A 144,179-nucleotide genomic window follows, 5' to 3' on the forward strand; every position below is an offset into this window, starting at 1 on the left:
GAACCTCTTACCTCTGTCTGACCAGTACTGATTGGCCCTGTGCTGATCACATGCACTCTACCAAGACAAAAAAAAAAACTCTAGCAATACACACCAAACTGTACGTGTGCAAAGTGCCTTTGGTTCAGTCTGTCTTATCAGGAGATAAGTGTCCATCTCTTGAAAAAAGGGAGGATCAGATAAAGTGTTACTAAACCCAGGACCCTGCATTCACTATATCTGGTCTCCCACTGTACACACAACATGGAAATGCAATTATTTTAGTAAATAGAAACAGCTAAATACCTTTTCTCATCAACAGTTTTGTGACTTCTATCAGTGTCCAGTAGAGCACTGGTTAAAGCTTGTAGGAGGAGTTTTGTTTCTGCTCTAGGAGGATGCAGAACCCCTGACCTCTATCTGGACAGTGCTGATTGGCACTGTGCTGATCATGTGCACTCTCCCAAGAAAAAAAAAAAAACCTCTCTGGCAATACACACCAAACTGAGCATGTGCAAAGTGACTCCACACGATATGTCTTATCAGGAGATAAGAGGGAGACACCAGAAGAAGGGGAGGAACAGAGAAGTCAGGATCAATCAGCATTTTTACACAATGTAGAGGATTAACCCCTTAGGTTCCACAGTGAGTATAACAAGCATACTTTACTGCATATACAGGCTGATTCTACTTTTGTGGGTGTAGTAACACTTTAAATCCCGGCTGTAGACAAAACCATTTTATTTATAGCAGCAGACAGAGTGGGAAATATAATCTCTGTCAGGCTTGTATTTGCTGACTTTGCCCCCCCCCCCCCAGCTCCTTTTGAGAGCAATTACCACACAACCATCTATTGGTACCAAGACAAACATGAAAAACAATGCCTGAAAAATAACTGAAGTCATTTTTGAGGACTCATGGTTGTATACTGTCTAGTTAAGATACTTTATTCACATATTTTGTTTCATTGTTTTGCCTCAACGTGTTTCTAGTGAGATACTCTGGTGAAATGCTGCCAATGCCATACATTTATTGTTTATCTCCACTATTATGCCACTTTATGTAAAGACACATTTATGAGGGCCCATCCACACTGGTTCTATATGGCAATGTGTGCTTTTACAATACCTGGCAATACACCTGCCCTGTGTGCGGTGAATGGTGGTGTCAATCATTGTGAATGGCACCACAATGCATTGTACAGTAGAGCACAACACGGACTGAAGCGCTCAGCGATGTTGCCAAAAAAGGGTCATGTATATTTGCCCATACACACATACATGAATGCACCACAACAGAATGCTTAAGTGTAAATAGGCCCTATGACTTCTGCACTTTGTATGTCTTGCACCTTCCAGGTATTAGTAACAGCTCACTGAGGTTGATTTAGTAAATGTTCACTTTTAAAATGAATTTCTATTTATCTTGATGAAAGAGGTGAAACAAAGTGAAAATTCATTTTGCAAAGTATACCCATTTGTGTGCAAGGGAAATTAAAGCAGTATTAAACCCAAAAGCAAACATTTATTATATTGCAGCTTACCACTTCTAAGATGCAATGGCCAGGGCTGCTGTTAGAAAACACAGGGCCCCATACAGCCAACCTGAGAGGACCCCCCCCCTTCCCAAAAAGACACTGTTTACTATGTTTCAGTTATTAATGAACACAGCAAGTGATTGGTACTGATCATTCATTGAGTTCATTCCGGAAACAAAGGGGCTGGTAAATGTGACATATTTACCAGATCCTTCCCCCACTCTTCATCCTGAAGGATTATATTGTCTGCTTGCAGCTGTTCTTGGGAAGGAGTGGAGGGAGCCTGGAAGCACTGTGGGGGTCGAGGCACACAGAGGGGCCTGGGCAGCAGGGAGAAATGTACAGTGCACAGGGAGGGTGATGGGTGTGGCGGGGAGCAATTACTGGAACCAATCACGGAGCTATACAAGGAATCCATTCAAGTAATTGCCCCTCCACAATGTTGATCACCCTCCCTGCCCACATCCGATTCACCCAGCTGCCTAGGCCCCCCTACTGGCTTGGGCTCCATACAGAAAGACTAGTGGTACCCCATCATGACCCTGTCGATGGCTGCATTAGTTTCCTTTTTTTTGGCTTTCTTTCTTCTATTTTAATTTGGTGATTCAGTTTACTTCAGTTTACAAGCTCTCCAGCAGCATGTATCAGTTTACTGCAATGAGACAATTTATTTACCACTGACAAGGATGATTAAAATTATCAGTTTTTATTTATTCATGTAAAACCTTTATCCCAAAAGGAAACATCTGTTGCTTTAACCAGGGGTAGACTGACCATTTGGGCACTCGGCCAGTAGGGGGCCCCATGAAAGGCTCAATGGGAGCCGGTGCACTGTGAGTTGCCGATCCTTTAATATCTCACTCACAGGAATGCTATGAGTGAGATATTAAGACACAGGATCGGCAGTGCCCAACCTTGCACATGGGGGGGCGGATCTGGCATGGTCCTCCTCTTAGTCAGGAAGAGGCAGTGATCTTTGTCCACTGTTAGTACATGGGGCTGCATTCCACCGGCAGAAGCTCGTCATGGGGACGGACATGGAGCTGCTGGTGTTTGCTAGCTGGAGCCCTCTCTTGGTGTGCATGGTGCTGAAATTCCCCCAGATTATGGCCATCATGAGAGCCAGGACTTTGGAAAGGTTGGGCAGTGTGCTGTTGGAGGTGGCCGGGTAAGATAAGACAGTCCCTGCACTATGATGACCAATGAGAATGGTGGCCCACCTATAAGCTGAAGCCCATTCATTACTGGAGATGAGACTGGTAACCCTCTCCTGACCAGTCACTGCAGTGAGCACTGGCTAAGTTAAAAGGATACTTCCTTTCTGACAGTCTGTAAACCCCCTTTCCCTTTTAACGATTTGTACTTATTGTATTTACCCCCTTAGACCCCAGTGTCTCCCCTGCCCTCCAAAGCATCTAACTGAGCAGAGATTTGCTCACCTACATGCTTCCTTGGGAATGGAACCAGAAGAGAAGAAATCACTTCCAGTTTCATTCCTTGCACAGGAATTCAAGGAGCAGATGTTTCTCAGTCTCATTTCACCCACAATTTTGAAACCCTTCAATGTGGGAGAATTCAGGAACCACTGCAGCCATGAGCTTGTACTAAACCTCTCACCCTCTGGACATACAATATACATCCATAGAGCTGCACAGGTTAAGCTTAGTTTAGTTTTTTGTAGTTTTTTTTTACTTTTTTTTAGTTTTTCTTCCATCTGTTTTCACCTGGTGATCTGGCCAGTTATACACCTCCTGTAATAGAGTGCATCCACCCTGGATGAAGGCGCACAGGAGGCATAGCAGACAGCAGCACTGCCAGTCTGGGGGAGGGGAGTGTTAGATGTACTAGCAGATTTAAATACACTAACACATTGAAGCCAAAAACTCCAACTAATACTTTATAATGTTAGCTGGAGTTTGGCTTTAATCAATTACAGACAGTATTTAGGTTTTTTTTTCTTTTAGGATTGAAGCCTTATGCACACTGAGCACTAAAAACTTCACTTTGAGAAGCATTTGTTTCTGCTTCTAAACACTCCATGTTACTCTGTGTCCATGCACACGTAGGCATTTAGAGGTGTTTGGAAGCCCTCTGTCTTTCTCCACTCCCCTCTCACTCTTAACCCCTCTCTCTCTCACCCCACTTCTCTATCACACCCCCTCTCTCTCACACCCCTCTCTATCTCTCTCACCTCTCTTTCCCTCTCTCACACCCCAGCTCACTCTCACCCCCCCTCCCCTCTCTCCCACCCTCCTCCTTTCTCATCTCCCTCTCTCTCCCCCTCCTCTTTCCTTCCTCCCTATCTCCCCATCCTCCATCTCTCTCCTACTTTCCCATCACCCCCATCTCTCTTTCTCTCCGTCCTATTCCTATCTCCCCTCCCCCTTCTGTCTCTATCCCCCACCCCCTCTTCCCCTCTTAGATTCTAATAGGAGTTTATGTTATATTTCAGGTTCTCAGGAAGAAAATGCATTCTGTCAGTAGATTTTCCATGTTTTTTCTTTTTTTTTTGGCACATTTTTGAAATGTACCATTGTTGCACTTTCTTTAATGTAAGTTTATTTTTCGTTTTTTTAACTTATTAAACATTTACAGGCTTACCTCGGTTTACGAACACCTCGGGTAACGTAATTTTCGGTTTACGAATGAAAATCCATTGAAAATAATGCCTTGGTTTGCAAATTTTTTTCGCAATACGAAGCAAGTTTCCCCAGGATGCAGGTTTATAGCATTGGCCCTGTGCCTTTAAAGTGCACTTTATAAAGAGTTTTGAACAGATAAGACTTTTTTTAAACTTTTTTTTTACCTCTGGAATGGATTAATTGGTTTTCAATGCATTTAAGAATTTTTTTTTAATCATGTCCCTGTATAGTATTTATGCCTTTAAAGTGCACTTTATAAAGAGCTTTGAACAGATAAAATACTTTTTTTTTTACTTTTTTCTGACCTCCGGAATGGATTAATTGGTTTTCAATGCATTCTTATGGGAAACCAATTTTGGTTTACAAATTGTTCGCAATACGAATTGTCCCAGAGAATGCATGAAATTCGTAAACCAAGGTACGCCTGTATTTTGAACATAGTGTAGAGAAATTTTGTGAAGAACACATGTAATGTGGGCAGTGCTATATGTAGTTGGGCCTTTCTGTGGATGTGGCTTGAGCATGGGTGGGGACACAGGTAACTGATCATAACTGATCATAAAGTGTGAGCTGGAGTTTGGCTTCAATTTGGTATTCTGTTCAAATCTGCTAATACATATAACACTCAAGTGTTGTCATTCATGTGCTCATTCCTCCAGAGTGGTGTCTCACTAATACAGGAGGTGTATTACTGTCCAGATCACCAGGTGAAAACAGAGGGAAAGGCCTAAAAAAAGAAAACTGATGCAGCCATCACATCTAATGATTGGTAAACTGCAACATAACACATTTTTGGTTTTAATACTGCTTTGCAATAATTGAATTTTTGCTTGCACGCTATTGAATGATTGAAGAAAGCAAAACTTTATCTCATTCACTAAGGTAATTTTCATTAACTAATTAATTTTTTGTGCATTTCCCAACATTTGAACTTTTTTAAAGTAGGGCAATTTTTATTGGGACACTGGAAGATTTATTATAATAATAATAGGAACATACCCTAGAAGGTATTGCTTTTTAGTAAAATGATTTATGTATTTGTTTAGCTAGCTACAACTGTGAGTACAGTCTACAGGTGAAACTCGAAATTTGTTACAGGATTGGGACAGTATGTTTCACTATATAGGTGCAAGGCACCCTACATTTATTACAAGATACGGAGGACCCAGCAATTTACACAATGACATCAATACTAAGGTGGTTAATAGCCCGCATGCCGCGGTTAAGAAACCCCTTGGAGCAGGGCCCTGCTACCTCCATTATATTGAGGAAATCTACGGTGATTCTTTCATTACTGACTCTGTATCCATGCAATATGGACATATCTACTGCAATTTTTTATTTCACCACCTACTCTTGCCTTAAATCATAATTATTGCAATACCTCATCTGGTTAATATAGATGTATCCACATCCTTATATATGCATTTACTATTTTTCACCCTTTTTGCCTGATTAAGTTTATGGGAAATAACATCATTGTTGCTTGGTGTTTGATATCAGCCATTATTGCTAAGCATGTCATGCCTATATGGTATAATTTTTTTTATATACTCCCTACATGGTAGTGTAACCAATGTGCTGGTGCTGCAAATGTATTAGATAGTACTTTGTCACTATGTCTGCAGCACATTATTACAAAGACCGGTCTTGATACTGTTTTTATGTGATTTTAGGTCTGTTTTTGTATTATCTCATACTGAGGTGATGGTGAATCAGGGTATTTACGCTAATTGTCCACATGTGGATCAAATTCAAAATCCTAACATTGACGTACAAAGCCGTCCACCATACTGCCCTGAACTACATCACTGACCTAATATCCAAGTACCGCCCAGCACGCACACTCCGCTCCTCACAAGACCTCCTTCTCTCTAGTTCCCTGGTCTCCTCCTCCCATGCCCGCATCCAGGACTTCTCCAGGGTGTCACCCATCCTCTGGAACTCCCTGCCCCAACCCATCAGATTATCACCTACTCTCCTCTGCTTTAGGCGCACCCTGAAAACCCATCTCTTCAGGGAAGCCTACCCTACCCCCTGGTAACTTGACCGACCTCCTCCACTCTTCCTACCACTCCATCCCCCACAGCTATCTCCTCCTGTGCCACCATCCCCTCCCTCCTAGATTGTAAGCTCCAAAGAGCAGGGCCCTCAATCCCCTCATGTTTTGCATTGTATTGGTATTGTTCTGTCACATGTTCTGTCCCCCTTTGTAATGTACAGCGCTGAGCGAACTATTGGCGCTTTATAAATACTGTATAATAATAATAATGTGTATTGTAATAAAGCATAACTTTTGGAACTACTTTTTGTATCGCATTCTGTCCATAATGTAACCATTTTTTTGTGAATCTGTTTTCATGCCTCCCCTTTTTTATATACCTTAGATTGTATACCCTGTGAGGGTTAGGGACTGATGTGAATGTACAATATATATGTAAAGCACTGCGTAAATTGATGCCACTATATAAGTACCTGTAATAAATAATAGATAAATCACTGCATACCTTCCATGTAGTATTTTAGCTTTCTAATGACTAGATGAAAGGTAGTTCTTCAGCCAAGGTTTTCCTGCTTAGGATTACTTCTTTCTAAAGGATATACCATCAGAGTAGTAATATCAATCCCCTTCTCTATTTGCTACCCTTCCTATCAATGTGCAGTTTTTGGATTTTTCCTGTAAGTCAGCAAACCTTGTCATTGTCCGTCTTTCTGCTGTGGTAGTGTTGACAGACATTTTCAGTAACACAGGAGAGAAATAAAAAGCATTTCTCCCTCCTGTCTCTGCTTCTATTGTAATGTAAAGGAAGCTGTATGGGAAGAGACGGGTGGGCAGTGCCTCCATCCTGTCTCCAGTGCTATGATGGAAAAATGAACTTTCAGATACTTGAAATAATAGCTTAGGGAAAATCTTACACTTTGCCCATTCATTGCAAAATGACAGGTTCTCTTGAAAAAACAACTCCACACTCACTGATTTTGGCTTTTTCTGCATTCACCCACCCCTCCATTGCTCTGTTAGAGTTTACAGGGAAGAACTGATGCTTCTGGGTATAGGAAGCACGTGACCTCCACCTGTTCCTTCTTGTGTGCAGTGCCTGAGCCTTTACGGCCAATTGCCTGGCCAGAACACTGGAAGTGGGAGAAGATCATTTACTCTGTGCAAGTACACCATTTAGGATGGAGCATACAGAGAATTTGAATTCCCATCTGTAACAGAGGAACAGTTAGGTCCAGTTCACTCTACAAAAATGCACTCCAGATGCATTCCGGATACGTTTTTGCTTACAGTTCACACCACACTCTGTTCTGGTGCAGTTTTGATGCAGTTTGCTATGTTCCAGTATGGGTCTGTGCAGAAAAAATGCAGCATCTTCTACTTTTTTTTTCTGCACCTGCAACTGACTGCACTAGTGTGAACTAGAGCCATTGGAATACATTGAAAATCTGTGCATGCATTTTTGATGCAGAAAAAGTGCACAGAACTGCATCTAGTGTGAACTAGCCCTGAGGGCCAGTTCACTCTACAAAAATGCATTCCGGATATGTTTTTGCTTACAGTTCACACCACACGCAGTTCTGATGCAGTTTTCCATGTTCCAGTATGGTTCTGTGCAGAAAAAATGCAGCATGTTCTACTTTTTTTTCTGCACCTGGAACTGACTGCACTAGTGTGAACCAGGACCATTGGAATACATGGAAAACACTGTGCATGCATTTTTGATGCAGAAAAAAGTGCACTGAACTGCATCTAGTGTGAACTAGCCCTGAGGGCCAGTTCACTCTACAAAAATGCACTCCGGATGCAATCTGGATACGTTTTTGCTTACAGTTCACACCACACTCCTTTTTCTGGTGCAGTATTGATGCAGTTTGCCATGTTCCAGTATGGTTCTGTGCAGAAAAAATGCAGCTTGTTCTACTTTTTATTTCTGCACTGGAAACTGACTGGAACTGACTGCACTGGTGTGAACTAGAGCCATTTGAATACATGGAAAACATTATGCATGCATTTTTGATGCAGAAAAAAAATGCACTGGACTGCATCTGGTGTGAACTAGCCCTTAGAGCTGATTCACACATTTGCGGTGCTGATTGAAGCTCAGGTTTCATAGCTAATTGATACAGTAGTTGTTCAGTAATTCATGTCAGGTTTACATCACATTCAGGACAGGATTAGCTCAGGATTTTATCCTGTCCACACACATGTAGAAACGGTTCCCATAGAAGTCAATAGCCTGTAATCTGCACCATAACCTGAAGGCACTGCTTAGATAGCATGCATGACTCTTTTTCAAACCGCACTGAATCTGCACCACACATATGTGAACAGACACCATAAGAAGCAATGTTATTTCACATGTCATGCACATTGTATGCAGTTCAAACTGCATCCAATCTGTATATATGTGAACCTCCACTTAGTGCTGACTCACATACAGGGGCGGACTGACCATTTGGAAACTCGGGCACTGCCTGAGGGCCCGGGGTCAGTAGGGGGCCCCATGAGATGCCCCTGGTACCTTTCTCATAGGCTTTTTTGAGTTTGGGCAAGGACACAGGGGCCCCATGATCTGCTATTGCCCGGGGGCCCCATGAATTGTCAGTCCGCCACTGCTCACATATGTGCAGATTGGATGCGGTTTGAACCGCATCCAATTCGCATGCCATGTGAAATAACATTTTTCTCTATGGTGCCTGTTCACATATGTCCAGTGCACTGGCAGTGTGGTTTCAGGTTCAGGTACGGATTACAGGCTATTGAATTCTATGGGAAACGTTTCTAAACCGCATATGTGTGAACAGGATAAAATCCTGACCTGAACTTGATGTAAACCTGACATGAATTGCTCAACAACTACTGTATCAATTAGCTGTGAAACCTGAGCTTCACTCTGCACCACACATGTGTGAATCAGCTCTTAGGCTTGGTTCACATCTGTGCGGGTGGTGCAGCTGCGGGACCCGCAAAAGTACCTGCAGCCACACCACCCACACAGAGGAATGTGGGACCTGTGGGCGGGTGCCATTAATTCTAATGGCATGCTACCCACACTGGAAATCGCAACCGTACTGGGAACCTCGTTTGCGATTTCTGAAGAACTGCAAGGACTTCTTCCCTGCATGTCCTGGGCCATGGGAGTCCATTCAAATGAATGGGCTGTCGTGCCCACGTAAAACGCTGCCCGCACGGCTGCACAGATGGGAACCTGGCCTTAGTGTGGAGAATTTGTTTATTTTATTTATTTAATAGAACATGTCACTGTGCCTTAGGTGGGCAAAGTGACAGAGCCACTGGGCATAAAGAAAAAAGTTTAGACAGGTAAATGTTGGTAATATTTCCTAAGCTTACAGTAAACAACACTTTGCCCTACTTTGTAAAGAGATTGCAGACAAACTTAGAGCGGTAGTAAACGCATTTGGAAAAAATAAAGTTTCCTGCTTCAAGGGAATATCATAATGTGCTAGTATGCATCGCTATCACATCATGAGAGACTTACCTTAGAACAAAGCCCTCCAGCGGTACGCTGTCACCACTGAACGGGCTTCCATCTTCACCTGGTCTTCCTTCTAGGTTCGTGGGCTATGGCTGCTTGAATGGCAAAGCCACTGATGACAGTCTCAGCTACGGCAAACAGCTCTGCAAGAACGGCATTGGTATGTCGTTCCTTCAGAGCGCAGGCACCGGTCATGTCACCAGTTGCTGCTCCTAAATGGTACTCGTTTGGGAGATATTCATTTTACCTACAGGTAAGCTTTAACCTTCCTGGCGGTAATCCCAAGTGTAGCTCGGGGTTAATTTCAGTACCAGAAGCGGTAACCCAGAGCAACACTCAGGATTACACTGCAGCAATCTCTCAAGCCTTACCTTGTCCCACGATCCTGTGAGGTCCTCCCACTGTGTCCCCCGGCCATGTCTGCCGGCCGATGCTGGCATCCGTCTTCCAGATTCCATTCCCTGCAAGGGGTGGAACCGTTGGGAGATTTAAAAAAGTCAAAATTTTACATACATACAATACACTGTAATCCAGGGCTTGAAATTTCCACTCGCCTGCTCGCCAATGGCGAGTGGAACTTATGGTGGGGGTGAGTGTCTCCCCCAGGGCCGTCTTGCTGAGCAGGCTCGGAGCTCATGCCAGATCTGTCATTGGTACTGGGAGCCGTCAGACTGCTCAATAGCTGAGCGCAGTGAAAGCAAAGCAAGGATTGTATGCTGTGCTCTCTGCCTCCCCCTAGAGTGCAGTACCCGGATCTGTGAGTGAACAACGATGTACTGCAACTTTTTATGGAGTGGGTGTTGTGTGTGTGTACATGTGTGTGTGTACGTGTGTGTGTGTGTTTGTGTGTGTCTGTGTATGCATGTACAATTGTACATGTGTCTGTGTGTATGTACATGTGTGTATCTGTACAGTTGTCTGTGTGTGTATACATGTGTCTGAATGTGCGTGTGTGTACATGTTTCTGTGTGTGTATGTGTGTGTATGTACATGTCTGTGTGTGTGTACAGGTGTCTCTGTTTGTGTGTGTTTGTTGGTGGCGAGTAACTCTAAGGCCTGGCTAGTAGCTCAGGACTTGAAATTTGAAGCCCTGCTGTAATCTCTTAGGGATACATTACTGTATCAAACCATTTCATCTAAATTTTATCCCTAGTGCTTTGTCCTGTGCCCTGCCTGCACTTTTACTGTTCTTTCTGCCTGGAAACTGAGAAACGTCCATGGCGTCCAAAAAGTGTCCCTTTAGGTCAAAACCGTTTTTAGACCAGCTAGAATACAGTGATAGTGAATTAGAATCACTTGCAGAATTAAGCGATAGTGATTCCTCGGGAAATTCACTGACTGTGACTTTACTCAGCGATGTGTGTTTTGGTTTGATTACATTATTGAATTAAATGTATTATTATTATATAATTTTTTTATAATGATTTATTATATTATAATTTATGATTTCGTGTTTCAAACTTTATTATACCCGGGATGTTTACTAGACTCTTGTTTTGACAGATTTAAGTCAGTTATTCCTAAGAATTACAGGCCTACGAACTTGGTGCTCGATTTCAAATGTCAGTGTTTTTGGTTTGATTACATTATTGACTTACATTTATTATTATTATATTATTATTTTTTATAAGTATTTATTATATTATAATTTATTATTTCATGTTTCAAACCTTATCATGCCCAGGATGATTACTAGCAGGGGCGGACTGACCATTCAAGCACTCGGGCACTGCCCGAGGGCCCGGGGTCAGTAGGGGGCCCCATGAGATGCCCCTGGTACCTTTCATAGGCTTTTTTTGAGTGTGGGCGAGGACACAGTGGCCCCATGATCCCCTATTGCCCGGGGGCCCCATGAGTTGTCAGTCCACCCCTGATTACTAGACTCTTGTTTGGACAGATTTAAGTGAGTTATTCCTAAGAATTACAGGCCTACAATATAAAACAACCAATTTCCATGCAAAACAATGTACTGCTTTGACATTCAAAAATATTGATTAGTTAGACCGCTGGGGAGGTTAATAAAAGCTTGCCTGTAGATAAAAATGAACAAGGAGAGTTTACTACTACCGCTTTGAAAATATTCTAAATGTATAGGATGAAGAGCACAGCAACATGTAAATAATGTTTGTCTACACTGGCAGCCTGCCTTGATAAATGTCCATTGTTTGTAAGTGAACAGTGAATATTTTGTCTGTTAGTAGGCTTGTGTTTGTACGCAAGTTTACTATTTTTTCTTGTACAGAAAACCTCCGCCTCTTCGGTCTATTATTATTCTTACAGACAACTTGTTCCAATACGCCTTCATGTTTCCAGCATAACTAGGACCAAAGCTATAACAGTTTCTTCACATTTTACTTCAAACTTTAGTTTTTCTAAAGAAAAAAAAAATGACAAACATTTGGCACAGGATGTGTCCAGTTTATAGGCTGCTTCTAATTATTGCAATCTGGTAAATAGCAGCAAAAAAAACTAAATATTTTTTGTATGTAGCACCTCCTTCTCCTTGGGTGGTTGAAAAAGGCCCCCAAGTGGCTAGTGGGGCTAGTATTTCAACTCTCAGGGAAGACTTGTTGACTTGTCATGGACTAATAGAAAATTTGACACCTTAGTTTTAGCCCAATAAAGTCAGGAGAGAGGGTTAGGGCACAAGATTCCAGAAAACAGCAGCAAAAAGATATCAGGCCGTCTAGAAACAGTTAAAGCAGAACTTCTCTCCCCTCTTTGTTACCCTAACCCTGCCACTCTGCCATGCCACCATTTTAAATATCCAGCATGTGCACACATTTTTGCCAGGTACCCCAGAGCCTAGTGTGCATATGCCAGGGATTCTTGCACATGTGCACATAGGCTGCTAATTTCCAGTATCTGGAACATGGCAGAGCATCATGGTGTCTATGCACATGTACTAGAACCCTTGGTGGATGTGTAAATATTGGGTTCTGCCAGATCCCAGATACCTGTCACAGCGCAATGCCATGCCATGTCTCAGCATGTGCGCTTGAGCCCTCAACGACACCCTGGGAAAGTGTGACATGTCAATCCCAGGTGGCAGAAGAGGGTACCTACGTAATTCTTGCCTAAGCGAGAAAGTAGGAAGTGCTGCTTTAAAAAACGAAAACTACTCTATACTTTAACAATTTTATTAAAATATATCATAGTTCTGTAATAGAGAAGGGGAAGGAAGCACATGAGAACAGGTTCATATAATGGGTGTAGGTCGACTTTAATACTAGTTGTGGACCTTTAAGGTGAGGCCACCAATCTGAATTTGTGTACCAGGTAGCACATGTACCATCTAGGATGAGCAGGGAGAATGTCTCACAATGTCCACTGGCAGCAGCTTGTATCCATTTCTCCAAGACACTTTAAAGCACAGAAGCCTCCACCAAAGATTTCCTGCTCCACTCCTTCTGGATGTACCCTTCAGCAAGTAAGCATAAACTACTTAGGATCAGGCTCCAGCAGACAGCAGTCCTGGGAGGCAAAGACTTTCAGCACAACCCTCCCACTTCCCCATGCTAATACTAGAGAATGGTTATGAGTTGTTGAAGTTAATGTCTATAGATCTCAAACAGGAGCACAGTTCATTGTTTTCCATTGTAGCAACCCCTACTCCAAATCAAACTTTTGCTTTTTTTTCCTCTCTGACCTGGTTTCTACATAACTGAATCATTAAATGCTGGGCATGTAGTCTGTTATATTTTGTGCAAGGTATCTGTAGACAGAATACTGGAGATATTCTTGGAAAATACAAAATTTATATCAAACATTTTTCAGAACTGACATGGTTCTAGTCCTACCTCTAATCAAGAGAAGGGATGAGGTTTGGGGTCATCATTACCCTGTGTTCAAGGTGAATCATGCTGGTTTGAGATTCGCAGTCACTGCAAATTTTTGTGCACCATAACACACAGCAAGACTCATTATCAGAGGAGACTTCAATATTATTGTCAATTCACAATTGGATTCGTCCTTCCACAGAAGAGTACCTAAACCAACCTTCAATCAATTCTTGCACAACAACGACCTCTATGACATCTGGAGATGTCAACATAGCAACGAAAGAGACTACACCTATTATTCTCCTACACACCTTGCATACTCCAGAATTGACTTTTTCTTTACAGACAAATGGACACTACAACACATAAATTCATCCAAAATCAGTACAATAACCTGGTCAGACCATGCTCCATCAACATTTCATTAGATGTCAGTCAACGCTCAGCAATCCCGCCCATTTGGAGACTAAACTCTATAATATTAACTCAGAACACCATAACACACAGCAAGGTCCTTGAACTATGGGAGGTTTTGGGTAAGCCAACACTCAACTGTACGGCCTTTTTTAGGCTAAATATTTTTTTTTTTGTAGCAGTACCCATGAAGGAGCCGCTTGTATTTTTTACCACATCTCCACTGGCTTCAACTCTCAGCCAGACACAAAGTATTTTGCACAGCCAGGTGCACACACACACCTCCGCTCGTTGTCTCCAATGACCAGTCTAGGGGATGTTGTTTTGGAGTTTTGTTGTAGAACCGGGGATAGGGATTGATAATTTTAGTAGAATACTCCAAGATTAGAACTATTCACACCGAGGACACCTAACTGATCTCTTAGTTAAGCACGGTTGAAGTCCTGGCTAGAAGCAGATAGTAGACTTCTCTTTGACAATAGCAACAAGTAGTTTAGGAGTGAGCAAAGTCCCTTTAGCAGCAGTAGTAGTTGCAGGGCTGAGCTCTTTAGGTACAAGCCAGTTATGGCAGACTGTGGCAGTCCAAAAGTAACAGAAAATTGAGCAAAGTCCTATGCAGTAGCAACAGTTAGACTAGCTCTTCAGAACACTAGCCTTTGTTCCCCTTTCTCAGACCCACTCTATCAAGCACCAGAGGAGTAGTAAAGCACACAGAGTCCCCAAGATCTGTCAGTGTCTGTACTCACAAGGTCCAATGACAGAATGGTAGCCTCCTTCCAATCTTCCAAGTGATACCCTCCAATGATATCAGACAGATATTTGACAGAGAGCTCCTCTCAGTCAGCGTACCAAAGAACCAGGGTCAATTTTTCTAACTTCAGGCCCTCAGGTCACCCACCTGTGGCCACATGGCAGAAAGTACCAGGTGAGGCAAGCCTGCCTCCTGCCTGGCTTGGTGCAATCCTCTCCAGGAATGACGCTGAGCCCATGTGCTTAAAGAACATAAATACCACTCCCACCATACTGCTATCTTGTAGGTAGCTTGTCAGTCCCCCTATGGTAGTAAAAAAAAAGAAAAAAGTTAAAAAAGAAATAAAGTTTAACAAAGTAAATAAAAAAAACTTAACATTTTAAAAGGCCTAGTCCCCACTTACACGCACATGCAGACAGGTGCAGTCTACTTTCTCCACTGCAGATGGCAATCATCTGCAGCGGAAGTGCAGGTGGAGAAAGAAGTCGACAGGAACCTAGTTCCTCTATGGTTTCCTCGGTCATTGGAAGGCAGCTATTCGACTGAATGCTGGAACTCCATGTGACTCTGGCAACCATCTTGGGTCAGGCAAAGTCTATTTAAGATCCTGGCTCCTGGATTTGGTGATCATTTTGCAAGTGGCTAGAGTAGGGATAGGTCACCCATCTGTCAGGGATAGTGCTTAGCATCAGTGAAAGGTTCTAGAGGAGTAGGGAAAGTGTAGGGACATGCCATTCTTCCTGGAAGCCTTCCCATTTAGGTACAGACTGGCCAGGCCGCATTCTGCTTCCCGACACAAATGCAGTCAGCAAATGTGCTATTGGGTGCTAATGCATAGGAAAAGGACATTTCCAACACCAATATTAAGTATTTCCAAGCACGCTGGAGTGAGAGCAACAATTTCATACAGTAGTAACATAGTTAGTCAGGTTCAAAAAAGACACAAGCACATCTAGTTCAACCAGTAGATAAAAGAATAAATAGCATAAACAAAATCCATATACAGACTCTTATACCTATAGTTGGTCCAGAGCAAGGCAAAAATCCCTATAAAGCATGGTCCAATTTGGTCCAGTGGGGAGCAATAAATTCCTTCCTTTCCCCAGAACACATATTCCCTAGATCAAAATCTCTGTTACCTGTAAATGTTAGTATCCAGTTTTATTTTGTGCATTTAGGAATACACTCAGATTTTTTTTAAAACAATCTACTTACCCGACCAGAACTAATTTTTGAGGGAATATATTCCACATTTTCATAGCTCTTACTATGAAGAAGCCTTTCCATATGTGGAGGTTAAATCTATTTTCCTCAAATAAATAGATCCAAACAAGAATCTACCCTCTTTCAACAAATAATCCAGCTGTATGTGCAACAACAAAATTTTCCCCATATAATTTATACTAAATCATAAAGTCCAGTGTCTCCGTGATTTAAACCAAATAGTAAAAAGTCCAGTGTCTCGATAAAAAAAGAAGAAAATAAAAGAAGATGTATTTCTTGCAGTGTTGATTGTTGTGAAAAACCTCAAAAATAAAGAAACTCACAATAGTGCATTACCATAATATCACCAGGCGATGGGTAATATGTGCAGGGAGAGGAGTGCGGAGTGTATGGTGATGGGTAGAATGTGCAGAGAGAGGTGTGTGGAGTGTATGGCGATGGGTAGAATGTGCAGGGAGAGGAGTGTGGAGTGTATGGAGGTGGGTAGTATGTGCAGGGAGAGGAGTGCGGAGTAGTATGTGCAGGGAGAGGAGTGCGGAGTGTATGGCGATGGGCAGTATGTGCAGGGAGAGGAGTGTGGAGTGTATGTCAGTGAGTAATATGTGCAGGGAGAGGAGTGCGGAGTGTATGGCAGTGGGTAGTATGTGCAGGGAGAGGAGTGCAAAGTGTATGGCGATGGGTAGAATGTGCAGGGATAGGAGTGCGGAGTGTATGGCGATGGGTAGAATGTGCAGGGAGAGGAGTGCGAAGTGTATGGCGATGGGTAGAATGTGCAGGGAGAGGAGTGCAAAGTGTATGGCGATGGGTAGAATGTGCAGGGAGAGGAGTACGAAGTGTATGACGATGGGTAGAATGTGCAGGGAGAGGAGTGTGGAGTGTATGGCGATGGGTAGAATGTGCAGGGAGAGAGTGCGGAGTGTATGGCGATGGGTAGAATGTGCAGGAAGAGGAGTGCGGAGTGTATGGCGATGGGTAGAATGTACAGGGAGAGGAGTGTGGAGTGTATGTCGGTGAGTAATATGTGCAGGGAGAGGAGTGCGGAGTGTATGGTGATGGGTAGAATGTGCAGAGAGAGGTGTGTAGAGTGTATGGCGATGGGTAGAATGTGCAGGGAGAGGAGTGTGGAGTGTATGGAGGTGGGTAGTATGTGCAGGGAGAGGAGTGTGGAGTGTATGGCGATGGGTAGAATGTGCAGGGAGAGGAGTGCGGAGTGTATGGCGGTGAGTAATATGTGCAGGGAGAGGAGTGCGGAGTGTATGGGGGTGGGTAGTATGTACAGGGAGAGGAGTGCAGAGTGTATGGCGGTGTGTAGTATGTACACGGAGAGGAGTGTGGCGTGTATGGCAGTGGGTAGTATGTGCAGGAAGAGGAGTGCGGAGTGTATGGCAGTGAGTAATATGTGCAGGGAGAGGAGTGTGGAGTTTATGGCGGTGAGTAATATGTGCAGGGAGAGGAGTGCAAAGTGTATGGCGGTGAGTAATATGTAAAGGGAGAGGAGCGCGGAGTGTATGGCGGTGGGCAGTATTTGCAGGATTGTGTTAGTAGGGCAGTGGATGGTGTCAGTAGTTCTTTATTTTTATTATTTATTTTCATTTTTTTTTAAATTTTATGATTTTTTTTTAATGTAATGTTTTATTATTTTTATCATTTTTTCAAAATGCTTTTGGGTGGCCAGCGGATGGTTTCAATAGAACAATGGCATGGGTGTCAGAATTTTTTATTATTTAATTTTCTCTTTTTTTACAATTTTAATTCTGTATTTTTTTCACAATGATTTTTTGATGGCAGTGGATAGTAGGGACTGAACAGGGAGCACTAGTGTGTGTTGGGCTGTCATTAGATTGGGATGAATAAACAGAACCTGTACCCCCTTATATGGGAAGGAAGGAATTAAGGGAATGGATGGAGGAAGATAAGGAAGGAAGGAAAGGAAGGAGGGGAGGGAGGAAGGAAGGGAATAGAAAGAGGAAGGGAAGGAAGGAAGGGAGGGAGGAAAGAAGGAAGGAAGGAAGGAAGGAAGGAAGGAAGGAAGGAGGGAGGGGGGGAGGGAGGGAATGGATGGAGGAAGGAAGGGGAGGGAAGGAAATGAAAGGAGAGGAGGGAAGAAAGAATGAAGGGATGGGATGGAGGAAGGAAGAAAAGGGAAGGAAGGAAAGGAGAAAATGGTTGAAGGAAAAAATGAAAGGGAAGGAAGGGGGGGAGGGAGGAACGAATTAGAGGAAGGAAGGAAGGGAAGGAAGGAAGGAAGGAAGGAAGGAAGGGAAGGAAGGGAAGGAAGGGAAGGAAGGGAAGGAAGGAAGGAAGGAGGGAGGGAGTGTGGAGTGTGTCTTTAATATTGGTGCTGGTGACATCTTATGGCACTTATTTTTGCAAATTAAAAGAAATTGAATAGTTTCATGTTTTGTTGATTTACTATTTTCTACTGTATTAAAAAAGTTTTTTCTTTTTTTTTGCAAGTAGCTGGTCTTGCCTAGGGCGCAAAATAGTCTAGCACTGGCCCTGACTGCAGAATATGAATTATGCCAGAAAGGTGGCATGTCCCATTTTCACAAAAAATATTTTATGATGTTAAAAAAATGTTTAGAATCCAAAGTGCATTTATCAGATTTTGTCTACTAAAGTATAAATCTACTGTATGCCTGAATTTTGTTTATTATAATGAATCTTTAATGTAATGTTGTGTTTATAGCTATGATTTTTTAACCTTACAGTGTTACTAAACCCCGGACCCTGCATTCACTATATCTGGTCTCCCACAGTACACACAACATGGAAATGCAATTATTTTAGTAAAGATAAATAGCTAAATACCTTTTCTTATCAGCAGTTAGGCAGTCTTTTGACTTCTATCAGTGTCCAGCAGAGGATATGTTAAAGCTTGTAGGAGGAATTTTCTCTAGGAGGATGTAGAACCCCTGACCCCTTTCTGGGCAGTGCTGATTGGCCCTGGGCTGATCACATGCACTTTCCCAAGAAAAAAAAACAAAAACAAAAACCTCTCTAGCAATACACACCAAACTGAGCATGTGCAGTGTCTCTACATGATATGTCTGATCAGGAGATAAGAGGGGTGCACTGAAAGAAGGGGAGGATCAGAGAAGAGAGGATCAAACGCCCTTTAACAGAATGCAGAGCATTAACCCCTTAGGTTAAACAGTAAGTATAACAATCATTCTTTACTGCATATACAGATTTATTTTACTGTTGAGGGTTTAGTAACACTTTAACTTTGCTTCAGCTGATGGATATTTGGGTACAAAGGGCAACTTTACTAGTTCACTAAGTAAAAAATGTGTGGGCAGACAAGTTACATAAACCTACCCCCACTTTGTGAAGCCTTATTTTTGAAAACATCTGATGCTAAAGAACAAATTGGTTGGTAAGGTAGTACAGTCCTCTTTCTATTGGGGCAGCAAAGCTTTCACTGGGGTATATCAAATAAACATGCTCACTTGAACAGTGAGAGCAGCATTGTCCTGCTGCAATCTGCTGCTCTGTTGCCGGAAGTCATGTCCTGCACCACCATCCTCCCTTTCTACATCATTAGAAGCCATCTGTCTCTTCCAGGTTTTTACAGCCAGCCCCCAATTTGTTTGCCCTCTAATTGCTGTGTGCCCCTGCACCTTTAGTTTCCTGAAATGTTTGATGGGGATAACTCAGGAAGCTGCAGGAGCAAGGACACATAATTCTCGCCTAGTTGAGAATAAAGGTGTGGGAAGATCAGAATGGGATAAAAGTGAAAAATGCAAATAAAGAAAAAAAAGTTTTTTTTTTCTACATTGCTAAAGGGGGAGAAATATAATGAAGCAAAGGCATTTTTCAGGTTAAAGGTCCACTTTAGGAAAAAATATTCAATGAGGAGGATAAGAGAACAATAAAAGAGAAAGAGAATAACCAGAGGAGAGAGAAGAAAAGGATGGAAGTGGAAGAGAGTGATTACAAATGGAAGAACATGGTCATGGATGGAAGTGAAAGAAAATAACCAGAGAAAGAGAGAACAGAGTGAGGGAAGAGGATGGAAGAGGAGGGGAATGATCACATGGAGAATGCGCAACAATAAAGAAAGAGAATAGATGCATAGAAGGAATTAGAGGAAATGATTAGAGGGACAGTGGGGATGGATGGAAGTAGAGTAAAGGTATCAGAGAGGAAAGCGAACATGGAGGAAAGGTTAATGATCATAACGGTGAAGAAAGTGAGTATTAAAGGAAGAGAAGCAAAAACATCACAGAGAGCAGAAAACAGGTGTAGCACCCCCTGATTCCTGGAGGCATGGTAGCAACTCTAGAGACAAGGAGATGGGCAAAGCATTTCACCCAAGGGGCCGAGTCCATGGCTAAAATGGGAGACAGAGAAGGAACGATGGGCACTAGTCACCTTCTGTCTTTTAGAAATGTTATTGGACAGCACACAGAGGCGAGGGTTAGGGGTCCCAGATACCCAAGCAGATCACTTACAGACTTAGAGTGTCAGTACCTAAAAGCTGATCTGGAGTCAATGCAGGTAGCTGTGACTTCTTTTTCTGTTTCATAGGCCCTGTGAATTCTCCTAGGTCTATTAGGCCATTATTGGAAACCAGCCTTCATCCTGTCTTTTCCAGCAAGGTCCCCCTCCTGAAACTCAATTTTAGTATCCCTACTTTAATTGGCAGTACAGGTCTAGGGCCATTTTATGCCTAGTTCCATGTCCAGCACATGTTATGCGGATACAGGCTATCAGGCCTAATAGTATAATTCAGTCCAGCAGCATCTCCCCAGGCCTTAGCATGGGGAAGGGAGAAATCACAAGGCCTGTCAAAATATTTATATCCCCCCCACCCCAACATGCACCAGTGGCCTGAACCTCCTATTGGGTTGGCAGAAGGAAATATAAATATTCCAATGAAATCCCATACTAGTACCAGTGGTATCAGTGACACCTATTGGCAGCAGAGAGAAATCACAACCCCAGTATGATTAGGGAAGGAACAAGTGAAAAACTATACAAGTCAGTCTGGGTTTAAGACAGGGTGCTGCATAGGCATTTCTGGAGGTAGAGGAAAATGACCAAACAGGAGAACAAGCATGGATATGGTTTGGAATTGGAGTAGAATAGTCATAGTGAGAAGAATAGTGTGCTTCAATAGATGTGGAGGCGATGATAAAAGACATCCTTTATTACAGGAACTTACAGGAACCACTTGCCCTCCTGAAGATTTACCCGACTTCCTGACCAGGCCATTCTTTGTGTTATGGCGCTGCGTTACTTTAACTGACAATTGTGCGATCATGCAGCGCTGCACCCAAAGGAAATTCACATCCTTTTTTTCCCACAAATTGAGCTTTCTTTCTGTGGTATTTAATCTGTGCATTTTTTATTTCTGTGCTATAATAAAAACAACAGTTTTGACAAAAAAAACAATATTTTTTACTTTTTGCTATTAAACATGTCCAGTACAAAAATTTTAAAGAATCAAATTTTGTCATAAATTTAGGCCAAAATGTATTCTTCAAAATCCGTGTAAATGAATTGGTTTACCTTAAAGTTATAGTGTTTTAAAATGGCGGTATAGATATTGGAATTTGTTTTAATTATTTTTTTGTTAGTAGTGGTGGCAGTCAGCAACTTATAGCAGGACTGCAGGACTGCGGCGGGCATTCTGACACCTGGGGGGAACTGACTTGGTGTCATTGACATCCCCAGTGACACCAATACAGTGATCAGTGCTAAAAAAAAGCACTGACATTGTATTAATGGCACTGGGCAGGAAGGGGTTATCAAAGGGTTAACGGTGTGCTGTTTCACTATAAGCTGTGTCCGTGTGCTTCACTGAAATCATACTGCTTTGGATGGCTGTGCTGTGCAGAGCCATCCAAAGCAGTGTGCATCAGCTGCCATGGAGGAGAACTGTTTTGTTTACAAATAGTTCTCCTCATCGGAGATGCTTGGCAATCACCAGGTGCCGGCGAGTAATCACTGGCTGGGACCTGGTGATTGACAGCTGCAGCCCCTACCCAGATATGTGATTTTGTGCACCCGTACTGCCCTGTAGCAGTATATCCGCTGTAGGGTGGTCGGGAAGTGGTTAATAAGTCATAGAGCAAAGTGCCAAGTGCATTGTGACCCAAAGCAACCAATAAGAATGTATCTTTTACTGATCTATGGCCAGCACAGTGGCTAAGTGGGCAGCACTTCTGCCTTGCAGCAATGGAGTTGGTTCAAATCCCAACCATGGCACTATCTGCCTGGAGTTTGCATGCTCTCCCTGTGTCTGAGTGGGTTTCCTCCTGGTACTCCGGTTTCCTTACAAACTAAAAAGACATGCTGGTAGGTTAATTCGCACTTGTCTAAATTGGCCTTAGTACATGTATGTATGAATGTGAGTGAGGGACCTTGGATTGCAAGCTCCTTGAGATTTGGGGACTGAGGTGAATGTACAATATATATATATGTGTAAAGTGGTGCGTAAATTGACAGCGTTTTATAAGTACCTGTAATAAATAAATCAATCTGATTTGAATAAGGGGAAATCTGTTTGGTTGCTTTGCGTTACAGCACATTGCATATCATCTGCTTTATTGAATAGGCCTAAAAGGTCACTTTGGTATAGTGTGAACTTTATTCAGCTGTCTTGAAATTCTTAATGAAGCACACTGGAAAGTAGGTAGTGTAGACAGATGTTGGACAAGTCATATTACCTTACAGTTACACATGATGTCATCTGTCTGGGTGCATTGCCATACAGTATACAGTCCAAATCAAATTTGATAAATCCCTCCATACTTTTCCAGTGGTGAACAAAATTAAGAATAGGAAACTAACCCCTGACTGTTGGAACTCTAATCTTATCCATGTGTGTGGAGTTTCTTTATAAAATCCATTAACAATCTTTGTAGTAAAAATTGACTTGTTTTTCCAGTATTATAGAAAATCCCAGACACTACTCAAACTTGTGGAGATGAAAATGTTAAATCTCTCTCCAAGGGGTCTCCACATATCAGGAAATCTGAGGTAAATATATAATTCATGAAACACAGGAAATCAGGTTTTAATTAACAAGATGTCCAGACATCTTCCGTGAAAATAAAAAGTAGAACCCTTCTAACCTTTTAGATGTGTCTAACACAGTGACAGATGACCTTAATCACTCCAGATGTTTCTAAAATCAGTTTCCCAGAATCCAAATCTAGAATATTTTATTTTCACAGTATCTGGAGTATTGAATAAGATGTGATGCATTCTAATAGTCATAAAATACACACACAGTCAAAAAAAAGTAAGTGCACCCTTTTGGAACCGTTGACTGTGTCAATATACTGTATATGAATCGGCAAACATTAGACCTTCATACAAACAGTGCCTACAGATAAGGGTGATATATTTGAATAAATAACACATAAAATCATAAACATGCTGTATTCATTCTTATAATCTAAACTAACGTAAATGCGGATTTATCACATGGAAAAACTAGAAAAGTACACACCTACAATAACCACCATTTCCAATCCGTGACCATTAGAGTCAGATGTTCCAGATTAGGCACCAGTGATTAGAACCACTTTAGAGAGTATGCAGGTGGAACCTATCCTATTTAAACCTCAAATATCTAAGGTCTGGTGTTCTGTTGGCTAATGTGAAAATTTAAAAAGATGCCAAGTTTTAAATACCTTTCCAGACACATAAGAAGCATATCTGCAAAAGATGTAGCTTTTAAATGACTGATCATTTTTCCAGGATTGGCTGTCCCAGTAAATATAGCCAAATAACTAACCATTTTATGCTAAACGTAGTCTCCAAGAACAACAAAATTTAATTTTGGAACCTACATTTTACTCTTACAACAGTTGGTGTCAAAGTGAATCTACAATCAGAATAGGTTTTCCCCGATATAATCTGCGTTGGAGTTGTGTCACAGGAAAAAACCTTTGCTGTCCAAAAATAACATACAGCAAGACTACAGTTTTCCATTGAATATATATGAAAAGACCAGCTCTTCAGGAGCAATGTGCTCTGGGCAGATGAATCAAATAAAGACATGACCAATTAAAGAGTTGTTTGGTCATAGTTATAGTAGTCATGTTTTGGGCAAACCCAATACAGCATTTCAGGAGAAGAACCTCTTACCAACTGTAATATGAAGAAAGGTGGTGAAAATATTATGCTTTGGGGTTGCTTTTGCTGGTTCAAATCCTGAGCAGCATATAGTCATCAAGTCATATATAAACTCTGCATCATATCAAAGTTTGCTTAATGAGAATATGAGGTCATCTGTCTGAAAGTTGAAGTAAAAGCTGAAGTTGAATTTACTTTTTATGAGATACTGCACCAAACACATTAGTTATGTGTGCATCCCATAACCTGCAGGCAGATTGCTTGCCTGCAAAGCCTTCTTCATAGCTGATGGATACTTCCCAAAGTCACTGTTTCTGGTATTTCTGCAACTGTAAGTGTTAGATAGTTACTGAAAAATTGCTGTGCTCCCCTGCCTCATTCTTCCCTCCCCACTATTCATATCGCTTGTATAATCCTTACAATGCATTGTGTTCTGTGAATGAGCAGTGGAGATCTTGTCATCTAACTCTTCCTCTGCCATTCACAGAATGTGGTGCACTGTGGAAGAATAGTAATTCAAGCAATATGAACTGTTAACTATCACAGTGCCAGAAGACAGCCACTCAGGACAGTATCTGGCAGGTATGAAAAAGCCACCGCAGGGAAATATTGTATCAAAAGCAGCTACCTGCAGGTAATAGGATACACACCATTACATATAACTAATTTTATATAAAAAATAAATTTCAGCTTTTCAACATTGTGGAACAAAAGTGATTTTGCATGGAGGAATGGTCAGAAATTTCCCAAGGTAGAGATCCAAAACTGGTGGTCAGACACTTACAAGAAATCATTATCGCTATAAAAGGCAGTACCAACTTCTTAGGCCTTTTGTCAATGTACACCATTACATCTATTGATATTTTTGTTACAGGCTAAGTTTACTTTTAATATATATATATATATATATATATATATATATATATTTTCCAAAACTTTTTTTAAAAAAGTCCATTTATTTGTTTAACTATTTATTTCTGGAGCATGCAGAGCATTGCACCCACAATCAGCAGATCACAGGTGCAATGTCAGGCTCCTGCAGACTCTCAATATACAGTAGTTGTCTGGCCATATCTCCCGTATGGGCAGACAGTTACTGGAGAGCAGGAAGATCAATGAACTACAAGAGAGCTTACCAGTGCCCTCGCAGTTCATTGAGAACTACAAGCCATCTGCTGCATAGGCACACAGTAGTTGTAGTCCATTCACTCACAGCACTCATGGCCGAGCTCTTTTTAATTTTTGACAGTGGGTGTGGGGAGAAGATCCCTCGCCCTCTGTCATAGCGAGGATCGAAGGGGCGCAGACAGGTGCTTTTTTGTAACATGTTACACCCTTAATCAAAGTGTAACATGTAACATGTTACCAAAGGTGAACATATCCTTTAAATACAGAAAAGGATTGAATAGGCAACTTTTCCTTGGTTTCCATTCAAGTACAACCCCTATATTTGTAGGCACTGTTTACTTGACTGTTGGACTTGCAGAATATCAAGGCTAATACTTACCCCCAATCCATAAAACCACCACCACCCTTCAAACCAACCCCACCTAAATAACCACGCGACTCTCTTTTTTGGTGTAAAACCGGCCATAGCAGTCATTTATGTAACATAACTCAAGCATAACACTTATTACAGTACACTCAAATAATAACTGCCAGTAATGATCCAAACCGGGTCCAAGGTCTTCGAAGGCACCGTTACTCACATCACTAACTCGGCTGTATCTGACACCCAATGAAAAGGCCCCCAGCCGCTACTACACCACCTCGGAGACATAGTACAGTTTTGTAGTCCCAGATACAGCCAATGAACTCCCAGATTACCAACGTGACCTTATAATTGGGAAGGGACACCCATACCTACGATGGGCCCAACCCACAATCCACCAAATTATCACTCCAGCACCGCCTGCAAAGACCCAGCGACCCCTGCCAGCTGCCATGACAAAACAAACAGACAAACACCTGGGGACACAAAAAGCTGTTCTGAACAAGAAACAAACGTAAGGAACCCACACAAAACAAACAACAGGACAAACACAAAGAACAAACCATAACCAAAACAGCAAAACAAAATACGAAACAGCTCCAGGGAGGGAGGGCGGGAAAAACCACACCCGTGCTGGCACAAGCTCCGACTGACCTCTGACAAGACCCAACCCCCCTCCTAATCCTGGCAAGACCACCCCTCAATGTTGCGTACTGCCACCCAAAATACACGCTCCGCCTCGTCTGCACGCCCCAGTCATGCTGGCCCTCCCTTTTAGCTTTGCTCAGTCCAGGCCATGACTTGAAAATCTAATGTTTGCCTTTTGAAATATGTTGAAAATATGCTAAGGTGTAGACAACGCTGGTAGGGGACTAATGAAGAAGAGGTAAGCAACCACGTTGTGCAATACCATTGCACAGAGCAGATAGGTATAACTTCTTTTTTAATTTCAATTAAAAAACATAACTTTACAATCACTTTAAAGAAGTAAATTTTGCATTGGTTACAAAGATTTACCTATTAACATTCACTACCATGAACAGGCAAATCCAGTGATTTCCAGTGGTGACCAGCACTGCAATATCATACATTTTAGTTATTGTTTCCAATTCCTTTCTATTTCCCCATAGAAATAATTGTTCTCACAGATTCTGTCACTTTGCCAAATGTTGTTAATGAGAAATGTAAGGTGCTGCAAAAATTCATTAACCAAACATTATTTAACTGTCACTGAACTAACTTCAGTAAATTGAATCTGGTTTGGTTCAATTATCTGATGTATCTGTATACATCATTACTACTCTGTGCAGTTTCTTACTGAATTGAATAAAGCCGATCAATAATGTGAAGTGTGAATACTGTGTCCACAAGTCAGTAAATGCATGCATGCACAGGCAGAGATCGGAGTATAATCCAATAGAGTACGTAATGTTAGAGATCAATATCAGGAGTCATTTAAAGCTGTTTAATTGAATCCTTGAGTGTTCACTATGCAAAGAAGGAACTCTACAATATGGCACAAGTAACATATAATATATACGAGGGGCGTTCAAGTCAAACCGGGGCTTTTGAGTTTATATAATAAAAGAACAAATGTCAAACAAATGAGTGGAAACTGCATTTATCTTTCGACATACTCCCCTGCTACACTTATATATTTATCCCAGCAATTACCTAATGCCTGGCAAGCTTCAGCATAGAAAGATTTGTTAGCACTCCTGAACCATCCTAGCACAGCCTGCTTCACTTCGTCATCATTGTGTGCACCGTTTCCACAGAAAGATTTGTTGTTGTGCAATTTCACGACAGGTTATGCATCGATATCCATCATCAGGCATTCCACGCGCTGAATGTTCATATGAATGACTTCTCTGGGCTAGGAACCATCACACCCAGGATCATCACTGATGGACATATGGCCATCTTTTACACCATTCAAATGTCTTACTGCAGCTGAGTGTCTCACCACCATATTGTGCTTGAAGTGTTCTGTAGATATCCATGGGTTTTAAGACTTTGTTCACAAGAAACTTCACCACACACTATTCCCTGCATGCACTAGCACTGTTGTCTGCCATCTTGACTATCGGTCTCTAGAGTGGCCTGTGACATATGCGCTGCCTCTCAGTAATAAGATATACTTGCCACATACCACTGTATGTAGTACCACCACGTTAGCATCCCTTTTTAAAGCTGTAAAATGAAAAGTCCCGGTTTGACTTGAATGCCCCTTGTATAAGTCAATAACTGATTCCACTGATTAACCCAAGATTTTGTCAAACCCTTTTTGTAAAACACTGTATTGGATGACTATTGTGTCTAATGTTTACATTGAAAGAAACTGCCTGCTTCTATAATGTTTGCTTCACATACCTTAGATAAAACGTCTTCCACAGTGCAATTAGTAAATGCTATTGGTTTACTACGAAAGACCATGACATTTTACATCAAGGGCTGAAAGTACAGTTTAGCATTCACAATACTGCTTCTGATGTGGAAGAGTTTGAACTCTCCTTTGAATTCAAAAGTCCCCAGATGCCACACACATTGTTAGCTGAAGAGCCTAGGGATTCACATCTGGATTAGACGGAAGGAAAACAAGAAAGGAAAAAAGGTTTACTTGAACTTGTGGGAATAAGACAATTTGTACGAAAGTCCCACTTGCTTAAAGCAATGTTGAGAGGGTCTGCTGCTGAGGAAGCCAGTCAATACAAAAGAAAGACATAGAAGAAAAGATATATGCTCAGCACAGCGAATACATAATAGCTTCCTAATGAGACCCATGTGGAGAAAGCTAATGGAAAAAGAGGCAGTGTACTGAAGACTTAATAAGAACAAGATTTCATGGCGTTTACATTGACTCTGGGTTCTCTTTCATCCAGCCTGTACATCAGACCGCATTTCATTCTCATTTCAGTAGCAGTAACTGAAGTGCATACATTGCAGTTATTTAATTTTTTTTTTGTAGTGCATACAGTATTATATATATATATAGATGTTTTTCATTATGCTTTTCTTTAACAAACAAAAGTAGAAAAACAAGAAGATGAGAAAAACAGCAATGAATATTTCATGCTAGATTTACAACACAGAAAGGGAAATTGAAGGCAAAAAAAGAAAAGAAGGTAGGGTAAGGAAAAGTATAGGCTCCAAAGCAACTCTTTCACAAGAATTTCAAGGCTGCTAAGTAAATCCCATTTGCAGTCCTCAGGTTTATCCTACAGATGACATCACTACTGCTTGGAGACAATTTGAAGAGGCAAACAAAATGTTGTCACTTGTAAGGTAAGAAGAGGCGCAGGTGTGAAGAACACGTTGGGTCATACACAAAAAGTTATCAAGTTACCTGGCAGGCAGTGGTCAGTAATGGTATGCAGACCATCCAGGGGGCGTATTTACCACAAGGCAAACAAGGCATTTGCCGAGGGCGGCATCTTTCAGGGGGGCAGCGGCGCACCCCTAAAAAAGGGAAGGAAGAAGAGACACACACAGCATGGGGACCAGGTGAGAGGCTGCAGGCTGCTTGATGGTGTATGCAGAGCCTAACTCTTGCTCCTGGGGATGTCCGGAGCTGTGAAGGTGTCTTCTTTCTCTCTCGCCAAGGTGGGGTGGGGGGGGGAGGTTGCCAGTGTATGGGGGGTGGTGGTAGTGAAAGTCTCTATCGGGTGGGGGCTGGGGTGTTGTTGGTCAATGTCAGGCACTCTTCGTGAGGGAGGAGGGTGTTGGTCGGTGTCAGGGTCTCTCTGCGGGGGTCGATTTTTGTGTTGCCTAGGGCAGCACAAAACCTAAATACACCACTGAGACGATCTAGGTACCAAGTAACAAGTCAACCCACATATGAAGAACAAGCCAAAGGTTTAGCAACAAAATCTGTAGTTTAAGTACCAAGCAAGGGAGCAAATAGAAGCTATTGCCCACTACTGAGACAGGTCAATCATAACAGATATCCAGACTCTAATATTGGCAAGGATCTGTGGAAAGTACCAGCCATATACAGAAAGTAACTCAGCATTTTGCATCTTCTGTGTACATTGAGTCAATAAAGCATACACATGCACTCATTCACACAAGCACTTATGCCCATCTGTACATGCACACAAGCAGTCTTTAGCTCCTTGCGTATGAACAAGATCAAACTCACAGATTGAGCAGAGAAGTAGATAAGTGGTCATTTGTTTCTGGCAAGTTAACAGAAGCAAAAATTGGGATATGGAGCACAAAAGTAACATTATTACACTGAGGTAATATTTTAGGGCATTGGCATTTTAATTGCCAATGCAGTTCACAAATGATGTTGCTTTTTGTTCAATGTACGGTCTCAAGGACTGAGATTTCTAGCTGTCTTGAAGTATAAAAGCATGAATGCATTTTTTTGTTTTCACCTAGCAATCAAACACTGAATGTAACTGTTAGAAACCCACATGGAAGAAAAATATATTTGAAATATATTTAAAAAATATTCTTCCCAAATATATTGATATATATTTGAAATGCTACAATGTTGGCTATATTCAATATATTTCAAAATATATTTCAATAAACATATATATATATATATATATATATATATATATATATATATATATATATATATACTGCATGTTGAAATGTGTTTTTATTACAAAATATATGAAAAATATTTTTCAAAATACATTTCAAATATACTGTATGTCTTTAAAAATACAAATCTACATTTTTGGAATGCATTTACAAATAGATGTAAAAATATATAAAAAGCTCATTTCAACAAGCAATATATATATATATATATATATATATATATATATTGCATGTTGAAATTCATTTTTATATATTAAAGAATACATGAAATATAATAAATAATATAATATTAAAAATCTTCAGATTTTTTTTAAGATATAAAAAAGTAATTTTAACATACTGTATATGTTTACATATATTAGTAAATGCATTCCAAAAATGTAGATTTGTATTTTTAAAGACATGCAGTATATTTGAAATGTATTTTTAAAAATATTTTTCATATATTTTGTAATAAAAACGCATTTCAACATGCATTGCTTATATATATTGAAATATATTTTGAAATATATTGAATATGGCCAAAATTGAAGCATATTTTTAAAATATATTTCAAATATATTTTCTTCCATATGGGAAACCAGCCCACAACACACAGAAGCATCAGTTTAGCCACTGGTGAAGGATCAAGTGTTAGAGAGACCAGGCTTGGAGCAGTGTCACTGGTCCTGAGAAATAAATAAACGTATTTACTGAAATAGCCATGCATTCAGATAGTTAAAGTAAGCAAGTGTACTTCTAATAAGCAGATGAGGAGGCTGTCAGGATCTCCACCACGATCAATCATAGAATGTCCGGGTTCTCTGCAATATGGACAGATCCTCATGGGATAGTACAAGTGCAGTATTGCCTGTTCTCCCTTCCCTACTGTTTTGCAGGTTGCTATTGCTTTCCTCTTCAGTGTTGTTCCCCAGCAATAGATAATTGATTCGTGTAATTTGGCGATTTTGCAAAATGCGCCTTTTATGAGCCCTTAAAAGGAGGATCACTCACTGCAAGCTGACCATTCACCTCAAGAGGATTGGACTGCGCTCCCTCCCACCCTCCTCTATTCTTGTTATTTGTTATTACATCACAATGTTGTTTAGTGGGAGTTGGTCATCCAGCCTAGTCTGGATGGACAGTGGCATTTGATTTACTGTATTTGCTCATTTTGAGGACATGAAACATAAAGTTTTCTGAGTTTTGAAATTAGTTATTGAATTTGTTAAACTTTGGGTTACCCCTTAAATAAACACCGTGGTCAAAATTTGACCATTTAAACTTCATGATGTTGTCAGTCTCTTATTTTATAATATATTATTGCTACTTTGTGCTACCCCATGCTTTGCATTCATTAACCACTTGCCCTCCAGATGATTTACCCCCCTTCCTGACCAGGCCATTTTTTGCAATACTGCGCTGCGTTACTTTAACTGACAGTTACGCGCTTGTGCAACCCTGCACCGAAATGAAATGTATGTCCTTTTTTTCCCACAAATAATGGTATTTGATCACCTCTGCATTTTTTTATTATTTGCACTATAAAAAAAAAAGACCACCAATTTTGAACAATATTTTTGACTTTTTGCTATTAAACATGTCCAGTAAAAAAATGGAAAAAATAAAATTTCGTAATAAAGTTAGGCCAAAATGTATTCTGCTACATGTCTTTGCTAATACAAATACCAATAGGTATAAATTAATTGGTTTGCGTGAAAGTTATAGCTTCTATAAATGGTGGTATATATATTGGAATTTTTTTCAAATTGTTTTTATACTAGTAATGGTGGCAATCAACGACTTATAGTGGGACTGCGGTGGGCATTCAGACACTGGTTAACTGTCACTGACATCCCCAGTGACACCAATACAGTGATCAGTGCTAATAAAAAGTACTGAAAATGTACTAATGACAATGGGCAGGAAGGGGTTAACATCTGAGGCAATCAAAGGGTTAACTGTGTGCTGTTTTACTGTGTGCTGTATGTGTGCTTTACACTATAAGCACACAGCTTTGCATGGCACTACTATGCAGAGCCATACAAAGCAGGGTGCTGGAGCTGACAGGGGAGAGATCTGTATTGTTTACATACAGGTCTCTCCCCTGTCCGTGATACTTGGTGATTGCCGGGTGCTGGCGGGGAATCATCTTCTAGGACCTGGTGATTGACAGCTGAGGCCGCCAATGGTGGCGCAGGTAGGGCACACGCCCCCTACCCAGAAATGCAAAATCACGTGTATATATATATATATATATATATATATATATATGTGTGTTTGTGTGTGTGATTTTGCTCACCCCTGCTGGCCTGTAGCAGTATTTCTGCTATAGGGCAGTGGGAAAGTGGTTAAGAAAAATGCAAGGCGTTCTGTGTCCTGTGCTGAGAGAGTGACGCCTTATGACTACTGTGCAGCAGGACAACCACCCGGCATGGGACCTGGAAGACAGCAGTGATCACTATATTAGCAGCGACTACTACAGTGATTTTCTGTTTCCACAGCAGTACCACAGGTAAAGCATATGCATACATACATTGGTCCAAGCTGGAGCATTGTAACTATGTAATAAAATCCATACCTAGAATTCGGCTTTAGCCACTTGCCGCCCAGCGACGTACCTGTACTGTACCTGTACATTGGTGGGTTTGAGTGGTTATACCAGGGCCATGGCTGGAGCTGCAGCCATGACACAGTTATCTTTTATTTCAGCCAGCAATGCTGAATAAAGTAAAAGTGAACCAAGCAGCGAATTAGCTGAGGGATTGCTTTTACATGCAGCAGAAGGGGTCCCTCCTCCTCCCACCACCTTCCATCCTACCAAGGAGCCCGGGACAGAAACCGGCACTTCTGTTGGCTAACCACAGAGATGATTGGGGATGTTCCGGTCTAAGAAACTGGAAGCGACTAGTATTTTGTCACTTCCAGTTTTGATCTAATGTAAACAGACCGTTATCAGCCTGTGAAAGCATCAAATCAAATCAATATGGGTTTTATCTGATGCTTTGAAGAGCAGAGGAGAGATCTGAAGTCTAATAGACTCTAGATCTATCTATAAAGAGGACTTGTCACTGCTCCAGCTATCAGAAGGGAAGTTGTTCATCCCTTGTGATAGCCATAAACATGATAAAAAAAAGACAGTGTAAAAGAAAATATAACATGAAAAAATAAATAATGGCCCCTCAGTGCTTGTGCGGAATAACAAATGCATATGTAGATTGTGCATGTATATATAAACATGTTAGGTATCTAATTACTTAGCGTAACATCATATTTTATATTTTACCCAACAATTGGGTATTATATTGTATTTTTGTTCTTTGAAATTCATTAAAGTATTTTTTTTTTTAATTGTGTTTGAAAAAACACTCTGAAAAATACCATGTGACATAAAAATTGCAACACCTACCATTTTATTTTCTAGGGCCTATACTTAAAAAAATATATAATGATTGGGGGTAATTTTCTAGCACAAAATGCAGATTTTTACATGCAAGATAGGAATGTCAGAAGTGGCAGGGTCTCAGTTGGTTAAGGACACTAATGCTTTGAATTTATACAGTGATTGGCTGTAACACCCAGAATAAATTCACCCTTCCCCTTTAGGTATTATCGCTAGCATCTAGTTTTGATTTTTCTTCTTGTCCAAGATAGGAATGAAACACTAGACCTATTTCACAGGTATGTAAAGCAAAATTTGATACTCTTGACTGAATCGGTAGCAAAAGGTACCCTAGATCGGTAAGCCCAAGTTAAACAATATGAATAGAAGACTCAAGACCATACATTTACGCGTTTACACATAGAAATCAATAATCATATTACATACAATAAACCCTCCATTGTAGATTTCATGTTCCTAAGAGAAACCTATCTTCTTTTAGTGTCAAAATGTGCATTATTATCACCACCACCTTTGGCACACTTACTTCCAGTGCGTGAAGATGTGTTCAAATGAACATCAGAACTAAATGAGATGTTAAGCTTTAAAGGCTAAGTTCACCTTACATAACCTAGTCTACGTAAGCAAAGGACTTGAGTAGTTTAAAATAAAATGCGCCTTTCGTAAAAATATTGTTTAATCAAATGTCATACATGTAGGCCTTTCCTGACACTTATGAAGTCTGGAAAAAATACTCACAATTTTTACGTTCCTATGTCCTGGCTTATTTCCAGGACATAAGATACAACAAATTAGCCACTGAGCCTCCTTCTTTGAGGGCAACTAAGCAATTTTTATGATGATGGCTGTTGTTAGGATGACTGATGTGCAGTGTCAAAGTTTTCTGTTTTCTATGACCCTAGTCATTTGTTCACAGCTAATGGTTGAGTATCTGCTGGATAGGTACCAAAAAGATTGTCAAGGCTTGGACTTGGGATATTGTGACGATCCCATGATCGCTGCCACCAATATGTGACAAATGCGGCATCAGACCCCAGCCCTTCTCACCAAACTCGTGACCGAAGAACTAGCCAATCTAAAACCGCGATGTCACGTGCGTAACAATGCTACACCCAGCTGCACCCTGCACAACGATTTTCTAGCTAATTGGACCACAATCTATGTACCGGCAGCCTGAGCGATTGTTACTCGTTCAGGTTAATTACACAATTAACCCTTCACGCTGCCACCACCTCCTTTTTGTACAGAGAAAGAGGAAACTCAACGATATCAGCTATAACACTATAATGGTTGAGATAATCGTTTGTATAACACGGTCACCGCAGACCGGTTATACAGAGGGTTAAACAAACACAGTAGCGCTCTTTTAGAGGCAGGAATTCATAAATTGCAATAAAGAGCTATAGAAACAGTTCAACACTTTCAGAAGAAAAGAATTATTACTAAAAGGTCAAACGGGTGCAATAAAAATATTTACAGAAAAAAGATGTAACCAATATATACTGTATATAAATATACAGAGAACAACAGCACAGCAAAGAGGTAACAGAAAGGAGGTTAAAGGGTTAAAGTACTTGCCAAAGTCCTGGGTTAGCAGATCAAGTTTCAGAGCGAAAGGGCTGTCTCCCAAGCTGGTTCTGATGTTAAACGGGAGAATTCTTCAACTTTCCTTTCTTAGGCCTGACATCCCATTTTGTAGTTCCCCGGCAGGGGGTGTCTCTGAAGTCAAGGACCAATACCCCGTTTAGGGAGGGATCATCTGGGCGTGGACCTAAACTAGAGCCAAAATCTCTTCTAGTTCATATTTTGGCCCATAACTTTCCCTATGCACAAGTGACATTCCACCCACGGGTAGATTATTATGCAGATGCTTCTGAGGAGCGGGTAGATATGAAATATGAAATACATATTTAGAGGGTTCCATAGATGTAATTTTCTGCTTTCCTACGTATTCCAGTCAGGGAGTGTGACCTACCAAACTGTTTGTCTCCTCATAGCCAATCTGAAGATATGCCTGGTTTTTATGTAAGTCTCTCATATTCCAAGATATGAGACATAGGGGAAAAATGGATTATAAAAGTGTTATCTGGTTTCCTGCTTCTCTGGAATGCCTTGACCTCCTGGGAAGTCTTGCATTATCTCTTACAAGGTGCTATATGGCACAGCTCTCTCAGACAACCAGGCACCTCACTCAGAGAGGTGTTTTATAGCTCTGGGCTCCCTGCTGTGCTCCGTCCTGCCTGTGACACTGCCAACACACACAACCAGATGTCACTGTGGCTGAACAGAGAGGAAGGGGGGAGAACGAGGGACAACATGGAGATTCTTAACAAAATGGAGGGTTGGAGCAAAATGGTTGAACTGCGTCCATCTCTGTGTGTACGCTTGCTACAGATATGTCTATATTTATATTAGCTATAGTATAAGCGACATATGCTCTAGCTGTTCGACATAGTCAATATTTGGTGAAATCTGCTTGCCAGGACTTTGTGTGGACCTAAGCACCTTCTGACATATTTCTACCTTTAGTTTAAGGAATGAGACCTTACGATGGAACTTCCCCCTGCTGCCTGGGATTCATTGGATATGCACAGTAGGCAACTCACATGAGCAGGCACACAGATATAAAACTGGGGAGGGCATGGCCCCCCTGTAGCCATATTCTGGATCTCCTGCTTTCTCCCCCCTGTTGTGGAGGGGTCTCTGAGTTTGATTCACAGGACTGGACTGGATAGATGAACAAGTTGACACTGAGCATATATTTGTCATAAATTTTTACACTAAATTCCTGCATTCCTATTTGGCTTCATGTCTTTATCCCACATTTAGATGTATGCTTTGGAACATGTGGATTCATTCTTATACATCCATGGGTCAAGCTTTAATAGTATAATCATTAGTAAATGCAAGAATGTGTCACAGGTAAATATTTACATTTTCCAAATCTAACAAGGGTATACACAGTAATTTTCATTTGATAGTCACCCATAATTGCTATTTCATCCCTGTCCACGTGGGATCTCCTGCATGGCAGGGGTTGGGCAAAGACCTGGCAACCTACCCTGTAAAATAATTGCTAAGAGAATTCATGGAAAAAGTCGCTTACCAGTGACGGTCCATGCAATCGCCAAGGGTCGGATACGAGTGAATGGATAGATAGATAGATAGATAGATAGATAGATAGATAGATAGATAGATAGACAGAGAGATAGATAGGTAGATAGATAGATAGATAGATAGATAGATAGATAGATAGATAGATAGAATTGCTATATTTATTGCCAGGCATCCTTGAATTTGATGATTTATTATTGTATTCTGGGATAACCACATTATTCTACCTGTCTTGAGCTGTCGGGATATCAGTATTGTAGCCACGTGTGTCTCTAATTGGGACCATCATATCATACTGTGATGGGTTAAATATGGAGCATTTGGTGGGGACTAATGTAAATTTTGTGTTCATTCATCTATGCTTATTTTTGATACAACTTCAGATTTTATAATCATTGATGTGTCTTAAAGATCCTTGGAGCTCATCCATTTATTATTACTCTAATGTTTCCCTCTGGGACTCTAATGGGCTTGGACACTTGACCTGTCTGACGCATAGTTCAGTGCATATGTGAGTGATTACTAATATTGTATGTTTCATATTGCAGTGGCTTATTATATGTGACACTTCATTAACATGGAATTTGTTCTATGATATGATATTTGTGGCTATTGCTTCCACAGTCGACAGAGTATGAAAGAGAACACCTGAGAAATGCTTTGAATGCAAACCTCAGCCCCATCTTTGGACCAGCTTGAGATTATTGAACAATTTTATTTCTACATTCTGATATACAAATTCTGATGAGTGAGGCATTTAGTGTGTTTATCTGGAAACTATAATTGTCATAATGTTTTAATGAATAGGTAGCAACATATATAGAACTGTATGTCAAGATTTTTCTCTCACTTATTTACATTTAAATGGTTTAGATATGTAAAACAAGTAAATTGTTGTAAGATATCTCATTAGCACCTAAGTCCCAGTTACCTATAAAGGTAATTTCTATGGTAATAATAAGGATGTAATAGTACAGGCATCCAATTTGCTGGTCCTAATTATATATGCTGGAATCCTCACCAGGAAAAAAGGCAAATACTCAATACATTGTTACTTCTCACACTAACTATTGGAGACAGCTCAACTGCAGCAAGCAGAAATAATCAATGCTCTGAACTTAGGGGAAACCTAGCAAGTACAGAATATATAAACAAAATCCAGGATGGTTACAGCACAACACTAAATTTAGCTAAGGAAACTCCAGCTAAAGGCAGGGTCCCCTACATTCTTCCTTTGCTCACAATGACTTCTTCAAAGGCAAGTTAGAAAAATACTCTCATTTCTGAAAGTTGGACAGGGAAAGGGTTATCTGATGGAAATGCAAAACAGTAATTACAAACTGCATATGGAATTTCTAATAAAATCCAATAGTACAAACGATTGTGGTTACATGCCAACAAAGGATAGATGTCACTAGACTCAGGCAGTGACAGGTACTCCTTGATGCTTAAGAGCAGCATTTCAACACATTCCTACTACTATCTAACTATTAATGAATGAGACACATCAAGTGCAATACAGGTGCAATATTTCTTGATTTGTTAATATGTTTAATATGTTTGCAGATGCATCAGCTGCAAGAGAGCAGAAGCAGCAAGGCAACACTTAAAGTGGAAGTTTAGTCAAAATCTGTCTAACGCTAAACCTACTCTCAGCTACATTCTAACTTTGTAAAGAAAAGATTACTATACTAACCTATTCTAAAGCCTCTCTGGTCCGGTCTCACACTGAGCTGTCAGCAGTGGCTTCTGTGCAGCTGACAACGGAAACCCCATAGTGTGTGTATGGGTGACATCATCTCCAGGCATTTTTCCAGCCGTTGTCGGCTTTCGCTCTCTACACAGAAGCTGCCACTGGGGATTGGGCTGGATCGGCTTCCAGGGGTGGACTGGGCCACTCTGATGCCTCATAAAAATGCCACACTAGAGTGGCTGCTTTGACAGTGATGGGAGAAGACTTAGAGAGGAAAGACTGTGCTGCTCAACCCCCTTCCCTCCCCCCCCTTGGGTCACTGTTGCTTTCCACCGACTCTGTTCTCCTTCTCCCTCCTCATTGGCCACAGTGAGAACCAGCCGTGCCCCACTGGAGGCTATCCTCCCCTAGCCACCACTGACCTAGCTGCCCAGCTCTCCTCTGAAGGCCATGGCTGCGCCCCCCCCGCCAGCCATTTTGGGAACCCAGAGTGTGTGCAGAAGGTGCTGTCCAGCCCGACCCGCCTGGTAAGCAGAGAGTACCTGGAGTAGAGCTTCAGCCTGGGATGGGGGTCAGGAGGAGGCAGGAAAGAGGGAGAGCAGGAAGGGGACTGAGTCGCTGCACCATGGGTCTCTGGGTTGTACTTGCCCCTTGACCAAAAGTTGCCAGTCAATCCCTGGTGGCTATGAAATAGGTAAGTATAGTGATCTTTTCCTTACAGGGTTAGATAGATTAGGCTTATAATTTTGCTGAGAGTAGGTTTAGTATTATATAGGTTTTGACTAACCTTCCACTTTAAATTCTGAAACCCCATTCCCACAAGAATTACACTCCAGTGCATACTACTTTAAGGCAATGGGAATTTTAAAATACAGTGTATGTTAAAAGTCCACCCTTGAAATTACTTAGTACTTAGTCACCACATATTTTCAAAAAAGTATACCAACAGAAACACAAGGTCTTTTTACGTAGCACTCATAAATATTGTTGAAATGATGTGGTAGGTGTAGTTAGCAGCTTGCCCATGAATATTAGACCTGGGAAAGAATACATACAAACTAATGTCCAACTATGGATCAAATCTTCAACTACTATGTCAACACCCTAAAGGAGCACACACATCCCAGTTCATGCAAAATTCACCTGATCCCAATCTATGATGACCAAGAAGTCTCACTGTAAACTGTTGCAAACTGCTTGAACAGGTCCAATCTAATGGCCATTCAGGATCAAAATCCATCAGTTTTATCTCTCAGGAACACATGCTGTTATTACTGGCATTCAGGAAAAAGAAAACAACTGTTTTGTGATCCAGTAACATATCCAGCAACATTTTAACAAAACTGTCACAGGCAACAAAAGGCTAGCAGTCTTCTTTCTTTACAGCAGCAAACAATCTCAGAGGAAATCATTCTCCAACAAGTGAAAGTCCTTAGTAGTCTATAAAACATATATTGGTGGTATATTGTGTTGGTAAAGAACACAGCCATTTTTATCAGGCCTTTCAATGGCAACTATGGCCTAATAGCAGAAAAACTGTTAGTGGCGTAGCCTTCTAATAGCAGTCAAGCGAGTGGCAGTAACTCTATTTAAAGCCTCATAGACATGATGAGAATATAGAACGAATGATCGTCCATTTTTTTTTGCATGCTAGTCTCATATCTAAAATGAAGAGGTTACTAAAGTTACAAAACTTCTCGTACAACCGAATACAACTTCGGAAGTGATGTAATGTATTGTATTGTATTTACGGACGAATACTATCCTGTTTAAAGAAAAATCATACATTGTGGTATAGTAAGAAAAAAATGTTCTTGTCCCTTTGGATAATTTCACATGAACTGTCATGATAGGATCTCGAAAGCTGTGTACTAATGGTCAGATTATCGGATGAACACTCCAAAAACTGTATTTTTCATCTGATTTTCTCATGGTATGTACTAGGCTTCAGAGAAAGCTGTCAATGTCTGTAGCATCCCTTTAATGTTTTGCCTTTTAAAAGCAGTCAGTTTAGATTTTGATGGCCCTATATTTAATGTTAGTCACTACTCTAAAGGGTTGATTACTTGGGTATGTCCATCCAGTAAAAGCTTCTACCAAACTCCCCTGGACACTTTTTAGCATAGCAAACTCTGTTGAAGATGATCCATACAGGTAGTCACCTTCCTGTTCTAGTTCTAAACTTAGGAGAAACCTAGTGAACACAGAAATTAAAAAAAAAAGCCCAACGCCTTGTAAAATTGGTTATTGGAATAAATCATCCTAACAATTCAAATTCAGCAGCCACCTACTTTAAATTTTATAGGATTGTAGAAAGAGTGGATTAAAACAGACAAGCAAAAGATTGAGGCCACCAAATGCAATTGAGAAATATTTTCTGTAACTCTCAAAACCTTAAAATGTATCTAAGAAAAAAACTTTTTTAAGTTTAGGCTAGAGTGGACAAGGGTTAGAACTTTGTCAGGTTTTTGATAAGATTCACTCCTCCATTTGCCCTGCTTACCATTGCCATCAAGGCTCATAGAGCAGGGCTATCCAAACTTTTGGAGTTGTCACCAGAGCAAGAGATGACGGGGAATCATTCAATTAGGCAATGTTTTGGTGGCAACTGTCTAAGTGCGGAATTCGCTTTGCTTTGGGGAGATTCAGTACATATAAATACAGTAAATCCCTGCATTCTCATAATGGGATTATATTATGGGATATATTATTTAATCTGTAGGAAAGGTATGGAGTCTACAATCCACAATTCTCATAATGGGATTATATTATGGGATATATTATTTAATCTGTAGGAAAGGTATGGAGTCCACAATCTATGGACACTGGTTTAGGATTAGGTAACATGGACAGAAGACAAATGGCTATATGAGGAATGTAACTAGGAAATGGTTTATTGCATTATCCATGATTTTTCTAGCAAATATTATTAGTTGATGTTGCCAGGTTTCTTCCTCTAACTGAACTTATAGGGATTGAGGTTTCAAAGTTCTGTTGGGTTTGGTGGTGACTAGTACAAGCTTCTAATGCCATAACACACTTTTCAAGTGCTCTTAATTTTTATTTCTCCTCTGACCCTGGAGGAAAAAGCTGTGAGCCAAAATCAAAAGGCTGGTGGGATATTGACCAGTGGGTGTTATTGTCATCCAAACACTCTTCTGGATCACATTCAAATTTAGCAAAGCCATGTCAAGACCAATGAGGAGGCCAGTAATGCAGTACACTATAATAAAGATTCACCTTTCAGTTCACTGTAACCAAATCTTTGAAATAATTATTTATTCCTAACTGGTGCCTAGGTTACTATTGGTTTCTGACAATAAGTCTGGACAAAAACTCAGCTGAGCTGGGGGCGTGTCCAAGATGGCGACCGGAGCGGCCGCATAATCCGGAGCTCCGGTGCCAAACTTCTAAATCCGCTGCCATCCGTGCGGCAGCGGATCACGGAGTGACGGCGGAGGACCCGGGTAGTATCCCCGATCCCGGGGAGTCGGAACCCGGGTGATATTTCCGCCCCTCGTGGCGGCTGACGTCCGCGGCCTGGTGCGGCCGCGTGGGCCGGGGCTCCGGCGCCACCCATCAGCTCTCCCATCTGCACCTGCTGCCATCCGGGCTGTGGGAGATCGCCTGGGGACATCCGCGGCGCCCTCTGCATTGCTGGGACTGGGGGAGAGACGCCGCTGAGCCTTGCTGCTTCCCGCGGTGGCGGCGGCATCTGCGGCCTACATCATCTGTCTGGAGCCTCCATCTGGTCACAATGAGTGGGGGATGCGGGTGCCCTCTTATCATTAGCTCCCCCCACAGTGACTTGGGGAGTGGGCCTCACGTTGCTGACCCCGGAGCCTGCCATCTCCCGTAACCACGGCCCCTGTTGGGCTCAGAGGCCTACTGGGGCCTTAATATTGCCCCGTGGAGTGTCTCCCTGGAGGGCCCTGTGCTTGGTGTTGGAGGTCCTCTGTTTCCCACTTGTCCCTCTTGTGTCCTAGGTTGGGATCTGGTGCCATCATCCTGCTCCGGTGTGCTATATCTGCATGTTACTGTGATCTATTTTGGGCGTTATAGGTCCCCTGGGGTTATAATCTCCATTCATTATCCTATTTTCAGTTGATCACCCCCAGGAGACTCCCTGTATGCCGTCCACAAAGAAAAAAAAGGGACAAGCCCAGAAGTCCCTCACGACATACCTACTTAAGGCACACGAGCTTTGTAACATGTCTCTAGTCAATACAGAGCGAGCATCCCTGTCCGATCCCACACAGGATACCACCGCTCCCTTATCGGCCTTGGTCAGTGAAAATACACAGCAACTTACAAAAGGAGACTTGGAGTCCTGCTTGGAATCTATGTACGCCAAACTAGCCGCCAAATTTCAATCAGAATTGCATAAAAGCACTAATGTTCTCTCTCAGGAAATAGCCACATTGGGCTCCAGGACAGACCGCTTAGAAACCAAACACGATGAACTTAGCCTGGCCTATGGTGAACTTTCCAGAGAGCATGATCATTTACAAACGGCCTTTTTTCAACTACAGGCGCAGGTGGAGGACCTTGATAATCGCAATCGCAGGAATAATCTGCGAATCAGGGGAATCCCGGAGTCTATGTCTGACCTCTCCTTAATCGTGACCAAATTATTTCAATCACTCCTCCAGGAGTAATATAAACGACTGGGAGCCAAGATTATCTTATTACAGGAAACACATTTTGCAGCTGCAAAACACCCGACATATTTTCATAGATCTTATAGGCAGGGGTATTATACCCTGCATTCCTCCAAGAGTAGGGGCGTAGCCATCTTTCTACATAACTCATTCCCCTTTGAGGTTCAACATGTGTATCGTGATCCGGACAGTAGGTTTATCATTCTTAAAGGCACCCTTTCAGGTCGAGAACTTACTATTGCTAATGTATATGCACCGAATTCAGCACAAGCTACATTTTTTTCAAAATTTTTTGGTACTCTGGATAGGTTTTTGTCTCCTCATCTCTTGGTGGGTGGGGATTTTAATCTGGTGGCAAATCCTCTTTTGGACCGTAGTTCCCCCTCGCATTCTTCCCAGGCTTTCCCAAAATCCCTTTCTAAGAAATTAGATACCCTCCAGTTGGTGGATGCCTGGAGAGCGCACAACACCGGAGCCAGGGATTACACATTTTATTCCCACCCACATGACTCTTATGCTAGATTAGACTATATATATTGTACCCCAATTTTACTAGCTAATTCTAGGGTAGCTTGCATTCATTTGAGCCCCTGGTCGGATCACAGTATTGTGGCCTTATCTATCACATTTGTGGGATTGGCACCTACTCCCTTCTCTTGGAGACTTAATGACTCTATGCTAACCGATATTGACTCTCGCCAGGAAGTGGTTACATCTATTCAGGAATATTTTCAATCTAATTTAACCCCTGATATTTCCCCAGCCACACTCTGGGTAGCCCACAAGGCGGTGCTACGAGGCCGACTTATCTCCATGGCCTCATCCAGAAATAGAAAATGTTGGCAGCAAATACTACTTCTAACCCGAGAATTAGAAGCACACTATAGAAGCCATGTCGCTAATCCATCTCTACTTAATAAACAGCTACTGTCCCAAAAGCGCTTGGAACTGAATGCCCTGCTTTCCCAAAAAACTGAAAAGGCCCTTCGCTGGTCGAAGGCCTCATTCCTATTACATAGTAACTCGGCATCTACCATGTTCACAAGGAAGTTGAACCACTCTCTGCGCCCCCCACACGTGTATAAATTACGCACAAATTCGGGTGCTATCTCATCTCTACCTCAGGAAGTCTTGGGTATTTTCGAACATTTTTATTCTAAACTACTAGCTCCTCCGCAGTCGGATTCTGTCCCTCTGTCGGACTCTTGGCTGGACTCTATACCCCTCCCTGCCCTTACACCCTCTCAGATTGTCACTCTTAATGCCCCCTGTACTTTAGAGGAAATAACATGTGCGATAGGCGCGCTCAAGCGCTCTACTGCGCCGGGTCCTGACGGATTTACCGCTAGCTATTATAAACATTTTGCCTCTACATTGGCTCCATACTTGATAACTTTATTTAATGATGTTTTGCAGGGGGGTAAGTTCCCTGAGGAGATGTTATTGGCTAACATGTCTCTAATACCCAAGCCACAGAAGGACCACTGTTTGCCACAAAACTATAGACCAATCTCAGTCATGAATAATGATCTAAAGATATTTAGCCGTATTTTGGCTGACCAGTTGGCCCCTATCATCTCCTCTTTGGTTTCTCCAGACCAGTCGGGTTTTATTCCCGACAGATTTATTACTGATAACATTCGTCTCACTCTAAATGTCATTCAAGACGCCAATTTACATTCCAAAGAGGTTCTGTTGATGAGTTTGGATATAAACAAGGCCTTTGATAGTGTTCTTTGGCCCTACTTGTTCTCCTTGCTACAGAAAATGGGCTTCAGTGAGGGGTTTTTGGCAGGCATACATGCCCTGTATGACTCTCCTAAAACGAGAATTAGGCTTCCTGACTGTAACTCTGACTTCTTTACATTGGGTAGAGGTACCCGCCAGGGCTGTCCTCTTTCACCCCTTTTATTTGCGCTGGTGTTGGAACCTTTGGCATTGGCGATTAAATCACATTCGGATATTTCTGGCTATTCATTATTAGTTTCACATTTTAAGCTGAGCATGTATGCTGATGATGTTATGCTTTTTATTACTAACCCGTTGACTTCTTTACCTAACTTGTGTGCTGTATTGAACGATTTTGCCAAAGTGTCAGGTCTCACCGTTAATTTTACCAAATCTGTGGTCATGCCTGTTAATGTTCCTGACTCCCTAAGTGCATCTCTCCGTAGTTCTTTCCCATTTCGCTGGGTCAAGGACAGGATATCCTATCTGGGGATTAACCTCACTCCCAGATACTCGGATATATTTGCGGCTAATTATCCACCATGTGTATCGCGTCTCTCTACTCTACTGAAGATCTGGCACGGTTATCATATCTCCTTTCTGGGTAGAGTCACGGCGGTTAAAATGAATATTTTGCCCAAATTGCTTTATCTTTTTAGAGCACTTCCAGTTCCGGTCTCAAAAACGTTTTTGGATAATTTTCAGCGGACTATTAATAATTTTATTTGGGGAAATAAGCATCCACGTTTTGCCTCATCCATTTTGTATCGCTCACAACGGTCGGGAGGTCTCGGTCTTCCTAACTTTTGGCTATATTATCTCTCGGCTCGTTTTGCGCAATTGTCACAATGGGCTACTATTAACTCTCAAATCCCGTGGATCAAGTTTGAGTCTCAGTCGATACGTCCTTTTTATTTACCGGGAATTTTATGGTCTAACATCTCCCCCCGATCGACTGTTTTTCATAACTCCATAGTGACTCACTCACTGACGCTTTGGTCCAAACACAAATCTAAATTGGGTTTAGTCTCTCCTATTCCCCCAGGTGTGTCATTTTTTGGGGATCCTACTTTTGTTGTAGCCTTTTCTTCCCCTCATATGTTTCGTTGGTGGTATGATCGATCTTTTATCAGATTATCTGATTTCTAAAGAGGAGGATCTTATATTACCTTTGATATGCTGCGTGTGTTATTTGATGTTCCTCTTCGTGAGTACCTTCGTTATAGACAGATTAGGCACTTTTTTAAGGCGCACTTTGGCCTTACCCCATCCTCTCCGATTTCCTTTTTTGAACGTATCAGCCGTGACTCTCCCAGGGGTAGGGGTCTTATCTCAAATCTTTATCACCAATTTTTGATCTGTCTTTTTCATGCTCCCCCTTTGTACAGACGAAAATGGGAGGAGGATTGTGGCGTCACTTTTTCGGATGAGGATTGGGATTCCATGGTGGATAATATATGCAAGAGCTCTAGATCTCTTTCGGTTCGTGAGACGGCCCTTAAAGTTCTAACCAGATGGTATTATACCCCGTCAAGACTACATGTACTGTTTCCACAAACGTCCCCTCTATGTTTTCGGGGCTGTGACTGCACGGGTACTTTGGTTCATATATTTTGGGATTGCCCGACCATATCTTTGATCTGGCGTAGGATTTCTGAGGTTGCTGCCTTATTGTCGGGTGCCCCGATACGATTGTCCATGCAGACCTGTTTATTGGGGGCCCATATCCCAGGGGTCTCTGATGCCAATCTGAGATTGATACACACATTATGTATTGCCACTTTATGGTCTATTGCCCTACATTGGAGGTCCAATGTTGTACCCTTGGACTCCGTTTTACACAGAATTGACACTGTAATGCTTATGGAACGCATTCATTATACCCTACTGGATAAGATGCACTTATACGATAAAAAATGGGAGTCATGGAGAGATTGCAGACACTTATTACATGCTTAATAACATCCCCAGTAAAAGTTGGCTGGCATGTACTATTGACAGGTGTATCACCTAACCTACTTTGTCGTTTACGTACTTCATGCACTTGTAACTTCCTCTTTTTTTCTTATCTTCTTTGTTATGTTAATATACTTTTATGTATTGTACTTTTCAAAAGTGCCTTGTTTTTGCTGACAATATCACTTTTAAAGTGTGCTGTTGTTCTACTGTCTACTCATGTACAATAAAATCATTTGTAAACAAAAAAAAAAACTCAGCTGAGCTTGGCAATGTATGTAAAAAGAAAATTAAACAAATAAGAGGTGTTACTAAGTGTGAGATAGTACAAATAAGTAATGTCAAGCAGGAGACAGTAATATACATAGACATGTACAATGTGGGTGTTTTCACTGGGTTAATATTTATAACAGAATGTTGGGAAATTACATTATTGCATGGGAAATGTTCAGAGGGAAATGAAATGTAATTCAAGAGCTCATGGATTTAGGAAATTTCACCAAAACCCTACATTTTTTCTAAGGTAAAGGGCTAAGTATTTAAACATCTGCTTCATAAATACCTTTGCCTTGAGCACCATTTTCCTTACCATTCAGCTACAGTAGACAGGTGGACAAATTGTGCCACATTTAGCAGGAAAATAATTTTAGAATTGCAGAAAAACAAACACAGTAGGAGAGCGTACAATTTGAGGCCTAAATAATAAGCTTTATATTTTTTTAATATTCTTTTGTATAAGTAAAAATTAGCTCTGGTAACAACACGTAAATGATGGCAACTTCAAACAATGTCAACATGCATCTTCATAAAGATATATCAGATGAGACATTGCTGCTACTCCTGACAACTTCCAAATAAAACTAGTTCCCTGGCTATGTAGGTAAGGTTCACACCATTAAAAAAAGAAAAAAAGAAAAGAAAAATCACCATTAAAGCCAGTGAATTTGCATTTTTTAAAAGGCGACAACCCAAGTATTTCTTCTACATAAGGAGATACAGTGTTGGGTACCACTATAATAACACAAAAATATGACAATTTATATGGACATTTCCTAAACATGTTTATTAAGGTCTTTTTTTAAACAGTGGAAATTTCCTTTGTATACCTTCAGTTTTTAGTCTTCCCACATGAAGATTCATGTCTCTCGGAAAAGCAACTGACCAGACTGGGATTGCTGGAACTGTTATTTACATACCACAACAATTTTCAGTATGGTCATATTTTTATTTGTGGTTAACCAAAATGGCAGATTGTATGGTATATATCTGTTTTGTACAATATATTCCTTAATTTTGCCAAACACACATAATTTTAAAAACATTTTGGGGGATTAGCTACTTATAGATAATACTGCAAGCATGCCTTTTCAAATATTTTTGCTTCTTTGGATATGCAGAATGCTTTACTGGTCAATAAATACAAACAAAAAGCTAGTTAAAGCTCTAAGTATCAGAAAAGAATTTGATACATACACTTTATCTCTCCATCCCCTCTACCCCTCACCTCTAAAAGCAAAGTTGCCCTATACTACATAATAAATTATATCACCATGTATAGATTCTAACGAAATGTGAAAGAATGGTTACTTTGATATTATCATTTGTAAATCTCGGTAAATCCCTTTGTGTATTCAACTTTGAAATAATGTTTGTGATCCTTTGAAACCAGAAATAAAACCCCCAGTCTACTTCCACTCACTGTCCTAGGCATCCACTGGTGCCTATACTTAACTTTACTGCTGCTGACTGCTCATATTCCCTAACCCCCTTTCTCCTTCAGCAATTGTCAACAATCCCTAGTATAGTCAGTATCTGCAGGTAATGGCACACTATTCATGCCCACAAGACAAAACTGTGGCCTAGCGATTAGCAACTCAGGTTTAACTCACTGCATTGTAGAGTGGAAGATGATGTGTTAAGTCTAGAAATACAAACATTTTTGCCAATGAAATGAGAAATTGGCAAAGCAAATGGTTAGGTAACAGCCATTTATAAACGGCCTCCCCGCCCCCTGCTTGTGTGCGCTCCCTGGAAGTGCGCAGCACCGAGATCCGGTGCCCGCTGTGTCCTCCGGACACAGTGGAACACCGATCGTCAGATGAGACCTCTGTATGAGGTCCTGATCATGTGATCACTCATTGGCCAATCAGTGATCACATGCAGAGTAGACTAGTCACTTCTGACATCATTGCTTACTACTAGAGATGAGCGAATTATTCAAAAATTCGATTCGGCTGATTCGCCGAATTTGAGGAAGAAATTCGATTCGATGCGAATTTATTCGCTGCAAATTTAACTTATAAAAAGGGTTTCTAGGCTTCAGAGAGCCTTTATATTAGTGCAGAACACTGTACCTTTAATTTAAATGCCCTTGGAGATGAGGAAGGAGAAGGAGAAGGATGAGAAGAAGGAGAAGGAGAAGGATGAGAAGAAGGAGAAGGATGAGAAGAAGGAGAAGGATGAGAAGAAGGAGAAGGAGAAGGAGAAGGATGAGAAGAAGGAGAAGGATGAGAAGCAGGAGAAGGAGAAGGATGAGAAGAAGGAGAAGGAGAAAGATGAGAAGAAGGAGAAGGAGAAGGATGAGAAGAAGGAGAAGGATGAGAAGAAGGAGAAGGAGAAGGATGAGAAGAAGGAGAAGGATAAGAAGAAGGAGAAGGATGAGAAGAAGGATGAGAAGAAGGAGAAGGATGAGAAGAAGGATGAGAAGAAGGAGAAGGATGAGAAGAAGAAGGATGAGAAGAAGAAGAAGGATGAGAAGAAGGAGAAGGATGAGAAGAAGAAGAAGGATGAGAAGAAGAAGAAGGATGAGAAGAAGAAGAAGAAGGATGAGAAGAAGGAGAAGGATGAGAAGAAGAAGAAGGATGAGAAGAAGAAGAAGGATGAGAAGAAGGAGAAGGATGAGAAGAAGAAGAAGTATGAGAAGAAGAAGAAGGATGAGAAGAAGGAGAATTCCAAGCTGGGAAAAAAGTGTATCTGCAGAGCTCCGCTATTTCTTAGCGGAGCTCTGCAGATACACTTAGCGGAGCTCTGCAGATACACTTTTTGCCGGCTTGGAATTCTTCTTATTTTCATCCTACTTCTTCTTCTTCTTCTTCTTCTTCTTCATCCTCATCCTCAGAAGAAGAAGAAGAGGATGAGGATGAGGATGAAGAAGAAGAAGAAGTAGGATGAAAATAAGAAGAATTCCAAGCCGGCAAAAAGTGTATCTGCAGAGCTCCTCTATTTCTGACAGATACACTTTTTCCCGGCTTGGAATTCTTCTTATTTTCATCCTACTTCTTCTTCTTCTTCATCCTCATCCTCATCCTCTTCTTCTTCTTCTGAGGATGAGGATGAGGATGAAGAAGAAGAAGTAGGATGAAAATAAGAAGAATTCCAAGCCGGCAAAAAGTGTATCTGCAGAGCTCCGCTAAGTGTATCTGCAGAGCTCCGCTATTTCTGACAGTTCTCTGACATTCACATTTACAGCGGTTGAAACATTGTATCTATTTGTTTCCATAAATGGAAACAAATAGATACAATGTTTCAACCGCTGTAAAATGTGAATGTCAGAGAACTGTCAGAAATAGCGGAGCTCTGCAGATACACTTAGCGGAGCTCTGCAGATACACTTTTTGCTGGCTTGGAATTCTTCTTATTTTCATCCTACTTCTTCTTCTTCTTCTTCATCCTCATCCTCAGAAGAAGAAGAAGAAGAAGAGGATGAGGATGAGGATGAAGAAGAAGAAGAAGAAGAAGTAGGATGAAAATAAGAAGAATTCCAAGCCGGCAAAAAGTGTATCTGCAGAGCTCCTCTATTTCTGACAGATACACTTTTTCCCGGCTTGGAATTCTTCTTATTTTCATCCTACTTCTTCTTCTTCTTCTTCTTCATCCTCATCCTCATCCTCTTCTTCTGAGGATGAGGATGAAGAAGAAGAAGAAGAAGAAGAAGTAGGATGAAAATAAGAAGAATTCCAAGCCGGCAAAAAGTGTATCTGCAGAGCTCCGCTAAGTGTATCTGCAGAGCTCCGCTATTTCTGACAGTTCTCTGACATTCACATTTACAGCGGTTGAAACATTGTATCTATTTGTTTCCATAAATGGAAACAAATAGATACAATGTTTCAACCGCTGTAAAATGTGAATGTCAGAGAACTGTCAGAAATAGCGGAGCTCTGCAGATACACTTAGCGGAGCTCTGCAGATACACTTTTTGCTGGCTTGGAATTCTTCTTATTTTCATCCTACTTCTTCTTCTTCTTCTTCATCCTCATCCTCATCCTCAGAAGAAGAAGAAGAAGAGGATGAGGATGAGGATGAAGAAGAAGAAGAAGTAGGATGAAAATAAGAAGAATTCCAAGCCGGCAAAAAGTGTATCTGCAGAGCTCCTCTATTTCTGACAGATACACTTTTTCCCGGCTTGGAATTCTTCTTATTTTCATCCTACTTCTTCTTCTTCTTCTTCTTCATCCTCATCCTCATCCTCTTCTTCTGAGGATGAGGATGAAGAAGAAGAAGAAGAAGTAGGATGAAAATAAGAAGAATTCCAAGCCGGCAAAAAGTGTATCTGCAGAGCTCCGCTAAGTGTATCTGCAGAGCTCCGCTATTTCTGACAGTTCTCTGACATTCACATTTACAGCGGTTGAAACATTGTATCTATTTGTTTCCATAAATGGAAACAAATAGATACAATGTTTCAACCGCTGTAAATGTGAATGTCAGAGAACTGTCAGAAATAGAGGAGCTCTGCAGATACACTTTTTGCCGGCTTGGAATTCTTCTTATTTTCATCCTACTTCTTCTTCTTCTTCTTCTTCTTCATCCTCATCCTCATCCTCAGAAGAAGAAGAAGAATGAAAAGAAGAAGAATGAAAAGAAGAATGAAAAGAAGAAGAAGAATGAAAAGATTCTTCTTCTTCTTCTTTTCATTCTTCTTTTCATTCTTCTTCTTCTTTTCATTCTTCTTCTTCTTCTTTTCATTCTTCTTTTCATTCTTCTCATTATTCTTTTCATTCTTCTCATTCTTCTTCTCATTCTTCTTTTCATTCTTCTTCTCATTCTTCTTTTCATTCTTCTTCTTCTTTTCATTCTTCTTTTCATTCTTCTCATTCTTCTTTTCATTCTTCTTCTCATTCTTCTTTTCATTCTTCTTCTTTTCATTCTTCTTTTCATTCTTCTTCTTCTTCTTTTCATTCTTCTTCTTCTTCTTTTCATTCTTCTTTTCATTCTTTTCATTCTTCTTTTCATTCTTCTTTTCATTCTTCTTCTCATTCTTCTTTTCAATGAGAAGAATGAAAAGAAGAATGAAAAGAAGAAGAAGAAGAATGAAAAGAAGAATGAGAAGAAGAATGAAAAGAAGAATGAAAAGAAGAATGAGAAGAATGAAAAGAAGAAGGAAAAGAAGAATGAAAAGAAGAAGAAGAAGAATGAAAAGAAGAAGAAGAATGAAAAGAAGAATGAAAAGAAGAAGAAGAATGAAAAGAAGAAGAAGAAGAATGAAAAGAAGAATGAAAAGAAGAAGAAGAATGAAAAGAAGAAGAAGAAGAATGAAAAGAAAAAGAAGAAGAATGAAAAGAAGAAGAAGAATGAAAAGAAGAATGAAAAGAAGAAGAAGAAGAATGAAAAGAAGAATGAAAAGAAGAAGAAGAATGAAAAGAAGAAGAAGAAGAATGAAAAGAAGAATGAAAAGAAGAAGAAGAATGAAAAGAAGAAGAAGGAGAATGAAAAGAAGAATGAAAAGAAGAATGAGAAGAATGAAAAGATTCTTCTTCTTCTTTTCATTCTTCTTTTCATTCTTCTTCTTCTTTTCATTCTTCTTCTTCTTCTTTTCATTCTTCTTTTCATTCTTCTCATTCTTCTTTTCATTCTTCTCATTCTTCTTCTCATTCTTCTTTTCATTCTTCTTCTCATTCTTCTTTTCATTCTTCTTCTTCTTTTCATTCTTCTTTTCATTCTTCTCATTCTTCTTTTCATTCTTCTTTTCATTCTTCTTCTCATTCTTCTTTTCATTCTTCTTCTTCTTTTCATTCTTCTTTTCATTCTTCTTCTCATTCTTCTTTTCATGAAGAAGAAAAGAAGAATGAGAAGAATGAAAAGAAGAAGAATGAAAAGAAGAATGAGAAGAAGAATGAAAAGAAGAATGAAAAGAAGAATGAGAAGAATGAAAAGAAGAATGAGAAGAATGAAAAGAATAATGAAAAGAAGAAGAAGAAGAATGAAAAGAAGAAGAAGAATGAAAAGAAGAATGAAAAGAAGAAGAAGAAGAATGAAAAGAAGAAGAATGAAAAGAAGAATGAAAAGAAGAAGAAGAATGAAAAGAAGAAGAAGAATGAAAAGAAGAAGAAGAAGAATGAAAAGAAGAATGAGAAGAATGAAAAGATTCTTCTTCTTCTTCTTTTCATTCTTCTTTTCATTCTTCTTCTTTTCATTCTTCTTCTTCTTTTCATTCTTCTCATTCTTCTTTTCATTCTTCTCATTCTTCTTTTCATTCTTCTTCTCATTCTTCTTTTCATTCTTCTTCTTCTTTTCATTCTTCTTTTCATTCTTCTCATTCTTCTTTTCATTCTTCTTCTCATTCTTCTTTTCATTCTTCTTCTTCTTTTCATTCTTCTTCTCATTCTTCTTTTCATGAAGAAGAAAAGAAGAATGAGAAGAATGAAAAGAAGAATGAAAAGAAGAAGAATGAAAAGAAGAATGAGAAGAAGAATGAAAAGAAGATTGAAAAGAAGAATGAAAAGAAGAAGAAGAAGAATGAAAAGAAGAAGAAGAATGAAAAGAAGAATGAAAAGAAGAAGAAGAAGAATGAAAAGAAGAAGAAGAAGAATGAAAAGAAGAAGAAGAATGAAAAGAAGAATGAGAAGAATGAAAAGAAGAAGAAGAAGAATGAAAAGAAGAATGAAAAGAAGAAGAAGAATGAAAAGAAGAAGAAGAAGAATGAAAAGAAGAATGAAAAGAAGAAGAAGAATGAAAAGAAGAAGAAGAAGAATGAAAAGAAGAATGAAAAGAAGAAGAATGAAAAGAAGAAGAAGAAGAATGAAAAGAAGAATGAAAAGAAGAATGAGAAGAATGAAAAGATTCTTCTTCTTCTTTTCATTCTTCTTTTCATTCTTCTTCTTCTTTTCATTCTTCTTCTTCTTCTTTTCATTCTTCTTTTCATTCTTCTCATTCTTCTTTTCATTCTTCTCATTCTTCTTCTCATTCTTCTTTTCATTCTTCTTCTCATTCTTCTTTTCATTCTTCTTCTTCTTTTCATTCTTCTTTTCATTCTTCTCATTCTTCTTTTCATTCTTCTTTTCATTCTTCTTCTCATTCTTCTTTTCATTCTTCTTCTTCTTTTCATTCTTCTTTTCATTCTTCTTCTCATTCTTCTTTTCATGAAGAAGAAAAGAAGAATGAGAAGAATGAAAAGAAGAAGAATGAAAAGAAGAATGAGAAGAAGAATGAAAAGAAGAATGAAAAGAAGAATGAGAAGAATGAAAAGAAGAATGAAAAGAAGAAGAAGAAGAATGAAAAGAAGAAGAAGAATGAAAAGAAGAATGAAAAGAAGAAGAAGAAGAATGAAAAGAAGAAGAATGAAAAGAAGAATGAAAAGAAGAAGAAGAATGAAAAGAAGAAGAAGAATGAAAAGAAGAAGGAGAAGAATGAAAAGAAGAATGAAAAGAAGAATGAGAAGAATGAAAAGATTCTTCTTCTTCTTCTTTTCATTCTTCTTTTCATTCTTCTTCTTCTTTTCATTCTTCTCATTCTTCTTTTCATTCTTCTCATTCTTCTTTTCATTCTTCTTCTCATTCTTCTTTTCATTCTTCTTCTTCTTTTCATTCTTCTTTTCATTCTTCTCATTCTTCTTTTCATTCTTCTTTTCATTCTTCTTCTCATTCTTCTTTTCATTCTTCTTCTTCTTTTCATTCTTCTTCTCATTCTTCTTTTCATGAAGAAGAAAAGAAGAATGAGAAGAATGAAAAGAAGAATGAAAAGAAGAAGAATGAAAAGAAGAATGAGAAGAAGAATGAAAAGAAGAATGAGAAGAATGAAAAGAAGAATGAAAAGAAGAAGAAGAAGAATGAAAAGAAGAAGAAGAATGAAAAGAAGAATGAAAAGAAGAAGAATGAAAAGAAGAAGAAGAATGAAAAGAAGAATGAGAAGAATGAAAAGAAGAAGAAGAAGAAGAATAATGAAAAGAAGAATGAAAAGAAGAAGAAGAATGAAAAGAAGAAGAAGAAGAATGAAAAGAAGAATGAAAAGAAGAAGAAGAATGAAAAGAAGAAGAAGAAGAATGAAAAGAAGAATGAAAAGATTCTTCTTCTTCTTCTTCTTTTCATTCTTCTTTTCATTCTTCTTCTTCTTTTCATTCTTCTTCTTCTTCTTTTCATTCTTCTTTTCATTCTTCTCATTCTTCTTTTCATTCTTCTCATTCTTCTTCTCATTCTTCTTTTCATTCTTCTTCTCATTCTTCTTTTCATTCTTCTTCTTCTTCTTTTCATTCTTCTTTTCATTCTTCTCATTCTTCTTTTCATTCTTCTCATTCTTCTTCTCATTCTTCTTTTCATTCTTCTTCTCATTCTTCTTTTCATTCTTCTTCTTCTTTTCATTCTTCTTTTCATTCTTCTCATTCTTCTTTTCATTCTTCTTCTCATTCTTCTTTTCATGAAGAAGAAAAGAAGAATGAGAAGAATGAAAAGAAGAATGAAAAGAAGAAGAAGAATGAAAAGAAGAATGAGAAGAAGAATGAAAAGAAGAATGAGAAGAATGAAAAGAAGAATGAAAAGAAGAAGTATTCCAGTACAGCAAAAAGTGTATCTGCAGAGAGCTCCGCTATTTCTGACAGTTCTCTGACATTTCCTTCACATGTACAGCGGTTGAAACATTGTATCTGTTTCCGAATAAAAACATCTGTATCCTAAATGGAAACAAATAGATACAATGTTTCAACCGCTGTACATGTGAAGGAACTGTCAGAGAACTGTCAGAAATAGCGGAGCTCTCTGCAGGGACACTTTTGCCGGCTGATCGGGAAAAATCCGATTCGCGCACCCGAAGTATGCTAATATTCGGATTCGCCGCGAATCAAATTTTTCCTGAAATTCGAAACGAATTCCACTTCGCCTGGTTCGATTCGCTCATCTCTACTTACTACGTGTGAAATCTGTGAATGATCACAGAGGTCACATGGTACAAGGCTATTCACAACAGCCTTGTACCATGTGACAAGCTGTGACCAATCATAGCTCACTCAGTAGTTCTCAATAGCTGCAAGAATGCAGCCATAGAGGAGAAATGATTGCTTTTACAGCCTTTATGGGTGTAAAAACAATCAGTGTAAAAAAATCTTCATCACCCCCCACAAGTAGTACAGTGTCCCCATGGTGACACTGTACTGCTAGTGTGACAGTATGTAAAAAAATAAAAATAAATAAAAAACAATATTAAAAAAATGTAAAAAATTTAATAAAAGTTTAAAAATTATAATTTTTAGTTATAAACTAATTTGGGTTATTTTTTTTTTTTTACTAAAATATAACGGAATAAATTTTGGCCAAGATTTATGATGAAATACTATTTATTTGCAAAATTTTATAAGAAAAACACTTTTTTTCAAAATGTTTGAACTTTTTAATTTACATAGCAAAAAAAAATAAAAATCCCAGTGGTGAATAAATACTACCAAAATAAAGCTTTATCTGTCTCAAAAAAATGCTAAAAAGTTCATATGTACAGTGTTGCATGACCCCACAATTGTCATTCAAAGTGAGATAGCACTGAAAGCTGAAAATTGGCTGGACAGGAAGGGGGTAAAAGTGTCCGGACTGGAAGTGGTTAAATCCTAATGATAATAGAAATCACCCAAATGGCCCTGATCAAAAATTTACATACCCTGGAATGTTTGGCCTTGGTACAGACTCACAAGGTGATACACACTGGTTAAAATGGCAATTAAAGGTTCATTTCCTACATCTGTGGCTTTTTAAATTGCAATTAGAGTCTCTGTATAAATAGTTCATGAGTTTGTTAACTTTCATGTGGATACACTGAGCAGGCTAGATACTGAGGTATGGGGAGCAGAAAAGAACTGTCAAAAGACCTGCGTAACAAGACTTTATAAAGATAGGATATAAAAAGATAGCCAAAGCCTTGAATATGCCAGTCACTACTGTTCAATCACTTAAGTGGAAAATTCTGGGATCTCTTGATACCAAGCCAAGGTCAGGTAGACCAAGAAAGATTGCAGCCACAACTACCAGAAGAATTGATTAACATACAAAGATATGGCTTCATATGAGCACTATAATTAAATAAAAGACAGTTAGTTTGTGGCATGATCAGTCATATTTTCAATATCAGTGCCAAAAAGTCACCATTTCTGCCATGGTATGCAAACTTGTGAGCACAACTATACATTTAGAGACTGGATGAAGCCTAGAGCAGTATGAAGGTGTGTTAGGGATCTTTTTGTTCTGAGAGTTTTACTTTAATGGAAGTAATTACACATATATGCAAATGGATGCGGTTGTTCTTTGCAGTAAGAACAGTACAGAAAAATAAAGTGGAGATGTATTACGATCATTTTAGCTTTGATTGTAGCAAGACTTACTCTATTCCCAGGCATCTGGCTTTCATCACATACAAGAGCTGCTCCAGAATCTCTGAGCATTCTTAATTCTTATCCCCAACACCATTCAGATAGAGTGCATTTACCCAGCAAGTGTTTATGTTTAATATACAGCCACTTCTGCTCTCAGCCTCCATGTTCTGCTGCTTTGCCGAATAATGTTTCATTGTTCACAATTTCTGAAAAAGCACGGTTTCACTTTAGACTGAGTGCTGAAACACAGACATTGATGTATGTCTTTATTTATGTGTTCCATTAAAGCAAAACTCTAGTTTTGTTTCTGAATTTCATATTTTAACCACTTGCCTACTGGGCGCTTTTACCCCCTTCCTGCCCAGGCGTGCCGCAGCAAACGCGCGAGGGGGCGCAGTTCTGGGAGGATATCATATGACACCATCCCAGAACTGGATGACTGCTCTGTAGCCATCATTTGGTTAAAGGAAACCTGTAAAGAGGAGAAAATGTTTATGGTATTGCTGATTTTCTAAAAAATGACAATTGCCTGACCACCACTGTTTTTAATACATTCTCATCTCCTTTTTAAGTTACTGAACAATCACGCAGCAAGTCAAGTGCAAAGCAAATCAAAACCCCTGATTTGCATGCTTGTTCTAGTTCCATAACATTATTGGATAAGAAGGTTAGCTATGATCTCCTAAAACTGTAAACAAAAACCACAACAAAACATAAATAAATGCAATTTACTTTGCCTGCAGTAATGGCAATAATGGCAACATTGATTGATTAAATCCTTGGCGCCGGCACCTCCCGGCCCCTTAAGGGTTTCAGGCGGCGGGGTTTAAGGTCATGTGACCGCTGTGACACGCTGTCACGGCGGTCACATGATTGGGAAAGGTCCCAATCGAAAGAGGAGATCGGGACCTTTCTGTGAGTACCAGACATGTGTGCTGGGAGCACGTGTGCTGATAACAAGTAAAGCAGTCAAATAGATCCCCTGCAACCAGGAACAATATGCCACCCCAGCAACAAAAGACGCCCTAGCAGCCAGCATCAACACCCCTCCCTCAAAAGTAGATAAATCCCAGTAACCCCCCAGCAACCCAACACCCCCACCAAAAACTATATATCCTCCATCAGCAACAACATACCCCCCATCCCAAGTGACAATGGATTCCCCAGAAACCAGCATCAATAGACCCTCAAGCACACCCCAGAACCCCTTGGCTAAACTATTTTGGGCCCTAGGCAAGAACAGCTACTTGCCTCTCATACACATTGGGCCCCGATCATCCTACTCACATAGGGTTAACCCTGCAACCAGCGCACACCCCTGCCTATTGTTTGACTCCAGCTGTGTAGAAGAAGGTGGAGCCAGCTCTGGACATGCCCCATTCTGTTCCTAGCCGACTCCTTGTTACAGCTGGAGGATCGTGTATGCCAGTGAGTACACTGGAGATGTACGGACCGATCCTCTAATCAGAGACTACATACTTTCAGTGCAGGAGGTGTGGGAACTGCATTATGCCATGTTACCAATGAGAAAAAGCCCTAATTAAAACTGACTACGTTAGGCAGAGATTAATATTCTTGTTTGCCTGCTCCATCCACCTTCACCCTTGGCATGCTTCTGAGTCCCATACTAAAGTTGTGGTGAAAAGCCACTGGGGCCAGTGTTATATCACAAAGTATTAAAGTTTCTGGACAATTCAAAAGGCTTAGAAAGCAAAAAAAATCTAGATGCAGGATGCAGTGCAGAAATTTAACTTTCCATTTTTTTACAGTCAAATATTTATTATTATTTTACAAATAACAGCTGAAAGGAAACATTTTATTTAAACCTAGACTCCTTGCTAGCATTATTTGTACAATTCCAGCATATGAGCTTGCTGATCTGGGATCAAATATAAGCAGTACATAGAGCCCCAATCCTGTTCTCAGTTGTACATTACTTTAAGCACTAAATAATGGTGCCAAGACTTCACGTTGAACCACCAAATCTCAATGAGCCTCTAAAACGTCTACTGGTGTCTATTTGTTGTTCAAACTAAAGCAGTTTCAGCTGTCTGCTTAATTATCTGTGGAGGAATCTTAGGCTGAAGAACTCTTCTTTTGCCAGAGTATAGTAGAATTATTCCTTTTGGAAATAAGATTTTCCAAAAATCCTGATGCTCTTGCTTCTATTGTTAGCTCAATGCATTTCTAAGGTAAGAGAAGAAAACTTGAGGTCTAATTGTTTCCATCTTCTGATTGTCCTTTGATTTGCTTACTGTAAGTTTCATCACTAGCAAGATATCTGCACAAGTTGTTACACTTCTAAAAGGCATGTAGAAAATTCAAGGTTCCTTGTTACAGCATTTAAAGCTGAAAGTCAGGAAGGGAGTGTACTACAAAAATGAAATACAAAGATTAATTATTCTGTACAGGCAGTTTTGTTATCCAGCCAATACAAAAGGGATAACAGGTGCATGGTGTGGCAGTCCATGTATGTTTGATGCATTCCAAATGGGCAGGGGTGAAGGTAGTCCAGTAGGCACTAAGGGCAAGCTGCGTAGGAGCGAAGCATAACTCTGCAGAAGGGAAACAAAAAACACAGCTCCTCTAAGTGTGTACTGTGAAGGTATTTAATAGAAAGATAAGTAGTAACTCACATCTTAGAATTTAAAAACAGGCTCATGGGTAAGAGGGTGAGACGTCTGTAGCCAGATGATGTTGTTGTGTGACTGATCCAGAGAGGAGATCGATTGAGTCCGCCAGCAGGTGGTGCTGTGCATGTGCAACATGGATGGTAAGCCTGGTGGAATCTCCAAGGTGTCTGCCAGCAGATGGTGATTTGCATATGCAGCATAGATGGTGAAGCCTGGCAGAGTCTTCAAGATGTCCGGGATCAGCACATGTGGCGTCTGACATCATCAAAATGCAGCGCGTTTCTGAGCATGTGCAGGATGAGATGAGTCCAGGTGCGCTCTTTCATCCGGCAGGGCTTTGGTTATCTAGTCACCCCAGCCAAATAGTTGACTTCCTATAAAGCTAATATATGATTGGTCAAGAAAACTAGTAACAAAAACAGCATTCTGATAGGGCAATAGAGGAACCGTAGCACATTAATTTATCATTTTGCTCAATATGTTACTTGTCGGCACATTTGCACTGCAGAAGAAGTGGGTTTCCACCTATTGATGGCCAAGACACTCCTGTTTTGTAATCTAGTATATGTGTGTAAAATCAAGTAAGCCAGGGGAGCCTTTGACTGATAGGGGTTGATTTACTAAAGACAAATAGACTGTTCACTTTGCAAGGAAAATTTTCTCAGAGCTTAGTGATTCAATCATATGCAAGCAAAAAAAGTGATTGAGTATTCTTTACAAAGTGATATTTCACCACATTTACTTTGCTCTAGGGAACATTCCCTTGCAAATTGCAACTTCCCTTACAAAGTGAACAACCTAATTGTCCATAGTCTCACAAGATTTAGAGTGAATTTGGTAATGTCACTACTGCACTTCTCCTTGCTGGATAGGACGCTGTACCTGAGGATCTGCAATGCAAGGATCTCCTTGCTTTTTTTTATTTTGTGGATCTATGTTTTCTATACCTCTAATACTGCTTCTCTCAGATGATTGCTATTTATCAGGGAGTAGCTCTGACAAAGATGACCACTCTACACAGAAACTCAGTGTAGAACAAGGCATGGTAAGCCAGTAATGGAGAAAGGATCAGCTGCAGGGTGACCACGGGTAATGCTGGTAAATATCCCTATGCCATTTGCTTGCCCTGTATGGGTGCAGCATTCTCTGTTCAGGTTCTTTTTAATTTTAGTGCATAGTTGCTTTTGATAAATGGATAGTTTATCATGGTAGTGCATTTTATTATTCACAACTGCAGACAAGTTTACATACGAATATGTTTACCCCTGCTTAAGGCAGAGGGACTCCCAATCGACAAAGAACAACTCCTCCTGTAGGTGCTAGCCCAGCTCCTGTGCTGCATAGATGAGAACACAGGACGTCCGATCAGCTGCACTCCAAACAATCCACTTTATTGAACCAAGATAAAACCAATACAGACAATGGAAATACAGAGGAGGACTGGCAGGTAAATGTGTTTCACGCTAAAGACAGCGCTTATTCATTAGTTTTATCTTGGTTCAATAAAGTGGATTGTTTGGAGTACAGCCGATCAGACGTCATTTGTTCTCAAGTTTACATACAGGCTAGAATGAGAAAATCTACTGAATAGGCTAGTGTTTAAAGTATAGTGTAAAGTTTAAAGTATAGTATAGTGTGTTTGTAAAACAAATGTAGGAACTACTATTTTTGCTCTATTTTCAAAAAGAATGTCAATGGAAATGTTTATATTTTTTTACCTATGTGTACTAACCAAGATCTTAGCATCAAGAAGTGGGACATTTCCCATTCTGCTCATTCCCTTCCCACAAATGTATTTTTCTCTTATCCTGAGAAACTTAGGCCTCTCAGGTTGCCCATCTCTCCCCCTTTGTAGTTCTTACAAGGTCATGTCACTCTCTCGCCAATCTTTTTTTCTCCATTTAGTCTTTTATATTACATTATAAAGCACCCAGCAGACGGAGTGTCTGACAATTAACAGATTGCTCATTACCACTACATTAAGGTTTTATGAGTCTAATGCAAGTGAACATTAGAGTCTAATTACTACAGACTACCAAAGCTTTCATGCCAGCATACTGCTTCGCAGCATTAGTAGATGGACCTTTGACAAAATATACACATATGCACATGTACAGTTTTCCTGTTGCTGCAATATGATGGTCAAAGTGTAAATGTAGCTGCTGATACAAGAAATATTTAAAATGTTTGATATAACTGGCTGTTTAACTGGGCAATTAGTAATGTCTGTTATCTTCTATACTGAAGACATCGTTCTCAGAGGAGGACTTTACAGGGCATAAATAGTATTCTTAAAATTGCCAGAGGAACAGTTCCCTAGTAATCATGAATGTCTCATTATTACAGTAGCCTATATGCCTGTTAGATAGAGGTGTATTCAGAATGTAAAGAACACATACAATTGTATATTAAGCTTTTAATATGACTGTATAAAGTACTAGGTAGATATCAAAGCTGAATACTCTTACGCTGCATCCTTCATGATATTCAAGAAAGTAATGACAACAAAAGTTAGTTCTGAAGTTCTTCAGTTGTTTGGTCTTTTACCTGCACATTTATGTTTGTAAATGCAGTACTGTTGAGATAATTACAATGCAGTTTTCCTGGCTAAGCAGTATTGCAGATATGTAGGAATGGAAACACAGTACATCTGTGAGGGTTCCTTAACTTGTCAACCTTATTTGTCATGAATAGTGACGGGACATCCAAGTTGTAGTGACCTATAAACATTCTGCTTTCAGCAAAGGGAAATGATCAGGAAGTCATCAATGAAAGACCTTCACTTATACATTGAGAAGACATTGACTCAGAATTATCATTACGAACAGATGTGATGAATGTTACATAACCAGATGTAGGTTTTTTTTTCTGATGGAGGTGAAGCTTCCACAGAGCCACCAAGACCAGCTAACTCAATACTGAAGCAAGTACTACAAATGAGGTTGCCCTGGTTGACAGTAAAGCAATTATGCTAGCTTGAAGTAGACCATTAAACTGTATTGGGTTTTGAAGGCATCTGTCGCATGGGCATTCCTATCAGGTCCACCTCTCAGGCAAACCTGATCAGAAGGTACTGTACATGAAGCCCTATGGACGGATGGGTGTGAACAGACTTGTGTTGTTCTAAACCAGGTCCAATAAAAAAAGGAAAAGGATGTGCCCTTTTCCATTTTGGTGAAATGGATTAGAGGTAACTTGACGTAAATGGACATTGGAATCCGTTTACACCTGGCTACCCATAGAGCTCAGTGGGCTCTGCTTGTGTCTGTTTCTGCTCACAGATCTCCTGCTGATCGGAGCTGACTTGTGCTGTAAGGAAGAGCCCTAAGGCATTTTTCATCTATGGACATCTCATAGACAAAAAATGTAGAACAAAAAGCTATGGCAATGGAAAAACAAAATATTAGCATCTGGAGTCAAATTATTACAAAAGATATTAATTTAGAATTAGAATGAAGTGATCACTAACTAACAGGGCTCCTTGGACTAACCCTGATGTCTAAAAACATGAGAGGAAATGGTGCAATGTGCTGTATCAGTCTGCAGGCAGGTGCCTAAATGGTATTTGTATTTTCCAAAAAGGGTCATGGTTGGTGACTCAGGGGTTACTAGTGTACTGTGGTGTGAGAGAAGGGATATATGCAGGAGGAGAGTGGGTAAACCCTGTAGCGGGACCCTGATATGGGACAAAGGATTGAATCACTATTATTTATTTATTGGAACCAAGCAGAATGAAAGGTTTGTGCTCCACAGTCATGGCACTTAGAAAAAGAAGAAAATGTCATGCACTGTGTTATGTTCTTAAGGAAACATCTGAAGAACTGTATGTACAAGTACAGAACGTTACTTAGTAAAAGATGTTAACCACTTGCTACCCACCCACTGTAATTATACTGTAGGCGGGCAGCATGAGCAGGCTGAATCACGTACATGTACATCTCGCCTGCTTCGGTTCACTGTATAAGCAATAATAGTGTTAAAAAAACAATCCCTTAGCACCCCCCAGAGTAGTACAGTGTCACTATGGCATGACAAGATGTAAAAAGAAAAAAAAAATAAAGAAAAGAAAAAAGGATAAGAAATGTTTTAAAAATGTAACAAAAAAATCCCTGATCACCGCTACACCAGTCATATGATGACGCAGTACTGCACTGGTGACAGTATGTAAAAAACATTGGGAAAAAAAATTGTATTTAATTTCTTCATTTTTCAAAAAATTAGGACAAAAAAATTAAAACTTGCAATGCCTCTTAATAAATACCTCCAACTATCTACTTTCCAAAAAGGGTTCATTTTAGGGCATTTACACCGTCCTGGCATTTTAGGGCCTTCAGTACATCAGGATTGATCAATTTTCAATTATATACAGTATGCCATAGTTTGTAGATGCTATAACTTTCATACAAACCAATGAATATATTAATTTTTATCAAAGACATGTAGCAGAATACATTTAGGCCTAATTTTATGAAGAAATCTGATTTTTCTTTATTGGATATGTTATAGAAATTAGAAAATATCTTGGCTGATTTTTTTTTTTTTAAATGTTCTTTTTTGTTTATATAATAAAAAAACAGTGGTGATCAAATTAAAACAATTTAATTTGCATACAGTGGTGCATGATTGTGCAATTGCCAGTTATTGTAGCACAGTGCTGAATAGTATGACGTACCCTGGTCATGAAGGGGGTAAAACCTTCCGTAGGTCAAGTGGTTAAGCTAGTTAAGCAACAACATCTGGTCTTATTTTTGAGAAGATTGAGAATATTTTTTACAGTGAATACCATTTGGGAAGGAAGTATAAATCTTTAAGTTAACCTCTGGGTGATGAAGAGTGTAAAGAAGGAGCATCCATCTCGGGAGAGAGAGATCAGTGGTGGATGATGATGGAGGTTCTGTAGGTACGGTTGTTTGGCTCATGACACACTCTACTGAGTGATTGGGTGCCTACTTTAAGGCCCACTGTGGAACAGAACCAGTTCTAATGACCTGGCCTAGAAAAACTGTGTCTCAAAGTATGTGCAGTGGCTTTGCTCTTTACCTTGGTGCTGAATTGGTAAAGAAGAGTGTAGTGAAGAGCTGGTGGAGGGAAATTGGTCCTTAGTGCTGTTCCCTTCAAAATGCTTCTGTAGTCAGTGCCGGGACAGGTGTCACGGACAGCTGAAAGAAAGGCCCCCAGCCATGACGGTATGCAGAACCCACATGAGTGACAGTAATATTATCAAAAGCATGCAGCTCCCTCATACTAACAAATCATTGCAACTTTCTGGATGTAAATTATATGAAAAGATTTCAATAAATTCCTGCTGCACATGTTACTCAGGAAATGGGACTGTTGCATGAACTGTTTAGATACACATAATATAACTGGATACTAAGATTTATAGATAAAGTTGATCCAGGGAATATCCGATTACCTTTCGGGGGATCAGGAAGGAATTTTTTCCCCAGCAGGAGCAGATTGGATCATGCTTTGCTGGGGTTTTTTTTGCCTTCCTCTGGATCAACTCCTGGGTAAATGCATCTCTCCTACCCCCACTCCTAACTCAAAATCGCATTCACTCCTGTTATATTCAGAACAAATGGTGTATTTATATTTGTGTGTATGTTGACCAGTCCTCACCTCTACCTGCACCCAGTTTACGACTGTAGTCTGTTTCCTGAGAAACTTCCCCCACTATTCATGTGATCCTTATCAGCTTCTAATTGGGGTGGAGTTGAATGCTCATTTGAGCATCTCCCTATAAATTTTGATCAGCTCATGGGGGGAGATCTCTGATGGGGGGCACAGTCTCTGATGGGGGTGCTGCTTCAGATTGAGTGCGGCTTTGAAAGAGTGCGATGCAGTTAAACACAGCAGTTGAACTAAAGCAGGAGAACTTAAGCAGCAGGAAGACACAACAACAAGAAACTCTACTGCACGCTGGACAGACTGCAAGCAAACACCCTGGAAAACCTCTCTGACATACCTGAGTCCCACTCCGTATACCTTTATATAATACGCCCCCTCTTCTCCTCTTCATTTTACTATCCTCTGTTCCCAAATCTCATTTCTTTACCCCTCTGCTCCACCCTAAAACTTGTACATCTCCCCCTCATTGCTATCATCTCCCTACTACTGCTCTCATCACCCCCCCAAAATCCCTCTTCTACTCCTCCTTCTCATTTTCCTCTCCTCCATTCCCAAAATCCATTCACTTTATCCCTCTGCTTCTCCTAAACATTTGTATGTTGTGGCCTCACTGCTTTCTTCGCCCCTCTATGGCACCCACCACCTCCTCCTATTACTCCACTCTCACACTGACCCGAACACCTCCACTAGGAGTTTCTCACGCTCCTGCACATCCCGCTCCCATGCCACCTTTCTCCCCCTTCTCCTCCTCCTAGCCGCGGGGGACATCTCCCCAAATCCTGGCCCTCCACCACCTCCCTCACCCGCACAACACCCTCCTGCCTCCACATCCTACCGCAACCCCCGCAACCTAGTATCTGTCCCCCTGCTCCCTAAAATCTCCCCCCCGTTTTCATGTGCACTCCTGAACGCCCGATCGGTGTGCAACAAGCTTACCGCCATCCACGACCTCTTTGTTTCCCGCTCCCTCAACCTCCTAGCGATCACGGAAACCTGGATCCAGCCCACTGACTCTACCTCCCCTGCTTCACTCTCCTATGGAGGTCTCACCTGGACCCACTCACCCAGACCTAACGGTCATAAAGGTGGTGGGGTTGGTCTGCTCCTGTCACCGCAGAGCACCTTCCGAGTCCTCCCAAACCCCCCCTCCCTATCCTTCTCCTCCTTCGAGGCCCACTGCGTCAGACTATTCTCCCCAACCCCCCTGAAGATTGCTGTGATATACCGGCCTCCTGGATCCATACCCCGCTTCCTGGATGACTTTTCCTCCTGGCTACCCTTCTTCAACATCCCTGTCAACCTCGACAACCCGGACACAGCCTCCTCCACTTAACCTCCTCCTTTGCACTTGCACAGTGCATACAATCCACCACCCACTCCGACGGTAATATTCTTGATCTTGTCTTCTCCAACCACTGCGCTCCCCACAACCTCACTAACACTTTCCTCTCTCTGACCACAACCTGATTACCTTCTCTATCTCCTCGTCCTCCAACGCCTACCCCTCCAAATGTCACACTACTACCAGCCGTAACTTCCGCAACCTTAACCCTGCCCCCCTCCACTCTGCAGCTGATCAACTCCATGACAGCATCCTCCCCCTGTCCTGCCCCGACTTGGCTATGACTGCCTACAACAACGTGCTGTCAACAGCCCTTGACTCACTAGCGCCTTTAATCACACGCAACATCAGACCCCGACCGCTCCAGCCCTGGCAGACTGATCACACCAAAACCCTCAAACGACACAGTCGTGCCCTGGAGCGACTATGGCGCAAAACAAAATCCCAACAAGCCTTCACCCGCTACAAATCTGCCTTCCGCACCTACACCTCCTCCCTCCACGCAGCCAAACAAGCCTACTTCCTGACCCTCATCAAGACCCTCTCCTCCAACCCTCACCGACTCTTCTCCACCTTCAACTCTCTACTCTCTCCACCAACCTCACCTCCACCCAGCACCTCACTCACCGCCCTTGAGATTGCCAATCACTTCAAAAACAAGATTGACACAATTCGCAAGGACATTGCCCCAACTCACACGCCCTCTCAACCCGTCCCCTCTCACACAGCTACCCCATCATCCCCCCTCCCCCTCGACATTACCCGCAGGAACTTCGTCACTGCTCAAACTCCCTCCAACCCCGTTCCCCCTCACTCAGCTACCCCCTCATCACCCCTCTCCCACGGCCCCACCACTGCTCTGACCTCCACTTCCACCCCACCCTACATTCCTCATACTGAAGCTCCCCCAACACTCCACACCTTTGACCTTACTACCATCGAGGAAGTCTCCAAGATCCTCTCTGATGCCCGCCTCACCACCTGCCCCCTCGACCCTATCCCCTCACAATTCCTACGACCTCTCTCCCCCTCCATCCTACGCTCCCTCACCCACATCTTTAATCTCTCCCTCTCCTCCGGCACTTTCCCCTCCCCACTGAAGCATGCACACATCACCCCCATACTTAAAAAGCCCTCCCTGGACCCCAATGACCCGAACAACCTCAGACCCATCTCCCTGCTCCCATTTACATCTAAACTCCTCGAGCGCCTTGTCTACACCCGCCTATGCTCTCACCTCAACGACAACAACCTCCGCGATCCCCTACAGTCTGGCTTCCGTCCCCTACACTCCACCGAAACCACCTTACTCAAACTCTCCAACGACCTTCTAGCCGCCAAAGCTAATGGCCACTATTCAGTGCTCCTACTCCTTGACCTCTCTGCAGCCTTCGACACAGTTGACCACCCCCTCCTTCTCAAAATACTAGACTCCCTTGGCCTCAGAGATTCTGCTCTCTCCTGGCTCTCATCCTACCTGTCACAAAGCTCTTTCAGCGTTACCTATAATGCTACCACCTCCCCCTCACTCCCCCTCTCTGTTGGGGTCCCTCAAGGCTCTGTCCTTGGGCCCCTTCTCTTCTCCATCTACACCTCCTCCCTTGGCCAACTAATACACCCTCACGGCTTCAACTACCACCTCTATGCCGACGACACACAAATCTATCTCTCAACCCCCCACCTCACCCCCTCGGTCTCTGCCCGAATCACCTACTGAGCGACATATCAGATTGGATGTCGCTCCACTTCCTTAAACTGAATCTCTCCAAAACCGAGTTTCTTGTCTTCCCCCCAGCCCGAACCCCACCCCCCACTGACTTCTCCATCACATCCAACCATGCCAATATCAAACCCGCCCTGCAGGCCAGAGTACTTGGTGTCATTCTGGACTCCAACCTATCCTTCCAGCCCCAACTCCAATCTTTAACAAACTCGTGCAGACTCCACCTCCGCAACATCGCCAAAATCCGCACGTTCCTAACTCCAGAAACCACTAAACAGCTCATCCACTCCCTCATCATATCACGACTCGACTACTGCAACTCCCTCCTCACTGGCCTGCCTCGCCGCTGGCTATCCCCGCTTCAGTCAATCCTGAATACGGCTGCCAGACTCATTCACCTTTCCAACCGCTCCATCTCCGCCACCCCCCTCTGCCAATCCCTCCACTGGCTTCCGATTGCGCAACGGATCAAATTTAAAACCCTAACACTGACGTACAAAGCTGTCCACCATACTGCCCCGAACTACATCACCGACCTAATATCCAAGTTCCACCCAGCACGCACACTCCGCTCCTCACAAGACCTCCTTCTCTCTAGTTCCCTGGTCTCCTCCTCCCATGCCCACCTCCAGGACTTCTCCAGGGTGTCACCCATCCTCTGGAACTCCCTTCCCCAACCCATCAGATTATCACCTACTCTCCTCTCCTTTAGGCACACCCTGAAAACCCATCTCTTCAGGGAAGCCTACCCCCTGCTAACTTGACCGACCTCCTCCACTCTTCCTACCACTCCATCCCCCACAGCTATCTCCTCCTGTACCACTATCCTGTCCCTTCTAGATTGTAAGCTCAAAAGAGCAGGGCCCTCAATCCCCTCATGTTTTGCATTGTATTGGTATTGTTCTGTCACATGTTCTGTCCCCCTTTGTAATGTACAGCGCTGAGTGAACTATTGGCGCTTTATAAATACTGTATAATAATAATAATAACTTTTTTTTTTTTTTTTTTAATGGTTGAACTGGATGGACCTTTGTCTTTTTTTCAGCAAGACTATGTAACTATGTAACCTACTGTTTGTGGAGGAATAGCATATCACTATATTACGAAGCTTGATCATGTTATTTAGCATACAATAGGTTGGTGATTAAGTTAACTGAGATTTTAAATGCTTTGTTCTCTATAACCCAGCTAAATTCTGTACAGAAACTTAGAATGTAAATGTCTTTAACAGATATTCAAAAGGATAAAGGTTTTCTTTCTTATGATGACAGTTCATCTTGATATTAAAATATATTTGTTTACCCACTCAGCCATGATATAATTGTCATAAGATTTCATATTTCTTTTCCAGTCACATCTTACTCTACCAACTCAAATTCCATACCCTCAGTCTTAAGCAGCCCATAGATGAGTCAGCTTTTTTGTTCAAACAAACAAAGCCTCCATTAGAATAAGTTAACCTCCCCCCCAGGTGAATGAGTCATTTAATCAAAATGAGTGATGCCCAATGATGTTGACCCTCCACCAGGACAACCCATGATGCTCAATAATCTTCATCCACCACTACTCCTGTTGAATGAATGACAGATTCCCAATGGCTTCTGTATGAAATCAAAATACACATAGATGGAATTGCTAATTACATTTTTATAGAACAACTTTTGGTTTCTACTTCTCCTATATGGTTTCTGTTTTAGATAAATTCACAGACACGTTTATTAAAAACAATTTCTGACCAGCATGTCCACTTGGCCTTACACTGTTTCTATGGAAAAAAAAAAAATTTCACTTCGATTTTTACAGAACATTGCAACTACCCTCCTAACCCTCTTGTGTTAAATTGTGTTATAACCCTACCATCTCCCGTTATATTGCAAAGTGCTTCACAAACTGTTTGTAATATATAAATCCTGTTTATTAATAATAATAATAATAATAATAATAATATTAATACCCACAGACAACATTTCAAATACAATGATTTTGTGCTCTCTGCCTTTGTTATCTCAAAGAGACCATTCGACCCTCCCTGTTCTAATCTCAGACTAATGTTCTGATATTTTTTTTTATGTGATTCACAATCACTGTGCTGCAATGTTAGGCAAACATAGAAGTATGTATAAGTAATGAGCATATGTATGGTATATAGTGTTAAGATTATGAGGTTTACCTATACATAGAAAGGCTACTTTTATGTTTCCTTCTTAGTCACTGGAGCAGTGACCAGTGTTTTTTTTGCACTGGAGAGATACCAGTCACTGCTAGTGCAAATAGAATATAATTTATATTCTTGTTCTTACCACAACGCAACCTGAAGGTGCAGTGCAATGAGTTGAGATTCAATGCAGCATGCCTGCACAATATCGCATCTCACTGGATGACACCATATGTCAAAACTGCCCCAAACGACATCACCGACCTAATATCCAAATACCACCCAAAACGCATTCTCCGCTCCTCACAAGACCTCCTTCTCTCTAGATCCCTGGTCTCCTCCTCCCATGCCCGCCTCCAAGACTTCTCCAGGGCATCACCCATCCTCTGGAACTCCCTACCCCAATCCATCAGACTATCACCTACTCTCCTCTCCTTTAGGAGCACCCTGAAAACCCACCTCTTCAGGGAAGCCTACCCCATCCCCTGCTAATTGCCGACCTCCTCCACTCTTCCTACCACTCCATCCCCCACAGCTTTTCCTCCTGTACCACTATCCCCTCCCTTGTTTGTAAGCTCCAAGGAGCAGGGCACTTGAACCTCTTGTGTATCGCATTGTATTGTTATTGTACTGTCGCATGCACTGTCTCCCATTGTAATGTACAGCGCTGAGCGAACTGTTGGCGCTTTATAAATACTGTATAATAATAATAATAAAGTCACTGCACATCAAGCTGTGACATGAATGAAGTGTCACTTTGTGCTCTTCACATTTTTTTTTTACAGTTTTCAAAATAGGGAGTTGTGCAATAAACTGCATATCACACCGCCCCTGCAGCACATCACTGCAGCCCAAAATGAACTGCTGTCTGTCTGCCCCCGACTTAGTGTGCAGGCAAATATAAGCAAGCCCTTAGCCATTGGGTTCAATTTTTGACCTATATAAACAACATTGGATGGATAGTCTTTCAGTTTAGCTAAGAGGGTTAGGGTTGTAAAACAGATATACTTTGGTTTAGGGTAACATCATCTATTAGAAATTAAAGATTTAACATGTGTGTTGGGGATAGGGGTGTTACAATACAAATTCCTAAGCATAATTAGTACATGACAGTTCAAAAGCAAATAATTCATAGGGGAAATGTGCAGAAACATTTTATCAATGTAAGGTTTATGCTGTAGAAAGTTCTTCCCAATCCACTGCAAGCTCTCATTGAGCAGAAATAAATTTAGGAATCTTTGCTGCCATATGATGTGTGAGTCATCCTCCTCTACAACCTGGGTTGTACACTGATCAGTGTGGGTCTCACAAAAGAGGTTTCAAAAAGATGATTGAAGAAGTCATTATATACTTTGTGGCTTCTCAAATTTGCTTAGTGAAAATTATACCTTATGGCACCGCTCCAAGCTATGGATGGAAGGAAAAGAATCACCCCACCGGCAAGTGAAAAGTGGGGAGCATGAGTCCGAGCGATTCCAGTGTCAGCTAATACAAGTGAAGGGATGGGCACTGCTCAACCGACCCCAGGAGTCCAATGTTGAGGTCACAGAGGACCTCTGTGACCAAGTCCCGGTGGATGGGGTGAAACACATCAGAGGGTGTGGCCAGTACGGCGGCTGAAGGCATTCCTCAACATTGGGCTCCTGGGTTCGGTTGAGCAGTGTCCATCCCTTCACTTGTATTGGATTCTCAAATTTGCTGTTTCACAATATACACATCAAACTCAGAGAATGCAGGCAATACTGTGGACCCCATACTGATAATAGTAAAGGTTGTATGTATTCATATATTTTTTGTTGATCTGGTATATTGTTTACAGGCAGTTTTTAAATGCAAGCGTCCTCTTCCACTTTTCGTCTAACGGATAGTTCACAAAATAAAAACAACATAATGCTAATACAGAGAGTCATTAAGTATACCTGCTGGTAAGTCCAAATGTTGGTTCTCAGTGCCTATGCTTCTTAATTATTTATGAAATAACATTTCATTTTGTTTTCATCAATTTTAATCTACAAAACAATGGAGACAGCTCAGTCAAGACTGATACATCTCAAAGACACTAAAACAACACTGCGAACACTATGTCTAAATGGAAAATTTCACTTTGCAAAAAAAATTCTGACAAACCTTGCAAATGATTCTATTAACCACTTGCCCTCTGGAAGATTTACCCTCCTTAATGACCAGACCATTTTTTTGCTATTCGGCACTGCGCTATTTCAACTGATAATTGGGCAGGCATGCAAGGCTGTACCCAAACAAAATTTATGTTCTTTTTACACACAAACAAAGCTTACTTTTGGTGGTATTTGATCACCACTGGGATTTTATTTTTTGTGATATAAACAAAAAAATACCAACATTTTTGCAAAAAAATGACATTTTCTACTTTCTATTAAATAAAATCCCAATAAGTGTATATTAATTGGTTTGTGTGAAAGTTATAACATCTACAAACTATGGTACATATATTGGATTTTACGCGGCGTTTACTTTCTGATCATCTATCACATTTCTTGAGGTGCTAAAATGCTAGGCCAGTACAGACACCCCCATATTAGTCCTTTTTGGAAAGAAGACACCCTAAGCTATTTTCTGAGAGGCATGTTGAATCCATGGAAGATTTATTTGTTTTCTCCAAGATTTTGGAAAATTACCAAAAACAAAATTTTTTTTTACACAAAGTTGTCACTTAAAATGATATATTGCTCACACATGCCATAGGTATATGTGGAATTACACCCCAAAATATATTCTGCTACTTCTCCTAAATATGGGGATACCACATGTGAGAGACTTTTTGGCAGCCTAGCCGCATACAGGTGCCTGAAATCCAATGACCCCTCATTTCACTTCCTTACTACCTATTACAGTTTCAAAGGCTCTGAAATTCCAGGATAGCACCCCCCCTCAAATGACCCTTTTTTGGAAAGTAGACACCCTAAGCTATTTTTTTAAAAGCACACACCCTAGAGAATACAATGGTGGGTGTTGCAATTGTTTATATCAGTGTGAAGGAAGAAATCTCTGCCAGAAAAAAAAGAAAAAAAAAGCTGAAGTGTAGGGGCGATCAACCCACTGACCACCCCAGGCCCCCAATGCTTGGGCATATATGTTCTCTTTTTAACTGCGGATGAAAAACCTCATCCAACAGCACTGCATGCACTGATGTATATTCTGAGAGCAAGACTCTGTTGCTGTCAGAATAAACAGATCGGTGCTGCAGCTGAATGGCATTCCTGCAAACAAAACAGCAATGGTTAACAATAAAACAAAAGTAACAATAGAACATTAACTCAATAAAAAGACAACTATTTTTATTGAAATCTCTGCCAGAAAGAAAAAATATATGTGCCGAAGCATATCGGTGCTGCAGCTGAGTGGTGTTCCTGCAAAGCAAACGGCAACGGTTAATAATAAAACAAAGTAACAATAGAACATTAACTCAATAAAACAACTTTTTTGAGTTTTCAACTTTGAATGTTTTTTTTTTACTTTTTTGAAACTTTTAGGAACAGCCTCTTATTTTCGGGTCCCTCAAAATGTGATTGACATTTTCCTGACTATCTAACATCTTTTGAGACCCTGTGTGAATATGGTGAATATGTGCCCTAGACTGTGCCGTGCTGTACCCTATACTAATACTCCACTAGTGTATGGTAGCGACGGAATCAGTCCTTGAGGCAGAGACCAGATTGGCCAGGACAGGAGGGACAAAAAAAGCAAGCATTGCGTCTTCTTCCATGTCTGCTACAGACACAACATCTTCTTTGGGTTGACCTTTGGGTTGTGGTACCAGAGAGGGCATCCGGAAAATGCCTCTCATGCAGCCGGCGCACTGAATCTGGATTTGTGAATTGGGCCACAGCACCTTCTGGATACAAAAGGGCTGTGATGATCTCTTCCTGAAATTTTAGGAAGGATCCACTTTGTCCAGTTGCTTTGTAAGCTACAAAAGCGTTATATATATAGCCAATTTAAATAAATAAATAGACACCTTTTTGTATCAGTGTCAAGCTTTCCGGGAAATTAGGTACAAATTTATCATTTGGTCATTGAAGTCCATCCCTCCCATGTTAAGGATGTGGACACAGAGGGTTTTCTCAACAACGGCAGATGCTGTGAAAATTTGGATGGATGTGTCTGCATGAATTGAAGACAGGACGAACACATTCCATTTGTCCTTCCACTTCTCTGCAAGCAATTTATAATTTCTTAAGCAGGCTTTCTCCCCCTTTCTAAGTCGGCTGTTTACAAACCGTTGGGGGAAGCCTCAGTGATTAGGTTGCATAGTGCCACATGAGCCAATTCCAAGGTTGTACAAATGTCTAAATAGTGGCATGCTTGTGTAGAAATTGTCCACATGTAAATGGTACCCCTGGAACAAAGACAACACCAAGTCCCATACTATATTGCCACTGCTCCCCATATAGTCTGGGCAGTCGGAAGGAGGGGGGCTCTACTTCACTGTCTCTTCCCTCCTAAACCCTACAATTGTGTGTATAGCCAGAGCCCTCTCACAGAGCTTATACAATTTGACCCCATATGTGGCATCATGCTTGCTGGAGAGGTACTGTTTGAATGCAAGGTGGCCAGTAAAGTGAATGAGGGACTCATCCACACAGATGTTTTGCTGGGGCGTATACACATATGCAAATTTCTCAGTGAGGTGGTTTATGAGGGGCAGAATTTTGTAGAGCCGTTCATGTTCAGGGTCACCCCGAGGAAAACAGACTATGTTATCTTTTAAATGCATGAAGCGCATTATTGTCTCATATCTACATCTGGCCATGGCAGCAGGGAACATGGGTATATGCTGAATTTAGCCAGTGGACCAATATGACCACAACTCATTCATTTTTGTGATGCCCATGTTGAAGGTTAGGCCCAAAAAAGTTTTAAATTCAGAAACCATAATAGGTTTCCATACAAATGGTCTGCCAAGAGCTGAATTTGGGTTGGCGGCGATTTATTGTGGTGAGTACAAATTGCTTTGGCCCACAATCATATTATACAAATCTTCTGTGATAAACAGTTCCATAAAATCAAGAGGAGTAGTTCAATTTGTTGTTTCCACCTGAATTCTGGGTTGGGAAGTGAACGGAGGAAGTACTGGTGCTGCTTTCTGCAGATTCGTATTCTGAGGCGGATTCTGTCAGAAAGGCTTCCTGTCATGATCCACCCGGCGGTATCACTAGCAACCCACAGAACGGGATTCCCCAGGGCGTGGGGTCTAAGCCCCAATCTGCTTATTCACCAGGGCACCTGATGGTGGGGATGGACTTAGAGCAGACTGAGACCAGGTCGCGACCCCTGAGTGCACCCAATTGTGGTAGAGGGAACCGCCGGAGGTATGTATCGGAAGAGAGCCTGATGTGAAGAGGCTGGCAGACCTGGGCAGTGGTGACCGGATCCGTGCAGAATGGATGGATGATAGAGTACGTGTAGAGTAGTCAGGTCGGTAACAGCAGAGGCAGAACGGTACAGAGCAGCGGACAGAGAGTAGTTGGGTCACAAGCCAGGTTTCAGCAACAGGAGGTCAGGTAATAAGGAGTAAGCAAAAGAATAGTCAGACGAGCCAGGGATCAGAGCAGGAGACGGTCAGCAGAGGTCAGGATCAAGCAGGGTCGGCAACAAGTTATCTCACGCAGGAGCATTGCACGAGCATTGCACGAGCTTGTTTAAATAGCCCGCCCGGCGCCGAAAGGGTCCTAGTGCCTGCCCAGCCATCATTGGTGACAGGCGTGCCTGGGTCCTAGTGCCCGCCTGCCTGTATGTCTTGTCGGGATCCTACGCCTGTGCAGATTCGTGCACCGTGGTGATCTCTGGGATTCCTGACACTTCCACTTTGTTCTCATCTGACATGCTTAGAATCCTATAGGCCTCTTCACTAGTGTACCTTTTTTGGGACATTTTAGGCTCTACATTTATAGGCATCTAGTGCGACTCATGGGAAAAAGAGCACCTGGCTGTCAGGGATTGATTGAACCGCTACCAATAAAATTCACCTGCTAGTGTTAGATTCGGGCCTGATTCTGCTAACATTATGGTTTTGTGTGCAATGTATCACAGGTGACTGTGATCAGAAATTACACTGACACTACACTTTTTGGGGGAGCGTTGGGGGTAAACGCAAGTGCTGGCAGCGAACAGTGCTGATCCTGCTAACACTGCATTTTTGGGGACACTAATACTAAGGGGGCACTGGTATAGTTTTGTTCGTGATCAATATATTGATCCGTACAAACACTATACTAGTAATGATGGTGATCAGCGATCTATAGCGTGAGTTTGATAGCTGACTCTGCCTGGGAGGGGTGCTAACTGACTCTGACACTGTCTGAGGTCGCTAGTGGCACTAATACAGTGATCAGTGAAAAATACTGTACATTGACACTGTACTAGTATGGCAGGGTAACAGGGGGCAATCAAAGGATTAATGTGGCAAGCAAGGGGTTAAAATGTGTCTATCTAAGGTGTGTGGGTGCAGTGTGCTGCTTTTACTCACATGTGATGTCTCTTCTCTCTCTGGAACAAAATGGTTCAAGGGAGAGAAGAACCAGCTAAATCTTGTAAACCATAAATAAACAATGCAGCTCTAGTAGCCATAAGGGAATACAAATGCATATAAATGACAGTGTCGGACGTGATAATTGTATATAGAAGACAGTGTCAAACGTGATAATTGCAGTAACTAAAGTCAACAAGTTGACGGTGCAGAACAAAGCAGAAAATCCGTGACTCCTGTAATGGTGGAAGTGAGTATAGATTACACTACAACCAGATAGATGAAATGCTTGCGCATGGAGTATATAAGACCTACTCCTGGTACTCTGGATGTGGATGTGGTCATCTATATTGCTGCCACCAGGTGTCATACATCAGGGATCCATAGAGAGCCACCGGAAATTCCAATCACAGCCACCGGGGGGGGGGGTTGTCATCCCAGACATCAGACTTCAAATAAGCAGGAGTCAGGCAAACCTTCAAGAAGTAGGGGCTCCCATACAAAAAAGAGCCCCAGACAAAGCCTCTGATAGTGTAGTATCTTTTAATAATGGGGATGCACATAGATAAGAGTAACACATAGAAATTTTCCAAAATGTCTTTAGCAGGCAATTCGGTGCAGTAAACCAGTAAGGGGACACCTCCCTGACGCGTTTCGTGTACAGGACACGTTATCAAAGGGCTATTAAATCAAATCTTGTGCCTGTATGTACAAATACATCTCCTAAAGCGAATGACAGTGGAGGGGCGTGTGCATATGAGCTTGAAACTAAGAAATAAACAGCCACATACGGGTACGTCACTGGTGCTGCTGCTAGCATCCATCCGCAGTACATTGCAGGTGGGCAGCCTGAACGTGGTTAATGACTTAAAAATATCTTTAAGGATTTATTTTATGAACACATAATTGTTTTGGTATCTGCTTAGAGTTTTTTATCCAGTGCTTTTTCCAGCATTTTTTGAGTTTAAAAAAATGTTATTGTGCATGGGCCCTAACTAAGTATGGCCAAAGGTCTTTTAGTCATACTTCTCCAGTACATCACACTTAGTTCTGCATGCCTGTGTCCCAGGCTAAAGTCCACTGTCAGCTGACATCACAGAGCCAGACAATAACTGTCAGGATCCACCCAGATGCCTGACTGGCAGCTGGCTCAGCCTCTCACGCACCACTGAGAGCCAGAGCCAGCCAATTCCGCTCCCCTCCACAGCCCAGCGCTTCAGTGAGAGCTGGAGGGGTGGAGCACAGAGCAAGTGACTGAAAATATCCCACTCTGTGGTAAGAGCACACCCGAGAACTCAACTCTCTTTGATCACTCAGTTCTCAGTGTAGAGCCAATGGGGGACAGCTCCAACTTGGACAAATCCTAGGATCCACTTCTCTCTTAAATTTTATCCAAAGCCAAACTTTTTTTAAATTTTGTTTGAAAACACGTTAATAAAGATTAGTAGCCCTGTTAGGTGTTTATTGCTCTCTGTGTCCCAGCTGTGGAGATTCACCCTCTACGAATGACAGAGAGACAGAAAGTGAAGGAAAATTCAGTTATCACCAGAGTGTTGGGTAAATCTTCCAATGGGGGCATTTGTTTTTTTCAACCACTTTCCAAGAGGGAAAATATTTTAATTTTGTAAGATTGCCTCTCATTTCCTGTTGCATCTTTCAGAAAATAAAGTGGACCCAAAGGGACCCAGACACTTTCAAAATTATAGGGATTTTAACTAACCACTAGCCCTCCAGACGATTTACCCCCCTTCCTGACCAGGTCATTTTTTGCTGTTTGGCGCAACGCTATTTCAACTGGTAATTGTGTGGTCATGCAACCCTGTACCCAAACAAAAGTTATGTCCCTTTTCACACAAATACAGCTTTCTTTTGGTGGTATTTGATCACCTCCGGGTTTTTTATTTTTTTGTGCTATAAACAAAAAAAAGACTGAACATTTTGGAAAAAAAAACAATATTACTAAAGTTATATAAAATATTGAATAAACTCAAATTTCATCATAAATTTAGGTCAAAATGTATTTTGCTACATGTCTTTGGTAAAAAATCCCAATAAGTGTATATTAATTGGTTTATGTGACAGTTATAGTGTCTACACACTATGGTATTGATACTGCAATTTATGCCATTTTTAGCTATACAGCGCTGCGCTAGTTTAACTGACAATTGCGTGGTCATACAATATGGTACATAAATTAAATTGATGTCATTGTTTCCCATAAATAGAGCTTTCTTTTGGTGGTATTTGATCACCTGTTTTTTTTTATTTTTTGCACTATAAAAAAAAAAAAAGACCAAAAATGTTGGAAAAAAAAGATATTTTCTAATTTCTGTTCTAAAAAATATCCAATAAACTCAAATTTCAAATGGCCTGGCAAGGTATAAATTTGGGTTGGGAGCTATAAATTGTTGTGCGTTTAAATTATTTTGATCCACAATCAATCCATACAGATCTTTCGTGAAAAACAGCTCCAAAAAAACAAAGGGAGTAGTTAAGTTTGCTGTTTCCACTTGAATTCTGGGTTGAGCAGTGAACGGGGAAGTACTGGTGCTGCAGAATTTGTGGGTTGCCAATCAGAATTTTCAAGCACATCCGGAAGGACACTATGGGCTTGAATGTGTTTGAATTCTTGGTGGCTGCGGGGCACTACTTGTGCTAGTCACCGCACCAGCTTGTACTGCACTTATGGGACTTGCTATGTCACCAAGTGATACTGCAGTGCTGGTATGTAAAAGACCAGGATGTACTAGGCCGAGGGTGCTCGGCAGTTCACCGAAAGGTAGAGTGGCACTAGTACCGGCACTGCAGCATATGAGACAATTCATGCATTCCTAGAATTTCAGCTTCATAGGGTCAGGTACACCGGATGTCAATCAGGGACCTCTACTCCATCGTCTCAGTTATCTGTCACGGTGCCACTGCTCTCTACAGGTTTGTATTCTGAGCCTGATTCTGTGAGGCTTCCCCTTCACTGTCATCTAACATACTCAGAATCCTGTAGGCCTCTTCACTAGTGTACCTTTCATTAAACATTTTGGCCACTAAATTTGTAGGTACCTAATGCAACTCCACAAAAAATGGCCATCGTCCCAACCTATAACCTGCCTTAGCAATAAGGTGCACATGGAAGGGCAATGCACATCACAAACTGTGGACCTAACTATAACATTTAAAGAGCCTCCATAGTAGAAACGCATATATCAATGGATAGGTTAAGGGTATTTGCAAGTGTGTGCAAACAAAACCCTCTATTTTTTATGAAAACTGTTAGACAGGGCCAAATTGGTTGTTTTGCAGGCTGGCTGGTAAGTGTTGCTGGGAAATCCTTTGTTTACCTAGTGTGACTCACGGGAAAAAGAGCACCCGGCTGTCAGGGACTGCTTGAACCACTAAAAAAAAAATACCTGCTAGTGCTAGCAGAGATCAGGCCTGATCTTGCTAACCCTCCAGACACTGCACTTGCTAGGGGAGAAAGGTGGGGCTAAGCGTAGGGGCTAAACAAAGATGCTGGCAGGTGTGGGGGTTGATCCTACTAATGCTGCATTTTTGAGGACACTATACTATTGTGACTGTTGGTATGCTTCTGATCTGATCAAAGATATTGATCCGTTCAGACACTATACTAGCAATGGAGGTTTATTGTGTATGTGAGTGTGTTCCTGGCAATCAGTTTTGTGTGCAATGTATCAAGTGACAGTGATCTAATGATACTGCACTTGCTAGGGGAGAAGGGGGGGGGGCTAAGCGTAGGTGCTAAACGCAGGTGCTGGCAGATGTCTGGGCTGATACTAACGCTGCATCTTTGGGGACACTTCACTATTGTGAACGCTGGTATAATTCTGATCTAATCAAAGATATTGATCCATTCTGACACTATACTAGCAATGGAGGTTTATTGTGTATGGGAGCGTGTTCCTGGAAATCAAAGGGATTAAATGTGATTGAATGATGTAGTGGTGGGCAATCTGACGCTATCTGGGAGGGATGCTAACTGACGCCAATGCTATCTGAAGTCACCCGTGACACTAATACAGTGATCAGTAAAAAAAATCTGTACACTGTAATAATGACACTGGTGACAGGGCAGTAAAAGGTTTAATGAGGGGGAGGGGCGATCAGCGGGTTAAACGTGACCAAGAAGTGCTTTTACTGTGTAAGTGTTCTGCTTTGACGTGGATCTGCTTTCTTCTCTCTCTGGAACAGAATGTGCTCCAGGAAAAGAAGATTGAATCTTTTTCTGTGCCTGTGTAATGTAAACACAGGCACAGGCTGAGGTTTGATTCAGTATAGCCGATCAGCAGGGCCAGTCTGACATCATTGGCCTGAATCTGATGATTGGTAGGTGCTGTATAGAATCACAGAACCACTGGTCCTGCGCATGCATGCCCCCTGCCTGTGAGCATAGTGGGAGCACGGATCACATATATGCCCGTGATTTTGCACAGGGAGTCCACCCTGTAGCAGTAAAACTGCTATAGGGGAGAGGGATTATTGTGACAAGCATTTGCCCATCCCTGACAAATTCTGGCCATATATTTTGAACTTAGTGATTATTTATGATTGACAGCTCCATCTGGGGGCAATACTTCAATCAGAAAAAATACCACATTATAATCAGTAGCTATAGCTGAAAATCATAGGGTATCAATGTATAAAGGAAAAATATCCCCAGAATTTGTCAAGAATGGGTGAAGGCATGTCACATTTGTCCAACAAATTTATAATAAGTAGACCCCTTGAAGTCAAGACAATTACAGTTGTGGCCAAAATTATTCAACCCCCACTGAAATTGAGTGTTTTGGCCAGTTTGACATTGCTTTTGATCATTCAGTCATCTTGCTTACATTTACATTAAAGAGGCACTTGTAGGTCAGACAAATATAACATAACAGTTATAATGAAATAACCACAAATGTCTTTTCTGTGCTCACAGCATTATCAGTTTTATTCAACCCCCAAGTGACATTCAATCTTAGTACTTAGTACAGCATCCTTTTACAGTTATAACAGCTTTTAAACGTGAAGCATAGCTTGACACAAGTGTCTTGCAGCGATCTACGGGTATCTTCGCCCATTCTTCATGGGCAAAGGCCTCCAGTTCAGTCACATTCTTAGGCTTGCGCACTGCAACTGCTTTCTTTAAGTCCCACCAGAGGTTCTCAATCGGATTTAAGTCTGGTGACTGCGATGGCCACTCCAAAATGTTCCAGCCTTTCCTCTGCAACCATGCTCTAGTGGACTTGGAGGTATGCTTGGGATCATTGTCCTGTTGAAAGGTCCAACGTCTCCCAAGCCTCAGGTGTGTGACGGACTGCATCACGTTTCCATCCAATATCTCCTGGTACTGAAGAGAATTCATGGTACCTTGCACACGCTGAAGCTTCCCTGTACCTGCAGAAGCAAAACAGCCCCAAAGCATGATTGACCCTCCACCATGCTTCACAGTAGGCAAGGTGTTCTTTTCATCATAGGCCTTGTTCTTCCTCCTCCAAACATAGCGTTGATCCATGGGCCCAAACAGTTCTAATTTTGTTTCATCAGTCCACAGAACACTATCCCACAACTTTTGTGGTTTGTCCACATGGCTTTTGGCATACTGCAGTCGACTCTTCTTATTCTTTGGAGACAGCAAGGGGGTACGCCTGGGAGTTCTGGCACGGAGGCCTTCATTACGCAGTGTGCGTCTTATTGTCTGGGCTGAAACTTCTGTACCCACATCTGACAAATCTTTTCTCAGTTCCTCAGCAGTCACACGGGGACTTCTCTCCACTCTACGCTTCAGGTAGCGCACAGCAGTCGAAGTCAGCATCTTCTTTCTGCCACGACCAGGTAGCGTTTCAACAGTGCCCTTTGCCTTGAATTTGCGAATGATGCTTCCTAAGGTGTCTCTTGGTATGTTTAACATCTTTGCAATCTTCTTATAGCCATTGCCCTTCCTGTGAAGAGAAATCACCTCTTCTCTTGTCTTCCTGGACCATTCTCTTGCCTTCACCATGTTTGTAACCACACCAGTAAATGTCTAGAAGGAGCTGAGTATCACAGTCATTTTAAAGCTGCCTAATTGGTGCTTATTATGCTTGATTGCTGCTCGGTGACATCCACAGGTGTTTTCAATACCTGATGGAAAGCACCTGTATGAACCTCTGTTCTTCAGAGTGGTAGTCTTTAAGGGGTTGAATAATTGTGGCAATGAAGAAACCACATAAGAACCATTTACTACTGTATTACATAAACAATTGATGTCATTTTAGTTGCATTTGGGTAGTTACAACGTCCTTGTAGGATTTGATTCTGAATACAATTCCAAATGTACACTATAGTCCCTAAACCCCTTTACAGCATTGGGGGTTGAATAATTTTGGCCACAACTGTATCTGCATGCACCATCATAACAGCTTCAAATGCACTATATGTAGAGGATTGTAGCACAAGCTACAATGGCTAGAGCTGTAAGAGGATGAGTATGTTGACATGGACGTCAGGTTTGTAAAATATATTTTTGAAAGAAAACCTGCATATATTAGTTCTGCAGCTGCCATACTTGGTCATTGACTAGGAATACACTAAGGCAAAGACAGGCAAATAGAATTTTCAGAAGGAGTGCTTACAAATGGCAGTCCCCAAATTTCTCCCAGTACAGATTTCCTTTAACAAAATCTAATGAGGAAGCCATAGTAACAAATTTAACTTTAATTTTGTATCTGCAAAGTAAAAAAAAATCGTATCTTACTCTAATTGGTACATATTTCAATAGGAACAAAAGGCATTAGCAGTCACATAAAATCCCTTCTTTATCCAGATGTGTTTGCATCAGCATCTGGATTACTTCAATGGAGGAAATATAAAAAAAGCAAAGCAACAGAACTTTGTGCCAAGCCTGGCAGACATATTCTTTACATTACGTGTTCCTTGAAATAAAAGGAGTTTCTATCCCCCTGAAGGACTCACAAGATCAAAGGAAATGTTAGTTTTTTCCCTCTGAAGTGTGTTTCCGAACAACAGTCTAACTTTTTACCCTTACCATACATGTGCTTTGGAGGAATAGCACACAAGATCATTAAACTATGCTCCTCTGTATTTGTCAGTCATTTAGACTCATTAAAATTCAAGGAGAAATCTCTAGGCTTCCTCAGGAAACTAGACATGTTTTTACTTAGTCACACTTCATCAAGAAATTGGAAATTCTGCAATATTTGCTCCAGAGAACTTTTTTATGCAGGGAAAGAACAGAACTTACAATTGTGTTGAAACCAGTAACTAATGATACATTTTAATATATTAATCATGAGTATAATGCCAGAGTAAAATGATGGCAAAGCATGATTTTTTTTTCAGCTGCACACCATTGCGAAAAACACCCACATTGAGGCGTATACTCAAAGGTAGTACATGGGACATTGAAAATGGCAAAGTTACCCAAAGCAACCAATCCGTTTTTAGTCAAAATAATGGAAGATGATTGTTGATTGCTTGGGCATCTTTTTACATTTCAATACCAAATTGCATATACTTCTATTATTATTTTACTTATCTTGTCATCCTATACACTTTTTAATCCTTATTCAGTTTAAACAGAATGAAGACCATATTATATCTTATAATTAACTGCAGACCAGTGCAAATATCTCAATTTAAGCTAGTTATGTATTCAACAAAAAAATAAGGAAAACTATATTTGTATAAAATACTTGATTTATTCGTTATATGACTGTCCTGTAATCCTTTGCATAACAGCACTTAAATTAGGGGAGGAATGAGCAAACTGATGATCTTATTATTGTGCTGTTTTTTGGAGCAGGTTTGTGACCAAGCTGTGTTGCTTAATGGCAGCAGAGAAAAGAGTAGTCATGAGCCTTGCAGTATTGCCTGAAAAGGGGGTCTGGATTGGAGGACTGGCTAAGCACTATTACAAACCCTGACAGGCAGGACAGCTTATGTGCAGTATACAGTATGAATTTTTGATATTTATTTGGCTATTTGCCTGGAGTTCAGCATTAAAATATAAGTTCACTTCCAGACAAAGCGTACTCATTCAAAAGGGGACAGGAGGCAGCCCCAGACAATCTTATACGGTGAACTGCACAAAGAAAGCCCGCATCCAGAATTTTTTACATTGGGATAAAGGTAAGTATTCATGTTGGAAGATGATGGGGTATTTTTGGTGTGAGACCAAAAAGATAATTGCAATGGGTGTCCATCATGAAGTACAAAGAGAGTCAAAGAACCAGAATAGAGGAAGAGACTCATTTCTACTGCTTATCCTTTTGGCTGTCTGTGGAGGGATCAAATCACAGTTAGGTTAGCACATGTCTGGTTTTAAGCCAAATCATTTCTTTAAATTTTAAACTTGGCACAACCCTCAATTACCTAGTTAATAATGGGACTGGAGGACATCAGTTAAGAGGAATAACTACAAACACTAAACATATTCTCCCTGGAGAAGAGACGCTTGAGAGGAGATATGACAGCGCTATATAAATACCTCAGTGTTGATTCTAGCTTAGGAAATAAACTATTCAGTTTCAGGGAAAATAAGAAGACACAGGGTCACTCAATGAACTTGGAGAAGTGGTTTAGCCTTAACCGCTTGCCTACCGGGCACTTTTACCCCCTTCGTGCCCAGGCCAATTTTCAGCTTTCAGCACTGTCGCACTTTGAATGACAATTGCTCAGTCATGCAACATTGTACCCATATGAAATTTTTATAATTATTTTTCACACAAATAGATCTTTCTTTTGGTGGTATTTAATCACCACTGGGTGTTTTATTTTTTGTGCTATAAACAAAAAAAGAGCAAACATTTTGGGGAAAAAAAGTTTTTCTTTGTTTCTATTATAAAATTTTGGAAACAGGTAATTTTTCTCCTTCATTGATGTGCGTTGATGAGGCTGCACTGATAGGCAGCACTGATGGGCACTGATAGGTGGCACTGATGGGCACTGATAGGCGGCACTGATGAGGTGGCACGGATAGGCAGCACTGATGAGCTGGCACTGATGAGGTAGCATTGATGAGCACTGATAGGCAGCACTGATAGGCGGCACTGATGGGTGGCACTGGCTGACGGCACTGACTGGTGGCACTGCTGAGCACTGATGGGTGGTACTGCTGGGCACTGGTGGGTGGCACTGCTGGACACAGCTGGGTGGCACTACTAGGCACTGATGGGCACAGGTGTGTAGCACTGCTGGGCACAGGTGGGTGGCACTGCTGGGCACAGGTGGGTGGCACTGGTGGGTGGCACTGCTGGGTACTGATCATCAGGGCACTGATGATCAGTGCCCTGATGATCGGTGCTGATCCGTCTTCTGACAATTGCCGGTTATTGGCAGTACTTTCTTCATACTGTGACAGTGCAGTCGATAACTGGCAACTGCATTTACCGGTGATCTGCTGTGTCATTGGACACAGCTGATCACGTGGTAAAAGGCTGCTGTGATTGACCTTTTACCACATCATGTGATCAGCTGTGTCCGTAGAACACAGTGATGACGGAGATCACCGGGTGCGCGCCCCCGGGGGCATAATGATGCTCTCCCAGAACTGGCTGGCCGCGCTGAAGCTATCTGCGGTTGGCAATTGGTTAAACTGCGTACATGTTTTTTCACTGTCAGGATGGTACGCAGGGCTTTGTTTCAGCGGGAAAGTGTGGGAATGCAGTTCCACAATCTCCAGCACTGCATGTAAGTAATGGCGAAGGGTGATGGAGTCTGCTGGAGGGTCAATTGATGTTGAATGCTGGGGGATCTATTGTAACTGGAGGGGATCTATTTTATGGTGGTCTATTGCTGCTGGGGAGGTCTACTGCTGCCGGAAGGGATCCAATTTTAATGGAGAGGTCTATTGTTGCTTGCTGGTTGGAGATCTGTTGTTGCTGCTTGGGGTCTATTGTTTATGAGGTGGTATTTTGCTGTGGGGGTCCATTGTTGCTGGGGGGGGGGGTATTGTTGCTGGCTGCAGTGGATCTTGTTTACTGCTCTTCTTGTTACGATTAATAAATTCCATACAAAATTATACTTGGCTCTGTATTCTCTAAAAGGATGGTGCTTGGAGGAGGGTAGGGGGGCAAAAACAAGGGGTGACTCAGAAGAGGGGTGGATGGATTTCTGCACCTATTCTCTGAGAAAAAAAGCCCTCGTGGTAAGGATGTGGAACTCACTTTCTCAATCGGTGGTGTCAGCAGGAAGTATTGATAGTTTCAAAAAACTCTTAGATATGCATCTTGGTGAACACAATATATAGGGATATGGGATGTGATCTTTGACATGATTGCACACACACAAAGGTTGAACTGGTTGGACAGGTGTCTTTATTCAACCTTACCAACTATGTAAGTATGTAAGCTAAACCCCCCCCCTTATAGCCATTGAATTCCATACAGAATTCTTGTAGTATGTGGAAAATGCAAGTGACTCTTCACCACTTACGGAACAATTTGTCCCAGCATGGTCACTTTATTTTAAGTTTTTCTTGTTCTTCTCTTTTCTCGAGAGCTGCTAGCTACAATTTGTATAGAAGTGATCTAATGCACTTAAAGTGTTACTAAACTCAGGACCCTGCATTCACTATATCTGCAAAGAGCTGTTGGTTTACCTGGAGTATTTTTTTCTTGGAGAAGAGCTTAATTGTCTAAAAAAGCACATTTGCTATTCATTTAGACAGCAATTTGATCTAGTGAGTGTGCATTTAAATTAAGGTGGAGGTTAAAAATCACTAATGCCAACATATGAAGTTAAATCACAGAGGAGAAGATTGTTCTTGAATTATTGTGATAACATTTGGACTGTTCACTCCTATTGATTCACTTAATTGTCATGGGTGTTGTGGTTTATTTTTATCTATGTTTTTATCCAGATATATTTTCTATAAGTGCTGCAAACTATTATAATTGTTTCATTATATCTGGTCTCCCACAGTACACACATCATGGAAATGCAATTATTTTAGTAAATATAAACTGCTAAATAGCATTTCTCATCAGCAGTTAGAGCAGTCTTGTAACTTCAGCACAGCACTGGTTAAAGCTTGTAGGAGGAGTTTTATTTCTGCTCTAGGAGGATGAAGAACCCCTGACCTCTGTCTGGGCAGTGCTGATTGGCCCAGTGCTGATCACATGCACTCTCACAAGAAAGAAAAAACTTCTCTAGCAATACACACTAAACTGAGCATGTGTGTGTGACCATGGGTTCAGTCTGTGTTATCATTTGGACATTTGAACAAGAGGAGGGGCAGATAAAACAGGATCAAACAGCCTTTTTACACAATGCAGAGGATTAACCCCTTAGCTTCCACAGTGAGTACAACATTCATGCTTTACTGCAAATACAGACTGGTTTTACTGTTGTGAGTTTCGTAACACTTTAAATAACAGACTAACTTCCATCTAGTATTGTGCAACATTCAAAAGGTCAGAAGTTGTATGACTGTTTCCTAAAGTCCATCTCCAGCCAAAACTGTTTTCTTTCTATTGGCTGAAGTTAGGCTTTAATTTTGGATGTCCCTTTGAAGGAGTCCTGAGCTTGCCCTGGCTCAATGTTAAAGTGTAAGATAGTGATTATATCTTCCTATGCTAAAATCATGCATTTTCCCCATCACATACATGGAATGTTTTCTAGAATGTCATTTAATGTTTGACTCTCCACATACCCTTACATGTATTTGATTTACAAACAGAGAAATAACTGAAAACTATGCATCTAAATATGGGAAATTATACTCCAAAATGAGCATTGTGGGAAGGCATGCAAAACTATACCTACATTTTTTTAGAACCAGAAAAGTAACAAAGTTTGTATTTTAAAATATACTATATTGCCAAACGTATTGGGACACCCCTCCAAATCATTGGATTCAGGTGTTCCAATCACCTCCATGGCCACAGGTGTATAAAATCAAGCACCTAGGCATGCAGACTGCTTCTACAAACATTTGTGAAAGAATGGGTCGCTCCCAGGAGCTCAGTGAATTCAAGCGTGGTACAGTGATAGGTTGCCACCTGTGTAATAAGTCCATCCGTGAAATTTTCTTGCTACTAAATATTCCACGGTCAACTATTAGTGGTATTATAACAAAGTGGAAGCAACTGGGAACAACAGCAACTCAAAATGTGGTAGGCCACTTAAGATGACAGAGTGGGTTAGCGCATGCTGAAGCGCACAGTGCGCAGAAGTCGCCAACTGTCTGCAGAGTCAATAGCTAAAAACTTCCAAACTTCATATGGCCTTCAGATTAGCACAACAGTGCATAGAGAGCTTCATGATATGGGATTCCATGGCCGAGCAGCTGCATCCAAGTGCAATGCAAAGCGTCAAATGCAGTGGTGTAAAGCATGTCGCCACTGGACTCTAGAGCAGTGGAGATATGTTCTCTGGATTGACCAATCACACTTATCTGTCTGGCAATCCGATGGATGTGTCTAGGTTTGGCGGTTGCCAGGAGAACGGTACTTGCCTGACTGCATTGTGCCAAGTGTAAAGTTTGGTGGAGGGTGTGACGAACGCAAGATCGCTGCCACCAATATGTGACGATCCCACGATCGATGTCACCAATATGTGACAAACGCGGCGTCAGACCCCAGCCCTTCTCACCAAACTCGTTACCGAAGGACTAGCCAATCTAAAACCGCGATGTCACATGCGTAACAATGTCACACCCAGCTGCACCCTGCCCAACGATTTTCCAGCTAATTGGACCACAATCTATGTACCGGCAGCCTGAGAGATTGTTACTGGGTCAGGTTAAATACGCAATTAACCCTTCACACTGCCACCACCTCCTTTTTGTACAGAGAAAGAGTATACTCGGCAATATCAGCTATAACACTATAATGGTTGAGATAATCGTCTGTATAACACGGTCACCGCAGGACGGTTATACAGAGGGTTAAACAAACACAGTAGCGCTCTTTTTAGAGGCAGGAATTTGTAAATTGCAATAAAGAGCTATAGAAACAGTTCAACACTTTCAGAAGGAAAGATTTATTACTAAAAGGTCAAACGGGGCAATAAAAATATTTACAGAAAATGATGTAACAAATATATATATATAAATACAGAGATCAATAGCACAGCAAAGAGATAATAGAAAGGAGGTTAAAGGGTTAAAGTACTTGCCAAAGTCCTGGGTTAGCAGATCAAGTTTCAGAGCAAAAGGGCACAGGCCTCCGCAGGTGGTCCTGATGTTAAAAGGGGGAATTCTTCAACTTACTTTTCTTAGGCCTGACAACCCAATTTGTAGTTCCCCGGCAGGGGGTGTCTCTGAAGTCAAGTACCAATACCCCGTTTAGGGCGGGAAGATCTGGGCGTAGACCTAAACTAGAGCCAAAATCTCTTCTAGTTCATATTTTGGCTCATAACTTTTCATCTGCACAAGTGACACTCCACCCCCGGGTAGATTATTATGCAGACACATCTGAGGATTGATTAGATATTAAATATGAAATTCTACACTGAATGGTTCATGAGATCTACTTTTCTACTTTCCTATGTATTCCAACCACGGAGAGTGACCTATCAAACTGTTCGCCTCCTCTTGGCCAATCTGACAATATGTCTGGTTTTTATGTAAGTCTCTCATATTCCAAGATATGAGACATAGGGGAAAAATGGATTTTTAAAAAGGTTATCTGGTTCAATGTCTTTTGAACTGCTGGGAAGGCTGTTATCTTTTTACGAGGTGTTAAATTGCACAGGTTCTTTGGACAGGGAGGCACTTCCTGGCTCCCTGCCGGGCTCTGGCCTGTGACACTTTTAACACCCACACACACTGGCCAAATGTCACTGTGACTCTCAGAGAGGGAGGGGGAGAGAGAATTCTTAACAAAATGGAGGGTTGGAGCAAAATGGTTGAACCACGTCCATCTCTGTGTGCGCTTGCTACAGAGGGGGGATTATGGTGTGGGGCTGTGTTTCAGGGGTTGGGCTTGGCCCCTTAGTTCAAGTGAAGTGAAATCTTAAGGCATCAGCATACCAAGACATTTTGGACAATTTCATGCTCCCAACTTTACGGGAACAGTTGGGGATGACCCCTTCCTGTTCAGCAAGGTCCATAAAGACATGGATGAGCGAGTTTAAGGTGGAGGAAATTGACTGGCCTGCACAGAGTCCTAACCTCAACCCCATAGAACACCTCTGGGATGAATTAGAGTGGAGACTGCAAGCCAGGCCTTCTTGTCCGACATCAGTACCTGACCTCACAAATGCTCTTCTGGAAGAATGGTCAAACATTGCCATAGACACACTCCTAAACCTTGTGGACAGCCTTCCCAGAAGAGTTGAAGCTGTTATAGCTGCAAAGGGTGGGCCAACTCAATATTAAACCCTACGGACTAAGAATGGGGTGCCCTTAAAGTTCATGTGTGTGTTAGGGCAGGTGGCCCAATACTTTTGCCAGTATAGTGTACGGTGTTGCAAATATACATGGGCTTTAAGTAGCAGCTAATTTACAAATTATTTAGCAGTTCCTTTTTGGTAAAGTTTGCTGATTCCATGCAGGCAAGTCATCTGGTTTTAATGTTTTCAGCCCAGGCATAATGAGTGGGGGTGATACAAACTCCTTTGAATTATGTATGATTGTACCTCAGGATCACTGTGCTTTATTTCTTGAAAAAGAAAAATCATTATTCTGTATTCCTCGATCTTTTAGCAATGTGCATAGTTTGCCAAATAGTGTTTTGCATTTTAGTTTAGCTGGAATTCCTGAAGGAATTTCTGCTCCGTGTTATCTCAGAGTCATATTTGTTTGGATTGCTTTTTTTCCTACCCCAAGGCATCGCCTTTTAACCTTCACTGTGGGTTTCACTCTTCCACTGCATAAAAAACATCCATTCAATGCGTCAGAATGGATGAGTCTTGATAATACAAAAGAAAAAAAATGATTTCCTCTCTATCATTGAACGGTTCACAGATTCAAATGTTAAAGACTGCAGGAGGCATATAAATGAGTGTATTAAATTGTTCTGACTTCTGATCATCAGCTAATGGGCTATTGTGTTTACTGAGTTTGTCAGCTGGATTGAGAAAAACTAAAGTTTATCACATCCTAACTTACTATTTAAATATACATACAATATATATATAATCAATTAAAGTGTATTTAAACTTTTGCAGTCAAATTTGTGAATACCTCATCACATGTTTCTTATGTGCTCCCATTCACACAGCATACCTAAAAAATTTAAATATTTACTTTAGATGTTTCTTGAGAGGAGGTCTCAGGGTAGTCTGCAAGCATTTATGAACAAATTTATTGTGAGTTTGTCCCAAAATAGGCTAATGACAGTCTGGGTCATCATTTACATGCAATGGAGAAGCTTTTAATCCTTTTTTAGGACAGCATTCAAATGTGGATTACAACTGAAAATGAGATCTGCAAGCAGGGTATAGGGAGGGTTACTTATGGCAAATATTCATTCCTCAGCCCTGTACATGAAGACAACCAAGTAGGATTTTTCACTGATGGGATGGATTTATCAGAAAAGAGTGGGCAGCACAGTGGCTAAATGGTTAGCACTTCTGCCTACCAGTACCAGGGTCGCTGGTTCGAATCCAAGCCATGGCACTTCCTGCCTGGAGTTTGCATGTTCTCCCTGTGCCTGCGTGGGTTTCCTTCGGGTACTCCAGTTTCCTCCCACACTCCAAAGACATGCTGGTAGGTGAATTGGCTCCTGTCTAAATTGGACCTAGTATGTGTATGTATGAATGTGAGTTAGGGGTCTTAGATTGTATGCCCCTTGAGGGTTAGGGACTGATGTGAATGTATAATATATATATGTAAAGCACTGTGTAAATTGATGGCACTATATAAGTACCTGAAATAAATAAGAGTGTCTAAAATGGTAAGTAGTAATTTTTAAATATATTTTAGGTAATAATTCGTAAATTAAAACAAGTGGTTGTTTTTCCAGTTTCACTGCAAAAGTGGAACTACATCTTAAGGAGACATGGTCTGGTCACCTTAATAATTCTATCTATGTAGGTATGCTATTGTTGTTACATTTTTTTCATCCTTCTTTATATCTCAGTACTGCTCATTTTCTCTGGCCTTTTTTTAACCCACCAACCTCTGACGTCACATCCGGGTGCTTGCATTCCAAACTGGCTCCCACAGCATGGCGGTCCTTCCTGCATTCCACACACACTGCTCCACACCGCTGGTCACTGGTAAAGCACCACACAGGATTGCCACAGGGGATCCTCCTGCTGGAGGTTGTTTCTATGATTTGATGATCCTCCTTACTTCTTATCTCTTGTAAGTGTTTTTAAACATTGGCATATTAAAGCCTTTTTTAACTTCTGCACTTAGAAGTGCCTTCTTTTGATTAACTAAATAATCGATATTGCTGACATTTTTTTATTTTTACTGAGCAAATGTACAAAAATTACTTTTGGCTATACTTCAGGTTTAAGTGGACTCATAACTAAAAGGCAAAGTCTTTAGTGTTTTCTGATTTGTGTGGAATAAAGTGCAGTAGTATATAATCTATGTATCTAATTCCACACCTTCCCTTACAAAAGAACATGGACAGCTGCAGTGTAGACTCCTTACTTTTATAAAGTATTGAAAAGATCTATTTCCAACCTAATGAGATGTGATATACGAGGTGTTCCAGTAAACTCAAATCGCACATTATAGCATACAGCTTGTTGACCATTAATTGAGCCTCAACTAGGTTACAAGAGGAAAAAAAACAAAAAACAAACAAATCCATGAAAACGTGGGGGCCAATTTTCCAAGCCTGCAGTTACAAATTCACAGGATGTAGCCCAGGCAATTCCCAGCTTTCTGACTCAATAAATATACAAATCAAACTTTTATTGCATATGACCCCCATTATACCTCATCTGGTGATACAAGGAATGCAGTCGCTGCATGTTGGGGCCATTAAGATATTAAAACAGTTTAAGAAAAGCTTGACATACACTGCTTTTCTTTCATTTGGACATAATACTGTATGTTTTGTCAAGGAGACCTTTTTACATACTAGTGCTTTGTGCACATGGCATCATATAATAATTTTCACATAAACTGAATCATAATGTTATTTATTGTGTGCATTTTTGATGTAAAATAAAGTGTATGCATAATCCTTTCAGCTGCATCTTATTGACTGACTGCTATTATAAAAAGATAAGAAGATCATATGTTCTAATTTAGCTTTCATGACTGTAGAAACTCTTCTGCCTTTTTTTTAAAAAGAAATCTATAGAAAATGTATTCATATTTTGTAATGTCCCAAAAATAAAGTATTATTTTGTAACTGATAGAGTGGGATTATCTGTATCTTTATATACTCACCTCACTTTTATCCACGTCATATAAAATATATTAAGCCAATCATTTTTCATTTTTGTTACACGACAGTACAAGCCTGGTTGACCGTGGAGATCCTTTCGGGTGTGTAAGCTGGCTGCCCAGGAACCAGATCATTTACATTAGGAGTCCAAAAACATTTAAAACAGGGGAACAGTTCACAGACCTTCATATCAACGGAAGCCACGTCACTGGAAACCATGTCACTGGAAGTGACATATAGAAGGATGTCTAGAAGCCGCAAAAATCTTTTGATCTCCAGGATGAGGTGTGGCCTCTTTGTTCAAGGGGATTTGATGAAATGCATCAGACAGCTTGGTTTTCAGGAGGAGCCGGGCTGAGGCCACTCTTTCCTCCTCATACATGTGGAGCTGGTGTGCAATATTTCATTTTTCTTTGCTGCAGCTCTTTCTGGATAAGCATACTCATACCAGCATGTGTGGTGGGTAGACGCAGTGGATTTTTATTTACTGAAACTGGAGAGTGCAAAATCAGGCTCACTTATTCCAATCAGCTTACAGGTTTTATTGCCAAAGCTTAATTAAACAAGCTGAGGTTAGAAGCTGATTGGTTCTTGATTTTGTACTCTCCAGCTTTAGTAAATAAACCCCAGCGTGTTTTGGGCTGGTATGGGTTGGTCCAACAATGCTGTGGGGGAGAGCTACAAATGACAGTGTAAGAATGAATATTTTTTTTGGGCTGTAATAAAAGGCTGTGACAATAAATAAATAAATAAATAAACAAACAAACAAATAAATAAATAAATACATGTTTTAATTGTATATACTATTGTAGTCTGATTTATTTATACCATCATGTTTTTTGGGTTACAAAGGCTTCTAAATTCATCTCAGATTTTTATACATAGCATGTAATGGAAAGCCCTTCTCCATCCAGGATTGCAAGGAGACAGGCTCTCAATTATACTCTTCAGAAAAAAAGCCATGAATGCACAGTCGCACACAGCCCAACTCCCAAGGATAGTGAAATACCGTATGTGGCCCAGTGTAAGCTGCTGCGTTGGAAGCAACATGATTGTCTGATCACATATATGTAATGGCATTTTGTTTTCACGTAAAGGGCAAGGTGGGCCATATCAGGCTAATTTTAGTAAACCTGTAGTTATACTTTAACAACCAGTTAGTCTGTGTGGTCCTTCTTTGAAATTTTATTTCTTTTAACTGATGCTTATATAGAATATGTTAATTACATGGCAGCTTGCTAACTACAAGGTACAAATGAATCTTTTGTAGACCTGATTTGAACTGTGTCCTCATGTATAGGTCACTTACAAACATTATATCTTTAAATATCTATATATCTTAAAAATTGCAATAGTTGATCACCTTCTGTTGCATTATTTTACACTGCGTTTGTCACATTCCTGCCATAATATGGCATAAAAATAGTATTAGATAAAGACAATAAATCAAACAAATAAAAGTGTTTATGACACACAATAGGTAACCTTGAGATGCATTTTCTTTATTTAATTTGAAGAATAAACTATTCAGTAATGATGACATTTACAGTATGTGTCCTAAAAATCTCATAATGTCTCCAAATGTGTGCAGTGATTTATATGCAGTGAAGCTAAAGGCAGTATTAAACACAAAAGCAAACATTTACTGTATTGCGGATTAACAATTTCTTAGATTTGTTGGCTGAATTGGTATTCTCTTTTTAAGCTTTATTTCCTTTATTTTCAGTGGGTGACTTAGCTAGTAAGTCTGTTCTTTTTGAACAGAACACGCTGATGTTGCAGTTAGATGGTTGAGACAAGCATTTTAATAGCTTCTATTTCTTTATGTAAACCTTTATCCCAAAAGGCAAAAAAAACTGCACTGTAACTGCTTATAAAATGTTAGCTGGAGTTCAGCTTCAGTTTGTTAGTGTATCTAAATAGGTAATACATCTAATATTACCCTCCCCCCCAGACTGACAATGCTGCTGTCCAAAGGAACCCTGTGCTCCTTCACTCAGAGTAGGGCCTCTCTAATACAGCAGGTGTGCTATTGGCCAGATCATTAGATGAAAACAGAGGAAAAAAAGATCTAAAAAAAGAAAGAAAACCAATGCAGCCACCACATCTATTGATTGTTAATTTTTTGGTTTAGGGTTTAATACAGCTTGGTGCTAGGGTTTAACTCATCTCGCTCTCTCGCTGGTGCCACCATCTCCAACAGAGTTTTCTTCTGGGTTGTGGATCTTTGGCTATCTTGATTGACCAGGCCAGAAAGACATAACTGCATAATGTTCCCGCTACACAAATTTCAAAGTGGGATTCTTACGTGATTTTGCCTTTCACATAGAGCCTGTCCACTCACTTGAATGAGCTTCTCTATGCATGTATGTCATCCAAAAAGAAGCTCTTGCTCCTTTTTGGGTGAAAAGATTTGCATGATTTTCAAAGGCAAATTGTTCCATGATTACCATGTGATTTTGTTCCACAATCGTGACAGATCACATTGTGTGATGGGTGCCAATAAAGGATAATGGCACCCACACGTGTATCACACTTTGTGCAGAGATTTTCACGTGATTTGGAATGGCAGGTAGAATTGTGGTGATTCTGCCTGCAATTTCATATCATGAAATATGAATGGAGCCTGAGAGTTCATGTGTTCTGGCACCAAGGTGTGCAGAAAATGTACACTGAGCTGTGCATTCACAGCTCAGTGTACATTCTAAAGAACATTGCAAACAGACAGGTAACTTTGTTTTGCTGCAGAAGAGGCATAAAAAAGTCAAATCCAAAAGAAAATCACTCATATTTTAAGAGTGTATTAGTAGCACTACACTTTCACAGGCCTCATTGTATTACTGTTGGATAGACTCCAAATAAATCACCTCATTTGGGAGGAAGTCAACGATTCTCACCAACCAACACCAGTTTCCTCTATTGGTACCTGTATTCCTCACATTCATCAAACTAATCAAACTAACATTCAAAACTAAAAGACAACCACTTTAATTCTAAAAGTGCATAAGTGACACTACACTCTCACAAGTATCAACATAATGTTGCTGGGTCGCCTCTAGATGAATGACCATATGTGGGAAGAAGTAAAATGTTTTCACAGACCCCCATAAAAAACACCAGTAGATCCTCAACAGCAAGCCATGTGTGCATGTGATCAGCGCTCAAACCGTTTCTGCATGATACTTTCATCAGGATATCTATTTCTGCTGGGGGGAGAGGAAGGTCACCTATATAAGTCAGAAGACATGGCAAGGGATGATCGCGTGCACGCGCCACCCTACCCACGCCACTATTGGCTGCTGAACATGTCAACCACCAAGTCCCAACCGGCGATTCTCAGCCGGGACTCAGTGATTATTGGCTGACAGGGGAGAGACCAGTATGTAAACAACACAGGCCTCTCTCCTGTCAGCATAGACATGCTGCTTTGTATTTCTCTGCACAGCAGAGAAATACAAAGCAACATGTCCCCATAGTAAAACACTACACAGCACATAATTTTAAAAACACACACAGCACACAGTTAATGCTTTGATCACCCCAGATGTTAACCCCTTCCTGCCCAGTGCCATTAGTACAGTGTCAGTGCTTTTTATTAGCACTGATCATTGTATTAGTGTTATTGAGATGTCAGTGGCAGTTAATCAGTTCCCACCCAGTGTCAGAATGCCCACCGCAGTCCCACTATAAGTCGCTGATCGCTGTCATTAGTAGTATAAAAAAAAATAAAAATAATAATTCCAGTATATATACCACTATTTGTAGACGTTATAACTTTCATGTAAACCAATTATATTAATTACACACTTATTGGGATTTTTTTAGCAAAGACAGGTAGCAGAATAAATTTTGGCCTAAATTTACGAAGAAATTTTATTTTTAAAAACTTTTTACTGGATATGTTTTATAGCTAAAAGTCAAAAATATTGTTTTTTTTTCAAAATTGTCAGGTTTTTTTTGTTTATAGTGCAAAAAATAAAAAACACAGAGGTGATCAAATACCACCAAAAGAAAGCTCTATGTGTGGGAAAAAAAGGACATAAATGTACTTTATGTACAGCATTGCATGACTGTGCAATTTTCAGTTAAAATAACGAAGCATCGTATTGGAAAAAATTGCCTGGTCAGGAAGGGGGGGGTAAAGCCTCTGGAGGGCAAGTGATTAAGCAATAAAAAAAAGCATAAAGGAAGCTTATTAAATGCCCATGAGAGTGCTGATTCTTTCTAGTAGGGGTCTGCAAATTATGGCCCTCCAGCTGTTGAAGTAATACAAGTCCCATCATGCCTCTGCCTCTGGGAGTCTTGCACGTGGCTGTCAGAGTCTTGCAAGGCCTCATGGGACTTGCAGTTCCTCAACACCTAGAGGGCCATAGTTTGGAGACCCCTGCTTTAGAGGGAAGTGCTTAATGAGGAAGACATGTAGAGGAAATGATCTGCTCTGAGGCTTGATTAGTTGTGTGATAGCAGGGGTTTTTGTGAATTCTCTGCAAGATGGATTTGTATACTGGGTTCTCTGTGACAGTTGGCTTGGTCTGGCTTAAAATGAACATGTAAAGAATGGTCCAGCAGAATAGAGGAGGGTGTTGCTCCAAAATTGGAAAGTGCTTTTCTACACTCTTCACCAAGAATTACAGATATACCCCAAATGTTATTTGATTATACCCACATGAAGGTGTCCATATTTTATGCCATTTGATACAATTGCAACTGCATTGTTGGAGTCAGTCTAAAGAGGACTGATTTGGTATCTAAGTCAGTGGGATGAAGGAGGGAAGGGGAGCTGGTAGGCTCTGGAATCCAGTGTGACTCTAGGTGAGGGAGGGGGGCTGAAGGGCTCTGGGGAAGGTTGTGTGGTTATAAAGGTCTTTGGGAACTTAAGGGTAAAAGAAGAGCTCTGTGAATATGTTGGTCCCCCCCACCCTCCTAGTACTCACAGAGAGTTCAGGCCTGCTTCAGGGTGATGCCTGTTGGGGAATGAAGACAGCTATTCCTTCTTCCCATTTGTGGTCATGTGATATATATTGTAAAAGACTGTCTGCTGAATACAAAATTAAAAATATATCCAAGATATGCCTAAAACTGTGTACACAGGAAGAAAAACAGATATGCACACAGAACGATTACGAAAGTTCTCTTGTATTCAGAAACGTACGGCTTTTGTACAGTTAAAAGATAACGTTAGATCACGTTATATCTGGCTGAAAACAATACAGCCCTATCCCTAGCATGGTCACAGTTGACTGTGTGCCTGGAATGCTGGACATTACCCATGAGAATGTCTTTTGAAGCAAAGAAAACTTTAAGGAAGAAATCCATGAGTAACAAATACAAAAATGGAGTCTCGAAACCTTACTTCTGAGCGAGGCCCACTTGCTCAGTCACATGACAAATGGAGACAGGAAGAAGGGCAATCTTCCCTAATTCTCCAGTTGGTGCCTGTACTGAGAAGGAGGTCTGTTCTCAGTGGGTGCCTCCTCTCACTACTCTTTTCCACCAACAGTAGGTTGCTGTTGGAGGGAGCAAAATACTCCCTCCGACAGCTATCACTGCCTCTGCTTTGCCTGACAGGATCATGATGCTGTTGTTACTTCTGTCAATCAGTCAAGTGGAGAACTGAGTCATGGCAAGTTCTCAGCCACCCACATGCAAAAACATTGCGCCTGGGATAAGCTGCCCCTTCTAACACCTAATGTCCTGGTACTGTATACTGTATATATTCTTGTTGTTAGTTTATGTGATTCAACTAGGTTCTCCAATATACTCCAACTTATGCAAAAACATTGTTTATCAGCATTCACCTTAACTGGCTATAGCATGTGTGTCTGTATAACTCTAGTTAGGACTTTAGAGTGTAAGCTTCTGACAGGGACTGATGGGAGTTGTCTGATTTATTTGTGAAAAAAAAACTGATGGCTCTAATCTCTAGGTGGCTGATTTTCTAGCAGTAGCATAAAAAAATATAATAAAATACATTTTATTGTTTTTAAACTTGTTAAATGAGCATATTACTACTTTTTATAAAGATACATATATACCTATAGCTGTAATGGTGGCTTTGTACTACAGGCGTTGAGGGTTTCTAAGCACTTAGTAACACTTAGTAAAAGCATCCCTAAGGACATTGTAGAACTAAATCTGCAAAGTGCCAAAGCCAATAACTGTAAATTGTTGTCACTAACGCTCCAGCAGATGATTATGAACATAATGATGCTTTATAGACTCTTGTGTATCTGATTCATCTAAATAATGGAGGAAGAGGAAAAGAGGAACTACCAGAAACTATTTGCCAATACCATAAATATTAATTGATTGTAGCATTATGAATTAAATCAACACTAAAGTGTTACCTGAAACTACTTCCATTACATATGCTTTTCTTAACAAGGAATGTAGACTTTAGACTTAGATTTTGTCTGAGCCTGTCCAAAAAAAGAGCTTCATTAATAAAATGGGGAATCACCTAGCAACTAGTGACACTGAACTGAACTGACCCTAAGCCAAAATTGGGTGGGGTCACCCCCAAAATTCATAACAAACCCTTTTTAAGGCATGCAGCCTGACTAGCCAGGAAAAGGAGGAGCAAAAATTGTTTGCCCCATCCTGGACCATACCAGGCCATATGCATTAAGCATGTCTCTCCAGAATTTGATGGGGACTTCTCACATCCCTAGCCCAGTAGATGAGTGGTGTCATGGGGGACGTACAGTGGGGCAAAAAAGTATTTAGTCAGCCACCAATTGTGCAAGTTCTTCCACTTAAAAAGATGAGAGAGGCCTGTAATTGGCATCATAGGTAGACCTCAACTATGAGAGACAAAATGAGAAAAAAAATCCAGACAATCACATTGGCTGATTTGGAAAGAATTTATTTGCAAATTATGGTGGAAAATAAGTATTTGGTCACCTACAAACAAGCAAGATTTCTGGCTCTCACAGACCTGTACCTTCTTCTTTAAGAGGCTCCTCTGTCCTGCACTCATTACCTGTATCAATGGCACCTGTTTGAACTTGTTGTCAGTATAAAAGACACCTGTCCACAACCTCAAACAGTCACACTCCAAACTCCACTATGGTGAAGACCAAAGAGCTGTCGAAGGACACCAGAAACAAAATTGTAGACCTGCACTAGGCTGGGAAGACTTAATCTGCAATAGGCAAGCAGCTTGGTGTGAACAAATCAACTGTGGGAGCAATAATTAGAAAATGGAAGACATACAAGACCACTGATAATCTCCCTCGATCTGGGGCTCCACGCAAGATCTCACCCCGTGGGGTCAAAATGATCACAAGAATGGTGAGCAAAAATCCCAGGACCACACGGGGGGACCTGCAGAGAGCTGGGGCCAACGTAACAATGGCTACCATCAGTAAGACACTACGCCGCCAGGGACTCTGCAGTGCCAGACGTGTCCCCCGCTTAAGCCAGTACATGTCCGGGCCCATCTGAAGTTTGCTAGAGAGCATTTGGAAGATCCAGAAGAGTATTGGGAGAATGTCATATGGTCAGCTGAAACCAAAATAGAACTGTTTGGTGGGAACACAACTCGTCGTGTTTGGAGGGGAGAGAATGCTGAGTTGCATCCAAAGAACACCATACCTACTGTGAAGCATGGGGGTGGCAACATCATGCTTTGGGGCTGTTTCTCCACATAGGGACCAGGACGACTGATCCATGTACAGGACAGAATGAATGGGGCCATGTATCGTGAGATTTTGAGTGCAAACCTCCTTCCATCAGCAAGGGCATTGAAGATAAAACGTGGCTGGGTCTTCCAACATGACAATGATCCCAAACATACCGCCCGGGCAACAAAGGAGTGGCTTCGTAAGAAGCATTTCAAGGTCCTGGAGTGGCCTAGCCAGTCTCCAGATCTCAACCCCATAGAAAACCTTTGGAGGGAGTTGAAAGTCCGTGTTGCCCAGCGACAGCCCCAAAACATCACTGCTCTAGAGGAGATCTGCATGGAGGAATGGGCCAATATACCAGCAACAGTGTGTGCCAACCTTGTGAAGACTTACAGGAAACGTTTGACTTCTGTCATTGCCAACAAAGGATATATAACAAAGTATTGAGATGAACTTTTGATATTGACCAAATACTTATTTTCCACCATAATTTGCAAATAAATTCTTTCCAGATCAGCCAATGTGATTGTCTGGATTTTTTTTCTCATTTTGTCTCTCATAGTTGAGGTCTACCTATGATGCCAATTACAGGCCTCTCTCATCTTTTTAAGTGGGAGAACTTGCACAATTGGTGGCTGACTAAATACTTTTTTGCCCCACTGTATCAGAATATGGAAGCGCCTTCTAAGATAAAGGGGCCCTTATATATCCTTCCCTGCTATGTTAATGGCTGATGGGGGAACATTCACGTGTACACACACATATAATACAAAGCAAATAAACACACATGCACATTACAAGTGTATTATTTTCAGAAATGACCCAAGATGTAAATCCGACATCAATCACATTCTCCAGCGTTGTAGATCCATGGTAATCACCATGAATAACGCTCCCCTAACACAAACACAACTCAAGACATGATTCTCGCTCATCAGGCTCTCACCACAAATGATAGTCCCCCAGCTGGATGTTAAATTTCAGTCAACCAGATGGTGATACACACTGATATGGGGTCAATGACATCACTAGGGATCCCTAGGCTGCTTTGTTTATGTACAGAAACAAGAAAGGAAAGGAACTGCCATTCAGCGGAAAAATACTTTTTTTCTTTTTTACATGTCAATACCTCCTGCTCTACGGTTGGTTCCCTTGTTACCTCCTCCCAGGACTTCTGCAGAGTCTCTTTCATTCTCTGGAACTTCCTGCCCCAGTATGTCACATCAGCTCCTACCTTGTCCACCTTTAGGTGATCCTTGAAAAGTCATTTATTCAGCGAAGCCTACCCCACCTCCACCTAAGAACTATCCTTGAGTCACTTCTATCAGATCATCCTCTGCAGCTATTAACTTTTGTCCCACCTTCCCCTTCCTTTAGATTGTAAGCTCCATGAACAGGGCGCTCCTATTCCTTCTGTATTGAATTGTATTGTAATTGTACTGTCCCCCTTTATATTTTAAAGTGCTGTAAAAACTGTTGATGCTATATAAATCCTGTATAATAATAATAATAATAATAATAGTTTAAAGCAATTGCATATTTCTAATGTTCCTTTTAAACCTTATTAAAAGACCTGTTCCATGCAAACCCCTTTGTTTAACCTAAACTTAACAAACTGGCCTTGAAAAAGAGCAGAAAAAAATACACGATTTTGCTCCCTTAGACTTCAGTTGGGTTCAGGTGCAATGTTCGGGATTTACAAACTTGTTCAAGTGTTCAATGAATTTCCAGCCTCTGATCACATTACAATATTGAAACTTTGTAGCAGATTAGGTGAGAAGCTGTAGCAGTGGACTGAACTGTGTTGGACGATCTTGAACACCATAAAGAACTGCACAGGAACCAAGATTTACATGACTGTGTCATCCCAGAATCTCAGTACAGGAATGCTAACCCTGGATAATACAGAACAAACACAGGAAAACAAACAACAAAATATATATTTTTAATAGATACATTGAGGACGAGAGCATAGCCATCCAATGTCTTGAAGCTTGTTATTCACAGGATTACCAGATGAAAATAAAGAAAAAAAGGCTGAAAAAAAAACCTTGCCTCTTACAGGCCTCTTTTTTGCACTGTTATGCCATTTTTCTGCCCTGATGCTTTTCATAAAAAATTAAGTTGAAGCGAAAACTCTTTAGCTGGTTGTCGACCACACTATAGCTAAAAGATGGCTACAGCATGGTCATCTAGTTTTAGAAAGGTGTCCATGGTCGTCCTCCCAGTACCCTGCCCCTACGTGCCCTGGGCACGCTGTGTGACCACTGTGTCCTTTGGACACAGTTGATCACAGATTGAGATAAAGGGCCAATCACAGTGGTCTTTTACCATGTGATCAGCTGTGTCTAATCACAGCTACTGCAGCTGTTCGCATGTAAACAGAATTGCCGGCTATTGGCAGTCTTTTCCTCACAGCAAGACTGTAAGTACTTTGTTTACACTGATAATCAGGGCACTGATCATCAGTGCCCTAATTATCAGTGCAGCCCCATCAGTGCCAATGAGTGCCCATCAGTGCAGCCTCATTAGTGCACTTCAGTGCAGCCTCATTAGTTCCCATCGGTACAGCCTCATTAGTGTCCATCAGTTCAGCCTCATCAGCGCACACCAGTGCAGGCTCATCAGTGCCCATCAATGCAGCCTCATCAGTATACATTACTGAAGAAGAAAAATTACTTGTTTGCAACAATTTTTAACAGAAACTAAGAAAAACTTTATTTTTTTTTAAATAAAAAGTTTTTTTTCATTTGTTTAGCAAAAAAACCCCAGTAGTGATTCAATACCACCAAAAGAAAGCTCTATCTGTCTCAAAAAAGTGCTAAAAACTTCATATGGGTATAGTGATGCATGACCGTGCAATTGTCATTCAAGGTGCAACAGCAAAAAAAGCTGAAAATTGGCCTGGGCAGAAAGGGGGTGAAAGTGCCCAGTATTGAAGCGATTAAATGAGATACAATAAATGTTTCCTCATTTAGAGGTACTTTAAAAGATATTTGTTTTAGAAGGACCAGCTTTTCACTGATGCCCAGGTAAGAAGATTAGAACAGGACAACTTCATAGTTAAAGCTAATTTGAAATTATGTTTAGATAAAGAGTTCAAAGATCAAAGAGTGAGCATTATTTTTATGGCTGATAAGTAGAGATGAGCGAAGAAATGAAAAATTCGATTCGACTGATTCGGCGAATTCGTGGACAATATTCGATTCGAGTCGAATAAATTCGCTGTGAATTTAACTTAAAAAAGGGTGTTTCTAGGCTTCAGAGAGACTTAATATTAGTGCAGAACACTGTACCTTTAATTTAAATGCCCTTGGAGTCTGCTGGGGAAGAGAAATAATACTGTCAGTCAGTATGACATGCAGATGAGTGCCGTCGATCTTAGAATCACCGCACACTTCACTCATTTGGGCAGTCACGGGGCCAAAACCAGAGTGTGGAGCCACAGTGTGGCGGTGGAGGCAGCAGCAATGGGAGGCCATACAGCACCCTATGACAAAAATGGAAACCACCAGCAGTGTGAGGAGACCTGAAAGTGGCACATGGCAGAGTGTGGCGATAGAGACAGCAGCAATGGGAGGCCGTACAGGGACCCATGACACACTCTGGACCTGGCAGCAGCATGAGGAGGCGGTACAGGGGCCCATGACAGATTACGGGCCTGGCAGCAGCATGAGGAGTCGGTACAGGGGCCCATGGCAGATTACGGGCCTGGCAGCAGCAATGGGAGGCCGTACAGGGACCCATGACACACTCTGGACCTGGCAGCAGCATGGGGAGGCGGTACAGGGGCCCATGACAGATTACGGGCCTGGCAGCAGCATGAGGAGTCGGTACGGGGGCCCATGACACACTCTGGACCTGGCAGCAGCATGAGGAGGCGGTACAGGGGCGCATGACAGATTACGAGCCTGGCAGCAGCAACTTGGACAGGAGGACGTTCAGCTTCTGCACCGTCGGGTGCGTGCTCGCAAACTGTTGTCTCTTGGAAACGGATTCCAAGAAAGACTGCTGACGGAATCCGTGAAGAGGAGTAGCAGGAGAAGGAGCATCTGAACGAGCGGAATATGCCAACAAGCGACAACAGTGGCCCATGACAGATTACGGGCCTGGCAGCAGCATGAGGAGTCGGTACGGGGGCCCATGGCAGATTACGGGCCTGGCAGCAGCTATGGGAGGCCCGTAATCTGCCAGCACCCTATGACAAAAAATGGAACCCACCAGCAGTGTGAGGAGACCTGAAAGTGGCACATGGCAGAGTGTGGCGATGGAGACAGCAGCAATGGGAGGCCGTACAGGGACCCATGAGAGACTCTGGACCTGGCAGCAGCATGAGGAGGCGGTATAGGGGCCCATGGCAGATTAGGGGCCTGGCAGCAGCTATGGGAGGCCCGTAATCTGCCAGCACCCTATGACAAAAAATGGAACACACCAGCAGTGTGAGGAGACCTGAAAGTGGCACATGGCAGAGTGTGGCGATGGAGGCAGCAGCAATGGGAGGCCGTACAGGGACCCATGAGAGACTCTGGACTTGGCAGCAGCATGAGGAGGCGGTATAGGGGCCCATGGCAGATTAGGGGCCTGGCAGCAGCTATGGGAGGCCCGTAATCTGCCAGCACCCTATGACAAAAAATGGAACACACCAGCAGTGTGAGGAGACCTGAAAGTGGCACATGTTTGGGGCATGATTCATGGCGGATTTAGTCAGTTGTGTCAGGAACTGGTGGTTTGAAATCCAGACTAATCCACGCCTGATTCATTTTCACAAACGTGAGTCTCTCCACACTTTGGGTGGACAGTCGTGTCCTCCGCGGAGTTGCAATACCTCCTGCCGCACTAAACACGCGCTCCGATGCCACGCTACTGGCCGGGCATGACAGCCTTTCAAGGGCAAATTCAGCTAGTTGGGGCCAAAGGTCAAGTTTCGTTGCCCAGTAGTCAAGGGGATTGTCTACCTCGGTTGGCAGGGTGCTGTCCAAGTAGGCCTAAGCCTGTTGTTTGAGCTCCTGCTCCAGGTCCACCTGATGCTGCTGCTGCTGCTGCGGCTGGTTAGTAGTTTCCTCACTGCGCTGGTGAAGAAAGCTACTCATCATCGACTGCAGACTGAGGCAGCCGCTGCTGGTGGAGCTGCCACTGCTCCTACCACCCCACCCCTCCCCTGCTGCCATGGCAGCGGAACACGAGCGCACAGGGCCCACAGTGTCTGAGGATGGACGTTGGCGCAGACAGGCAGAGACCAGCTGACTACATAGGTGTTTTTTATAGTACGTTATTTTGGCCTCCCTCTCAGCAGGTGTGAAAAAGGCCACCATTTTTGAACGGTAGCGAGGGTCCAACAAGGTGGACAGCCAAAAGTCATCCCTCTGTCTGATGGTTATTATTCGGCTGTCGCTACGCAAGCAACCGAGCATGCTATGGGCCATTTGTGCCAAGGAATGCGAGGGACTCCCTGCCTCCATCTCCACAGCATACTGCCACGGTGCGTCTAGGTCCTCTGTCTCCTCTTCCTCCTCCTCTACCAGATGCTCCTGCTCCTCCACTCCTGTCCGCTGAGTGGAAAAACCACCCATTTCACTCAATAATTCCTGAGCACCAATGTCCTCCTCTACCTCCTCCTCTTCTTCCAGTCCTGCCCCCACAGGGGCCATGTGGCGTTGAGATCTGTGCGCCACGTCTACCGCACCCTGACCAGCCATTGTTAACAGCATTTGTTCCAGGACGTGCAACAGAGGAATGACGTCGTTCATCCCATAGTCCTGCCGACTCACGAATAGCGTGGCCTCCTCAAAGGGCCTGAGCAAGCGCAGGTGTCACGCATGAGCTGCCAATGGCTGACATCTAAGTTACACAGGGAGTACCTTTATCTGCTTTTAACATCAGGAAATCTGTGATGGCCTTTTGCTGTTCGTAAAGGCGGTCTAACATATGTAGGGTTGAATTCCACCTTGTTGCAACGTCACAGCATGAGGAGTCGGTATAGGGGCCCATGGCAGATTAGGGGCCTGGCAGCAGTTATGGGAGGCCCATAATCTGCCAGCACCCTATGACAAAAAATGGAACACACCAGCAGTGTGAGGAGACCTGAAAGTGGCACATGGCAGAGTGTGGCGATGGAGACAGCAGCAATGGGAGGCCGTACAGGGACCCATGAGAGACTCTGGACCTGGCAGCAGCATGAGGAGGCGGTATATAGGGGCCTACGGCAGATTAGGGGCCTGGCAGCAGCTATAGGAGGCCCGTAATCTGCCAGCACCCTATGTCAAAAAATTCAACACACCAGCAGTGTGTGAGGAGACCTGAAAGTGGCACATGGCAGAGTGTGGCGATGGAGACAGCAGCAATGGGAGGCCGTACAGGGACCCATGACAGACTCTGGACTTGGCAGCAGCATGAGGAGGCGGTATATAGGGGCTTATGGCAGATTAGGGGCCTGGCAGCAGCTATAGGAGGCCCGTAATCTGCCAGCACCCTATGTCAAAAAATTCAACACACCAGCAGTGTGAGGAGACCTGAAAGTGGCACATGGCAGAGTGTGGCGATGGAGACAGCAGCAATGGGAGGCCGTACAGGGACCCATGACAGACTCTGAACTTGGCAGCAGCATGAGGAGGCGGTATATAGGGGCCCATGGCAGATTAGGGGCCTGGCAGCAGCTATAGGAGGCCCGTAATCTGCCAGCACCCTATGTCAAAAAATTCAACACACCAGCAGTGTGAGGAGACCTGAAAGTGGCACATGGCAGAGTGTGGCGATGGAGACAGCAGCAATGGGAGGCCGTACAGGGACCCATGACAGACTCTGGACTTGGCAGCAGCATGAGGAGGCGGTATATAGGGGCCCATGGCAGATTAGGGGCCTGGCAGCAGCTATGGGAGGCCCGTAATCTGCCAGCACCCTATGTCAAAAAATTCTACACACCAGCAGTGTGTGAGGAGACCTGAAAGTGGCACATGGCAGAGTGTGGCGATGGAGACAGCAGCAATGGGAGGCCGTACAGGGACCCATGACAGACTCTGGACTTGGCAGCAGCATGAGGAGGCGGTATATAGGGGCCCATGGCAGATTAGGGGCCTGGCAGCAGCTATGGGAGGCCCGTAATCTGCCAGCACCCTATGTCAAAAAATTCAACACACCAGCAGTGTGTGAGGAGACCTGAAAGTGGCACATGGCAGAGTGTGGCGATGGAGAAAGCAGCAATGGGAGGCCGTACAGGGACCCATGAGAGACTCTGGACCTGGCAGCAGCATGAGGAGGCGGTATATAGGGGCCTATGGCAGATTAGGGGCCTGGCAGCAGCTATGTGAGGCCCGTAATCTGCCTGCACCCTATGTCAAAAAATTAAACACACCAGCAGTGTGAAGAGACCTGAAAGTGGCACATGGCAGAGTGTGGCGATGGAGACAGCAGCAATGGGAGGCCGTACAGGGACCATGACAGACTCTGGACTTGGCAGCAGCATGAGGAGGCGGTATATAGGGGCCCATGGCAGATTAGGGGCCTGGCAGCAGCTATGTGAGGCCCGTAATCTGCCTGCACCCTATGTCAAAAAATTTAACACACCAGCAGTGTGAAGAGACCTGAAAGTGGCACATGGCAGCAGAGTGTGGCGATGGAGACAGCAGCAATGGGAGGCCGTACAGGGACCCATGAGAGACTCTAGACTTGGCAGCAGCATGAGGAGGCGGTATATAGGGGCCCATGGCAGATTAGGGGCCTGGCAGCAGCTATGTGAGGCCCGTAATCTGCCTGCACCCTATGTCCAAAAATTAAACACACCAGCAGTGTGAAGAGACCTGAAAGTGGCACATGGCAGCAGAGTGTGGCGATGGAGACAGCAGCAATGGGAGGCCGTACAGGGACCCATGAGAGACTCTAGACTTGGCAGCAGCATGAGGAGGCGGTATATAGGGGCCCATGGCAGATTAGGGGCCTGGCAGCAGCTATGTGAGGCCCGTAATCTGCCTGCACCCTATGTCAAAAAATTAAACACACCAGCAGTGTGAAGAGACCTGAAAGTGGCACATGGCAGCAGAGTGTGGCGATGGAGACAGCAGCAATGGGAGGCCGTACAGGGACCATGACAGACTCTGGACTTGGCAGCAGCATGAGGAGGCGGTATATAGGGGCCCATGGCAGATTAGGGGCCTGGCAGCAGCTATGTGAGGCCCGTAATCTGCCTGCACCCTATGTCAAAAAATTAAACACACCAGCAGTGTGAAGAGACCTGAAAGTGGCACATGGCAGCAGAGTGTGGCGATGGAGACAGCAGCAATGGGAGGCCGTACAGGGACCCATGAGAGACTCTAGACTTGGCAGCAGCATGAGGAGGCGGTATATAGGGGCCCATGGCAGATTAGGGGCCTGGCAGCAGCTATGTGAGGCCCGTAATCTGCCTGCACCCTATGTCAAAAAATTAAACACACCAGCAGTGTGAAGAGACCTGAAAGTGGCACATGGCAGCAGAGTGTGGCGATGGAGACAGCAGCAATGGGAGGCCGTACAGGGACCATGACAGACTCTGGACTTGGCAGCAGCATGAGGAGGCGGTATATAGGGGCCCATGGCAGATTAGGGGCCTGGCAGCAGCTATGTGAGGCCCGTAATCTGCCTGCACCCTATGTCAAAAAATTAAACACACCAGCAGTGTGAAGAGACCTGAAAGTGGCACATGGCAGCAGAGTGTGGCGATGGAGACAGCAGCAATGGGAGGCCGTACAGGGACCCATGAGAGACTCTAGACTTGGCAGCAGCATGAGGAGGCGGTATATAGGGGCCCATGGCAGATTAGGGGCCTGGCAGCAGCTATGTGAGGCCCGTAATCTGCCTGCACCCTATGTCAAAAAATTAAACACACCAGCAGTGTGAAGAGACCTGAAAGTGGCACATGGCAGAGTGTGGCGATGGAGACAGCAGCAATGGGAGGCCGTACAGGGACCATGACAGACTCTGGACTTGGCAGCAGCATGAGGAGGCGGTATATAGGGGCCCATGGCAGATTAGGGGCCTGGCAGCAGCTATGGGAGGCCCGTAATCTGCCAGCACCCTATGTCAAAAAATTTAACACACCAGCAGTGTGAAGAGACCTGAAAGTGGCACATGGCATGAGAGACTCTGGACCTGGCAGCAGCAGGAGGAGGCGGTATAGGGGCCCATGGCTGATTAGGGGCCTGGCAGCAGCTATGTGAGGCCCGTTATCTTGCAGCACCCTATGTCAAAAAATTTAACACACCAGCAGTGTGAAGAGACCTGAAAGTGGCACATGGCAGCAGAGTGTGGCGATGGAGAAAGCAGCAATGGGAGGCCGTACAGGGACCATGACAGACTCTGGACTTGGCAGCAGCATGAGGAGGCGGTATATAGGGGCCCATGGCAGATTAGGGGCCTGGCAGCAGCTATGTGAGGCCCGTAATCTGCCTGCACCCTATGTCAAAAAATTTAACACACCAGCAGTGTGAAGAGACCTGAAAGTGGCACATGGCAGAGTGTGGCGATGGAGACAGCAGCAATGGGAGGCCGTACAGGGACCATGACAGACTCTGGACTTGGCAGCAGCATGAGGAGGCGGTATATAGGGGCCCATGGCAGATTAGGGGCCTGGCAGCAGCTATGGGAGGCCCGTAATCTGCCTGCACCCTATGTCAAAAAATTAAACACACCAGCAGTGTGAAGAGACCTGAAAGTGGCACATGGCAGAGTGTGGCGATGGAGACAGCAGCAATGGGAGGCCGTACAGGGACCATGACAGACTCTGGACTTGGCAGCAGCATGAGGAGGCGGTATATAGGGGCCCATGGCAGATTAGGGGCCTGGCAGCAGCTATGTGAGGCCCGTAATCTGCCTGCACCCTATGTCCAAAAATTTAACACACCAGCAGTGTGAAGAGACCTGAAAGTGGCACATGGCAGCAGAGTGTGGCGATGGAGACAGCAGCAATGGGAGGCCGTACAGGGACCCATGAGAGACTCTAGACTTGGCAGCAGCATGAGGAGGCGGTATATAGGGGCCCATGGCAGATTAGGGGCCTGGCAGCAGCTATGTGAGGCCCGTAATCTGCCTGCACCCTATGTCAAAAAATTTAACACACCAGCAGTGTGAAGAGACCTGAAAGTGGCACATGGCAGCAGAGTGTGGCGATGGAGACAGCAGCAATGGGAGGCCGTACAGGGACCATGACAGACTCTGGACTTGGCAGCAGCATGAGGAGGCGGTATATAGGGGCCCATGGCAGATTAGGGGCCTGGCAGCAGCTATGGGAGGCCCGTAATCTGCCAGCACCCTATGTCAAAAAATTTAACACACCAGCAGTGTGAAGAGACCTGAAAGTGGCACATGGCATGAGAGACTCTGGACCTGGCAGCAGCAGGAGGAGGCGGTATAGGGGCCCATGGCTGATTAGGGGCCTGGCAGCAGCTATGTGAGGCCCGTTATCTTGCAGCACCCTATGTCAAAAAATTTAACACACCAGCAGTGTGAAGAGACCTGAAAGTGGCACATGGCAGCAGAGTGTGGCGATGGAGACAGCAGCAATGGGAGGCCGTACAGGGACCCATGAGAGACTCTGGACCTGGCAGCAGCAGGAGGAGGTGGTATATAGGGGCCCATGGCAGATTAGGGGCCTGGCAGCAGCTATGTGAGGCCCGTAATCTGCCTGCACCCTATGTCAAAAAATTTAACACACCAGCAGTGTGAAGAGACCTGAAAGTGGCACATGGCAGCAGAGTGTGGCGATGGAGACAGCAGCAATGGGAGGCCGTACAGGGACCCATGAGAGACTCTGGACCTGGCAGCAGCAGGAGGAGGTGGTATATAGGGGCCTATGGCAGATTAGGGGCCTGGCAGCAGCTATAGGAGGCCCGTAATCTGCCAGCACCCTATGTCAAAAAATTCAACACACCAGCAGTGTGAGGAGACCTGAAAGTGGCACATGTTTGAGGCATGATTCATGGCGGATTTAGTCAGTTGTGTCAGGAACTGGTGGTTTGAAATCCAGACTAATCCACGCCTGATTCATTTTCACAAACGTGAGTCTCTCCACACTTTGGGTGGACAGTCGTGTCCTCCGCGGAGTTACAATACCTCCTGCCGCACTAAACACGCGCTCCGATGCCACGCTACTGGCCGGGCATGACAGCCTTTCAAGGGCAAATTCAGCTAGTTGGGGCCAAAGGTCAAGTTTCGTTGCCCAGTAGTCAAGGGGATTGTCTACCTCGGTTGGCAGGGTGCTGTCCAAGTAGGCCCAAGCCTGTTGTTTGAGCTCCTGCTCCAGGTCCACCTGATGCTGCTGCTGCTGCTGCGGCTGGTTAGTAGTTTCCTCACTGCGCTGGTGAAGAAAGCTACTCATCATCGACTGCAGACTGAGGCAGCCGCTGCTGGTGGAGCTGCCACTGCTCCTACCACCCCACCCCTCCCCTGCTGCCATGCCAGCGGAACGCGAGCGCACAGGGCCCACAGTGTCTGAGGATGGACGATGGCGCACAAAGGCAGAGACCAACTGACTACATAGGTGGTTTTTATAGTACGTAATTTTGGCCTCCCTCTCAGCAGGTGTGAAAAAGGCCACCATTTTGGACCGGTAGCGAGGGTCCAACAAGGTGGACAGCCAAATGTCATCCCTCTGTCTGATGGTTATTATTCGGCTGTCGCTACGCAAGCAACCGAGCATGCTATGGGCCATTTGTGCCAAGGAATGCGAGGGACTCCCTGCCTCCATCTCCACAGCATACTGCCACGGTGCGTCTGGGTCCTCTGTCTCCTCCTCCTCCTCCTCTACCAGATGCTCCTGCTCCTCCACTCCTGTCCGCTGAGTGGAAAAACCACCCATTTCACTCAATAATTCCTGAGCACAAATGTCCTCCTCTACCTCCTCCTCTTCTTCCTGTCCTGCCCCCACAGGGGTCATGTGGCGTTGAGATCTGTGCGCCACGTCTACCGCACCCTGACCAGCCATTGTTAACAGCATTTGTTCCAGGACGTGCAACAGAGGAATGACGTCGTTCATCCCATAGTCCTGCCGACTCACGAATAGCGTGGCCTCCTCAAAGGGCCTGAGCAAGCGGCAGGTGTCACGCATGAGCTGCCAATGGCTGACATCTAAGTTACACAGGGGAGTACCTTTATCCGCTTGTAACATCAGGAAATCGGTGATGGCCTTTCGCTGCTCGTAAAGGCGGTCTAACATGTGTAGGGTTGAATTCCACCTTGTTGCAACGTCGCAGATCAGGCGATGCTGTGGAATTCCGTTCTGCCGCTGCAGCTCAATGAGGGTGTTCTTTGCGGTGTAGGAATGGCTGAAATGCATGCACAGTTTACGTGACATTTTAAGGATGTCTTGCAGTGGGATGGTGGATTTTAGGAACCGCTTGACAACCAGATTGAACACGTGAGCCATGCATGGCGCATGGCACAACCTTCCTTGACGCAGAGCAGACACCATGTTCTTTCCGTTGTCAGTCAACATGGTTCCGATTTTTAGTTTGCGCGGAGACAGCCATCTGTCGATTTCTCTGTTCATTACACTCAGCAGTTCCTCCCCTGTGTGACTACGTTCGCCAAGGCATACCAGGTGCAGCACAGCGTGACACCGTTGCGCCCTGCACATGTGATATGCCGGTCGGGTAATGGGACTTGGCACGGGGGTGGCGGCTGAGGACACGGCGGAAAAAGAGGTGGTAGAGGCGGACATGCTTGCTGGACCAAGGACGTGCAAACGTGGAGGCAAAAGCGTCGTGACCTGTCCAAGTTGCTGGTGCGGCTGTGCCGGCACCACGTTCACCCAGTGGGCCGTAAATGACATGTACTGTCCCTGACCGTAGTTACAGCTCCACACGTCGGCGCTGCCGTGCACTTTGGCAGAGACCGACATGCTCAAAGACTGGCCCACCATCTCTTCTACATGTGAATGCAGGGCTGGCACTGCCTTTTGGGCAAAGAAATGACGGCTTGGCACTCTCCACCGCGGCGCGGCACAAGCCATCATTTCTCGGAAAGGTGCTGAGTCCACCAGTTGGAAAGGGAGGGACTGCAGCACCAGCAACTTGGACAGGAGGACGTTCAGCTTTTGCACCGTCGGGTGCGTGCTCGCAAACTGTTGTCTCTTGGATACGGATTCCAAGAAAGACTGTTGACGGAATCCGAGAAGAGGAGTAGCAGGAGAAGGAGCATCTGAACGAGCGGAAGATGCCAATGAGCGACAACTCCCCTCAGCAGAGGTGTTGGAGCCTTGACTGGCTGATAGAGGGCGATTGACGACGTCGGGTGACGGAGCAAGTAACGGAGCGGGTGATGGAGCGGGGGCTGGGGCAGGCAGAACCGCCGTATGTTTATCACGGTTTTCCCAGGCCACCGAATGGTGACGCTGCATATGCTGACGCAACGCTGTAGTCCCAACATGGGCCCCCTGGCCACGCTTGCATTTCTGGCCACATAGTCGACATACGGCTACGTTTACTTCCTCGGGCGGCTTGAGGAAAAATTGCCACACCACCGAGTAGGAAACTTTGCCCCCGCTACTCTTCACTGGCTGACTGCTACTTCCTCCGTGCGCACCGGCACCACTACTGGCCGTGGTGGTAGGCTGCAGTGGAGCTGGTGCTCTACTCCGTGGACGTTTGGCTCCACTGACACTGATGCGACCCTGCTGCTGTCTCCTGGGCAACCCACCGACTGTTTTGCTCGCTGCCAAGCTGCCACCCTCTTCTCCTGATGATGCGGAAGAAATTGCCTGATGACGACGAGGCTGCCAAGTGCGATCAACCTCCTCATCATCAAGTAGGGTCTCCGCCTCACTACTAGCCCCCTCGGCTGCGTCTGGGTCAGGAGACAGACCTGTCTCTAGACCGGCTACCGAGCCACTCTCCTCGCCAGTACTTGTTCGCTTGGCTGCTGAAAAGGCCGATGTCTCCCCCCGTTCCTGACCGCCCTCTGTTAGCTCTTCCTCACTGTACAGTGGGGCTGAGCCCACAGCATGCGATACTTCGCTTGGTGAGGGAACAGCAAAGGACAGGGGCAGGTAGAGGACACGTGATTTCAGTGGGCTTGGTCCCGGGCCATGCCAACTAACGGTTGTGTCTGACGTACCCACCGACCGTTGGCTGTAGGTGTCAGAGGTGACCTGGGAAGAGGAAGACGACCGAGCCAACCAATCAATGACGGCAGGGTTGTCGGTGGAGACACGACCGCTGGATGACACCGGGAGCACTGGCCTCTGGCTGCGAATACTGCTGCCTCGACCCCTTCCTCTGCTGCCACGTCTGCTCGCTCCTAAAACATTGCCTCCTCTGCCACTCCTCTGCATGTTGTCTGACATACTATTTAATTCAACGATTAGGTGTCCCTGAGTAACAATTCTCTGGCACTCAGTAACAATTCTGTCTGTCCCTGAGTAACAATTCTCTGGCACTCAGTAACAATTCTGTCTGTCCCTGAGTAACAATTCTCTGGCACTCAGTAACAATTCTGTCTGTCCCTGAGTATGAATTCTGTGGCCCTGAGTAACAATTCTGTGTCTGCGCGAGTAACAATTCTGTGTCTGTGCAAGTAACAATTTTGTGTCTGTGCGAGTAACAATTCTCTGGCACTCAGTAACAATTCTGTCTGTCCCTGAGTATGAATTCTGTGGCCCTGAGTAACAATTCTGTGTCTGTGCGAGTAACAATTCTGTGTCTGTGCGAGTAACAATTCTGTGTCTGTGCAAGTAACAATTTTGTGTCTGTGCGAGTAACAATTCTCTGGCACTCAGTAACAATTCTGTCTGTCCCTGAGTAACAATTCTCTGGCACTCAGTAACAATTCTGTCTGTCCCTGAGTAACAATTCTCTGGCACTCAGTAACAATTCTGTCTGTCCCTGAGTAACAATTCTCTGGCACTCAGTAACAATTCTGTCTGTCCCTGAGTAACAATTCTCTGGCACTCAGTAACAATTCTGTCTGTCCCTGAGTATGAATTCTGTGGCCCTGAGTAACAATTCTGTGTCTGTGCGAGTAACAATTCTGTGTCTGTGCAAGTAACAATTTTGTGTCTGTGCGAGTAACAATTCTCTGGCACTCAGTAACAATTCTGTCTGTCCCTGAGTAACAATTCTCTGGCACTCAGTAACAATTCTGTCTGTCCCTGAGTAACAATTCTCTGGCACTCAGTAACAATTCTGTCTGTCCCTGAGTATGAATTCTGTGGCCCTGAGTAACAATTCTGTCTCTGTGCGAGTAACAATTCTGTGTCTGTGCAAGTAACAATTTTGTGTCTGTGAGAGTAACAATTCTCTGGCACTCAGTAACAATTCTGTCTGTCCCTGAGTAAGAATTCTCTGGCACTCAGTAACAATTCTGTCTGTCCCTGAGTAACAATTCTCTGGCACTCAGTAACAATTCTGTCTGTCCCTGAGTAACAATTCTGTCTGTCCCTGAGTATGAATTCTGTGGCCCTGAGTAAGAATTCTCTGGCACTCAGTAACAATTCTGTCTGTCCCTGAGTATGAATTCTGTGGCCCTGAGTAACAATTGTGTGTCTGTGCAAGTAACAATTCTGTGTCTGTGCAAGTAACAATTTTGTGTCTGTGAGAGTAACAATTCTCTGGCACTCAGTAACAATTCTGTCTGTCCCTGAGTAACAATTCTCTGGCACTCAGTAACAATTCTGTCTGTCCCTGAGTATGAATTCTGTGGCCCTGAGTAACAATTCTGTCTCTGTGCGAGTAACAATTCTGTGTCTGTGCAAGTAACAATTTTGTGTCTGTGAGAGTAACAATTCTCTGGCACTCAGTAACAATTCTGTCTGTCCCTGAGTAAGAATTCTCTGGCACTCAGTAACAATTCTGTCTGTCCCTGAGTAACAATTCTCTGGCACTCAGTAACAATTCTGTCTGTCCCTGAGTATGAATTCTGTGGCCCTGAGTAACAATTCTGTGTCTGTGCGAGTAACAATTCTGTGTCTGTGCAAGTAACAATTTTGTGTCTGTGAGAGTAACAATTCTCTGGCACTCAGTAACAATTCTGTCTGTCCCTGAGTAAGAATTCTCTGGCACTCAGTAACAATTCTGTCTGTCCCTGAGTAACAATTCTCTGGCACTCAGTAACAATTCTGTCTGTCCCTGAGTAACAATTCTGTCTGTCCCTGAGTATGAATTCTGTGGCCCTGAGTAAGAATTCTCTGGCACTCAGTAACAATTCTGTCTGTCCCTGAGTATGAATTCTGTGGCCCTGAGTAACAATTGTGTGTCTGTGCAAGTAACAATTCTGTGTCTGTGCAAGTAACAATTTTGTGTCTGTGAGAGTAACAATTCTCTGGCACTCAGTAACAATTCTGTCTGTCCCTGAGTAACAATTCTCTGGCACTCAGTAACAATTCTGTCTGTCCCTGAGTATGAATTCTGTGGCCCTGAGTAACAATTCTGTCTCTGTGCGAGTAACAATTCTGTGTCTGTGCAAGTAACAATTTTGTGTCTGTGAGAGTAACAATTCTCTGGCACTCAGTAACAATTCTGTCTGTCCCTGAGTAAGAATTCTCTGGCACTCAGTAACAATTCTGTCTGTCCCTGAGTAACAATTCTCTGGCACTCAGTAACAATTCTGTCTGTCCCTGAGTATGAATTCTGTGGCCCTGAGTAACAATTCTGTGTCTGTGCGAGTAACAATTCTGTGTCTGTGCAAGTAACAATTTTGTGTCTGTGCGAGTAACAATTCTCTGGCACTCAGTAACAATTCTGTCTGTCCCTGAGTAACAATTCTCTGGCACTCAGTAACAATTCTGTCTGTCCCTGAGTATGAATTCTGTGGCCCTGAGTAACAATTCTGTGTCTGTGCGAGTAACAATTCTGTGTCTGTGCAAGTAACAATTTTGTGTCTGTGCGAGTAACAATTCTCTGGCACTCAGTAACAATTCTGTCTGTCCCTGAGTAACAATTCTCTGGCACTCAGTAACAATTCTGTCTGTCCCTGAGTAACAATTCTCTGGCACTCAGTAACAATTCTGTCTGTCCCTGAGTAACAATTCTCTGGCACTCAGTAACAATTCTGTCTGTCCCTGAGTAACAATTCTCTGGCGCTCAGTAACAATTCTGTCTGTCCCTGAGTATGAATTCTGTGGCCCTGAGTAACAATTCTGTGTCTGTGCGAGTAACAATTCTGTGTCTGTGCAAGTAACAATTTTGTGTCTGTGCGAGTAACAATTCTCTGGCACTCAGTAACAATTCTGTCTGTCCCTGAGTAACAATTCTCTGGCACTCAGTAACAATTCTGTCTGTCCCTGAGTAACAATTCTCTGGCACTCAGTAACAATTCTGTCTGTCCCTGAGTATGAATTCTGTGGCCCTGAGTAACAATTCTGTGTCTGCGCGAGTAACAATTCTGTGTCTGTGCAAGTAACAATTTTGTGTCTGTGCGAGTAACAATTCTCTGGCACTCAGTAACAATTCTGTCTGTCCCTGAGTAACAATTCTCTGGCACTCAGTAACAATTCTGTCTGTCCCTGAGTAACAATTCTCTGGCACTCAGTAACAATTCTGTCTGTCCCTGAGTAACAATTCTCTGGCACTCAGTAACAATTCTGTCTGTCCCTGAGTAACAATTCTCTGGCACTCAGTAACAATTCTGTCTGTCCCTGAGTAACAATTCTCTGGCACTCAGTAACAATTCTGTCTGTCCCTGAGTAACAATTCTCTGGCACTCAGTAACAATTCTGTCTGTCCCTGAGTAACAATTCTGTCTGTCCCTGAGAATGAATTCTGTGGCCCTGAGTAAGAATTCTCTGGCACTCAGTAACAATTCTGTCTGTCCCTGAGTAACAATTCTCTGGCACTCAGTAACAATTCTGTCTGTCCCTGAGTAAAAATTCTGTGGCCCTAATAACGTTTCTGTGGCCCTAAGTAACAATTCTCTGGCACTGAGTAACAATTCTGTCTGTCCCTGAGTATGAATTCTGTGGCCCTAACTAGCGTTTCTTTGTCCCTAAATAACGATTCTGTGGCCCTCATTAACAAGTCTGTGTCCCTGAGTAATGGTTCTCTGTCCCTAAGTAACTTCTCTCTGTCCCCAATTCTCGTTTCTGTGGCCCTAACTCTGTCCCTGTCCCTAGTACAGAGCGGTCTGCCTCTGTTCAATGACTGCAGGCAAATGAAGATTTCCAAAATGGCCGCTATATATACCTCGACCATTACACAGTGCTGGCTGGCTGGCTGCTGATTGGCTGATGCGATCACATGTCGTTGAGGAATGCATTATGGGGCAGCGCGCCTTGTCTGCGCGCCTTCCCCGACATCCCCGCTCCGTCGCCGCACATGTCAGCCGCCATTTTCGGAAAAATTTCGATTCGCGCGTCCGAATTAGGCTGTTTTTCGGATTCGGCACGAATCGAAATTTTTCCGATATTCGACTCGAATTCCACTTCGGATACTTCGATTCGCTCATCTCTACTGATAAGCACATTTACAACAATATTAGCAATCATGGCTGAATGGTGATCAACCATCTGTCATTACAATGCAGTTCATAACAGTAACAGCTTCGTGTATAATCTGTATACTGTAGTTAGTAAAGGATAAATGTAAAAGGTAAAACAGAAGGGCCACTCACTTGTATCCTTATCACATATAGAACCATGCAAATCATGTTCACTTTGACACCGGCACAATTAATAACTAGACAATGCTTATTTTAAGTACCAGTTTATATATATTTCATAACTCAAAGCAACCTATTAGAAACAATCTCATACCATTATGGTTTCGATTTCTACATTTTTATTGAAAGATATAGCACTATATCAGGAATAAAATCACTTGACACCCGTTGCAAAATTGTATTATAACCACCAGGCATTAGTAATAACAACATGTATTCCTGTCCTTTGATACCTAATAAGCACATGGTTGTACAGTTATGTGATTGCAAAGTATTTGCTATTAAGGCCATCATTTCCAGCAATTAAGAAAAATAAAATAAAAAAAACAGAGGAAAGGAAGTTAAAGAAAGAAAGAAAGAGAAAGAAAGAAAGAGAGAGAGAGAGAGAGAGAAAGAGAAAAAGAAAGAAAGAAAGAAAGAAAGAAAGAAAGAAAGAAAGAAAGAAAGAAAGAAAGAAAGAAAAGAACCATTATGGTTTCAGTAGCGTGATTTTGATAGATTGCTATCAGCAACATCACTTAACAAAGGTGCCAAGGCTTTGCCAGATTTTGAACCACATTCAGCTAAAACAAATAGTGTTGAGGCAAGTAGTAACTCTCAAGTATTAACATAATTTCTTCTAGGTGTCATGCTTATAAAACATTTATCATAGAACAGCTGTTAAGTCAGCCACCAAGCACTTGCTGCCCAAAGAATCATCAAAGACCACTGAGACTTACCTTTTGCTCCCACACTAATGAGTGATCACTGCCTTGCACTTCTAAATGTTATTACTTAAGTCCTTGATAAAAATGCAAGACAACATTTTACTGTTTATGTTATGTGCTTATTTTATTGCACTTTTTAGTATTATTTTTATTTACAGTGCCTTGAAAACGTATTCATACCCCTTGAAATTTTCCATATTTTGTCATGTTATAACCAAAAAAGTAAATGTATTTTATTAGGATTTCATGTGATAGACCGACACAAAGTGGCACAAACTTGTGAAGTGGAAGGAAAATGATAAATGGTTTTCAACATTTTTTAGAAATAAATATGTGAAAAGTGTGTTGTACACTGTAGTTTTCCAAGCATATCTTACAGTGTATACACATTTTTCCTAAAAGCTGAATTCTGAGAAGATAAAAAAATGACCAATAGATGCAGGTATTTATTTAAAATAAAACAACATATAGTATGCAGCAAGTATAAACACTTGAATTTTACTTTTGCTGTAATACTCGTCTTTAGTCCAGTGCTTTCCCCACAGAGGGTCCACTCCTCTCGCAGATGTTACTACTCTATTGGGTTAAATGACATCCAGCATACTTTAGCCCACTTCTGATGCAATGGACACATTCACTAGGAGTGTGCCATCATACTGGCCTGGTCATTACATGCAGTGCAGGAGTAAGAATTGCACACTGCTGCTGAGGAGGATCAAAAGGATTCATGAACTTGCTGAGCTGTCCAGAAAATTCCTAAAAGAATAACTGGATTAAAAAAAACTTGAAGGGTTGTTTAAAGCTGGAGATCTGTTTTAGCTCCAGCAAAAGAAAGTAGTCTCTGGGCTGGCTCTGCTGCCTTTCTGGGCTGTGTAAATGTTGGGATTATATACATATCATTTGACAGGTAATACCACACCCACATGGTGAATGTAATGGTGTATTTAGTTGTTTTACTAGACATCAGCTTTAGGACCACCCAGACAACTTTCCAGAGTAGTGCAAAAGCTCATACCATGCATTACAGAGCTGTAGCAAGACGTGTGTGTAATGAAGCAAAACCTAAAAATTCTAAAAAAGAATTAAGGTTCATCACTTCTACCATGTAGTCATGGAAACAATGAATAGTGGATGAAGAATGGGGCTTAGGCAAGTGCTGGTGTTCAATGCAAATTATTGTGAGAAAATGAAATCAGTTTGGCAAGTCTGAAAAATGCCTATGATTTACATGCACAAAACATCTAGAATGAAAGAAACATTCTCATAGACTGAGAGCATTAGCATTCCAGTCTCTATTACAGTATTGTGTACCATGGCTCTTCTTAATTGTACTGATGTGAAAGGTCATTTTGCCAGCACAATGATATACTTCAAATGCATCTGTAAGCCTTATATTCCAAAAGTGGCATTCAGGATGGAATGGGCATTAGAAATACATTATTGTTGAAATTAGCTTAGGATGGATGTTTTCTGATCCTTCATATTTGCAAAGAACCAAACTTTCTGCAAACCTTTCCTTGCTAGGCGCACTTTATCCTACGCTTCCCTTTTCAGAATTCCCATGCCAGATTTCCATTAGCACTTTCCTGCACACGTAATTTATTTATTTCAGGTACTTATATAGTGCTGTCAATTTACCAGCATGCCTTTGGAGTGTGGAAGGAAACCAGGGTACCTGGAGGAAACCCACGCAGTCAAAGGGAAAACATGCAAACTCCAGGCAGGTGGTGCTGGGATTTGAACCAGTGACCCTAGTACTGCCAGGCGGAAGTGCTAACCATTTAGGAGAGAGCGGAGTCTCTGAGGCCAAGAGAGTGTAGTTTATTGAGGAGGAGGGGGTGGTCAACCGTGTCGAAAGCTGCGGAGAGGTCGAGGAGTAGGAGCACTGAATAGTGGCCATTAGCTTTGGCGGTTAGTAGGTAGTTGGTGAGTTTGAGTAGGGCAGTTTCGGTGGAGTGTAGGGGACAGAAGCCAGACTGTAGGGGATCTAGGAGGTTGTTGTTGGTGAGGTGGGAACTCAGGCGATTATAGACTAAGCGCTCAAGGAGTTTGGATATAAATGGCAGCAGGGAGATGGGTCTAAGGTTGTTCAGGTCGGTGGGATCCAGGGAGGTTTTCTCAAGTATGGGAGTGATGTGCGCATGCTTCAGAGGGGAGGGGAATGCGCCAGTAGAGAGGGAGAGATTAAAGATGTGAGTGAGGGAGCGTAGGATGGAGGAGGAGGGTGATCGTAGGAGTTGTGTGGGGACAGGGTCAAGGGGGCAGGTGGTGAGGCAGGCTTCAGAGAAGACCTTAGTGACCTCTTCAGTGGTAGCAGGGTTGAAGGAGTGTTGAGTTGGTTTTAGTGTGAGGAATGTTAGGTGGGGAGGAGGCCTGGACAGTGGCGAGGTCGGAGGAGAGGGGTGTTGAGGGGGTTTTCGTGTGAGGGATGCTAGGTGGGGTGGAAGTCTGAGCAGTGGCGATGTCCCTACGAATTGTGTCGATCTCGTTTTTTTAAATGGTTGGCAATCTCGTGGGCGGTGAGTGAGGTACTGGGTGGAGGTGGGGGCGGAGAGAGTAGGGAGTTACAAGTAGAGAAGAGCCGACGAGGGCTGGAGGAGAGAGTATTGATGAGGGTCACAAAGTAGGCTTGCTTGGCAGTGTGGAGGGAGGAAGTGAAGGTGTGGAAGGCAGATTTGTATCAGGTGAACGCTTGCTGGGATCTGGTTTTGCGCCATAGTCGCTCCAGCGCATGACTGTGTTGTTTGAGATTTTTGGCATGGTCAGTCTGCCAAGGTTGAAGCGGTTGGGGTCTAATGCTTTGTGTGGTTAGAGGCACTAACGAATCTAGAGCGGCTGACAGCGAGTTGTTATAAGCAGCAGTGGCCAGGTAGTTGGGTGGACGTAAATTTTATACGTTTTTTGGGTCCATGCACACTGGCTTAAAAAAAACGCTGCTCCTAGAGGAGTTTAGCGTTTTGTCTGTAGAAGCAACCTATAGTATCCTATAGGCATTTGCATTAGGTAATTTAAGCTCAGCGTTTAGAGGCCGGAAAAAAACATTCTGTTGTGCAATTTTGAGAGCAGTTTTCTGGCAGAAAAAAACACGAAACTTTTTTTAAATCAGAAATGACGTTTACTAATGTTGAAGTCATACAAATCTCAAAATGACAAAGCATATACAGAATGATATCAAGGACTCAACACTAACAAACCAAACAACATAGTAAAGAAAACTTTTCAGTGCTATCAATTAGACAAGAAATCCAAGTTTCTGCAACATTACAGAGATAACAGGTTACAATGCAGTCAGATGACATGGTAATTTTTTTCACATACAGGACAATAGGAGTATCCGCACAACAGTAACCCACAGGAAACAGAGAGCACAGAGAGCACCTGGCCCCCCACCAGGGAATGCGGGAGAGGCATAGGTTAGCTTTGAGAAAGTGATAATCAAATTACAATTGAAAAGTAATTACAACAGCCTATGCATTATTAAATCAAAAGGGACTAAACCTGGAGTGGCCAACCAAGCATCCCAAAGTTTCTCAAGTTTACCCGAACATCCTCAATGCTGGTAAACTAAACGATCATATCGTAAAATAATTCCAAACACTAAACTTTAGTTTAGAAGAAAAAAAACGTCCAAAAGTGGCATTTTTTTTCTGCTAAGAGCACTTTTATTTTTTTATGCCAGTGTGCATGGACCCTTAAAGGGATTGTATTAAGTCCTAAAGAGAAACTATGGGGTCAATTTACTATAGACAAATAGACTGTGCACTTTGCAAAGTGCAATTGCACTCTGCAAAAGCAGTTGCTTCAGAGCTTAGTAAATGAGCAGAAGATCTGCTAACTTCCATCATCCAATCATGTCCAAGCAAAAATATTGTTTTTTTTTTTAATTTTTCTTGCATGTGATTGGGTATTCTTTGTAAAGTGAAGCTTTGACTCATTTACTAAGCTCTGGAGCAACTACTCCTACAGATTCAACTGCACTTTGCATAGTGCACAGTCTATTTGCCGTTAGTAAATCAACCCCTAGGATGGTTAGGGGTCAGTGTTTTTTAAAAAGACGTTTGATATCAGATTCAAACATGGGCTGCTTGTTTGTATGCATTGCACTGGCTCTATCTGTGCACAGAATCTCTTAGCTTTCTCTTTGCTATGTGTTGTATGTCTCTTGATCATCACACAATGTCTCCAGCCTACTTCATCCCCTTCCCACAGGTATGGTACTTCTACTCTGCCTGTTACTACTTAGTGGTTTCCAATACATAGGAAAATGTGAATGGATTGTAATCATACTCACTAGTTTGTTGTGATCGCTAATATCAATATTTATGTATTTCCAAACTGTGCACTGTATTCCCATAAACCTGCTCAAAAAACACACCTCCGTTTTCAAATGATACCCAACACACTCAAAACACTGAAAAATTGATAATCATTGTAGAAGGTCAAACAACACAAAAGCTCCTAATTACGTGAGGCTTTGAAGGTGTATATACACTCAAATGTAGAAAGATAGGGGTTTTTTGCAATTCTTCTTGATTTATTTAAATTCTTTATTTAAAAAAAAACATACATGCTTGCACTTACCATGAGGCTACAACATTTACAATATATTAAAATCACAATCACCTGATTGACAGAAGACTCCCCAAAAATATGCCATCCAAATATGAAAAGGCAGCTTCCAATATCAAACAAAGGAGAAGAAATGCTCCATATCCCTATCAGCATTTCCTCTCTCCCCCTGTTTGATATTAGAATCATTGTGGTTTTTCATCTTTGGATGACATATTTTCACCCTTCCTCCTGAGGAAACTGTATAAGTGAAATGCATTGAGCAAAAGAGACTTCCACTGATGGCAAAGCGAGTGAACCTCTGGACTATTTTGATACTATTCGTGTACACAGCAAGGAGTTGGTCATCTTTGGGGAGGTTTCTATCAATGAGGGGATAGTGATTTTAATATTTTGTATATGTTGTAGCTTCATGCAAGCAAGAATGTGAATAAATACAAATTGTAAAAAATTCTCTTTGTACATGAGCGTATGTGCAAATAGCATAGTTAGGAGCTTTTGTGTTGACTGTCACATATAGGGGGTGTGGAGCTTGGAAGTTTTCCTGATGGTTCAAAGTACAATTATAAAGCAACGTAGAAGGTTTAAGGTTATGTCAAGCCAAAATGTTCTTTTTACTTTTTGACTAGAGTAGGGAATGGATAAAACCTGTGTCCTGCTAGTAAGAGTTCTTTTCACTTTGTGTCTTGGAAACAAAATAGGAAACGAGGACTTTTCTATAATGTGAACCAAATACCCTTCTTAGAGAATTGTCATAAGAACAGGTGTCCCTCCCAACTAGAGGATTATCCATGACTTCTTACTCTGGTGACAACTGTAATACTTTGATTTCCCTGCACAAATACAGATGGTAAATTTCCCTAATAGGGACACAGACAGCAGTAAAAACCTGACATTGGTGAATTCGGTTCATTTTGAATGGTTCAAACTGCACCGCATTTGTACCAAAAAGGTGTTTGCGGCATTTTTGGGAACATACTGGATCTGGATTGCATGGGCGTTTTGTATCACGCAATCCAGTTTGGCCAAACGCACTGCGTTTGTGACCTGTTTTTGGGGTGTTGTTAACTTTGAATTGACACCTGCAGCAGATCGCAAAACACAGTGGGGCTGATTTAATAAAGGCAAACAGGCTGTGCACTGCAATTGCACTGAAAGTACAGTTGCTCTAGCTCTGTGGAGAACATGCAAGGAAAATAAAAAACAGCATTTTTGCTTGCACATGATTGGATGAAAGAAATCAGCAGCGTTTCACCTCATTTCAGATCTTTCCCTTGGATCTAAAGCAACTGCACTTGCAGTGCACAGTATATTTACCTTTAGTAAATGAGCCCCAGTGTATTTGCAGTGCGGTGCAGGAAACACACAAGGATCACACCATTTCCCGCACCACACGTGTGAACTGAGACTTAAAGCGGAATTAAACCCACTGATTTAACAGTTTTAATTAACAGTTATATTCCCAACATGCCAGGAAAGCTAATTGCTACATTTGCTTGTGTTCTCAACCAAACTGTCAAACCATCAAATGGCTGGTGTCATAACTAATCACATGTGCAGCATCCTGCAGCATTTGTAGATTAAAGGCTAAGATGGCAGCTTCCTTGGCTCAAAAGGATAGGAAGGTTTAGTTACTCTTTAAGATGCCTTCTGAAAAAATGTGTGATTTTTGGATAAAAACATTGATAAATAGACCCACTTAAAGCAGAACTAAACCCATTGATTTAACAGTTTCAAAACCTGTTCTGTTTCCGTTATACTGAGAATGCTAACTGTCACATTTGCCTGTGGTCCCACCTAGACTGTCAAACCAACAAATAACTGGTGTCATAACTGTTCACAGGTACAGAATCATGGCAGTTGATATACATTATATTGCCAAAAGTATTGAGATGCCTGGGGACAGACTAAAACATTTAATGTGAAAATGGCTTAATGTAGCTTAACGTGCAATAGACTGTCTAAATCTTAATCAATTGACTTGAAACTTTGCACAGCCCAAGTTCTCAACGTCCCAAACATGCCCTAGAAGTTTCATAGATTTCAGCCTTCCACAAAGAAAATAGGGGACATTAAGCTTGTTTTTTGGGGAGCTTAATGTAGCTTAACATACAAAAAACAGCTTAGATGTTGACCAATTTCCCCCAAACTTCCAACAATACGAGACTCTATCTATGTCAACATATTCTGAAAATTTCAGGTCATTTGGTAAATCATACCAAAAGTTATTAACATTAAGCTATATTTTACAGTGCTAAAACATTTAATGTGAAGAGCTTAATGTAAAAAGAGCTTAACGTACCATAATGTGCTTAAACCTCAATCAATTGACTTGAAACTTTGCACAGCCCAGGTTCCCAACTTACCAAACATGTCGTAGAAGTTTCATAGATGTCAGCCTTCCACAAAGAAAATGGGGGACATTAAGCTTGTTTTTTGGGGAGCTTAATGTAGCTTAATGTACAAAAAAGAGCTTACATGTTGACCAATTTCCCCCAAACTTTACGCATTAGAAGACCCTATCTATGGAAACATATTCTGAAAATTTCAGGTCATTTGGTAAATCACACCAAAAGTTATTCACATTAAGCTATATTTTACAGTGCTAAAACATTTAATGTGAAGAGCTTAATGTAAAAAGAGCTTAACGTACCATAATGTGCCTAAACCTCAATCAATTGACTTGAAACTTTGCACAGCCAAAGTTCTCAACATCCCAAACAGGTCCTAGAAGTTTCATAGATTTTGGACTTCCACAAAGAAAATGGGGGACATTAAGCTTGTTTTTTGGGGGGCTTAATGTGGCTTAACGTCCAACAAAGAGCTTAGATGTTTACCAATCTCCCCCAAACTTTACAAAATACAAGAATCTACATCACGGGTACTGAATTAAAATTCATGGAGGTCCGGTTTTTAATCCTTTTTTTCTGCAGAGTTCCGAATCTCATTTTTATTCTATGACTCAGGTCATTAACGTCACAGCCCCTTTTCAATTAATTGCCTCAGTCCCCCTTTTCCAATCACACCCCTCTATATATCACAACTCCCTTTCACATCAGAGCCCCCAACATTACAGCCACACTTACATCACATCCCCTTGCAATCATAGACCCCTCCCTCACATCACAGTCACCTTTGCAATCACAACCCCCCACATAACAGCTCACCCCCTCTTGACATCACAGCCCTCCTCCTCACATCACAAACCCTTCATATCACAGCCCCCCTTTCACATTACAGCCACCCACATCACATCACAGCCCACCCATAATACAGCTCCCCCATCTTACATCACAGCCCGGCTTATCACAGCTCCCCCTCCCGCATCACAGCTTCCCCTTCTCACATCACAGCCCCCCATACCACAGCTTCTCCCTCTCACATTATTGCCCCACTCTCACAAAACTTTATATTACAGCACTCCCCCCATTCTCATCACAGCCCCTTATATCACAGCTCCCCATTCTCACATCACAGTCCCCTATATAACATCACAGCCCCCTATATCACAGCCCCCATATCACAGATTCTCCTTATCACATCACAGCTCCCCAAGTATTACAATTCCCCTCTCTCACAGCCACTCATATCAGAGCTCACCCCTCACAGCTTCCTCCTCTCACTTCCCAGCCCCCCATATCACAGCTCCCTCTCTGACATCACAGACCCCCCCATAATCTCCCCCTAGCTTAACTCAGTGTTGTGGAGGGCTGGACTCCTCTTCTGGGTGTGCACACCTGCTCCTGCCACTAGGCTCCGTGCCTCCTGCCCTCCTCCTTACTGTGGGTTCAGTGGTGGATGAGTGCATTGGGGGGGGAAGAGGTTGGGCATACTCCTGTAGACCTTACTTTCCTCCAACCCACTCTGCTGTGACTTCAACAGCGGTGACAGAGGAGTGAATGTGGGGGGGAGGGGATTCAGGTCCTCCTTGCTGTGGGTTCAGTGGCGACAAGTGTATTCAGTGGGAGGGGTCGGGCAACTGCTGCTCCCCCTGTAGACCTTCCATTCCTTCCACCCGCTCTGCTGCGGTGGGCGGGTGCATGGGGGGTCCAGGTCCCCGTCCACCTTGCCATTTCTCCCACCCTCTGCAGGACAGTAATCCTTAACATCTGCAGTGGTGGGAGGAAATGAGTCCGCTCAGGCTGCTGGGTGGTACGGCTGAGGTCCGGACTGAACTATCACTTGTGAAACCTGCTCTACATGTACCAACAAATTGTGAAAATTTCAGGTTGTTTCATAAAACATGGCAAAAGTTATTCATAGAGAGAGGAAGAGGGAGAGGGAGAGAGAAAGAAGGGGGGGGCGAGACTCTCAATGCCACTACATATCAAGGCTTGACTGGCTCCAATTGCTCAGCTCACAGCACAAGGAGACGAAGCAAAGTGATCACTAAAGCCTGTCAGCCTTTCCCGTACTCTCAGTTGTCAGTAAAGGCAGAGAAGGGCTGTTGGTGCAGAACAGCAGCAGAGGCAGAATTTTCATGGAGGATATTGCAGGTCTGCCAGTGTAGGATGTTCAGCTGCTTTCTCCAGCTGCTTGCTCTGCCCCCCCCCCCCCACCCATCTCTAGTTACACTCTCTTGTTCCTCGAGCACAGAATGCCTCTGTCTCTCTATTCCTGGCTCCCCTAATCACTCACAGCTCTCAGACTCTTCCATAGTCATGGTAAGCAGGGCAGACAATGGAGGAGGTGGAGCAGCTCAATAGAATAAAGTTGGAGCCTCCTGGCTGTGAATTCTGTGGCTTTGCATATACATCACTGGTTGCTAGATACCAGGTGGTCCTAGCAACCAGTGATTTCACTGGGGGACATTGGGCAGCGGCTACCAGAACCAGAAAGCTGGTCTTCCGAAAGCTGGTCTTTGGATGGTACAGCAAACAGAGGATTTTGAGCCAGCTGTGATGCTACCCCAATGAGCAGGCATCAAGGGTTACAGACTGCCTTGGATGCAGCCTTCAGAGCAGCCCAGGGGGGCTGTCATTCCTAGGACACCACCTCCATGGACGGTACATACCGGCGGTCTGTGTATCCTGGTCCGCCCACTGCAATAAGCAGGGATGGAAATACATCCCTGCTTGCTGGAGAACAGAACTACAGATGGGATGTACCAAGACCGGTGTCTGTGAGAATAGGAGGCATAGCAGTGATCGGTCTTACTAGAACAACTACTCAGATAACAAGAATATGGATTACATATTCAGGGAAGGCAGGAGATAAGCAACAAGAACATGTAAAAAAAGATTTTGCCCAAGTTCTCCTTTAAATGTTAATAATCTTTAGTCTGTTTTACCAAACAACCTGAGATTTTTATAATATGTTGGCATAGATAGTCTTCTATTGTATACATTTTGAGGAAATTGGATAACATCCAAGCTCTCTTTTGTACTTTAAGCCACCTAAAATTAAGTACAGCACCCCCCTGACCCCCAGAGGCGTAGCGTGGACCCTCAAAGGCAGGGAAGGATGACATTTTGTTTTTGTGCAGATCCTAGGCCTGTGAAGGGATGTGCAATCAAAGAAAAGTTAGGCGCCAGTCAGTTTAAGTACATCTTTGAATTCTTTATTGGGGAACTCCATAACTGGGAGCGAGGACATAGGGTTTAGAACATTCATGTCAAAACTATATTAGAAAAGAACTTCAGACTCACCAGACCCTTTCAGTATTTCACAGTGCAGAATCAATAGGAGCACAAGCCGGCACTGGTTATTAGAGGAACAGCTGAATATGGATAGTCATGTGATCTTCAATAGGTCAGACAGACTTGCCCCTTAGGTACATTCTAGTACCAGGTACCTCCAGTAGCCATCCAGCTTTTCTCATTCTCCTCCTCAATCAGCATGTGAGTCCCCTTCTAGGCTTGAGGCCTAGTCAAACCTTTCCCGCACATAAGCATTACCTCCCCAGGCCAAGCCTGGAGGTAGACTGTACTAAGATTGAGCACATAGCAATTCTCATGAATATATACAGTGGATATAAAAAGTCGACATACCACTATTAAAAAAGTCAGGTTTCTGTGATATAAGAAAATAAGAAGACGAAGAAAAATAATTTCAGAAAAATTTCTACCTTTAATGTGACCTATAAACTGTACAACTCAGTTGAAAAACATATTGAAATCTTTTTGGAGGAGGGAAGTAAAAATAAAAGACTAAAATAATATGGTTGCATAAGTGTGCACCCCCTTTAAACTAATACTTTGTTGAAGCACCTTTTCATGTTATTACATCACTCTGTCTTTTTGGGTATGAGTCTATCAGCATGACACATCTTGACTTTGCAATATTTGTCCGCTCTTCCTTGCAAAAACTCTTAAACTCTGTCAGATTGTGAGGGCATCTCCTGTGCACAGCCCTCTTCAGATCACCCCACAGATTTTCAATCAGATTCAGGTCTGGGCTCTGGCTGGGCCATTCTAAAACTTTAATCATCTTCTGGTGAAGCCATTCATTTGTTGATTTGGATGTATGCTTGGGTCGTTGTCATGCTGAAAGATGAAGTTTCTCTTCATGTTCAGCTTTCTAGCAGAAGCCTAAAGGTTTTGTGCCAATATTGACTGGTATTTGGAACTTGGAAGAATGCACTTCCCAAGCATGCACCACAAGCCAGAAATCCCCAGTGATTGGCTGGTGAGCTACAAACACACAATCATAATATTCCCCCATTGGCTGTCCCACGCTACGGCCACTACACAAGGTGGTAGGGTCTACACAAGTTTAATGTCACTCACTTGCTTTGTGGAAGTTCAAAATCTATGAAACTTCTATGAAAAGTTTGGGAAGTTGGGAACTTGGGCTGTGCAAAGTTTCAAGTCAATTGATTGAGGTTTAGGCACATTATGGCACGTTAAGCTCTTTTTACATTAAGCTCTTCACATTAAATGTTTTAGCACTGTAAAATATAGCTTAATGTGAATAACTTTTGGTATGATTTACCAAATGACCTGAAATTTTCAGAATATGTTGACATAGATAGAGTCTCGTATTCTTGGAAGTTTGGGGGAAATTGGTCAACATCTAAGCTGTTTTTTGTATGTTAAGCTACATTAAGCTCCGCAAAAAACAAGCTTAATGTCCCCCATTTTCTTTGTGGAAGGCTGAAATCTATGACACTTCTAGGACGTGTTTGGGACATTGAGAACTTGGGCTGTGAAAAGTGTCAAGTCAATTGATTGAGGTTCAGGCACATTATGGTACGTTAAGCTCTTTTTACATTAAGCTGTTCACATTAAATGTTTTAGCACTGTAAAATATAGCTTAATGTGAATAACTTTTGGTATGATTTACCAAATGACCTGAAATTTTCAGAATATGTTGCCATAGATAGGGTCTTCTAATGTATGAAGTTTGGGGGAGATTGGTCAACATCTAAGCTCTTTTTTGTACGTTAAGCTACATTAAGCTCCCCAAAAAACAAGCTTAATGTCCCCCATTTTCTTTGTGGAAGGCTGAAATCTATGAAACTTCTAGGAGATGTTTGGGACGTTGAGAACTTGGGCTGTGCAAAGTTTCAAGTCAATTGATTAAGATTTAGACAGTTTATTGCACATTAAGCTACATTAAGCCATTTTCACATTAAATGTTTTAGTCTGTCCCAGATGCCTGCCTTTACACGCACATGAACTTTAATGGCATCCCAGTCTTAGTCCGTAGGGTTCAATATTGAGTTGGCCACCCCTTTGCAGCCATAACAGCTTCAACTCTTCTGGGAAGGCTGTCCACAAGGTTTAGGAGTGTGTCTATGGGAAGGTTTGACCATTCTTCCAGAAGTACATTTGTGAGATCAGGCACTGATGTCAGATGAGAAAGCCTGGCTTTCAGTCTCTGCCCTAATTCATCATAAAAGGTGTTCAAGTTCCAGGCCAGTCAAGTTCCTCCACCCCAAACTCGCTCGTCCATGTCTTTATGGACTTTGCTTTGTGCACTAATGGGCAGTCATCTTGGAACTAGAAGGGGCCATCCCCAAACTGTTCCCACAAAGCTGGGAGCATGAAATTGTCCAAAATGTCTTGGTATACTGACGCCTTAAGAGTTCCCTTTATTGGAACCAAGGGGCCAATCCCAACCCCTGAAAAGCAACCCCACAACATAATCCCCTCTCCACCAAACTTTACACTTGGAACAATGCAGTCAGTCAAGTACCGTTCTTCTGGCAACCACCAAGCCCAGACATGTCCATCAGATTGCCAGACAGAGAAGCATGATTCGTCACTGCAGAGAACATGTCTCCACTTCTCTAGAGTCCAGTGGCAGTGTGCTTTACACCACTCCATCCGACGCTTTGCATTGCACTTGGTGATCTAAGGCTTGGATGAAGCTGCTCGGCCATGGAATCCCATTCCATGAAGCTCTCTACGCACTGTTGTGCTAATCTGAAGGCCATGAAGTTTGTATGTTTTTAGCTATTGACTCTGCAGACAGTTGGCAACTTCTCCGCACTGTGCGCTTCAGCATGCACTGATTCCACTCTGTCATTTTACATGGCCTACCACTTGGTGGCTGAGTTGCTGTTGTTCCCAGTTGCTTCCACTTTGTTATAATACCACTAACAGTTGACCATGAAATATTTAGTAGCAGGGAAATTTCACGGATGGACATGGCAAACTATCACAGTACCAAGCTTGAATTCACTGAGCTCCTGAGAGCGTCCTATTCTTTCACAACTGTTTGTAGAAGCAGTCTGCATGCCTAGGTGCTTGATTTTATACACCTGTGGCCATGGAGGTGATTGGAACAGCTGAATCCAATGATTGGAGGGATGTCCCAATACGTTTGACAATATAGCATATATTATTGAAATTAGAGTCTAACTTGACAGCTTCCTTGGTTAAAATGGATAGGAGGGTATGGTTCCGCTTTAGTGGAACTATACTCACTTGTTCTCCAGGGTGTTCTGCTAGGGTGACAGTATGTTAAAAAAAACATAAATAATAAGATAAAAAAATAAAATAAAAATGTAAAAATAATTTTTGGTTATAAACTAATTTGGGTTATTTTTTTGAATAAAAAGATAACTGAATACATTTTGGCCAAGATTTATGAAGAAAGATTATTTATTTGCAAAATTTTATAAGAAAAACACTTTGTTTCAAAATTTTTGGACTTTTTCATTTATATAGCAAAAAAAGAAAATCCTAGTGGTGAATAAATACAACCAAAATAAAGTTTTATCTGTCTCAAGAAAATGCAAAAAAATTCATATGGGTACAGTGTTGCATGACCGCAAAATTGTCATTCAAAGTGTGATAGCACTGAAAGCTGAAAATTGGCCTGGACAGGAAGGGGGTGAAAGTGTCTGGACTTGAAGTGGTTAATGCAGAAGAGACATAGCATGTCTCTTCTGCATTAAAAATCCTGCCTGTTCACATTTTTTTTTAAGGTAAAATTTCACTTTACGTTCTTGATGTTTTAAAAACTTGCTGTACTTTAGTGCCAGAATAATTTAGTGCACTTTTGACTGACCTTGTTAAAAACTGTGATAGCAATTGATGTCCTATTGAACTTAAATGAGCATTAAGAGAAATCTCTTGCTGACTTGCAGCATGGCCCAGCTTTTTTGAAAGCCTAGTAAGCCTGCAAATCATGCAGCTAAACATTTGACTGATAGGTATGTGAGTGTATTACAGCAGCTGCTCCAGCAATACGCAGGCATGTGTCACAGATACAGATACTGGTCACAAAACATCCACAGCAGGGTCAGCCATGGCTACATTCCAAAGAAGATTCCATGCATTGCCAGGCTTCACCAAATAGCAGGAAGTGTTGAGAACAGATGGGTGGCAATAAAAATGTAGCACATGGTCTACTCTGCACACAGGTCTTGCGCATTTCAAAGTCATTTATAATCTGGTGTTGGAGGGTCTGTTTATCCAGATCATCTGGATTAAGGCTATCATTTCACTCTTTGATCTGAGGATTTACAAAGCTCTTGCTTCTGTTCTAGTTAGGGCAGAGTTTTGCAACTGTTCATACATATATTTTGCAAAGTATTCAGTTTCTTTTAGACAGTTGTTTTTATTCAGCCATGATAACAAACTTTATTGAGAAGTATCCGGATGTGGTCAAAAAAGGATATGTTTGATTATTAACAGCTGGTGGCTTCTGCTGGGGAGGAACTTTTACTGGTACATCTTTTATGTCCACATATGTGGTATTTTTACAGATAGGTACTAATAAGCCTTTTTTATGTGGCTACATGAAATACTGTATTTTGAAAATTGCTTATGCATGAAAGATTTTAATCACTTTATTATCAGTTAGTGTTTTTTTAATTAGTACATTGATCAGTTGAGTGTACATTTCCATTTAGGGTCACAATCATCTGTTAAGAGTGTATTTAGAGTCACATTGTATATGATTTAGTTATTTGTGTAAGAGAAGACTGACTCCTCAAAGTATGCCATCCATGACAATATTTCAATGTTGGGTTTTTTGTATATTCTCACCATTCAGACTGATGCAGCTGTTAGCCATGATGCCTTTCTATGTTCTTCACATTCTTGGTATCATTAATGCATATCTACAGTAAATAATAATAATTCCCGATGAACAGGCTGAGGATGGGTTGTATGATGTATGCACTTCATTTCTGGTGTATGACTCAACTTCCTCATAGAATAAATATTTATAGTGACCAAGAATTATATTATTCAGGCCTAAACAAACATAATACACTGCTCAAAAAAATTAAAGAACACTTTGGAAATACATCAGATCTCAATGGAGAAAAATATAATGCTAGATATCTATACTGATATGGACTGGGCAATGTGTTAGGAACGTAAGGATGCCCCATCATTTGATGGAAATTAAAATGATCAACCTACAGAGGACTGAATTGAAAGACACCCCAAACATCAAGCAAAAAATTATGCAGCAGGGTAGTCCATTTTTCCTGACATTTCATTGCAGCAACTCAGAATGGTACTCAGTAGTTTGTATGGCTCCCACATGCTTGTATGCATGCCTGACAATTTCGAAAAGAGCTAGACAGGGCCGTATAAGGTCCTTAACCCATCAGCAGGACTGGTATCTGCTCCTTTGTGCAAGGAGGAACAGGATGGGCACTACCAGTGCCCTACAAAATGACCTCCAGCAGGCCACTGGTGTGAATGTCTTTGACCAAATAATCACAAACAGTCTTCATAAGGGTGGCCTGAGGGTCTGACGTCATCTAGTGGGCCCTGTGCTCACTGCCTGGCACCAGAGAGCTCAATTGGCATTTGCAATTGAACATCAGTACTGGCAGGTCCGCCACTGGCAAGCTGTGCTTTTCACAGTTGAGATCAGGTTCACCCTGAGCACATGAGACAAATGTGAAAGGGTCTGGAGTAGCCATGGAGAATGTTATGCTGCCTGTAACATCGTTCAGCATGACCATTTTTGTGATGGGTCAGTGATGGTCTGGGAAGGCATATCCATGGAGGGACACACAGACCTCTACAGGCTAGACAATGGCACCCTGACTTCCATTAGGTATCGAGATGAAATCCTTGGACCCATTGTCAGACCCTGCGCTGATGCAGTGGGTCCTGGGTTCTTGACATGCCCGGCCTCATGTGGTGAGAGTATGCAGGCAGTTCCTGGAGGATGAAGGAATTGATACCATTGAATGACCCCCACACTCACCTGACCTAAATCCAATAGAACACCTCTGGGATATCTTGTTTTGGTCCATCTGCACCTCAGACTGCCCAGGAGCTCATTAATGCCCTGGTCCAGATCTGGGAGGAAATACCCCAGGACACCATCTGTCGTCTCATTAGGAGCATGCCCCAACTTGTCAGGCATGCATACAAGCACGAGGGGGCCTTACAAACTACTGAGTACCATTCTGAATTGCTGCAATGAAATTTCAGCAAAATGGTCTAGCCTGCTGCATTATTTTGTTACTTTGATTTTCGAGGTGTCTTTGAATTCAGTCCTCTGTAGGTTGATAATTTTCATTTCCATCAAATGATGGGGAATCCTTACATTCCTAACACATTACCCAGTCCATATCAGTATAGATATCCAGCATGATATTTTCCCCTATTGAGATCTGATGTGTTTTCAAAGTGTTTCTATAATTTTTTTGAGCAGTGTATTTTTAAGCTTTGCTTCCAGTTAGCAAGATGTAATAGGTGGGTAAATAGCCTTAACTTTTTGCATAGTTACTTGGTCCACCTTGGACCTTGGACGTGTTAGATCCCTGTAGAAGCTGGAAATCACCGTAGTAGGCACTGCTACTATAGTACTTGCTGCTAGCATCCAGGTCCTGTGGTGAGTGGCTGCCCTGCTGCATACTGAACAAAAGTGGTCACCTGTTCTGCCTGGGCACCAATCATAGAATACTTTGCATTTTCTCAATGATGGCAAAGTTGCCCAACCAGTGAGTGCTTTGCTAAGAAAATGGAAAGTGTTCTCTGAATGGAGCCGATGATGAGCAGGCAATCTCTTGTGTGCAGTAAGTAGCAGGACAGCTGCTTGGCATGGGTCCCAGGAAGCTAGCAGTAATCTCTATAGTAGTGTTGCCTACTACATTGATTTCCAGCTTCCACAGTATTACACATGTGGACAAGTGTAGTTAATCTTCCCACCTGCAGGTGACTTGGTGCCATTGTAGCTTGGGAAGGGGAGTCTTTTGAGGGGTTAGATCTCTTGGTGATTCCACCTAGTGCCTCGAGAGGAGAAGAGGTCTGATTAGACAAAGAACTCTTGAGAGATGTGGCTATCATCTTGGGTTAAGGGAACCTTTTAAATAAATGAACCCACGTCACTTTGGTGTCCTGGTGAGTGAATGGTCAGATACAGGAGGGACATTACCTAGGTTAGAGAGAGGTTCCTGAGGAGAAGGGATAGTCCAGGGAAGGCTCCTTCTTCATTTCATACACTTTGGTAATCGGTACAGAAGTGTGGAGCTAGTGCAGTATGCAGAATCATCCTTGTAGCTTTCCAAAAGGGACAATACACCCAGTAACTGAAGCCATCCTCCAGTAATATAACTTGGAAATTCTGGCACTTTTGTGGACAGCTATATATTAGCCCAAACAATTGATTGTTCTGTAACTACAAACAATCTTGCTCATAATTTATATAAAGACAACAGTGCGCTATACTGTAACTGTGTGTGAGTGATTCCTCCCAAACACGGTACCTAAACGAGGTCCCACCTACACATAGGTATGACGCATACATATTTACTTTGTTCAAGCTGGCCCAATGTAACTATGTAAAAATTGCCATAACTGAAATTCATCTTTAAAGTATGTGGAAATCTAGTTAAACAAATCTCATGTAAACTCTAACATGCTAATGTAATTTGAAAAGTAATTGCCAATATTTTTAAATATGCAGCATTCACTGAAATAGTATTCAGTGATCCTAGCATGAAGGTCTTTGCTCTGACGCTCCCTGTAATGGTGACCAGGTTCTGTCTCTGTTTCTCGTTTTTTCTCTTGCGCTGTCTTATTGGCTTTAGGTGACACTATAATTAGCCATTACAACACACATTACTCAGGTACTGTATGGTCCACTGTTGTCCCCATCAGGAAACCTACCCTGAGAAATGTCATTCGGCTATTGCTTTCCTATGTATATGTAGACAGGAAGAAGCTGCATAGAAACCACAGATGATTAATAGGACCGAGAGGCAGAAAACTATGAAAAAAGGTGAAAGCAGGTATTTTATTGAAACAAAAAACAATAATTGTTTACGATACTATGTGGTTTAGCAAACTAAATGTCATTCAGTTCAATGCTCTCAGGTATTGGTGGCTTATTAACTATTTCAATATTACAAGAATTAAAGTGGTTGTAAACCTCAGACATGAAATATGAACAAAGCATATCCCTCTGTAGTGTGTACTCAATTAACAGCACTAAGTGTAATTTCTGCCTGCTGCTACATTCCTCTGCTTTCTGCATGAGTTACTTCTGACACCAAGAGAAAAAAGGTGACAGGGGAGGGAGCTCCAGCAAATTGACAACCTCAGCTCTGTTTCTGTGTGCTGTGTGGAGGGGGGTGTGTCTCTTCCATCCAATCAGCTCTCAGAGCTCTCTTCACTGAGATGTGTAATTTCAGCTCTCTGACTCCTTTTTTATGAACTCTTAAAAAAGCTTTAGAATTCAGCACGCTGAATGAATGTAAAGAGAGGACTGCAGATACAGGTACAACTTATGTAGGAGGATTTGTTTCATCTCTGTGTATCACCTGAGGCCAATCACTTCACTAGGTATATGTAAGGGTTTACAACCACTTTAAGTGTTAATTGGTTGTATTTATTGATTTCAACATCTTCTCATTTTAAAAGCGTGGCCTGCATTTTCATTTTACTGGAATGCTTTTGGGCATTTTTAAAAGGTTTTGGTATCAAGCAGAAAATTTTACTCTAAGCGTCAATTCTGACTGAGGAGTCATAACTCTTCTCCAACTAATATATTAATTCCAGTGTTCCACAGGCAAGCAATCATAAGCTTTAACCTCCCAAATTCCCAACAATGACTCTACAATGTGGGGTGGAATTCCACCTAAATTTATGCCAGATAAAGTTACACAGAGTCGGTTTATTGCTCATAAACCTGCCACACAAACACTTCTAGTGCTTTGAATATATACAAGAACTTTCCGAATGTAAAATGATGAAAGTGTGTGTAGAGGACATGGTATTAGAATACCTAATAAGGTATTTTAGCATTTGACATGTGCCTGTATCACAAACAGTATTTATCTATTCTCCCAGATCCTTACTCTTATACTCAAAAGGGTTGTAAACTTATGTTTGAAACATTGATTTCAGCAAAATTTCACACATTTGACCCTATTCTTTTGGCTGATTTTCATTCTGTATATACAAAGACATAAAACAACTGTTTTATAGTGTGCTGTACCCAAGGTATTTTACTGTTATTTAACACTAGGCAAAGTTTGGATGTCTGCATAATATTCTTCTGATCAAATATTTAATACTTTCCTTTCTGTAAGTAAAGGGAGCTTTTATTGTGAATCATCTATTAATAATGACTCATCTCACTCCACGGGTCTCCTCCTTTACAGTGAATAATTGAGTCTGATGTTTATGAGCAACCCATCATATAATCTAATCTCCTCTAGGCAAGAGTTTATTCTTGCTCACAGAATGCCTAGAAATTACTATCATATGTTCCCTTGCCTTATTCATCACCTTTTCTAAATCCCATTGGTAAATCCTGCAACTGCTGTGTTAATGCCATTATCAAGGTCCTGAAAGAAAACTACTAGGAGATTACGGGTAAAGCCTTGTACACATGATTATAATATAGGACAAATGATAGTCCATTTTTTTTGCATGCTAGTCTCATATCAAAAATGAATAAGTTACTAAAGTTACCAAATTTTCATAACACAAAATATAACTTTGGAAGTGATGTTATGTTATGTATTGTATTGTATTGTAAACCGGAGGATTGATGAATATAGTGTATGTTTATTGATTCATAGGACACAAAAAACACCAGGACATGAATACAGGACCTGTTAACGCGTTTCACACAATCTCATGCTTAATCATTAAGCACACGATCGTGTGAAACACGTTAACAGGTCCTGTATTCATGTCCTGGTGTTTTGTGTGTCCTATGAATCAATAAATATACACTATATTCCTCAATCCTCTGGTGTGCCGCTGACCCTTCTTCTTGTGCATTGTGTGTGGTGGTGAGCCAGAGCATGCACCTGTCATGGATTGATCTGGATTGTTTGCTTGAGCAGTATATCTCTGTTCTTTGGATTGTATTGTAAAGTAATCCTTCAAGTCTGAGCATGCACAGTCTTGGTCACTCGGTTTATTAAGGATGAATACTGTACTGATTAAAGAAAATCATTCATTCTGGTATCGTATGAGAAACATTTTCGTACTTGTCCCTTTTGATATTGTCACATGAACTGTTGTGATTGGCTATCGAGAGCTGTGTACTAACGATCAAATGATAGGATGATCACTTCGAAAGCCGTATTTTCGTCTGATTTTCTCATTGTGTGTACTAGGTTTTATTCACTTGCAGAATTCCATTAAGGAACAACAATGCTGTTTTAGGTAAAACATGGATAGATTTATCAGGACTGCAAACATTTCTTTTTGTTTAACCACAGTCAACAATATTCTGAGGTGAAACTCGACCTATCTGAAGGTAAAACATTCACCTGATAAATAAGTCCTATACAGCTTAAATCCATAGTTCAATAACATCCTGCCTTCACCTCATCTTTGCAATGGATGGATTTATCAAGACTGCAATGGTGTCTCTTTGTTGAACCATAGCCAATAATGTTCTGAGGTGGAATAAGACCTAAAATTGCTTTTTAACCTGATAGATAAGTCCTATACAACTTAAATCCATAGTTCAATATCATCCTCATCTAATCTTTGCAAAGGATAGATATATTAGAATTGAAAAGATGTCTTTTAGTTGAACCATTGCCAATGTTCTGAGGTGGAACAAGACCAATCTGAAGGTATAACATTGATTTTTTACCTGACAGATAAGTCCTATACGACTTAAATCTATAGGTCAATAAAATCCTACCTTCACCTCATTTTGTCAGTACTGGCAATTCCATATGAGCATTATGGTTGACAGTTCGAATCCCAACCATGGCACTACCTGCTTGGAGTTTGCATGTTCTCCCTGTGCCTGCGTGGGGGTAATCCTGTTTCCTCCCACACTCCAAAGACATGCTGGTAGGTTAATTGGCTCCTGTCTAAATTGGCTCTAGTATGTATAAATGTGAGTTAGGGACCTTAGGTTGTACACTTCCAGGGACTGATGCAAATGTGTAATAAATATGTAAAGTGCTGCGCGAATAGATGGCACTAAGTACCTGTAATAAATAAATAATAAATAAATGTACATTTCTTCATGGTTCCTCTGTGTGCTGCTACTCTCTCCATTCCTGGTGTCTACAATTACAGTGTGCTGTGATAGAGGGGTTTTCTAAATGTTGTTCAAGAAAGTGGACAATCTGGAGCAAGGAACTCTGAAGAAACAATTACCCATTGCCACTTTGGCATGTCTAAGATGTCACTTTATCCAAAAGAGAAGCCGTCTGTAAACAAAGCTTGGCAACTTCTTGACCCAAAAGATCAACTGGCAGTGTCAACTCACCAAGAAGACTCAGAAGAGAAATCCAATATAGTGTATTTCAGCTCAGCATTTCATGGGATGCATTTTCTGGGTATTTTCTCAAAGTAGAACTTCACTCTCTCAATCAGAATTAACTATTATAATCCTTATGCTGCTAGCATTAGTAAATAAATAGGAAGGTATATTATAATTGTGTTAAGCTTTTTTTTTTACATTTCTTCAGTTGCTGGTTTACAGGCCTAGGCAAACGATGTCATACATCCCAAGAGTAATCAGAAGTAGAGGAGGGGTTTTCTCAGCTAAGCACACCCTCCTGCCTGCATGTCTGACCTAAGGGCAGATAGATTCCAGGAAGTAAATGCTACATGAATCATCTGCCCTTACTTAAGAAGGCCATGGCCAGAAATTCCAGAGGGTGTTTTTTTTAAATAAAGCATGGAGACATGGATTGATGGGGGAGTTTGCTTTGAATATTAAAAATGAATTAGTGTTTTGTGTTTTTGGTGCTCAGATGCAGTGCAGTTCCACTCTAAGGAAAACATTATCTTAATATTTTGATTTAATAGCCTCCTGATTCTCTAAAAGCCCCTTACTCACGAAAGGTAAACTGAAACTAACTCCAGAGCATGGAGTTTATGGAAGTGTCTTACTGAGGGTGAACTAGCTAGTAGAAAATCAAGAGAGGGGAATGGGAGAACAAACCAAATGCAATAAACATCATATAATCAGACTGATGTTACAACACACACCTACCAGGTTTCATCTTTCATCCACTGGGAAATGAAAAAGTAAAAGCTTCAATTTTCTAATTCCAGGTAACGTATATAATACCATGATCTTTTCATGCAAAGGCCAGTTTAATCTTTTAATGGGGATTTCTAATAAAGACAACTTTTGCTGAGGGAAACTTGTACTATCTTCTCCTTAAAATAATACCAGTTCCCTGGCTGATGTTTTTTATGGCCTTGTAGATTTTATAGTCCTTCCAAAATTGTCGCAAGGTTGTTCCTATTTCATCAATAGCATTCTCTGCCTGAAGAAAAGTGTGACATAAATAATATTTCTTGAAAGTTGCAATAACTCCTTGGTCCATAGGTTGGATGAGTATTCAGTGGCAGATACACTACTTTGACAAGGGGATGAAGGTCATCCATGAATTGGGGGTGACCTGGTGCATTGTCAAGCAGCAAAATAATTTTGAATGGGATATCTTTC

Source organism: Staurois parvus, unplaced genomic scaffold (assembly GCF_062004578.1).
Source record: "Staurois parvus isolate SC_StPar_1 unplaced genomic scaffold, SC_StPar_1.0 ptg000012l, whole genome shotgun sequence".
NCBI classification, from domain to species: Eukaryota; Metazoa; Chordata; class Amphibia; order Anura; family Ranidae; genus Staurois; species Staurois parvus.